This window comes from Xenopus laevis, chromosome 5L, assembly GCF_017654675.1.
Source record: "Xenopus laevis strain J_2021 chromosome 5L, Xenopus_laevis_v10.1, whole genome shotgun sequence".
NCBI classification, from domain to species: Eukaryota; Metazoa; Chordata; class Amphibia; order Anura; family Pipidae; genus Xenopus; species Xenopus laevis.
In genome coordinates, this window is record NC_054379.1 from 152,519,937 (window position 1) to 152,664,115 (window position 144,179).

Here is a 144,179-nt window from a genome sequence, read left to right on the forward strand (position 1 = left end):
TTACACTAGACTTCCTTCGCCACCTCAGACCAGGGGAAGCGCAATAGAGTAGATAGGGATTGCTTCAAAAAAAGTTCAAATTTTTTCTAAGTCCCACAAAACGCTGGCGTTTTTTCTATATTATGGGTGATAGAAAAAGATCGAAATTTTTTTTTGGGCTCCCCTCCTTCCCCCCTACATTTCCTAACTATGTTCCTTAACTATACAGTGGGCACATGTTTAGGGCAAAATAAAAATTTTATTTGATGTTTTGAAGGTTTCCCAGGCTTGTGTAGTGCTGCTACATATACCTCCATTGAAATTTGGCGCCATATGCAAATTAACCATCGTTAGCGTAACTTCGCTTAGCGAATCAACGCTAGTGCAACTTCGCAACCTTACGCTACCCCTGAGCGCAACCTCGGATTTTAGTGAATTTGTGGAGTGCTGGCGAAACTACGCCTGGCGAAATGTGGCGAAGTGCGGCGAAAGTTACGCCTGGCGCAACTACGAATCTTAATGAATTTGCCCCAATTGTCTGTATTTTAACTGAAGCTTTTTTAGAACATAAATTCTGAAAGACATTTAAGCACCTTCTACGTATTAGTAGATTCAACTGGAATATTAATCTGAAAGGATTACTGTGCTTTCACTTGTGTCTTGTTGCTTTTAAAAAGTTCTGCATAAATCATATCACAACAGTTGTGTTAACTTTACATTCGCATTTTAGGAACTACAGGTACATCTATAACGTTACAAGTACAGTGATGAATTTCGGACAACTCCTCAACGTGAAGAATTGTTTCTTTTTTTCTTGAGTTTTTTTTAACAAGAAAGCAATACGTACAAATACTGACAAAAAAAATGGTCGAGAGTTCGGAATTATCACAAAACGTTTGTGCCATCACAATTGCAACATCAAGACACTTAGGGCAGATTTATCAAGGGTCGACATAAAAATTCAAAGTAAAAGGATTCGAATATCGAGCTATATTTGTGTACTTCGATTATTGAATAGGCCAAAATTTGTTTTGAATTTGAAAAAAATTTGACTATTCGAATATTGAGAAACCAAAGTTTTTTTTTTAAATACTTTGAATCAAATTCGATGTTACTTCGATTCAAACAATCAAAGTGACGTCTATTCACCCGCAAAAAAAAAAAAACGTAAATTTTTTTTAATAGATATAGTTTGGTCTTTTTTTCTTCGAATTTCGAAGTTATGGGAGTTCAAAAAAACTTCCCATTACTTCGAAATTCGACCCTTGATAAATCTGCCCCCTAATGCAGTACAAGTAAACGGGAAACAAAGTTATAGGAATTTCAGAATTAGGGTGGCAAAGTATTGACTTCAGTAATTGCACACGGTGATGTTTCTGAAGTTATTAAAAAACATGAAATGTTCAAGGCAGACAATCGGTGTCATTGGTTGAACAGCTAGGAAGGAATTGTGGGAATTTATGGAAGTCAGAGAAGGCCTAAGATAACTCACCACATTTATCTCACAATATTAAGGCTACTAAAATTCTTCTACAGAAATGCAAACATTAGCTCTCTAAAAAAAAAAAAAACCAGAAGATGAGTTTATGTGTTTTTTACACAGCTGTTGGCATATGAGGGCAAACAATTAACACTGAATGGGACATATGGCTTCTCAGTGATGTAAAATCTCTTAAAGGAGAAGAAAAGGTTAAAATTAAGTAAGCTTTATCAGAAAGGTCTATATAAATACACTAGTAAACCCTCAAAGGAATACTGCTCTGAGTCCTCTGTCAAAAGAAAAACGCATTTCTTTCCTTCTATTGTGTACTCATGGGCTTCTGTATCAGACTTCCTGTTTTCAGCTTAAACCTCCAGGGCTAGGGCTTGAGCATGCTCAGTTTGCTCCTCCCTTTTTCCTCCTGCCCATCCTCCTGTAATCTGAGCCCAAAGCTATGAGTAAGGAGGGAGAAACTCAGGCAGGAAGTGATGTCACACCAATCTAATATAGCAGCTGCTATCCTAAACAAACAGAGAGAGCTTCTAGAGCATACTCAGGTATGGTAAAGCATTCTACAGAATAAATATAGCATTCTAGCTTGCACTATTTTGGGTAACCTATCGGCAATAAACTGCCGTGGTATCTTTCCTTCTCCTTTAAAGTAAGCCTATGTTTTTGGGAACGGAAAAGGGTGTCCATTCTTTCAGAAAAGTCTGGATAAAGCCCTTTCTCAAACAAGGTTTTGTTGAGAAACCTAAATATATACAGAAGCAGCGTGAGTATTGGACGCAGTGTGCCAGATGCATCGATAAGGTAGGGTCCATTTGTAAATTTCAAGAATGTTCTTAAAATGTATTACACAGGCAGCCACCACTCAACAATTGAAACCACACATTAATATGAAATATCAGAAGTATGATGAGAAATATTGATGACATAAAGCTTGCTGCATCTGTATATGATACTCTTTAAAGGGGGTTTCACCTTTAAGTTCACTTTAGTATGATGTAAAGAGTGATATTCTGAGACAATGGGTTTAATGGGTTTTCATTTTTTATGATTTTTGCGTAAGTTTTTTATTTAGCCACACTCCAGCTTGCAATATCAGCAATTTAGTTGCTAGGGTCCAAATTACCATAGCAACCGTGCATTGATTTGAATAAGAGACTGGAATATGAATAGGAGAGGCCTGAATAGAAAGATGAGCAATAAAAATACATGTGTAGCCTTACAGAGCATTTGTTTTAGATGGGGTCAGTGACCCCCATTTAAAAGCTGGAAACTGTCAGTGGTTTAATGCATTCAGGTGAAACGGAGTACATGATTCCAAACAAGCAAACATCTGTTAGCAGCACTGATCCATAATATCAGTCTCATCTTTAACATATACTTATCCCTAGTCAATGTGTGCATATTTCTTTTTATACATATATATAAATATATATATTTATATATCTCTCACACAAAACTGGCCATGAGGGAAGAATCAAGGAGCTATAAAAACTGATAATCCAAATAGCGCATAAAAGGCAATCCTTCCATTACCATAATCCCTTTATATGAATTAAGAAAATGTACACAAAACCCTTAAAATGAGAATAAAGCTTAACTAAAGACATAGCTAGAAATGTTGTACATGATGTTTTGTGCTTCTGTATCAGCCCAAGGCAACCACAGCCCTTTAGCAGTAAAGATCTGTGTCTCCAAAGATGCCCCAGTAGCTCCCCATCTTCTTTTCTGCTGATTCACTGCACATGCTCTGTGCTGCTGTCACTTACTGAGCTTAGGGACCCACTCACAATATACAGTACACATAGAATAGAAATGTCACAATATAAGGCTGATTAGTAATTAAAGTGCTAGAATCCTCAAAAATTCATTGAGGAGGGGGATTTAACAGAAAGAATAAAATATAGTATAGTATTTTTTTTAAAAATTTTTTTTGTTTTTTAAAAAATTGTTAAGACCCACCGTGATTATTAACAGTGATAATAGTGTTCTTTTATTTAACTTAGAAGAAGAGAGCCCAAAAAAATGAAAGTGGTGAATTTTAAATGAAAGATAACAAAAAAAGAATAAAAAAAGAATAAAAAATAAAAATAAAATATGAAAAATAAAATTAAAAAATTAAAAAGTGAACAAGTGAATAAATTAGTGAATTAATAAATGCCAACGATTTCTCTCCAAGTGATAGTGAATTCAGTGTTATTTATTACTTAAAACTCATTCAATTGTGCAATAGGTGAATATTAGTGTAATTAAGGAATATTTGGTGTGGGTTCAACTTCCCCTTAAATTTTTCCCGTTTAAGATCCACACTCTATGGATTAGAGGAAAGGTAACATAGAATACTTTGCCACAATTCCGGTACAACCGGTTGTGCAGCTCACTCACCAAATGTGAGTTAAGGGAGAGCGTCTGATAGGTCCTGTTCGCGCTGTTTCCACTCTTTTTCTACTGTCCAGGTTGTTGTAGGAGGGATAAAAATAGAGAGGGGCATGTGCAGGGATCACTTTAAAACAGTTTAATAGAATAAAAATACACTCACAAACACGATCGGTAAAACTGCAAAAGGATTGGTAAAAGTCCCGCGAAAGTCGCTGTGTCTCCTTGGCGTCCCTCGGAAGATACAGACGTCTCTCTGGATCGGGTACTCCTGCAAAAGGTTAGCGTGGTCCTTTTCGCTTACGCGTTTCGCCTGGCTGGCGGCGAAACGCGTAAGCGAAAAGGACCACGCTAACCTTTTGCAGGAGTACCCGATCCAGAGAGACGTCTGTATCTTCCGAGGGACGCCAAGGAGACACAGCGACTTTCGCGGGACTTTTACCAATCCTTTTGCAGTTTTACCGATCGTGTTTGTGAGTGTATTTTTATTCTATTAAACTGTTTTAAAGTGATCCCTGCACATGCCCCTCTCTATTTTTATCCCTCCTACAACAACCTGGACAGTAGAAAAAGAGTGGAAACAGCGCGAACAGGACCTATCAGACGCTCTCCCTTAACTCACATTTGGTGAGTGAGCTGCACAACCGGTTGTACCGGAATTGTGGCAAAGTATTCTATGTTACCTTTCCTCTAATCCATAGAGTGTGGATCTTAAACGGGAAAAATTTAAGGGGAAGTTGAACCCACACCAAATATTCCTTAATTACACTAATATTCACCTATTGCACAATTGAATGAGTTTTAAGTAATAAATAACACTGAATTCACTATCACTTGGAGAGAAATCGTTGGCATTTATTAATTCACTAATTTATTCACTTGTTCACTTTTTAATTTTATTTTTCATATTTTATTTTTATTTTTTATTCTTTTTTTATTCTTTTTTTGTTATCTTTCATTTAAAATTCACCACTTTCATTTTTTTGGGCTCTCTTCTTCTAAGTTAAATAAAAGAACACTATTATCACTGTTAATAATCACGGTGGGTCTTAACAATTTTTTAAAAAACAAAAAAAATTTTTAAAAAAATACTATACTATATTTTATTCTTTCTGTTAAATCCCCCTCCTCAATGAATTTTTGAGGATTCTAGCACTTTATTTTCTGTACTTGGAGATCGTCTCAAACAGGTGGAGGAGGACCTGCAAGTGCTGAACTGTGGGGAAACCAAAGTTTGTCCTTGGATACAACCTGATATATTTTGATTAGTAATTAATACAGATAATTACTACATGGCAGCACAGAAACCAGTGCAATTAGCATCAGAATTTAATAATCAGCCCTGTAGCATCAGCTTATATTACAGACCAACCTCATTTTCTGCTGGATAATTAGTGACGAGCCCTAAGCTTAGCTTCTCAACAGCTGCTCAGAGCCCACTGAGCATGTGAGTGTCACAGACACTTTCCAAGATGGTGACCCCCTGTGACAAGTTTGAAGTCCTGGATCATTGCTGCTATTGACAAGCTGACACTTTAGGCTGGTGCAATAAGTTCAGTATATAAAACAGGGCATTTTTAGCCCTATTCATTTTTAGGGTTTAGTTCTCCTTTAAGCTACAGACACATTCTTGAGAAAACCACAGTGACTAAAGTGTGCAGCCATTCAAGCACAGGATACACAGTAGATTAAAGTTACATTCAGAAGAATCCCACTGAAGCGTATCTGCTATCTTCTGTGTAACCTGTGCCTTTTCTCCTTTTTCAGCTTTAATTGGCTGCCCCCATGGCTACACATCAGCTTGTTTATATAAACTATAGTAGTACTTATCTGTTATCTACTGTGTATCCTGTGCTTGAATGGCTGCCCCCATGGCTACACAGCAGCTTGTTTATATAAACTATAGTAGTACTTATCTGTTATCTACTGTGTATCCTGTGCTTGAATGGCTGCCCCCATGGCTACACAGTAGCTTGTTTAAATGACCTATAGTAGAGTTTCTGAAGCAAACACACCAGTTTTACCAGAGCAGGGCAACAGTGCATTATATTTTCATTACTTTAAAACGCTTTAATTTTTTGGTGTTACTGTTTCATTAAAGGTGAACAACCCTTTAAAAGAGAAGGAAATGCTGAAACGAAGTAAGCTTTATCAGAAAGGTCTATATAAATACACCAGTAAACCCTCAAAGTAATGCTACCGAGTCCTTGTCAAAAGAAACACTGCATTTCTTTCCTTCTATTGTGTACTCATGGGCTTCTGTATCAGACTTCCTGTTTTCAGCTTAAACCTCCAGGGCTAGGGCTTGTGCATGCTCAGTTTTCTCCTCCTCCCTTTTATTCCCCCTCCCTCCCTGCAGTAATCTGAGCCCAGAGCTATGAATGAGCAGGGAGAGACTCAAGCAGGAAGTGATGTCACACCAAGCTAATATGGCAGCTGCTATCCCAAATGAACAGAGTTTCTAGAGCTGTTTACTCAGGTATGGTAAAGCATTCGGCAGAATAAATATAATGTTACAGCTTGCACTATTGTGGCTAAGCTATTAGCAATAAACTGCTTCAATAGCTTTCCTTCTCCTTTAAAAGGACACACTCTGCTTCCAGTCTCAGAAACATAGAACAATTCCTCCTGAGATACTAGTACCAGAAGTGCCAGCCATAGATGCCTTGTTTCCCCTTTAAGAGGATGTGAAGAGACTGCTGGCAGAAAAGGTTGGTTTGATTAAAGCCTTTAAGTCTCTCTGAAAGGACAATGATTAAAATGCTCTGTGCCACCATAAAGCTATTCCCTTTGGGGCTCTATCTGATGGAGCAAGCTCAATTGTGAGAGGCTTGTCTACTAGAGAAACAAGAAAATCAGCAATGGGCACCAGGTGCTCGGCCTTCCCACAGCTCGCTCAGGGGAAAAAAACATGTTTGCAGTGTCACCAATTGTGATTGCTATAATATAATAGGGATGCACCGAATCCACAATTTTGCATTCGGCTGAACCCCCGAATCCTTCACTAATGATTTGGCCTAATACCGAACCGGAATAGGATTGGGAAGGGAAATTTTTTTTTACTTCCTTGTTTTGTGACAAAAAGTCACACAATTTCCTTCCCCACCCCTAATTTGCATATGCAAATTAGGATTCAGATTCGGTATTCGTCAAAATCTTTCAAGAAGGATTCAGCGGGTTCAGCCGAATCCAAAATCCTGCTGAAAAAGGCGGAATCCCGAACCGAATCCTGGCCGAATCCCGAACCGAATCCCGGGCCGAATCCCGAACCGAATCCCGAACCGAATCCTGGCTGAATCCCGAACCGAATCCTGGCCGAATCCCGAACCGAATCCTGGCCGAATCCCGGATTCGGTGCTTTGCTATAAAATATATTTTTCATACTGAATGAACTTCTATTTGATCTTTCTACCCACCCCATAAAAGCCTTCAGAAGCGAGACAGCAATGTAACAGATACAAATAACCAAGTGCCTAAACTGCAATTCTTTTGACAAACCAACGAGGAACAAAATAGCAGATACGATCAATCAATACACAATATTTTTAAATATTGTTTGAGCACTTTGTTAAAAAAAAAAAAAAAAAAAAAAAAAAAGGAAATCAAATGAAAAACAAAGGAAAACAAAATACACAGACATTGTTCATCTTGCAAGTCACACAGTAATGGAGTGTCAGCGAGGGTTGTGCAGAATCAGTCGGGTTAAGGAGACAAGAGATACAGTGGAGGTTTCAGTGACATGTAGGTAATGGCTATGTACTGTAAATACACATAAGTATTAACATCAATCTGTATTAAATTATGTAAACATATACATCTTCTGAGGTCAGTAAAAGAATCCTCCTCAATCGCAGGATTTTACTGAAGCATAGCTCGGATCTGTTTTGAAGTGGATTCGTCATTCAGGTGCTTTGTGGTGAACCTAGAATTAGAATAAAATATGTAATAATTAGAATTAAAATATGTAATAAACAATCAATCGGCTACAAACAAATGTAAGAAAAATACACAAATGGCAGTAATTTTACCTGAGAGCATTTAAAAGCCCTTCCACTGAATCAGGAGGCTGCTCCTTCAGAACCTTTATACACCCCTTCATCTATAAGAAAGCACAACAAAATATAAATCAGCGGAGATTGGAACATTAACAGAAAAGCTGCATTGCTTTGCACATTTATATTATCAGCTATAGGGGAATGAATATCTGTGACATGACCCCAAAGGAAAATAGTTCCCTTATACTTAGTTAAAGGGATTGTTCACCTTTCAATTATCTTTTAGTATGATGTACAGAGTGATATTCTGAGACAGCTTGCTATTGGTTTTTATCTTTTATTATTTGTGTGTGTTTGAGTCATTTAGTTTTTTATTCAGCAGCTCTCCAGTTTGCAGTGTCAGTAATCAGGTTGCTATGGTCCAAATTTCCCTAGAAACCATTGACTGGAATATGAATAGGAGAGGGACTGAATAGAAAGAGGAATAAAAAGTAGCAAAAGCAATACATTTGTAACCTTACGGGACATTTGTTTTTAGATGGGGTCATTTAAAAGCTGGAAGGAGTCAGAAAAGGGCAAATAATTCAAAAAATAAACAATGAAGGCCAATTAAAAAGTGGCTTAGAATTGCCCATTCCATAACATACTAAAAGTTAATTTAAAGGACCAGTAACATCAAAATGTTTAAAAAAACATTTGTTAAGTATACGAAGAAAAAAACAAAACACCCAGACAAATTAAACTTTAAAATCACAAAGTCTTTATTAAGAAATAACTTACCAAAACTCCGCATCCGCTCCTCTTCAGAAAAGGCGACAGGGCGACTATCTATTATGCGGCGCTCAATTTCTCTTCCCTGGCTACCTCTTATAAGGAAGGCAGGGAGGAGAAATCGAGCGCTGCACAATGGATCGCCCGATCACCTTTTCTGAAGAGGAGTGCAAACAGAGTTTCAGTAAGTTATTTGCAGTTTTAAAGTTTAATTTGTCTAGGTGTTTTTTTTTTTCAATGTATACTAATGAATTTTTTTAAAAATGTTTTTGATGTTACTGGTCCTTTAAAGATGAACCACCTTTTTTTTTTTTTTTTTTTTTTTTTTTTTTTTTTTTTAAGGGCACCTATTTGCTCTGAAAATATTCCCAAAATGCAGCGGTGTACATCATTTTGTTTTTTCTATTTTCCCGACTGCTGGTTTTCCTTTTCTTTATGCATTTGAAGTTGCATCTGTGGAGTACGGTACATAATTTATACAGGCCCCTGGACAGAAGTGTAAAATAATACCCCCTAGTGCTCAACCCACAACTGATTTGGGTCTGGCTGCAGAGAGCAGTGTAATTTTGCATCTGAATGTGCCCATGTGCCTCCCGTGCCTTTAATGAACAAATCAATGCTGTATGCAGGCAGCTCTGTATTCATTTGTGGACATGCTCTGTGCTCAGACTTGGAGTAAAGAGACCTGCAAGGCACAAAGTGAAATAAATCTTGGACTTTGGCCCTTGCCCTGCACTTAATAAATCAACAACTCCCTCTTTGGTGAAAGGGGAACTCTGGCTTCCAAACAAAAATTTGATAAAGAGGCCCACATAACACAGAAACCCCTAATATACTCATCACAGTTACCCGTTTCTTCAAAAAGTATGAATAAATGGCATTTTCTATGCTGAAATCCAGCTGTTTACCAGTTCTTCTCTTTCTGGATCATTTAAAATCCTGGCAGGGAAGGAGGGACTAAACACTGATGTTACAAATTGTAACAACTTCTCCACAGCTTACAGACAACATGCAGGAACTACATAACCCACAATGCATTGCATTGTGATGTTCCTTTCCTTATTGAAATCACGTGTGCAGGGAATTGTGGGGTTTGGAGGATGCAGGCTGAGGACAGATGGCTGTTGATACAAAGTAACAGTAGTCAGCCAGCTCAGCAAAGTAGTCAGACAGATCAGCAGGAGAGCAGGGGGCTAGGCTAAGGGAACTGTTCCAAACCATTAAATATCATGAAAAGTCTGCATATTTTTTAATTTATGTATATTGCAAAGTTGCTTGAAATCATGTTTACAAAAAGCTTAAGTTATGTTTTTGTGGCATTCCCCTTTAATTATAAATGATTTGTTATAAGAACAACACAGCATTTATTCTTACATCAATCTTGGATGTCTTGCAGAAAGCACCCACAGGATGCACGTGATCATACAGGATTATAACGCCAACCATGACTCTCATACAGAACATGAGCGTATCTTCACTGGTAAATCGGCTTCTGTACTCCCTGTGGATAAAATACACGGCAAATCCTGTGATTATAGTCTCACCGAAACTATACAGTATTCACAGGGCAGAGTGATTTAAAAAGCATCATTCAGATTTCCATTATCTTACCAGTAAAAATATTAAAGCGGTTGTTCACCTTTAAATTAACTTTTAGTATGATGTAGACCATGATATTCTCAGACAATTTGCAATTGGTTTTCATTTTTTACTACTTGTTTTTGAGCTCTTTAGCTTTTTATTCAGCAGCTCTCCAGTTTGCAGTTTCAGCAGTCTGGTTGCTAGGGTTCTAATTACCCTAGCAACCAGGCACTGACATGAATAAGGGCCTGCAACATGAATAGGGGAGGGTCTGAATTGTAGGGATGCACCGAATCCACTATTTTGGATTTGGTTGAAACCCCGGATCCTTTGCGAAAGATTCGGCGGAATACTGAACCAAATCTGAAGGAAGGGGAACATTTTTTTACTTCGTTGTTTTGTGACAAAGTCACGTGATTTCCCACCCTTCCATATGCAAATTAGGATTCGGATTGGGTTCGGCCGGGCAGAAGGATTCAGCTGAATTAGAATCCTGCTGAAAAAGTCCAAATCTTGGACAAAAACTGAATCCTGGATTTGATGCATTCCTACTGAATTGTAAGGCGAGTAATAAAAAAGAAAAAAAAGAAATAACAATACATTTGCAGCCTTATAGAGTGTTTGTTTCTTAAAAAAGCTGGAAAGCAAAGCAAATAATTAATTAAAATAATTTTTTAAAAAAAAAAAACTTTAAAAAAGGAGACCAATTGAAAAGTTGCCTTGAATTGGCCATTCTATAACATACTAAAAGTTAACTCAAAGGTGAACCATCGCTTTAAATTCAACAGAAAGGTAAAAGCAAGTGATAACAGATATAAACTTCCAAGTCCAGTGAACCCAAGCAACCAATTAGATGTTTGATTTAGGTCTAGCAACACACCGCAGCAAATGAGCAAGTAGCATTTACTGATGATCTACTTAAAAGTAAAGACCCGTTTGACATTCCACCATCATTTCCGCCAAACACTAATATTTTAAGTTGAAGAGACATAGAGAAAAGTGCAGTTGCTACAGGTGCTCAGTGGCCAATGAAAAGAGCACACAAAGGAATTCACTTACGGTGTTTCCAGCATGACTTTACATACACTAGCCATTGTACTTAAACAATCTGTTGTATTTTCAATAGGTAACGTTTTGTTCTGCAGGAAAGGAGAGAAAAGTTCCATTAAACACACTAAACAGATAACCTGCAACAGTTTCTACTAGAGAAGTCAGCTAAATTTGTTAAAATGGATTGTTAACCTTTTAAATAACTTTAAGAATGTTTGCAATTGGTTTTAATTTTTTATTATTTGTGGTTTTTGAGTTATTTAGCTTTTTATTCAGCGGCTCTCCAGTTTGAAATTTCAGCAATCTGGCTGCTAGGGTCCAAATGACCCTAGCAACCATGCATTGATTTGAATAAGAGACTGGAATATGAATAGGAGAGGGCATGGATAGAAAGGAAAAGTAGCAATCACAAGATATTTGTAGCCTTACAGAGCATTTGTTTTTTAGATGGGGTCAGTGACCCCCATTTGAATGCTGGAAAGAGTCAGAAGAAGGCAAATAATTTAAAACCTAGGGATGCACCGAATGCAGCATTTGGTTCGGGATTCGGCCTTTTTTAGCAGGATTCGGATTCGGCCAAATCCTTCTGCCTGGCCAATCGTAACCCTAGGAAAATCACATGAAGTTTTGTCACAAAACAAGGAAGTAAAAAATGTTTTCCCCTTCCCACCCATAATTTGCATATGCAAATTAGGATTCGGATTGGTATTCGGCCAAATCTTTCACAAAGGATTCAGGGGTTCGGCCGAATCCAAAATAGTAAAAACAATAATAAAAACATGAAGACCAATAGAAAAGCTGCTAAGAATTAGCCATTCTATAACATACTAAAAGATAATATAAAGTGAACCACCCCTTTCAACTTGTGTTATGAACATTGGAATACTCTTTTTGCTCAAGTCATATGACTGCTCTGCCTGGTTTAACATGGTTGTATCCCTGCTCTCTTCTACAATACAACCTGCCTCCCAAGTTTAAAGGAACAGTAACACCAAAAAAATGAAAAGTGTAACAAAGTAATTAAATATATAATGTAATGTTGCTCTTCACTGGTAAAAGCTGTGTGTTTGCTTCAGAAACACTACTATAGTTTATCTAAACAAGCTGCTGTGTAGCCATGGGGGCAGCCATTCAAGCAGATTACAGATAAGACACCATTGTATTGGACAGGGCTTATCTGTTACGTTATTTGTATCCTGTGCCTTTTCTCCTTTGAATGGCTGCCAGCATGGCTACACAGCAGCTTATTTATATAAACTATAGTATCCTTCCTAAAACAAACACACAGTTTTTAGCAGTGCATGCTAACAGTGTATTAAATGGTAATTACTTTGTTACACCTTAATTTTTTTGTGCTACTGTTCCTTTAATTAAAAAAACCAAAAAACACTCACGTCAGACACAAAGCTTGTCGTGGCATTACTCAAGGTCTTCAGCATTGGTGTGGCTTCTGCATAAAACAGGGACATTCTGTTGGCCATTTCATTGTTGACGTCATTCTCAATGTCTAGCTGTTAATGGAAACAAAATCTACATTAGATACAGCAGCGTATCTATTTACTAAACATTACAACACTCTGTGTAACACGCTAAGGGGCACATTTACTAAAACTTTAATTAATCTCATTGTTTTATGAAAACAAATTTGACCAAACACCCTTTGACGATTTGAACTCATTGATCAATAATAATAAAAAAAAAAAAATTGGAGCATCAAATCTTCCTGAAAAAAATTGAGCGTCAATTCGAATTGTACAATTGACGTTCTGAAAACTGGAGTTTTTCTAGTTTTTGCTGGAAAAACTTGACTTTTTCGGATTAACGGGGGAAAACCCTGAATTTTTTAGATTTTCCTGGGCAGAGCCCGATGTCATAAAACAGCTTCAGGGACATTTTCCATTGATTTCTACGACAGGTTTGTGATGAGGTTTTTATTTTTACATGAAAAATTTGAGTTTTCCCCCTAAAAAAATTGACCAGAAACACTGGCGTAACTATATAGGAAACAGTTCCAAACAAACTGCACTTACTCTGTATTTCGCTTTTTAGTCTGGGTGCACGTTATAGGGCCTGTTCAACAAAGCTCCTTTTAAGGAGAACTAAACCCTAAAAATGAATATAGCTAAAAATGCCATGGTTTATATAGTGAACTTATTGCACCAGCCTAAAGTTTCAGCTTGTCAATAGCAGCAATGATCCAGGACTTCAAACTTGTCACAGGGGGTCACCATCTTGGAAAGTGTCTGTGACACTCACATGCTCAGTGGGCTCTGAGCAGCTGTTGAGAAGCTAAGCTTAGGGCTCGTCACTAATTATCCAGCAGAAAATGAGGTTTGTCTGTAATATAAGCTGATGCTATAGGGCTGATTATTAAATTCTGATGCTAATTGCACTGGTTTCTGTGCTGCCATGTAGTAATTATGTGTATTAATTACTAATCAGCCTTATATTGTGACATTTCTATTCTATGTGTACTGTATATTGTGAGTGGGTCCCTAAGCTCAGTAAGTGACAGCAGCACAGAGCATGTGCAGTGAATCAGCAGAAAAGAAGATGGGGAGCTACTGGGGCATCTTTGCAGACACAGATCTTTACTGCTAAAGGGCTGTGGTTGCCTTGGGCTGGTACAGAAGCACAAAACAATGTACATGTCTAGCTACTTCTTTAGTTTAACTTTCCTTGTCCTTTAATGGTCACATGTCAGGGCAGCAAAAAGATGAAAAGATGCAATGTTTGAGTGGCATCCACTCTTTATCAAGCATTTTAGAAAAGAAACCTGGAGTGCGGTCATGTAACACGCTGAAAAGCAATTACAGGGGTAATGATCCGTGCCCCAGACTGTGCCTGTTTAAAGACGTATCAGCAGAACACAAGGATACAAACCTGTAGGGCGCAATGATAAAAACAAATGAATTGGCTCAGCTGGACTCCCCATCTTTCATATTCTGAGGCCTTTCAACAAGTTACTCTTCATACATGTATATGGATTACAAAATAAGCTTTCCCAGAAACCACTGCAGTGACCGTTTTCCATTTGATAAATGTGCGTCTTAAAATCCCATAGAAATAAATACAAAACAATGAAATTTCTCTCTTTCGTAACACCTTGGGGCATATTTATCAAACCGGTTCAAATGAAGGTCTCGAGAATGAAATCCAAAGCCAGAGGCAGATCCCTTTAACTCTGTGCCAACTTTTATAAGTATTAGATTTAGTAAGAAAAGGTCCCAAAGCTGCTGTTTCAGTTGCGTGCCCCTACTGACAAAAATTTGAGGATTCTGGGAGATATACGGCACCTCCTCAAAGGGCCATTACAATAACTAATACAGGTATGGGACCTGTTATCCAGAATGCTCCGGACCTGGGGTTTTCCAGATAACAGATCTTTCCGTAATTTGGATCTTCATACCTAGGATTGTTTTGCTTCCAATAAGGATTAATTATATCTTAGTTGGGATCAAGTACAAGCTCCTGTTTTATTATTACAGAGAAAAAGGAAATCATTTTAAAAATTTGAATTATAGCTAGATAAAACAGTCTATGGGAGATGGCCTTTCCATAATTCGGATCTTTTTGGATAACGGGTTTCCGGATAACGGATCCCATACCTGTATATATAATAACCTTTTAAAAGGTTATGTACTATACTATATGTAAATACACCCACTCGCTTACTACGCTCCTCTACCGACCTGCTACTCAACTCTTCTCTCATTACCTCCTCACATGCTCGCATTCAAGACTTTGGAAGGGCTGCACCCCTCCTCTGGAACGCTCTCCCACGGTCTGTCCGACTTTCTCCCAACCTTTCTGCTTTCAAAATATCTCTGAAAACGCACTTCTTTCGAGAAGTCTACCCTCACTCTGCTTAACTACCAAACGCAACACCACATACAATACCACATTTCTCACCCACTTAATTCGATCTTGCCCACTCCCACACCTTGTGTATTACTCCCTTCCCTTTAGACTGTATGCCTATGCATAGGGCCTTCCTCACCTCTTTGTACCTGTATTGATTGTGATGTTTGTTACTCCATATATTCCATATATGTAATTCATGTGATGTAGTTGTATAATCACATTACTTTACAGTGCTACGCAATATGTTGGCGCTATATAAATACATGTTAATAAAATACTCGCTTTGGTAAATGTAATAAAACAATGCATCACCATGAATTTTCAAATTCTAAGGGGGTTATTTATCAAAGGTCGAATTTTAGGGACAGATTTATCAAGGTTCAAATTTGAAAAATTTCGAAATTCGAATTCAAAAAGACCAACCGAAATTAGATCAAAGTTTTTTTTTTGGCCAAATAGGTCAGTTTGTCGATCATATAGGACAGTTTTCGATCTAATTCAAATCATACCATTCTAGGTTTTTGCCAAAAAACCCTTCGATAGAAATAGGTTCTAGGAGGTCACCCATAGGCTAAAATTCGGCAGGTTTCAGATAGCGAATGGTCGAATTTTTAAAGAGAGAGTACATGATAAATTTTGATTTTTTTTCAAATTCAAATCAAATTTGGACTATTCCCTAGTCGAGGTACACAATAATTGAAAGTCACATTTTTTTAATTCAAATTTTCACTTCGACCTTTGATAAATCTGACCCTTAGAGTTTTTTAAACCTCGAATGAACTTGAATTAACTCACAACTCAAATGGTTCTTGATTTAAGAAAAATCTTGAATGGAAAAAAATGAAATCAGCGAATTTGGGGTTAACAACCTGAAAACTCGAATCACTCAAATTGATCGAGTTTTGGGGCACAACCCTCTGAAAAAAACTATTAACATCTTCAAATGGTTCAAGAGACCTCTACCATTGACTTGTGTATGACCTAAACAGGTTTTAGATGCTTTTTTTTTTTTTTTTTAAACCCGGAAATGTGACTTGGTGGAAAAAAAAAAAACCTTGATTTTTTTTGTGGAAAATAACTCGAACCTAAATGTCTGTTTTTTCTTTGCCCCCATGCGCAGTGCCACAGCACTCTCAAGAAGTGATGATGAAGTGATGAAGGAGGGAAGGTGTACTCTATACTCACGTGCATGTTGTTTATCCTGTTGCGACTTATTGTCCGCCTGTAGTAACTGAAGTCGTTTTGAATTGCCGGATTTCTCATCTAAAGCAGGAAACATGTGACTAGTGAAATAGCTTTGCAAGCCTGTTGCACAGAATGAAGCGAGGGAAGTGCTTTCTGTTGTACGTACCTTAAGCTCATCAAAACGCAGGGTGAAATGTAAAATTTCTGCAAACTCTTTGGCAAGGGCTTGCTCTCGCTCCAGATGTTGTGTAGGAGTGTAAGGCGGACAGGTCAGCGACTCCAACAAACTCTGCAAAGCTTTCTCTACAGGAATAGGGACGGGCACAAAAATCAGAATAAACATACAAATAATGACACTCAGAAATGTGTTTACAATTACCAACATTCTACTTAAAGGACCAGTAACATCGAAAAAAATTTTTAAAAAAAATTCGTTAGTATACCACGTAAAAAAACCACCAAGACAAATTAAACTTTAAAATTGCACAGCCTTTATTAAGCAATAACGTAAAGAAACTCCGCTTGCGCTCCTCTTCAGAAAAGGCAATCCATGGTGCGGCACTCGATTTCTACTCCCTGCCTTCCTTATAGGAGATAGCCAGGGAGGAGAAATCTAGCGCCGCACGATGGATCGTCGCCTTTTCTGAAGAGGAGTGCGAGAGGAGTTTCAGTACGTTATTGCTTAATAAAGGCTGTGCAATTTTAAAGTTTAATTAGTCTTGGTGTTTTTTTCTGTGGTATACTAACAAAAATTTTTTAACATTTTTTTTGATGTTACTGGTCCTTTAAAGGGGAACTATCGCGGAAATTAAAATTTTATATAAGCTTCAACATACTGAGATAAGAAACTTTCTAAATGCAATCAATTAAAGATTTTGTACTGTTTCAGAGATAATCAAGTTTATGTCCACTATCCTGCTCTCAGCATCTGTTTCTCTTCATTCTCTCTTCATGCAGCAGTTGGGTGTCAGATAATCATTGACAGTTAGATCCAATATATCTTATAGGGGGATCTTTTTGCCTAGAAGATGTATTAGAGGTCACTATTAAAATCACCAGACATCATGCCTCTCTACATGCAGAATTTGTGCAAAAAGCAGTTATTTTGTTGGATTTTGTTTGTACTAGAATCAGTTTTTTGAATGAGCTCTAATACATCAGCTAGGAAAAGAAGCCCCCCTATAAGATATATTGGATCTTTCAAAGTTATTTTGAAAACTGCTTTAAAAATTGGATTTTTGATCTATACAGTATCTTTCTGTCCTTTGCTATTCTGCACTGGAGCGCCTCACTACATGCACCATTGCTACAATGCAGCAGTATTCGGCTCTCCTTTAGCCAAGATTAGGGATGCAGCAAATAATTTTTTTTGGATACGGCTGAATACCAAAATCTTTCAAAAAGATTCAGCCAAACCGAATCTGAATTTGCATATGTGAATGAGAATAATACAGGGGGGGGGGGAAATAAACATTTGCAAGATAATAGTAATCCATGTAATGAAAGTCACATGATTTTAAAGGGGACCCGTCACCCAAACAAATATTCAAAATCCTATTTTATCACATTAGTCAAGCAAAATGAACTTCAATTACACAAAATAAATTATTTGAATCTTGTTTCCTTCGGTCTGGGAATTCATAATTACAGCAAACAGGCAGGAGCCATTATGTGGACACTGTTATTAAGACAAGTCTTGTATCATCTCAGAATCTTGTTTGTGCACCAGAATTGAGGACCTGATGTCCATCCCCATGTCCTGGTTACACAATTAAATGGTAAAGAGAGAGGGGGGGTGGAGAAAAGTGACATCTAGAAAGGGCTGAATGGAAAGTGAAAGTAATTGTCTGCCCCGACTCTATACCTTTTGCTGGTCAGTTTCCCAGCAGTCTGACACCAAGTAGTCAAGGAAGTTGTCAGGAGAAAGAAAAAAGCTGCTCTGATGTTCTTCTGCTTAGGAAAGATTAGAGAAAGCTTTCTATTTTTTTTCTAAGCAGAAGGACATCAGAGCAACCTTTTTCTTTCTCCTGACAACTTCCTTGACTACTTGGTGGTCAGACTGGTGGGAAAATGACCAACAGATGGCGCTGTTGTAACAAAATGCATGCATATTAACAGCACATGTATCCCTTAAAGGAACAGTTCAGTGTGAAAATAAAAACGGTGTAAATAGATAGGCTGTGCAAAATAAAAAAATGTTTCTAATATAGTTAGTTAGCCAAACATGCAATATATAAAGGCTGGAGTGACTGGATGTCTAATAAAACAGCCAGAATCCAACTTCCTGTACAAATGTACATTGCAAAAGTGCTTAGAATAGCACCCTTATTAATTTTACATTCACTTAAAGGTTTACTTATCCTTTATAAACCCCCCCAAAAAAAAATTGTACTTGAGTCACAATTTCCAAAGATGTCTGAGCCACAGTTAGCCTAGAAGGGGCGTGAGACTGACATCTTACCAAGTCTCAAGGAAAATTCATAGAAGCGCTTTAGTCTCACGACCAGGGGGCACACGGCATTCCAGGCTTTTTCTTGAAGTTGGATATCGTTCGGATTTTGTATAGCCTAAAAGAAATATTAAAAACAAAACATTAGATAGATGTATGGAGGCCATGTAAGGGCAACAGTAGTGATTTGGAGCTTTTTGCCTTCATTATAGAAATTTCAGGAAGTTGTTTTCTACCAAGGTTTTACTCTCATGGATTTTTGGTCCATTGAATTCAATGGCTTCCCCAAAATCCAGGGTAGTGCAAAATATCGCTGCCATATGCACTTTTATAGATAGGCACACTGTAGCTTTCTATATAGAATGTGTATATGAAGAGTTATTTTTTAAAGCATGCAGTTAATTCTACACTCATTGTTGCGCTCTTCTGGGGTAAATGGAATGGCTTTTGACTATGGCCCAATAAGAAGCGAGATATTCCACTGTGTTGTGCACAATAAAGCATGGTAACTTTAGACTAGGGATGCACCGAATCCACTATTTTGGATTCGGGCGAACCCCCGAATCCTTCGCGAAAGATTCGGCAGAATACTGAACCAAATCCTAATTTGCATATGCAAATTAGGGGTGGGAAGGGGAAAAAATTTACTTGTTTTGTGACAAAGGGTGACGCGATTTCCCTCCCCACCCCTAATTTGCATATATAAATTAGGATTTGGATCCGGTTCGGCAGGGCAGAAGGATTCGGCCGAATCTAAATCCTGCTGAAAAAGGTCGGATCCTGGGCAAATCCCGAACCGAATCCTGGATTCGTTGCATCCATACTTTAGACTACAGTAGAGTGGCACTTCCATTCAGTCCTCATTAAACAAAATATTTATATAATAAATGCCTTTATTATATACAGACTCATTAAATGATACACCCCCCCCCAACTTTGCAAGTATGTCCTTGACATAAGTGACTATTGAAGCCATACATCTCTTATCTCTTGTCCAGCTCCCTTATAAGCCTGAAGGTCTGAAAGAATGCTCTCTGAATCCTGCAAAACTGCATTAACTTGGTTCCACACTTCCCTTTCCCCGTCCGTTGGTTGAGCATCTGAAAACAAAATTGAACAGTTATAGAAATACATAAAAATAATGCTAAACAGCCCGAAGATTAGAGGTACTATCGTGAAAATGAAAATTTAATATAAGCTTCATCATACTGAAATAAGAAACTTTGTAAATACAAACAATTAAATATTCTGCATCGTTTGTAAAATAATCACGTTTATGTTCACTATTCCTCTCTCAGCATCTGTTTCTCTTCCTTCTCTCTCTCCATGCAGCAGTTGGGTGTCAGATAATCATTGACAGTTAGATCCAATATATCTTATAGGAGGGCTTCCTTTCCTAGCAGATGTATTAGAAATCACTCTATTAAAATCACCAGACATCATGTCTCTCTACATGCAGAATTTGTGCAAAAGGCAGTTATTTTGTTAGATTTTGTTTGTACTGGAATCAGTTATTGGAATGAGCTCTTATACATCTGCTAGGAAAGGAAGTCTCCCTTTAAAGGAGAAACAAACCCATTATTAAACCCCCCCATCCCTCCTCCACCCAGCCTAGCTGCTACCCCGGAATCTCCACCATTGGGTAAGTAAAAAGTTAGTGGCATTTGCCCGGGGTAGCAGCTAGGCTGGGGGGGGGGGGGTAGGGTTTTTTTTTAATAAGGGGTTTGTTTCTCCTTTAAGGGATATTGGATCTAACTGTCAATGAATATCTGACACCCAACTGCTGCATGAAGACAGAATAAAGAGAAACAGATGCTGAGAGAGGAATAGTGAACATAAACTTGATTATTTCAGAAACGATGCAGAATATTTAAATTATTGTATTTACAAAGTTTCTTATTTCAGTGTGATCAAGCTTATTACATTTTGATTTTCACAATAGTCCCCCTTTAACGTCCATTGTGTTCAGCGCAATGTAAGATCAACCTTGTGCCTTCTGAAAATTCAAGAAAATTCGAGTGATAAAAACCTGCGATTTTTAACACTGATAAATCCAGAAAAAAACCAAGAACACTACTCGAATTTTGGTGAATCTGCAGATATCTAAACCTTGAGTAATGGAGTATTGTATGAACTTGGAGTGTGGCCTCTTGTATTTATAAGGTTATAGAATTTCTCTGTGATTGTTGATACCCTTAAAGTGGGTTGTTCTTTAAATTAACTTTTAATAGGATGTAGAGAGTGATAATCTGAGACAATTTGCATTTGGTTTTCATGTTTTATTTATTTATTTTTTAGTTATTTAGCTTTTTATTCAGCAGCTCTCCAGTTTGCAATTTCTGCAATCTGAATAGAATGATGAGTAATAAAAAGTAGCAATAACAATACATTTGTAGCCTTAAAGAGCATTTGTTTTTTTAGATGGGGGTCAGTGGAACCCATTTGAAACTTAGATAGAGTTAGAAGAAAAAAGGCAAATAACTAAAAAATTATAAAATTACGGTAACTTAAAGGTGCACCACCCCTTTAAAGCACAAGTACAGCTATTTTAAAATCCCATATAATTACTCTAAACAGCCCCCAGAATAACTTACATTTCTCCCTGAGTTCAGACTGATTTAATTTCTCTATTAAAGCCAGTTCAACTGCAGCTTTTAGCTACTTCCTTGTCTAGTGTGAAGCTCTGTCCCTTTTGCTTTCTGAGCATTCCTTCTTTCTCCCACTATGAAGACCCAAAGAGGAGCCTACTGGGCATGTTCACTGCCTCTGTTCCAATGGCAATCAATCAGGCATGTGCAGTAGGCTCCTCTTTGAGGTCTTCATAGTGGGAGAAAGAAGGAATGCTCAGAAAGCAAAAGGGACAGAGCTTCATGCTAAACAAGGAAGTAGCTAAAAGCTGCATTAGAACTGGCTGTAATAGAGAAATGAAATAAATCTAAACGCAGGGAGAAAGGTATGATATTTTGGGGGCTACTTAGAGTAACCTTAGAGATAAAAGAAAAAAGGCTTACTTATACTTCAAAATATACAAATCCATTCTCGCTTTCTATAGAAAATATTAGATATTATTCGGTTTGTTTCATAGCTCCCCTTTTAAAGGATAAGTAAACCTTAAAATATGTTAAATTGAAAATTGATGAGGGTGCTATTCTGAAAAATAAATGAAGCGCTACGATTGCCATCCTTCTGGCGATTTACATTTTAGCCGGCGGGAGGCAGTTCGGGGAGATTAGTCGCCCCGAAGAAGAGGAGATTTGCCGCTGGGCGACTAATCTCCCCCAATCGGAGAGTGTGTCTCTGCCCTAAAGGTGTACTTATCCTAAGAAAACGAGAAACCCATGATGAATTGAGCATTAATGCCAAGGACCAGAAGAAGAACTAAAACTTTCTTTTGGAGAATAGTTGCTTCTAATTTTTTAGCTACAAGCCCGACACTGTTCATTCTGCTCTAAAGGAAGTAGTGAATAAACAGTAACCGAGTGTAATAATGTGCCGTGATGTTAGAGAGAGGATTTGTTTCTACGGCAAAACACACTGTTACATTGTTACATATAGACATGTGCAGAGAACACAAGTTCAACATGTAACGTGAGCACTGCTTTGGACATCTACAGAGCCTTATGAAACACAGCAAGGGCCGTCATCTACTGGTTTTCATTTGTGGGGGAAAAACAAGACTGGGAACAATTCAAGCATTTTGACAAGTACAGCGTTCAGGTGAGCCTGCCAAACTCCTCGGCCCAATACTGCCAAGAAAATGGTCGTATCGCTAAAAGACGCTTTCAGAAACAAATATATTGGATTATGGAAAGCACATTGAGCCGGTCAAATCTAATGTTTCAATGTTTTCTTCTGTAATGCTATACCACTTTCTTTCATTAGTCTGTGTAGAACTGCACTATGTAGCTGTGCTGCCTGTGCACTCATTCCCATGCACAACCACAGAAACAGAGAATATTATGTATTTATGCCACTGCAAGTTTGTAATGATTATGAATTTTGTTATTTATTTTTGTTCCAGCCTTTTTCTGCTCTGTTTATAACCTTCAGTCCAGTGACATCATACCACACCTCCCCAGTGATGTCATCATATGGGTGGGGGGAGTCGTGTTAGGTAGAACCATCCAAAATCATGTTGGGACTGGGAGTGTTCGGATCAGAAGCAAGTTGTGAAATTGCAGTTTTGGACCCAAGGGCATATGGCAGAGACCCTAACCCTACAAAAAGTAGACATCCCCTTTAAAGGGCAGGACTACACGGGCGATTTCGCCTCAATCAGACGCGCTGTGCAAAATCGCAAGCGTCACGTCGGATGCGACGGAAACAAGGTAAGTAATGGCAGTGTCGGATCATGTCGTATTGTTGATGCGACGCCACACGACTGTCAGATGCAGACGCAGCGTGCATCGTCTGCATCCGACAGTTGTGTTGCGTCGCATCAATGCAGCGACATGATGTGACAATTGAATAACTTACCTTATTTCTGTCGCATCCGACGTGACGCCTGCAATTTTGCGCAGCGCGTCAGAATCGCCCGTGTAGTGCTGCCCAAAGGGGTGGTTCGCCTTTAAGTTAACTTTTAGGGCCAGATTTATTAAGGGTCAGATAGAAAATTCTAATTCCAATTTTCGAATTCTTTTTATGAACAAAACTGTCAAATTCGACTAGGGAACTATCCAAACTCGATTTGAATAAATTCTAATTTAATTTTCGAGATTTATCACACTCTGGCCCTTTAAGAAATCTAAATCGACAACTCGCCACCTAAAACCTGCCGAATTACTGTTAAAGTCAATGGGAGACATCCAGGGATCAATTTAGAGTTTTTTGTTTTTTTTCCAGAGAAAAAAATTTGAATCAAATTCGATTCGAGTTTTCGATTGTTTAAATTAGTCCGAGTTTAAATATTTTGATTTTATTAATACATTTCGGCAAGACAAATTTCTAATTCATTCGAATTTAAGGGAGTTTACAAAAAAAACTCACATGAATTTGAAATTCGAGCTTTGATAAATGTGCCTCTTAGTATAGTATAGGATGGCTAATTCTAAGCAACTTTTCAATTGGTCTCCATTTTTTCTTTTTTATAGTTTATGAATTATTTGCATTCTTCTGACTCTTTCCAGCTTTGGGGGGGGGGGTCACTGACCCATATAAAAAACAACTGCTCTGTAAGGCTACAAATGTATTGTTATTGCTACTTTTCATTACTCATCTTTCATCTATTCATATTAAAGCACTGCGTATCTTGACAGCGCTATATAAATAAATGATGATGATGATGATGATTCCAGTCTCTTATTCAAATGCATGGTTGCTGGAGTAATGTGGACCCCAGCAACCAGATTGCTGAAACTGCAAACTAGAGCGCTGCTGAATAAAAAGCTACATTTCTCAAAATCCACAAATAAAAAATTAAAACCAAATGCAAATTGTCTCAGAATATCACTATTTAAAGGTTTAAAGGTCAACAACCCTTTTAAGTGGAATTCCACTAGGTATGCATGAGCTTATAAAATAGAAAGCATAACCAAATGGTTCCATAATTCCACGTTATGGTTACCCCGACAGTTGCTTATCTAGCAACGGCTTGGGTATATTGGTTTTTTTTGTCTCAGAATATCACTCTCTACATCATACTAAAAGTTATCTTAAAGAACTTAAAGGAGAAACAACCCCTTAATAAAAAAAAACCCTACCCTCGTACCTTATATAGACGTCCCTTCCTCCTCCGCCCTCAGCCTAGCTGCCCCCCTCCCCGGGCAAATGCCCCTAACTCTTTACTTACCCCTCCGTGCAGATTCTGTCCAGCAGAGTTCACAGGCGCCATCTTCAGCAGCTTCGGTAATCTTCGGAATGAGACCAACGGAACGGTGCATGAGCAGTTGGAGCAATTTTCTGCCAAAGCACCGCTCTCATTCCGAAGATTACTGAATCGGCTGAAGATGTTGCCCATGAACTCTCTATATATATATATATGCACATTAAAATATAAAACAATATAAGCTTTAACTAACTGCAATAGGTAACTATGTAGTAATTAGTGTCTACACTACGAAGCCAAAAGTTTTCAGACTCATTTTTTGGTCAAAGGTATCCCCATATATCTAAACTGACATGTCCTTTAGTTGGACAACAAACTGTCACTTGTCATCGTTATATTCTAATACCTATGGGTTGGATCTTTAAGAAATACCCCCCCCCCCCCGTTTTACAACACCATTTTTCATTAAAAATCAATATACCAAGACTGCCAAGAACATGTAAAGGAAAAAAAAAATACACAAGATTCAGAAACATTTTTCATTGAATAACATCAGACAGAGGGAGATGTGCAATGGTATGTGGTGTGCATGCTAATGAAACAGCTGTGCAACAAGCATATTATCATGTCAATGATCATGCATATTATATTTAGTAAAACAGATTACTGTTAAAGGGCAAATAGAGCTCTTGACATAAAGTAGTCCAAGAAGTAAGTGACCACTAACTTCACACCAGGTTTGGACAAATTTTAAGACCCATTCAGAGCTTGTACCTCCTCCGTTGACTCGCGAAGTCCAAATAATAAAGATGTTACACTGCCTGAGCATGTTTCTTGGGTCCAATGAACTGTCTGGGTCTGTAAACAATTAATTTTGGGCCCCTTGCATTTGGTTACCATAGAGCAGGGGTCCCCACCCTTTTTCAACCGTGAGCAAGATTCAGATATAAAAAGAGTTGGGGAGCAACACAAGAATGAAATTTTCCTGGTGTCAAATAAAGGTTGTGATTGGCTATTTGGTAGCCCCTATATGGACTGGCAGCCTACAGGAGGTTCTGTTTGGCAGTACATCTGGTTTTTATACAACCAAAGCTCCTGCTTAGAGGCCACTGGGAGCAACATCCAAGGGGTTGGGGAGCAACATTTTGCTCATGAGCTACTGGTTGGGGATCACTGCCATAGAGCTTATCTAGAATAGTAAAAGGGATTATGTCCTGATTTTTATGGTGTATTTTCTATTTCTAAATTATACTGTTTACACTGCAAATAATTCACTCTACCATATAAAATTTAATTCCTGAAACAATAAGTGTATTATTTTAATTGTAATACTGGTGTGTAGGTGCATCTCAGGTAATTTTGTCTGGTCATGTGCTTTCAGAAAGAGCCAGCACTTTAGGATGGAACTGCTTTCTGGCAGGCTGTTGTTTCTCCTACTCAATGTAACTGAATGTGTCGCAGTGGGACATGGATTTTTACTATTGAGTGTTCTTAGATCTACCAGGGAGCTGTTACCTTCCCATTGTTCTGCTGATAGGCTGCTGTGGGGAAAGGGAGGGGGGTGATACCACTCCAACTGGCAGTGCAGCAGTAAAGATTGAAGTTTATCTGAGCACAAGTCACATGACTGGGGGAACCTGTGAAACTGGCAATATGTCAAGCCCCTTGTCAGATTGCAAAATATAATATTAAAAAATATCAGTTTGAAAAATGGATTTCAGTGCAGAAGTCTGCTGGCACAGCACTACTAACTGATGCGTTTTGCAAAAAAAACAAAAAACTTTATCCCTTTATTACTGTTCAGTTCTTTACAGTGACCTCTTACTTCTAGGAAGACTCTCTTGTGGTTTGTCCTGGCCCTTTAAAAGCTAAAAGTTAACAATGGAAATCATGGATAGTGGCAGCTGTCCCGCTAGGGCACATATAGGGCTAGCCTCCCGTGGCCACTAACTGGATTCTAAATGGAGATCCGTGTAGTGCCAACTCCAGTTCTGCCACAGTGACAAACATACCAACTAACGGAAAGCAGTGCCACTTGTATCTAAGGGGATTTGAAAAGGGTCATTATAACTAGACCTAGAAAAAAAAATTAGTACATCAGAACATTCTTTTAATGTAAAAACAGAAATATCTTGTGTTAATACAACATACATGCCATCGTCATGGATTCACATTTGCAATTTCATGGATCTAATGAGACTTGTTATAGAGAATCTGTGCTCCGATTGGGAAAAGGGGGTTTATCTTCTTTCTTTAATTTATTAAAAATGATGGATAGACTATTGTGTGCAACAAGGTGGGAGGAGACATAGTGTGACTTGGCCAACATTTTCTCTACATACGTTGAGAGGACAACCTAGACCAACTAGGACAACTAGCGGTGCTTAGTTCTGCAGCCTATGGTGTCTAGAACAGACACAAAAGAAGCCATGGCTCTTATTCAGATGTATTTACGTGTAGAATTGTTGTCTTTCTATTCCTGCCCTTTCCATTTCATCCTAATGCCAGGCCTACAGGCGGCCGCTAAGATAAGATTGATCATTATAGATATTAAAGCGGACCTGTCATCTACATATAAAAATCTGTATAATGAAAGTCCTTTGCAAATTAAACTTTGAACCTAAATTATTTTCTTTATTAAAATATCCATACCTGTTATATTGGTGTTTAAATATCTGAGCTGTCAATCAAGTATTACCTGCCCCGCCTCTATGCCTGAGGCATAGAGGTGGGCCAGTCAGTTACTTTCACTTTCCATTCAGCACTTCCTAGATCTCAGTTCACTCCCTGTATTCTCCCCTTCCCTCCACACACTGTATAATTGTGTATGGCACTGCACATGTGTATTAGGTCCCCCATTCTGGTGTTTACATTTTACACAATTTGTCTAAAAAATAGGCACCTATCTGCTTACTTGTATAATTAGGGTGACAGGTCCCCTTTAAATTGGAGAGCTGGGGAAAAACCCACAAAAAGACCACATGTAAATTGTCATGGTCTTCAAAATTTTATGGCATACTTTTGCTGTAAACTCATCCATCGTCCCTTGAACACATTTCTGTCTGGAACTAGTTGGTAGCAACCACCCCTAGGTGTATAGTGGTATGGTCCAGTCAAGGTCACAAACGCTCACTGCTTGAAAGGTAGAGGCAGATGATAAAGATGTGCAAGAACACACAAAGGGGCCACTTTAACATTCTTAAAAACAAGATAAAGTTCTTCTTTTGTAGTTTTTGGGTGTGTTGGCCCTTAAAGAGCGCGACCCAAACATTGCAAAGGTGAAGGCCAGACTGATACCAGTTTTTATGGAAAACATGCAACCAAATGAAATGAAAACCATTAAGTTAGTAGAGAAATTCAAGCCAGGCAAGAGGTTTGCTCACTTTCAAAGTCAAGGAAAAAGTTTGGCCCTTGATCAAGCTCTGTGCAAGTAAGAACTTTTAAAAGATTTCCCATTTGGTTCCTGGAAAATAGAAAAGCAGAAAAGAGAAAGAGAGGAGGTGCTTAAGTGAGAATCATGCAGGCATCTCCGGTGCAGTTATGTGATTCATATTAATGCCGTACCAGCTCATCAGCTCAGCCCCGTAAAGGAAAGGATCAGCACACAGCTTCTCATACACATATTAAACTTACTTTCGAAATCCAGGAAAAAATGTGGATAGTTTTCAATTTCCCTGGTAAGCACCTTAAGAAGATTACCCATCCCAGCACACCTAATGGATGCAATACAAAATAGCACACAGTTATCGAGGCATAATTTGGAACGATGAAAGTATAAAAATGAGCTAAAACGTAAATAATTCCCAACTTGAGTGACCAGAAAGCTTCAGCCAGATTTTTTGCAAACCTACAACCCCAGGAGCCCAAGTGAACGGTAGGTTGAACTCTACTCAGGGTCGGGGGCAGGTGTAGTCACGTAGGCTTTTTCCTCATATCGGTTGCATCTGCCCCCTTCCAAGATCTAATTTCTGCATTTGGCTTTGGATACTGTCCACACAGATACAGGATCACAGGGGAGGACCACACTCAGCATTCTGATCTATGCTACTTGTGTCAATGATCAAAACATGGTCTAGGGTTGCATTTTGAAGGTCTCATCTCAGTTGCTGGTTGGCTCCAGGAACTTGCTAATCAAGGCAATGGGAAAGGCTAGCTAGATTCTGGATTGAGGTTGCACACCTGCAGTTTCAGTTCTCTATTACATTTTATATGATGTAGTGACTCGGAACCGAACATCATGGTGTGTGCATCAACATGGCCAAATGCCCCGACCCAGAAACCCTCAGCAAAGAGCACTGACCTTTTCCCGGCTCATTTAAATAGAGAACATTCAACCGACTGGTAGCCATTACTGGGCTGCCACCGACACAGAACATAGTGATTAAAGGAGAACTAAACTCTAAAAATGAATATGGCTAAAAATGTCATTTTATATACTGAACTTATTGCACCAGCCTAAAGTTTCAGCTTGTCAATAGCAGCAATGATCCAGGACTTCAAACTTGTCACAGGGGGTCACCATCTTGGAAAGTGTCTGTGACACTCACATGCTCAGTGGGCTCTGAGCAGCTGTTGAGAAGCTAAGCTTAGGGCTCGTCACTAATTATCAAGCAGAAAATGAGCTTCCCTGGCTGTAATATAAGCTGATGCTACAGGGCTGATTATTAAATTCTGATGCTAATTGCACTGGTTTCTGTGCTGCCATGTAGTAATTATCTGTATTAATTACTTATCAGCCTTATATTGTGACATTTCTATTCTATGTGTACTGTATATTGTGAGTGGGTCCCTAAGCTCAGTAAGTGACAGCAGCACAGAGCATGTGCAGTGAATCAGCAGAAAAGAAGATGGGGAGCTACTGGGGCATCTTCGGAGACAGGGATCTTTACTGCTAAAGGGCTGTGGTTGCCTTGGGCAGGTACAGAAGCCCAAAACATAATGTACAACATTTCTAGCTATTTCTTTAGTTAAGCTTTAGTTTTTTTTTAATAAACAGTATTGAATTGGCTTGAAGCCCTGGTCATACACGTACCAATAATATTGCTGGAAATTATGATTCTTACTAGTACATCAAATGATAAAACGTTTTTGTCTCAATTCAAGTGTTCCCCACACTTCAAAGACAGTAAAAAAGTCTCATACCAACTTGAAATTCCAAATATATCTGTAGCTGGAAACAGACATACTTATAGTACATGGATATCTATCTGGATCAGTAGGCCACACCATGTACGTACAAGTACTAAATATATTTGTAACTGGAAATAGCTCCGATTAGAGGAGGGAGGACCCCAAAAAATAAGTGTATTATTTTTACTATTCTTTATACTGCAGTATATTGTGCAAAACAGAAGTCTACCTAAACTGACATTTTGCTCAGTTCCCTACAGTGTTATAAAGAATACTAAAAATACTATTATTTTTTAATTTTGTGTTTTTTCCCCATTTGCTCTACATTGAGCTGTTTCCAGCAATAAATATATATTGACCAATATATTGACCAATATCCATGAACCAGAAGTATTGGTTGGTTTGGGGATCAAACGATGGAGGGCCCTTGTTGAGCCATTGGATTAGGACTCCAACTAGCCCCCCCCCAGTGCAGTCCATCACAAGAAAGGCTTTTCACCCTGATGGATAAACAAACAAGCTCTGATCACACATCTATCAGGAATCATAATGCTGATGTTCTGGTCTAAATACAAGCAGATAAAGTGCAGATTATATAGAAGACAGGGGCTGGTGTCACCAGTATATGGGCACCTTCAGTTGCTGTGGTCTGTGCTGCTACACATTAGGGTTTATCCATGTTATTTGTCTAGTAAAATTTTATAGGCAACCTGGACAAGTAGAGTTACTCACAGGAATGGCTAATAACATTTTCTCTATTTAAAGGCCTCAATGATAAAGTATTTATTTAATTAATTTATTTATTTAAAGGAATAGTTCAGCGTGAAAATAAAAGCTGGGTAAATAGATAGGCTGTTCAAAATAAAAAATGTTCCTGATATAGTTAGTTAGCCAAAAATGCAATGTATAAAGGCTGGAGTGACTGGATGTGTAACATAATAGCCAGAACACAACTTCCTGCTTTTCAGCTCTCTAACTCTGAGTTAGTCAGCGACTTGAAGGGGGGCCACATGGTACATTTCTGTTTAGTGAGTTTGTAATTGATCCACAGCATTCAGCTCAGATTCAAAAGCAACAGATATGACCCATGTGCCCCCCCCTCAAGTCTCTGATTTGTTACTGTCTGGTAACCAGTCAGTGGAAACCAAGAGAGTTGAAAAGCAGGAAGTAATGTTCTGGCTATTATGTTACACATCCAGTCACTCCAGCCTTTATACATTACATATTTGGCTAACTAACTATATTAGAAACATTTTTTATTTTGCACAGCCTATCTATTTACCCAGTTTTTATTTTTACACTGAACAATTCCTTTAATAGCCCTCTCTAGAGATTGGCAAGGGAAGCACAATCTGAGGTACATACACTATAAGATCCGCTTGCTTGGCGAGGTGGCCAAACGACCAGACCTTTCCCCCTATGTGCCCTCCAAAGACGGGTGATATTGGATTAATCCAATTGTTTGACCCTAGGGACAAACAATCGGATAACAATGAATGGAATAGATGCCGGTGGGATGAGGACTGTATCAATAGCTGATGCAGTACTCAGGATCTGAAAATCAAACCTGCCTGATCAACATCTGGCCAATATTTGGCTAGATATCGGTCGGGGAGGCCCGTCAGAGGGCCCCATACAAGGGCATATAAGCTGCCAAATCAGCCTAAAGGACCCAAATCAGCAGATTTCCTGCCCATGTATGGTCACCTTTAGGGTGAGATTTTGCATACATACTTATCTGTTCTTGGAACTATGGCTGAAACACCAGTTTTCCTCTATGTGTTACCTTGTTATGTGCTAAAGCTGGCCATACATAGGTGCCAAACGAGCGGATCTCTCACCGATATATCCACCTTGAGGTGGGCGATAAGGCTGATCTGATCGTGGTCCCTAGGGCCCGACGATCGGCTCACAATGAGAATATGATGTGGTCCTCGATCCGACAGGATTTTTAAACTCACCAATATTGATCAGGGAAGCCTGTCGGAGGGCCCCCATACACTACCCAATTAGCTGCCGACTTAATCAGTCAGCAGCTAATATAGGTCCTTGTATGGAGGCCTTAAAGGGGAAGGAAACCTCGTCGGCGCTAACCCCCCTCCCGTGTATTGCCCCCCCTCCCTCCTCCCCCTGGCCTACCCCTCCCGCTGGACAAATGCCCCTAACTTGTTACTTACCCTTCTGCGCAGGTCCAGTCCAGGGAGTTCACAGCCGACATCTTCTTCCACGCGATCTTCTTCCTCCTTTGACCGGTGTTTTGGCGCATGCGCAGTAGGAGCATTTCGCCGGTACGGATCTACTGCGCATGCGCCAAAAGTCACGCGCATGCGCAGTAGATCGTATCGGCAAAATGATCCTACTGCGCATGCGCCAAAACACCGGTCAAAGGAGGAAGAAGATCGCGTGGAAGAAGATGTCGGCTGTGAACTCCCTGGACTGGACCTGCGCAGAAGGGTAAGTAACACGTTAGGGGCATTTGCCCAGCGGGAGGGGTAGGCCAGGGGGGAGGAGGGAGGGGGGGCAATACACGGGAGGGGGGGTGGGGGGTTAGCGCCGAGGAGGTTTCCTTCCCCTTTAAGGGGGTTGGATCTCCAAGGGAGTCTTGAACTTAAAGGAGAATTCAACTGCCACTGTTATAAGTCCACACTGGCCCCCCTCTATGCCTCCCCCTGCTAAGTGTTACCCCAAAATTGTGTCCCCTGTAGGATTACACGCACACATGCAGAGTAAGCGCAGTGGAGCTTAAGGAGGATTGCTCCAACTATGCATGCGCCAATACAGAGCTCACTTTATGAAGATTACCGCAGAGAAGAAGATGGCGCCCGTGAGCTCTGCTGCGCTCACTCTGCATGTGCCGTCAGTAATCCTACAGGGGACACAATTCTGGGGTAACACTTAGCAGGGGGAAGGTTAAATTCTCCTTTAAAAAGCCCAACAACCACTGCTCAAGTCTTGAGTGTAAGCTTTTCTGGTTTCTTTTGGTTTGTTTTACTGCATGTAACTTAATCCTTTAAATAATGAGCTATTATAATAAAGTCTGATGCTTCTATATTCTCTGTAACCTTATTCTCTACTGGCAGCTCTCTCACCTTTCTGAGCATATAAAGCGTCATTCCACCCAACGGCTGCTTGAGAACAGGCATCTGCTGGTTGCTGGCCTATGTTTAACTGCAACTCCCAGGCATGCAGGGAGATCATCAAGAGTTAAGTACAAACAGGTCCCAGATCCTGTCTTCGAGGAATTTATGATCAACCCATTGATCTTGCTGGTTGGGATTCAGCATGCAATCCATGCTCATTACAGGATGCAGTCAGTAAATGCTGATAACCTGCAATGTCATTTAAATGTACTCAAGGAGGCTTCGTGCCTAAAGGCAGCACCTAACAGGCATAAAATCCGAAATAAAATGTTCTACCATAAACATGCCTTGTTCTTTCCGCTCCCTGAAAAGACACGCTGACCATAAAGCTCCATTGTACACAGCCCTCAGTATTGTCAGCACAGCTAAACCCACACACATAAGTCAGCATTGTGCGACTGTTTTGACAACCCTGCAGTGCTACTCCGTGGATTTCCTGAGATGGAGACATTTAAAGCTCACAGACTGCCCAATAGACACGTGAGCATTTCATGTGGGTTACTGGGAAAAGCCCTGCCAGAGCAAGAAAGGGGGAATTGCTATTACACACTGCCCCCTGCTGTTTAAAGGCAGAATAAACATTTCAAGAAATCCCCATTTAAAGTTTTGTTTTATTTCATGTATTATGTTCATGAGCCATTATGCAAGGTACAGGTATGGGACTTATTAACCAGAATTTGTGGGTCCATGGGCTTTCTGAATAACGGATCTTTCCATAATATGGATCTTCATACCTTAAGTCTAATAGAAAATCATGTAAACATTAAATAAACCCAATAGGCTGGTTTTGCTTACAATAAGGATTAATTATATCTTGATTCGGATCAAATACAAGGTACTGTTTTATTATTACAGAGAAAAAGGAAATCATTTTGAAAAATGTGGACTATTTGGATAAAATGGAATCTATGGGAGACGGCCATCCCGTAATTCGGAGCTTCCAGGATAATGGGTTTCTGGATAACGGATCCCAGACCCGTACACAGTCATTTTTGGTGTATTTCCAATCTGAAATGTAAAAGACTATTTGGGCTAGTGACCCAGGAAGGAAAGCATGCCGTGATTCTCCTTTTGAAGGAAAACTATACCACCCAAACAATGTAGGTCTCTATAAAAAGATATTGTATAAAACAGCTCATATGTAAAATCCTGCTTCATGTAAACAAAACATTTTCATAATAATATACTTTTTAGTAGTATGTGCCATTGGGTAATCATAAATAGAAAATCACAATTTTAAAAATAAAGGGCCGCCCCTGGGATCCTAGGATTCACGATGCACACAAACAAACCACATGTTAGGTCACATGAACCAATTAACAGACAGAGTTCTGTCTTTCACTTCCACACTTCTTCCTGTTACAGTTAAAGCTGCAGTATTTCTGGTCAAGCGATCTCTGAGGCAGCACACAGACCATCACAAAATTGGGTTTCAAGGCAAGAGATGTAAAATGGCAATATTTAATTAAATATATATACCAGTTTGGTGAGATTCTTTAATATGCCACTTAATATCATATAAGTTATCTGTTGCTCAAGTATTCATTTTGGGGATATAGTTTTCCCTTTAACTGGGGCATACAGTTTTTTCCAGAAAAGGGAGTTTGTCTACTCCCATGTAAACTATACAAAGCAAAGAAAGTCCAATGATGGAGCACCAGAGAGACCGAAAGATATTTAAAAAATTAAGTTTTATTCCGTCATAATTAAAAATAGACAAAAGTATTTTGTCTATTTTTAATAATGACGGAATAAAACTTTACTTTTTTAATTATTTTCCGGTCTCTCTGGTGCTCCATTATTGGACTGTTTTATTAATTGAGGATGACTGCTGGGATCAGAGTGGATGTGAGGCACATGGGATGATCGTGAGGCGACTGGTAAGTGCTCCCACTACCACTTTTTTGTTTGAAAGCAAAGAAAGTTACTGCATCCCGGGCGTTCTGCATGCTGCACTAGATATTTTAGGTAGGACGTTTTTCTCCTGACTTACTGCGGGCAGAGAGGTAGGACTGTGATGTAGCGAGAGGCGGGTCGTGGCGCAGAGGGAGGCGGACCCGTGACGTGCTGTTGGAGACGGGGCTATGGTGAGGCGATCAACCAATCATCGAGTCAAACTCAGGGAATTCTGCCTGGTTTTCCCGTACATAATAATGAACCTTTAGAAATGTAGCGTTGCTTTTCTGTAAAAAGTAGGAAACTTTGGGCGACTTCAGAATACGAAGCGATGCATGTGCCATGCCGCAGGCGATTTTTTAATTATAGCCGGCGGAAGACAGGGGGAAGCCGTTCGGGGAGATTAGTCGCCCCAAAGAAGAGGCAATTAATCGCCAGGCGATTAAATCTCTCGAATCTCCAGGTGTGCCCTTAACCTTAGCTGGCTCCCAAAAGCCTCCTGCTGTGTTATAATCCCAGAAAGGGAATACTGACTAGTTGGGAGTGTGGCTAGTCGGGTTGTAAACATCTACATAGTAGAGGCATCTTCCCAGGATGTCCCATAGCAGTGTAGGAAGATGCAAGAAATCTATGCCAGGCTAGATGCCACCCTGTACTAAGCATGACTGCTCAAGTATGAGGGTAGAAGGGCACTTTATGGTGAGAAAGAAACAAGCAGTCTGTATAAAAGCACTACAGGTACTGGGTATCAGAAAGCTCATACAGGAGTTTTTGGTTCCACTAATAAAACTAGTGATCATTGTTGCAATGACTAATTTAGGCAAAAAAGAGAGAGAGAGTGGGTACCAAATTAAAAAGGCCCGGTCAGTGTTATGCAAGTAGTAATAATGGGGCTTACAGTGTGGAATGGAAAAAAAGCTTAGCAATCGGGTGGTTTCCAGTGAGTTAGTTAATGGGGCCCTTTAATAAGGCATTTTGCTTGCGTCCTGCTTGGACAGACAGAGTGTTCTTTACATTTTGGCTCTGAGCTTTCTGACCTAATGCCATTCCATTGCGATGGCGTCCCCAAGCCCACGCTGTATTTACTGCCAGGAACACAAGCGCTGTTTGTTACACGGGGACAGGCCACAGATATATGAAGCCCCTACTTTCTCTGGGAGGCAGTCTGTATCTCAATATTTAGCGCAGAGTTTTACAGAGAGCTTCAAAGAGGCATTATTTACAACTGCCTACAGGATAGTGCTGACTGCTTCATATTCAAATGGGCTCATAATCAGGAAAATATCAAGGTATAGCATTACCCAAACAATGGCTGTGCCTCAAAACAATCTGTATTGAAGCAGAGCTGAACTGGGGAAACTGAAAACGCCAGTTGGTTGGGCTAAGCTATGACAGAAGTACATGGCTGCACTGCAAATGGCAGTTGGTTGGGCTAAGCAATGACAAACACATGGCTGCACTGCAAATGCCAGTTGGTTGAGCTAAGCAATGACAGAAGCACATGGCTGCACTGCAAATGCCAGTTGGTTGGGCTAAGCAATGACAGAAATGCACATGACTGCACTGCAAATGCCAGTTGGCTGTGCTAAGCAATGACAGAAACACACATGGCTGTACTGCAAATGGCAGTTGGTTGGGCTACAGAAGCACACATGGCTGCACTGCAAATGCCAGTTGGCTGGGCTAAGCTATGACAGAAGCGCACATGGCTGCACTGCAAATGCCAGTTGGTTGGGCTAAGCAATGACAGAAACACACATGGCTGCACTGCAAATGGCAGTTGGTTGCGCTAAGCAATGACAGAAACACACATGGCTGTACTGCAAATGGCAGTTGGTTGCGCTAAGCAATGACAGAAACGCACATGGCTGCACTGCAAATGCCAGTTGGTTGGGCTAAGCAATGACAGAAGCACATGGCTGCACTGCACATGCCAGTTGGTTGGGCTAAGCTATGACAGAAGTACATGGCTGCACTGCAAATGGCAGTTGGTTGGGCTAAGCAATGACAAACAAATGGCTGCACTGCAAATGCCAGTTGGTTGGGCTAAGCAATGACAGAAGCACATGGCCGCACTATAAATGCCAGTTGGCTGGCCTAAGCAATGACAGAAGCACATGGCTGCACTGCAAATGCGAGTTGGTTGGGCTAAGCAATGACAGAAGCACATGGCTGAAGCAGTTATAGATCAGCACACCTGAGGACACCCCAGCCACTCCAGCTCCTGGTTACTTCTCAATTTAGTTTGCTCTGCTTGAGTTTCAGGTGGTTGGTACACTTGTACTGCACCATAAAAAAGGAAGCAGTTAGGGCCCTAAAACACAGACATTTTGCCCTACTCTTTCTAACAGGCCTGTACTGACACAGACACATCCAAGTGCCAAAGTTTGGTGCTTGGATACGTCTGTATCAGTAGGGCCCATAGGGAAGACTATGTTGCATTTCATCCTGCGCTCCCCACTAAGAAAACCATATACAAGTATAGGACCTGTTGTCCAGAATGCTTGATACCTGGGGTTTTCTTTCCATAATTTGGATCTCGATACCTGAAGTCTACTACTTTGCTTCCAATAAGGATTAATTATATCTTAGTTGGGATCAAGTAAAAGGTTCTGTTTTATTATTACAATGGAAAAGGGTGAATTATTTGAATAAAATGGAATTTATGGGAGATGGCCTTCCCGTAATTTGGATCTTTCTGCATGACTGGTTTAAGGATAACGGATCCCATACCTGTACCAGTGCTGAACTGATGGACCATACCAATAATAAGGACATGTTCATGAATCACCGAGATTTACAGAAGAGATAAAAGTGGTTTTCACATCACACAGCTGTGACTTCTCGGACAGTGTCTTTGGTTTCTTAAACACTTGTATCGGAGTTCATGTGTCTGTAGCCCCTAAATCCCCACTGGCCCAATACTCTTTGATAGCAGACAACTAGGGATGCACCCAATCCACTATTTTAGGATTCGGCCAAATCCTGAATCCTTTGTGAAAGATTCGGCCATTTTTTTGTAAATTAAGCGTGATTTTATTGGATTTTGATTAGTTTCGGCCAGGCACTCTGATTCGGACGAACCCGAATCCTGCTGAAAATGGCAGAATCCTGAACAGAATCCTGGATTCCATGCATCCATAAGGACTACACTACAATCTGTGCAAATGACATTATGCCTATCCTTTTTTTTTTTTTTTTTTAAAAAAAAACTATTTTGAAAGCTGAGCTGATTTCACTGAAATTACCCCCCTCCTTCTTTATAAACAGGGCAATTTGTTCAGAGCTCCCTATCTACCTTAGTACAAGCAAACCCCATTGTTCTCTAAGCAGCAGCCTTTCGGCTCATTATCAGGGGCTTCTCAGTGGACTGGTAAAGCAACAGCAACATCAAAAAAACGAAATGTCTTTAAGAAATGAAAACATAATGTACTGTTGCCCTGCACTGGTAAAACTACTATAGTTTATATAAATTATATAAAGCTGCTGTGTATGTAAAAGTCCAAGGAAATTACGTTTTCCCCCAACAAGTCCAGCAAATCTTTAGGCTCTCCTCTGCCCGTTTATAATAATCTTCCAAAAAACAAGCAAAATGACAAGTATTTTGAGGAAGGGGAATGACAGAGAAAATATATAGTGTAGTATATTAAACACTTAAAATTTTCACCCTTATGGATATTCACAACATTTGTGCCTTATTACACAAACCTTTCACGTCACACTTTGTGTATGCAAATCGCTTCCCGTGAGCAGTGTTAAAAGGAGAAATTTAAAAGAGATTCCAAAAACAGTGTTTGATTAAAAACACTCTAAAAATTCTGTGTGAATTTATATTTAAAAAATATATATATTTTTTAAATATTTTTTTTTCTTCTATTTAAAATATATATTTTTTTCATTGAGGCGAAACGCGTAAGCGGGTGTGTTCGGTTCAGAAGCAACCCTTTTCATTTGCGCAGGGAACTCTGAGGGACGCCGAGGAGCCTTAGCGTTTTTGGGACTCACACAGAAAACTTTTAATGCGGCTACAAAGAAACGGTTTGTGAGTGTAACTTCGAATTTTGATTAAACCGTTTTTAAGTAACTCTGCACAAGCTGCTGTTTTTATCTCTCTATATATGAATAACGGATGAGGATCCCAGAACCTGGAATAGAATATTCTTAAACCCTGCCTGTTGTGACTCACGTCTGGCGAGTGTATCGTGCCACTGGAGGCACTAGGATCCCAGTGGTTATACCTTCTGTTTTTCCTTTCATAGATAACAATCTACTGGTCTACCACTAAGTTGCGTGTGATTGCTAGAATCTGCTGTGTATGTAGCCATGGGGGCAAGTCAGCGACATCCAATGGCACACAGGTCTACAGGAATTCTTCCAAAAATTCTTTATTTACGGATTGCAAATGCAACGTTTCGGGGAACAAAAATCCCCTTTGTCAACAGGAATTCTTCCAAAAATTCTTTATTTACGGATTGCAAATGCAACGTTTCGGAGAACAAAAATCCCCTTTGTCAAGCATGCTTGACAAAGGGGATTTTTGTTCCCCGAAACGTTGCATTTGCAATCCGTAAATAAAGAATTTTTGGAAGAATTCCTGTAGACCTGTGTGCCATTGGATGTCGCTGACTTGTATCCTATTGTGAGGTTGCCGAGCCTCTACCATTGTGCACCAGGCGTCTCTTAATTTCCATAGGGTGTGCGTGGTCCTACACTACTTCTAGCCATGGGGGCAGCCATTGAAAGCTAAAAAAGGATAAAAGGCACAGGATACACAGCAGATTACAGGTAAAGGGAAGAAAAGGCTGTATTTACTGTACTTTGCCAAAAGTTAGGTACCCCCAAGTGATTGCATATACTTTCCCAAGTGGGCTGGTGCTCCTATCAGCAGAAAACTGCACCAGTCTGGGGGTTCTTCCACCAAGCAGCATGGAACGATCCTCTTCCAGCTACTTCTTTCTTCTCGCGGCTGCGAATGCACAGTAGCGTGAAAAGCCAAACTTTAATAAAGAAGTCGGCTATTTTGTTCTACTGCACATGCGTCTGCTCCAGAAAATTTGAAGAAGGAATCACTCTGTGTTGCTTGCTGGAAGAACCCCCGGACCGGTGCAGTTTTCTCTTGATAGGAGCTCCGGCCCTGGGTGTCTGGTAAGTATATACAATTACTTGGGGGTGCCTAACTTTTGGCACCCCAAGTAAAAGGGCCCTTCCTTCTCATATAAGCAATGTTGTATACAATGCGATTCTTTAAAACTTATCTGTTATCTACTGTGTATCCTGTGCTTGAATGGCTGCCCCCCCCATGGCTACACAGCAGCTTGTTTATATAAACTATAGAAGTACTTATCTGTTATCTACTGTGTATCCTGTGCTTGAATGGCTGCCCTCATGACTACACATCAGCTTGCTTTTATAAACTATAGTAGTACTTTTCTGTTATCTACTGTGTATCCTGTGCTTGAATGGCTGTCCCCATGGCTACACAGCAGCTTGTTTATATAAACTATAGTAGTACTTATCTGTTATCTACTGTGTATCCTGTGCTTGAATGGCTGTCCCCATGGCTACACAGCAGCTTGTTTATATAAATTATAGTAGTCTTTCTGAAGCAAACACACCAGTTTTACCAGTGCAGGGCAACAGTGCATTATATTATCATTCCTTTAAAACACTTTCATTTTTTGATGTAACTGTTCCTTTAATTTGTTTTATCCTGGCTCCAAGTGCTAAAGTGAAACTGGTTTCATAATCTTGTAAAATGCCAGAAATAACAGAAACCATGGCAATTTCTTAAATAAAAACAGGCACTAAGTATGTTCAGCACAAGCCCTATTAATTCAGCTCTTGATAAAAAAAAGGGGGTATTTTGTCCTTTTAACAAGTAAAGAGACTCAGTTGCCCTTTCTCAACAAAGCCTAGGACCTGGAGGCATGTTAGTCCCTAAGGAACTCCCAGAATTCCATGCCATACCTATGGCAAGAGATCAATGGGTGTCAGTGAGTGGGAAATAGCTGATCTTCAGTAAAAATTCAATGTACACTATACACAAACAGAAATGAAACACACACACACACACCAAAGTGTCAAGTGACACCGGACAAAGTGCCCACAGAGCTTACAATCTATGTGGGCAGGTACCCTAAATATAATATACAGGTATGGGACCTGTAATACAGAATATATATATTATTCATTTATTTATTTAATTTATTCACATTTAATTCCTCCAGAGAAAAAGGAAATCCTTTTTTTAAATTTTGATTATTTGGCTAAAATTAAGTCTATGGTCGACGGCCTTTCCGTAACTCTGAGCTTTCTGGATAATGGCTTTCCAGATAATGGATACCAAAGGCTGAGTGAGGGCTGGCTTGCATGTTATAGGGGAATATTTTACAGAACTTAAATTGGACGTATATGTTCAAAAATAAATAAATAAAACCCTTGTTATCCCCGGCCTCAAACATTACCCATGGACATATTAACTAGGGATGCACCGAATCCACTATTTTGGATTCGGCCGAAGCCCCGAATCCTTCGCAAAATATTCGGCCAAATACCAAACCAAATCCAAATTTGCTATGCAAATTAGGGGAGGGAAGGGGAAAATTTTTTCCTTACGCGATTTCCCTCCACATCTCTAATTTCCATATGCAAATTAGGATTTGGATTGGCCTGGCAGAAGGATTCAGCCAAATCCAAATCCTGCTGAAAAAGGCCGAATCCTGGATTCAGTGAAACCCTAATATTAACACACAGCATAATAACATGTATAAATGTGAATATTGAGATTGTTCTGACTGGGGAGGGATATTTACCTTTCTTTCCAACTCTTTAAACAACACTGCTAGATGGCGCCGTCCTTTATCATGAGCTTCAACAACCTAAGGGGGAAAAAAAAGAGGAAAAATAAACGTTAACACAAAAGTTGCAATTTCAGTTTCCAAAACTGGAAAGCCATATTTAGATAGACAGCGAGTCCGATACACACACACTATATATGGAAATAGGTAGATATACAGATAGACCAACATAGAGGACATATTTAAATCAAAAAATGTTTTAGTCTCACTCTCTTTGCACTGTGTATAGTGACATAGTACTGCACTCAACGTGTACACACAGAGGTATGGGATCAGATATCCTGAAACCCGATATCCAGAAAGTTCAGAATTACGGGAAGACCATCTCCCATAGACTCCATTTAATCCAAATATTCCAAATGTTTAAAAATGATTTCCTTTTTTTCTGTACAGGTATGGGATCCGTTATCCTGAAACCTGTTATCCAGCAATCTCAGAATTACGGAAAGGCCATCTCGCATAGATTTTTAAAAACAATTTATTTTCTTTCTATGTAATAATAAAACAGTAGCTTGTACTTGATCCCAACTAAGATATAATTAATCCTTATTGGAAGCAAAACCAGCCTATTGGCTTTATTTAATCTTTATATGGTTTTCTAGTAGACTTAAGGTGATCCGCTCGTTTGGCGACATCGCCTTGAGGTGGGCAATATCAGGCAATATCGGGCTGATCCGATTGTGGGCCCTAGGGCCCGACGATCGGATCCTAACGAATAGCAATGGGCGGTCGGATTGCGGGACCGCATCAACGAATAGATGCGGCCGCGATCCTACGGGATTTTTCGTCCCATCCGATCTGGTTGACTTTCGGCCAGATCTCGATCGGTGAAGCCCGTCGGGGGGCCCCATACACAGGCCAATAAGCTGCCAACAAGGTCTGTCGGCAGCTTTTATCGGCCCGTGTATGGCCACCTTTAAGGTATGAAGACCCAAATTACGGAAAGATCTGTTATCTGGAAAACTCCAGGTGCCGAGCATTCCGGATAAGAGGTCCCATACCTGTAGTGGATAATGTACCCCTATTGTAATTTAAATAAAGATATTACAGTTACTGAGAAGTTGTGTGACCATTGCATTACCAACCAGCAATTAGATTTTAATATTTAGAAAACAAAAGCAAAGATCGGAGTCGGCTGCTATGAGCAACCCTCTAATTTTTACACATCATGATAAATAGACCCCTTGATATCTTTATACATTATAACAGGGGGTATATTTTTCATTATAATCTACATTTAAATGGTTACAAAAAAAAAGGCTTTCTTTCTTTGCTGCAGAAAAATGGCTGGTACAAATGTGGCATAGGGTATGATTTTCCAGTGCTTTTTTACAAAATAATAATTGCCCTAGAACAGAGCAACATAAGTTACACCATCACCATCTTGGGTCACCATCTTGGAAAGTGTCTGTGACACTCACATGCTCAGTGGGCTCTGAGCAGCTGTTGAGAAGCTAAGCTTAGGGCTCGTCACTAATTATCCAGCAGAAAATGAGGTTTGTCTGTAATATAAGCTGATGCTATAGGGCTGATTATTAAATTCTGATGCTAATTGCACTGGTTTCTGTGCTGCCATGTAGTAATTATCTGTATTAATTACTAATCAGCCTTATATTGTGACATTTCTATTCTATGTGTACTGTATATTGTGAGTAGGTCCCTAAGCTCAGTAAGTGACAGCAGCACAGAGCATGTGCAGTGAATCAGCAGAAAAGAAGATGGGGAGCTACTGGGGCATCTTTGGAGACACAGATCTATCCTGCTTAAGGGCTGTGGTTGCTTTGAGCAGGTACCTAAGTCCAAAACATAATGTAAAACATGTCCAGCCTACTTCTTAAGCTTTAGTTCTCCTTTAAAGGCGCAATTCAATGTAAAAATAAAAACTGGGTAAACAGATGTGCTGTGCAAAATAGATGGGAGTGAGTGCGGGTTGGGAAAAGCCCGACCCACACATCGCTAGTCTCCACTATTTGGTTACCAGGCAGTAACCAATCAGTAACTTGAGGGGGGGGCACATGGGTCATAATTGTTGTTTTTGAGTCTGAGTTAAATGCTGAAGATCAATTGCAAACTCACTGAACAGTTATGTCCCATGTGGCCCCCCTTCAAGTCGCTGACTAACTCAGAGTTAGAGAGCTGAAAAGCAGGAAGTAGTTTCCTGTTCTGTTATGTTAGACATTCAGTCACTCCAGCATTCATACATTACATTTTTGGCTAACTAACTATATTAGATTTTTTTTTTTATTTTGCACAGCCTATCGATTTACCCAGTTTTTATTTTTACGCTTAACTGTTCCTTTAAGGATATAATTTACAGTTTGGTCCCATAGAGAAATGACTAAACTGTAGAGAGAGAGATATATATATATATATACATATACACACACACACATATATAACCAAAAGTGTAGTGGAACTTGTATTTCTATGAGAGGACTCTGATGGTTCCTGTACAATGATACAAGGATCTCATTGGTGAGTGGAAATCGATAAGCGAAGCGCAAGTGACAATAAGCCGGGCCCAGCTGGAAGGGGGTTTGTATGGAAAAGTCCGTATATGGGCAGAACATCTCAGTCGTAGCTGGAATGTCCTTCCCTTTTAACAAACCAACACGGAATTCTTTTAGCACATCAGTTACAAACACCTCTGCGCATCGATGGGGGCGACAAAGCAACAGAGAAAAAGGTCCTCAGCGAAGCTTAACACACATTCACCATTGTGTATGCTGTTACAGATATATTTATATATTCCCCCATTCAAACACAAATGTTATAGTAAAGTTATATATTTAGACAAAAGCATGTGTTTAAAATCATACAAAAATACATATATAAATATATATATATGCAACTGTCTTCATTTCATAAACTCGGAATCGCTTCTGTGTACGTATTTATACACACGGCACAGACAAGATTGTGCTACATTTTAAAATATTGTGCGTTAAAGCGATTGAATGAAGACAAGAGTAAACCAGTTCATATTCCATGGAGCAGTCTGGCCTCATAGCATTAAAGGGGTGGTTAACCTTTAAAGAAGAAGGAAAGCTACCAAAGCAGTTTATTGCCAATAGATTAGCCACAACAGTGCAAGCTATAAAACTATATTTATTCTGCAGAATGCTTTACCATACCTGAGCAAACTTGGCTTGAGTCCTAATGACAAATGGCAGTGACCACTGAAAACCATTAGTGAATATGGTTATCATCCACCAACTTGGAAATACATAATCCAGCACTTTTTTCTAGTGACCTGACTTGAGACCTAAAGGGTTGTTCTATACTAAAGGCCCGCTGGATCAGATTTGGGGAATGTTTCATTAGGGATGCACCAAATGTACTATTTTGGATTTGGCAGAACAACCGAATCCTTCGTGAAAGATACGGCTGAATATTTAAACGGATCCTATTTTGCATATTAAGTCAAAGGCAACTGGACATTTAGGGAGTTATTGTCTGAAGAGTAAAAACTCAAAAAAACTTGTGTTTCTTTCACTAGAAAACTAAAAAATTGAGGAAAAATTTTTTTATTATACCCCGATGCTGCAAAAATCCTGAATTCTGAAAATCTGCCACCTCAGATCTGTTGAGTTTCTGTATAAGTCAAATTTTGAGTCTTCTGGGGTTTTCGCTAGAAAATCATACTTTTTCAGGGTTTTTGGGCAAAAACTCGAGGAAAAAAAAAAAAACCAAGCAACTCAGGGAAAAAAAGCCAGACAAATTCGAGATATTGGGGGATTCACAATTTTTTTGAGTTTTTCCTTGAACAGATTAAATTGAGTTATTTTATTACTAAATAAGATAAAATCGGGCATGGAGGCTTTGTTGTGTTTTTTTTTTTAATAAAATATGAGATCAATTCGGATTTTAGTAAACAACCCCCATAGAGTTTTTTTTTTTCTTTGAAAACGTTTCTTCACTGATCCGAGTAGCTTCTTTAGTTCAACTCGGATGAGCGGTGAAACGTTTTCAAGGGGGGGGGACTAAATGTCCAGTTGCCTTTGACTTAATTCTACTAGATACTATAGATATCACTACTTGGATATGTGAAAATCTTCATAAACGCGTCACTGCTCGGATGTGCAGCGCTGTACAATATTACAACATAGTAAACTACACACAGGGAGGACAACAGTATTATCAGGGCTGTCCAACTGGCATTCACACCTGAGACCCAGACTGAAACTGCCCACACTTTTCACATTTTATACAAAATGCTAATGGGGCACCAGCACTGTGTCACTGTATGTAGTACATATTAGAGTGATAGGTTTCCCCGTCTCCTGCTCTGTTCTGCCTTCCCTCCCAGTGTGTGCCATTCTCTGCTTGCCCAGTGCTGCTCGTGTGTGCCATTCTCTGCTTACTCAGTGCTGCTCGTGTGTGCCAGTCTCTGCTTACCCAGTGCTGCTCGTGTGTGCCATTCTCTGCTTGCCCAGTGCTGCTCGTGTGTGCCATTCTATGCTTACTCAGTGCTGCTCGTGTGTGTGCCATTCTCTGCTTGCCCAGTGCTGCTCGTGTGTGTGCCATTCTCTGCTTGCCCAGTGCTGCTCGTGTGTGCCATTCTATGCTTACTCAGTGCTGCTCGTGTGTGCGATTCTATGCTTGCCCAGTGCTGCTCGTGTGTACCATTCTCTGCTTACCCAGTGCTGCTCGTGTGTGCCATTCTCTGCTTGCCCAGTGCTGCTCGTGTGTGCCATTCTCTGCTTACTCAGTGCTGCTCGTGTGCCATTCTCTGCTTGGCCAGTGCTGCTCGTGTGTGCCATTCTCTGCTTGGCCAGTGCTGCTCGTGTGTGCCATTCTCTGCTTGGCCAGTGCTGCTCGTGTGTGCCATTCTCTGCTTGCCCAGCATTCTCTGCTTGTCCAGTGCTGCTCGTGTGTGCCATACTCTGCTTGCCCTGTGCTGCTCGTGTGTGTGCCTGTGCTGTTCTCTGCTTGCCCTGTGCTGCTCGTGTGTGTGCCATTCTCTGCTTACTCAGTGCTGCTCATGTGTGCCATTCTCTGCTTGCCCAGTGCTGCTTGTGTGTGCCATTCTCTGCTTGCCCTGTGCTGCTCGTGTGTGTGCCATTCCCTGCTTGCCCAGTGCTGCTCGTGTGTGCCATTCTATGCTTACTCAGTGCTGCTCATGTGTGCCATTCTATGCTTGCCCAGTGCTGCTCGTGTGTACCATTCTCTGCTTGCCCAGTGCTGCTCGTGTGTGCCATTCTCTGCTTGCCCAGTGCTGCTCGTGTGTGCCATTCTATGCTTACTCAGTTCTGCTCGTGTGTGCGATTCTATGCTTGCCCAGTGCTGCTCGTGTGCACCATTCTCTGCTTACCCAGTGCTGCTCGTGTGTGCCATTCTCTGCTTGCCCAGTGCTGCTAGTGTGTGCCATTCTCTGCTTACTCAGTGCTGCTCGTGTGTGCCAGTCTCTGCTTGGCCAGTGCTGCTAGTGTGTGCCATTCTCTGCTTGCCCAGTGCTGCTTGTGTGTGCCATTCTCTGCTTGCCCTACGCTATCTGTGGAATGTAAGCCTGTTAGGGGTTTGTTAGCATTTGGAAACTGTTGTTAATGGCCCCTAAGGTGCTTAATCATGTGTTGGGGGTTTGTTGTATTATCCACAGGGGAGGAGGAATATGGATTTAAGGGTATGTTTTAACAAGACTTCAATTTTTCACATATGAGTGATCAGGGATTTCCCTGCAGTGAGCACCAACCATTTGGTTTTTTGGTGTGCTACCACCGTTAATGTGGATATGATCTTAAAAGCTCTTGTGGTGATATGGGTGTGGTTTACAGTGGGTGTGGTTTAAAAGGGGGAGTGACCAACACTGACTTCTATTATCAGCCCTCCACCACATAGCTAAGTAAAATTTTGGCTCTGGGTATCACAGAAGTTGGACAGCACTGCTATTATAAATAACAGTAAGAAAACAAGAATTTTATATTATAGTTCATTTGGGTTAATAAAAATACCATCAAGTTCAACCCTTATATGGAGGTAAACCTCTGTGGATTTCTTTATGATAGGTTGTGAATCAATGAATGGTGAACTTCACCTGCCATGTGGTAGACCGAACACTTGCAAGTCTTTACCCACAAAGGCCGGCATCAATGTTGAATAGAATGTAAAAGGAGTCTTCATCCAGACCCAAAGAGCAGGATGAAACCCAATAATATATGGGCCCCCATGGACTGACCTATGCAACAGATACATGTGTAACCGCTTGTGCGTATGTAGCCTTGGATGCAAAGTCTATTCTATAAGTCAACCTAATGTGATATACCAAGAAAAGGCATCAAAGTCTTATGGAACAAGGGATATTATGATTTAAAGAGATGCATCCCACATCCATATCCAGAGGCTCTTGTCCCAAAGTAATGGGCGAAATGTCAGCAGTTACTCCACATGGCCACTGAATAACATGCAGACTCCCCCTGATGCCACAAATATACTATAAAGTATTCCATTAAAGGGGTTGTTCACCTTCCAAACACTTTTTTCAGTTCAGTTGTTTTAAGATTGTTTTCCCTGAATAAAGACTTTTTTCAATTACTTTCCATCTTTTATTTTTTTACTGTTTTCCCAAAATTGAAGTTTAATGTTCCTGTTAGGGACGGGCACATTTTTTCGCCTTGTTTCGCCTCGGAAATGACGCCCATAGACTTTAATTGACATCATCGACATTTCGTCGTCTGCGAATTTTTGGCGAAGCAAAATGGGTCAAATTCGCCCAAGCCTAGTTCTTGTCTCTGATGTTTCAGTCTGGCAGCTCGGTGATCCAAGAGCATCTGAACGGTTACAATTTGCTCAACTAGTTGATACAATTAGTTGAAACATTTCTCAGTAGCGTCTGTGGAATATTAGCAACTATTGTATCAATTCTAACAGCTGCGTTTAAAGGGGAACTCTGGCTTCCAAACCAAAAATTGATAAAGAGGCCCACATAACACAGAAACCCCTAATATACCCAGAACAGTTATCGGTTTCTTAAAAAAATATGAATAAATGCCATTTTCTATGCTGAAATTCAGCTGTTTAACAGTTCTTCTCTTTCTGAATCATTTGAAATCCTGGCAGGGAAGGAGGGACTAAACACTGATGTTACAAATTGTAACAACTTCTCCACAGCTTACATGCAGGAACTACATAACCCACAATGCATTGCACTGTTATGTTCCTTTCTTTATTGAAATCACATGTGTAGGGAATTGTGGGGTTTGGAGAATGTAGGGTAAGCATAAATGGCTGTTGATACAAAGTAACAGTAGTCAGCCAGCTCAGCAAAGTAGTCAGACAGATCAGCAGGAGAGCAGGGGGCTAGGCAACAGTACAAAACCATTAAAAATCATGAAAAGTCTGCATATTATTTAAATGATGATGGAGTTCCCCTTTAATGAAACGCTGGGATTCTGCTCAGCAGGGACAACGATAAATGTATCAACTAAATGTATCCATTTCGAAAAAAGTTAGAGTTAAAGAGTCGGCGACCCCCAAGAGCTGCTTTAGAAGGTAAAAAATTACACTTCCATAATAGAAAAACCGGCACAAATAGAAAGTAGTTGGAAAAAGTCTTTATTTCTAGTGATCTATCTGAAACCAACTGAACTGAAAAGTGTTTGAAGGTGAACAACCCCTTTAATTGTCTTCAGAAATACATCAAGGAAAGAAAACACTGTGGCAAAATGCTGACAATGCTCCCGAAACCCCTAAATAACTGTCAAGCCTTATACCACTAGACCTTTAGCTAATGTTCAGTAGATCAAGACACAAAATCACCCTCCTCTTTTATGCTTTTCATTCAGATATTTATTATGTTAGGTTATATGAGAAATAATTGTATTGTAAAGAAGATAAATAAATTCTTAAATATAGCAATATAGCTTTTCCCGTAAATCAATATAATAATTAAGTAATATTTTCCATGGAACAAAATGCTAACAGTGATATTATGGATGTAGATCATAATGGGACTACATCACTAAAAGTAGACCCTGCATTAGTAAAGTATGGGCACTCCTGCCTTATATACTACTGTGATAATTCCATGCCTTTAGGGGAAGTCTCCACACCATACATTATTTAAATTATTCAGACTTAAAATACAGGTATGGGACCGGTCTTTCTGTAATTTGGATCATTCGGTCATAAAATCATTTAAACATTATGGGGCAGAATTATTAAAGTTCAACTTGTGTTTTCCACAAAAAAATCAAGTTTTCAAGGTTATTTTGGAGTTGATTTCGGATTAAAAAAAAAAAAAATTACTTTTTCAAGAGAGGAAAAAAAAAAAGGTTTACTAACATAAGGTTTCAGCAGAAACAAAGGGAAAACAATGCCTAATAGTTTGAAGCACAGATTTTAACATTGCTGAATAATCATCTCTCTTAAAGGAGAAGGAAAGCAATTTTTACTTGGGGGTGCCAAAAGTTAGGCACCCCAAGTGATTGTATTTACTTACCTGATACGGGCCAGTGCTCCTATCAGAAGAAAACTGCACCGGCCTGGGATTATTCAAGCGAGCACCACGGACTGTTAAAATGGGGGGGGGGGGTTACTGACCACATCTAAAAATCAAATGCTCTGTAAAATGTATATTTATTGCTACTTTTTATTACTCTTTTTTCTATTCAGGTCTCTTCTATTCATATTCCAGTCTCTTATTCAAATCAATGCATGGTTGCTAGGGTAATTTTTTTTTTTAACATCAAAAAAATGTTCAAGCCAAAAAAGTCAAAAAAAATTTGTTAGTATACATAGAAAAAAAAAAACACAGACAAATTAAACTAAAATCTCAAAGCCTTTATTAAAGGGATACTGTCATGTTTCTGCAAAACGCATCAGTTAATAGCGCTACTCCAGCAGACTTCTGCACTGAAATCCAATTCTCAAAAGACCAAACAGATTTTTTTTTTAAATTCAATTTTGAAATCTGACATTGGGCTAGACATATTGTCAGTTTCCCAGCTGCCCCAGTCATGTGACTTGGGCTTGCACTTTAGGATGGAACTTCCTTCTAGCAGGCTGTTATTTCTCCTACTTAATGTAACTGAATCAGTGGGACTTGGCTTTTACTATTGAGTGCTGTTCAAAAAACATTTTTTTTGATGTTACTGGTCCTTTCATCATTTGACCACCAAAGGGCCTTATCTCATGAGTCTCTGCATGAAGTTTTTTATTACCAGAGCAATTCATAAGCAATTCCTGTGCAGATCCAATGATTTATCTTTTAGGGCAATTCTAGAAGAAGTAAGTGGAGTGTAAATCCATTTATAAATGGGGTATATTTTCCCTTTAAGAACGCAGTGTTAACAGATGAAATGTTGTAGAACAATGTAGCTACTGTACTGGTGCCTGTGATATGTATTGGATGGAATAAAGAAACAGGATATTCATTATTGCTGGCTTGGGACTCCTGGCTTTATGGTTGTGCTCCCAATAAACGCATTAAAGGGGAAGGAAACCTAGTTGGCGCAAAAACCCTCCCCCCCCTCCTCCCCCCTGGCCTACCTGTCCGGCTGGGCAAATGCCCCTAACTTGTTACTTACCCTTCTGCGCAGGTCCAGTCCAGGGAGTTCACAGACGACATCTTCTTCCATGCGATCTTCTTCCTGCTTTGACCGGCGCATGCGCAGTAGGAACATTTAGCCGGTACGGATCTACTGCGCATGCGCCAAAAGTACATTGTGACTTTTGGCGCATGCACAGTAGATCCGTACCGGCGAAATGCTCCTACTGCGCATGCGCCAAAACGCCGTTCAAAGCAGGAAGAAGATCGCGTGGAAGAAGATGGCGTCTGTGAACTCCCTGGACTGGACCTGCGCAGAAGGGTAAGTAACAAGTTAGGGGCATTTGCCCAGCGGGACGGGTAGGCCAGGGGGGAGGAGGGAGGGTGGGCAACACACGGGAGGGGGGGGAAGGGTTTTTGCGCCAACTAGGTTTCCTTCCCCTTTAAGGATATTTTTTAAAAAAAGAAAGTATTCAGACTTTTTGCTATACACACAGCAATGCCTGAACATAAACTCAAATGAGAGCAACTTGCTCCTTATGCATCTTTTCTACTTTTAAGCAAGAGCAGTTGGTTTGATTGCAGAGATATGCCCCAAACTTACACCACCACATTTGGTGGAGCTAATCATAGGCAAAATACTTAAAGGGGTTGTTCACCTTCCAACACTTTTTTCAGTTCAGTTGGTTTCAGACAGTTCACTAGAAATAAAGCCTTTTTCCAACTACTTTATATTTTCTATGAGTGATTGTTCTGATATTAGTGAAAAGTGTATCTAATTTTTCACCTTTCTAAAGCAGCTCTGGGGGGGGGGGTCGCCGACCCTATAAACTGTTCAAAATTGATACATTTCTTATCTTTGTCCCTGCTGAGCAGAATCCTGGAGTTTCATTACAGGGAGCTGAATTGATACAATAGTTGCTAATACTCCAGAGATGCTGCTGAGAAATGGATCAACTCAATGTTGCAAAATTGTAACAGTTTAGAACCTGCACCTGAATTACTGAGCTGCCAGACTCAAACACCAGAGATGGGGACATTCAACTTTAAACTTAAACTTGGAAAAATTGTAAAAAAATAAAAAATGGCCAGCAATTGAAAAAAGTCTATTATTGGAGAACAATCTGAAAACCACTCAACTGAAAAATTGTTTGGAAGGTGAACAACCCCTTTAAAAGCTTGAAGCAAAAATATGATGAGGTGGGTTAAAAGAGATTGTCAACCCCATAAAAACATTTTTTGCCAAATAAAAGCAAATGTAATTTTAAGCAACTATGTAATACATTTTTTTTACACGTTTCTATGGTTTTTAAGTTATTTGTACAGATATGCGATCTGTTATCCAGAAGACCCCAAAAACTTGGAATTATGGAAAGGCCATCTCCCAAAAAATCCAAATGTTTAAAAATGATTTCATTTATCTCTGTGATAATACAACAGTAGGTTGCACTTGATCCCAACTAAGATATAATTAATCCTTATTGGAGGCAAAACCATTAAATTTTAAGATGATTTTCTAGAAGATGAAGATCCAAATTACAGAAAGATCCATTATCCTGAAAACCTTGAGTCCCAAGCATTCTGGACAATAGGTCCCATACCTGTATATATTATGTTATTTAAATGCAGTATTTATTTGTCACTTCTATCTACTGCCCTGATGGCTAAGATTGTTGATACAATGCAAGACAAGCAGCTTCTTAACCCTTACCCTGCCAGTCGTTTTGTCCTAAATGCGAACATCTACTGCCAAGCAGTTTTTAGACTTTTTGAGCTCTTTCACTTAAGGGTTTTTCCTGAGGGGGGTCTTTTAGTTTACCCAGGAAAACAATAAATTGTTGTTTTTTTTTTCAGGGCAACATCATCACATTTCAGAATCTGCTAGAATTTTTGTGTAATGATTTAGGCTTCGAAGTGTCAAATAAAATGAAACAAATCATGGTTCACATAGTACAATCACATATATCAGAAACATTATTTATTTTATGTACAACAACACAGCAGATCTGAAAAGTTCTAGGTCTCCTGAACGCGCCAATACCAAATATATATAGTTTTATGGAGATTTCTCACTTGTATAGATCAAAATCTGCAGGCAGTACACTACCAAATTTCCAAAGCAGCGCTCCACAAAATGGCATACTTCTGATTTGAAGGCCAAACACTCCACTAACAGTAGGTTTACCCTAGAAAACTACACATTATTAGAATGAGCAGATTCCGGCAAATCAAAAATGGGTAAATAGATCTATGTACACCAAACTACCAAGTTTCAATTCTTTCCTAAAGTTATCATTTTTTATAGAAATTGGTGAATGTTTTGAAAAATGACCACAAAGCTTCCACTCTACAGCATCACATCTTCCTCACATCATTAGGTACCATTGCCAAACACACTGAATATGATTGCCAGGAGTCCACTGAACAGTTTGATGCCCAATATGTATTGGTTTACCTAAGTATGTGGAATATAGGGCCCCCAAAATGTAGACACCCCATTTGAGCTATCAGTTTAATGGGGTAATTCCAAATACTGCAAAATCAACACATCTGCATAGATTTGGGGGATGCAAAGGTAGAAAAAAGTATGTTCACCCCAGAAAACCACCTATTTTCGGAAAGTACACATTCCCCCGAATCCAAGTTGGGTATGCCGGTCTTTCTACTCCAAAGCACCTCGCCACAGACACTTCCAGAAATCACCTAAAAACTTTCCACCCTGCAGCATTGTATTTCCTACATTTTATAAGGTATAATGATAAATCACCCCAAATATGAAAGCCTGGGGTTATCTGAACATTTTTATGCCCAATATGTATAGGTGTACCTAAGCACGTGGCATATAGGGGACCCAAAATGAAGACCCCCCCCCCAATATGGTCTGCCATTTCAGGTACTGCAAAATCAACACATTTACATAGATTTGGGGGGCGCAAAGGTAGAAAACAGTACGTTCACCCCAGAAAACCATACATTTTCCAAAAAGTACACATTCCCCTGAATCCAAATTGGGTATGCATGTCTTTCTACTACAAAGCACCAAGCCGCAAACCTTTCCTAAATTTGGCGATAAAGGCAGCTGTTTTAACATTTCTGAAAATTGCAATTGGTCACATTTATCTCACCCAATTTCTTACATACAATTGGAAAACATCCTAGACATTGATGCCAAGGGTTGACTGAACAGTTTGATGCCAAATATGCATAGATAAACCAAAGCAGCTGGCATGTGCGGACCCCAAATAAAAACAGTGCATAGGACTTTTCTCCGCTGCCAATTCGCCTTCTGTGAACCTGTGACTGCGCATTGTGACCCCAAATAAAAATAGTGCATATGAATTTTCTTGGCTGACAATTCGCCTTTTGTGAATATAGACCCAGACTGCATACAATACGACACAAGACCCTCCTAACACCACAAAGACCCCACAAAACCATATATTTTTGGAAAGTTGCATTCTGACGAATCCAAAATTGCTAAAAATGTGTTTGTACTCCAAATGATCAAATAGCAAATGACATAAAAATGTAAGGAACAACAATGCAAGCATAAAAATCACAAAAATCAAATACAATTAGGCAAATCAATAAAATAACAAAATAACTGAACAGCGTGGTTAGTGGTCAGAATGCTTGATCCAATAGCTGCACTGGGAAAGCAACAGTTTTTAGGGGAATAACAAGAAGGAAACTGATAAAATGAAGAACTTTAAAAAAAATAAAAAATTTAAAAAGATCCTATAAGTGTGGGTTTGTGTATACATATGTGTACAGCTCTGACAAGTGTATAAGTGTGTGTATATCTGTATATGACTCTTTAAAATACAAAAAAAGCCAGAAAATTAAAAAAAAAAATCTACCTTTAGTTATGTGTGTGCTGTGTATGTGTAATTGCATGTATGTATGTATGTATGTATGTATGTATGTGTAATTGCATGTATGTATGTATGTATGTATGTATGTATGTATGTATGTGTAATTGCATGTGTGTGTGTAACTGAGTAAATAAAAGGGCACTTACCGGTTTTTGGACAAGAAGGGATCAGAAGCAGATCAACAGCAGGAAGTGCGTGGGCGGAGCTTCACACGAGATCGGGTCCAGGAAGAAGCAGCACAGGGGGAGCAGCATACAGCACCCAGGATCAGGTAAGAAGTCGGGTCCTGCGACAATCGCATCACAGGACCCGAGTGGCAGCCCCTAGGCTCGTTGTCTAAGGGGTTGAGCAGCCAGGAGAAGCTCTCTGCACTTTGATTTGGCCAGAAGTGCAGAGAGGAAACTGTTTAAACAAAGAACGTAGCTCCTACGTTCTTGGCACACTTACAGCCTTTTATTTTTTTTTTATTTTTTTTTTAAGAACATAGGAGCTACGTTCTTGGCAGGGAAAGGGGTGGACAAATCGAAGCAACTTTTCAATTGGTCTTCATAATTTTTATTACAAAGGATATATTATATATATTCATTATAAAGAATTATATGCCGTCTTCCTCTGACTCTTTCCGGCTATCGAATAGGGGTCACCGACCGCTATTTGAAAAAACAAATGCTCTGTAAAGCTACACAATTACTACTTTGTATTACTCATCTTTCTATTCAGACCCCATTCTACTCATTTTGCAATCTCTTGTTCTAATCAATGCATGGTTGCTAGGGTTATTTGGACCCTAGCAACTAGATTGCTAAACTTGCAAACTGGAGAGCTGTTGAATAAAAAGCTAAATAACTCAGAAACCACAAATAAAAAATGAAAACCAATTGCAAATTGTCAGATTATATAACTCTCTACATACTAAAAGATACCCCAAAAGTGAGCAACCCCTTTGCTGGGAGATGAAGAATTTTGCAACATTGTTTAAAATATAACAACCAGCTGCTTTAGACAGCAATTGTTTTTACAAAACACTTTAAAAGCACTGACATTTTTTAAAGGGGAACTCCACAAGAACATAGGCTTTTTTTGAAAAGTAAACTTAATTTCATACAACTTTGATATATTCATCAATTCAAAAATATGCAGACTCTTCATGATATTTAATGGTTTGGAACAGTTCCCTAAGCCTAGCCCCCTGCTCTCCTGCTGATCTGTCTGACTTCTTTGCTGAGCTGTTTGACTACTGTTACTTTGTATCAACAGCCATCTGTCCTCAGCCTGCATCCTCCAGACCCCACAATTCCCTGCACATGTGATTTCAATAAGGAACAGAACATCACACTGCAATGCATTGTGGGTTATGTAGTTCCTGCATGCTGTCTGTACAATTTGTAACATCAGTGTTTAGTCCCTCCTTCCCTGCCAGGATTTCAAATGATGCAGAAAGAGAAGAACTGGTAAACAGCTGGATTTCAGCATAGAAAATGGCATTTATTCACACTTTTTGAAGAAACAGGTTACTGTGGGTATATTAGGAGTTTCTGTGTTATGTGGGCCTCTTTATCAAATTTTGGTTTGGAAGCCAGAGTTTCCCTTTAATAAATGTATGTTACTGTATACATAAAAGTTGCTTAGAATGAGGTTTCCTTTTACTAAGCAAATTTTTATTTTGGGGTTAGCTTGCCCTTTAAAGCCAAATGCCCTTTAAAGCCAAAGTTTGTTATAAAATGCCAACAGTTTCTAATGCCCCCCAGCCAGCTTGTTCAAATTTATATGTTTAATAATGAGACTTTCTCCTAATATGTGATTGTAGGCCGATACATAAGTTTCATCTTGGCACTCCGCAAGACAAGAACATTGCAGAGAAATAGGTTCATGCAAAGTAATAAGGATTATATAAGTGAAAGTGCTTCTGATGTTGAGAATGAATCACACTGGAGACTGCTGGGTATGATTCCTGGCAATGACTGGTTTGAACTTTTTATGGTCCTGGAAACCTCATTATGGGGCATTATCCTGACCACAACATATCTCTTTCCTTGCTGAATTAAACAAAGGACGCGCTTGTCCTTAACAAGGTCAATCAAGGACTCATTATTTGCAATGAAAATGGCATTGGCTGCTGTCTTGTTTTTTTATGCTTCAGAAGTCTATAATCTATACCTGCATGTTTTACAGATTTCTCATATTGAGGAAACCAACCCCACTTACAAATAAGGGAACGTACGTGCTCCTGTTAATTTTCCTGCTCCATGGGTTCACCACTTACAGGGGTTCTTCACCTTTGAGTCATCTTTAATATGATGTAGAGGGTGATATTCTGAGATAATTTGCCATTGGTTTTCATTTTTTATTATATGTGGTTTGTGAGTTATTTAGCTTTTTATTCAGCAGCTCTCCAGTTTTAAAATTCAGCAATCTGGTTGCTAGGGTCCAAATTACCCTAGCAACATGCACTGATTTGACTGTGAAATGAATAGGAAAGGGACCCATTAGAAAGGAAGGTAACAAAAAAAGCAGCATTGACAATCAATTTGTAGCCTTTTGTTTTTAGAAGGGGTCAGTGCAAAAGGCAAATAAATCAAAAACTATAAAAAAAATAAAACATGAAAACATAAGTTGCTTAAAATTGGCCATTCAACATACGAAGGGGCATGTTTACTAACATTGGAGCTAAATATTAGAGATAAACATTGGAGATATTCATAGCAACCAATCAGATCTTTGCGTTTGTTTTCGAACTAAAGGTGTACACAGACGTAGAGATCCGCTCGTCTCCAAACAAGCGGATCTCTCCCCGATATGCCCACATTGATGTGGGCGATATCTGGCTGATGCAATCGTGGGCCCTAGGGCCCAACGATCGGATCATAATGGATCCGATACAGGTGGTTGGATAACGGGACTGCATAGACGCACAGATGCCGCCGCGATCAGACAGGATTTTTTAACCTGCCCGATCGAGATCTGGCCGACTTTCAGCCAGATATCGATCGGGGAAGCCCGTTGGATGGCCCCGCACACAGACAGGAGCTGTTTAAATATAATTGCCGATTGGTTGCCATGGGCAACACCTCCAGAAATCTCTCCAGATATTTATCTCCAATATTAGTAAACATGCCCCTAAGGGCAGGTGCACATGGGCAAATTCTGGGAGATTTAGTCTCCCTGAACTGCCTTCCGCCAGCTTTAATGAGAAAACGCCAGCGCCAATGCATTTGCATCGCCTCGATTTCCGAAGTCGTCTCACGCGTAAAATTTGGGCGACTTTGGAAATCGAAGCGCCGCAAGTGCATTGGCGCTTGCGTTTTCTCATTAAAGCTGGCGGAAGGCAGGATATGTAATTCATATGTGAGGGGGTGGTTCTGAGAGATACACCTATCATATTGCAAGCATGCAACACAAAAATAACTCTGTATAAGATCTATACAATAGGAATAATAAATGTCACCTCAAATGGGAAACCTGAAAGGAGGATGTATAAGTGGTAGTTCAACAATTAGTGGACCACAGGTTGGAAATTCCTAGCCGAACCCAAAGCACCTTCATCAGTAATTATCACACAGTAACTTGTGTCCGGGTCTCATTTGCCAACCCAAATGCTTAAAGGAGAAGGAAACCTAGTTGGCGCAAGAACCCTCCCCCCTCCCGTGTGTTGCCCACCCTCCCTCCTCCCCCCTGGCCTACCCGTCCGCTGGGCAAATGCCCCTAACTTGTTACTTACACTTCTGCGCAGGTCCAGTCGAGGGAGTTCACCGACGACATCTTCTTCCACGCGATCTTCTTCCTGCTTTAACCGGCGCATGCGAAGTAGGATCATTTCGCCGGTACGATCTACTGCCCATGCGCCAAAAGTCACGAAGAAAACTTTGTGACTTTTGGCGCATGCGCAGTAGATCCGTACCGGCGAAATGCTCCTACTGCGCATGCGCCAAAACGCCGGTCAAAGCAGGAAGAAGATCGTGTGGAAGAAGATGTTGTCTGTGAACACCCTGGACTGGACCTGCGCAGAAGGGTAAGTAACAAGTTAGGGGCATTTGCCCAGCGGGACGGGTAGGCCAGGGGGGAGAAGGGAGGGTGGGCAACACACGGGAGGGGGGTAGGGTTTTTGCACCGACTAGGTTTCCTTCCCCTTTAAAGAATAAGTAAACCATTTCTTTTCCTATCTCTAAAATGACTCCCAGAACAACATACCTTTCTTCCTGTATTCACATCTATTTTATTTCTCTATTACAGCCAGTAAAACTGCAACTTTTTTAGTTACTTCCTTGTCTAGCATGAACAACCCCTTTACAAGGAGGAACTAAAGCTTCACTTAATAAGTAGCTAGAAATATTGTACATTGTGTTTTGAGCTTCTGTACAGCCCAAGGCAACCACAGCCCTTTAGCAGTAAAGATCTGTGTCTCCAAAGATGCCCCAGTAGCTCCCCATCTCCTTTTCTGCTGATTCACTGCACATGCTCTGTGCTGCTGTCACTTACTGAGCTTAGGGACCCACTCACAATATACAGTACACATAGAATAGAAATGTCACAATATAAGGCTGATTAGTAATTAATACAGATAATTACTACATGGCAGAACAGAAACTAGTGCAATTAGCATCAGAATTTAATAATCAGCAAACCTGTAGCATCAGCTTATATTACAGGGGAAGCTCATTTTCTGCTGGATAATTAGTGACGAGCCCTAAGCTTAGCTTCTCAACAGCTGCTCAGAGCCCACTGAGCATGTGAGTGTCACAGACACTTTCCAAGATGGTGACCCCCTGTGACAAGTTTGAAGTCCTGGATCATTGCTGCTATTGACAAGCTCAAACTTTAGTCTGGTGCAGTAAGCTCAGCATATAAATTATGGCAATTTTAGCCATGTTCATTTTTAAGGGTTAGTTCTCATTTAAGTAGTGGGCTATGCAGGGAGAGGAGCCAATGGGGGCTAGTGGATGGGACTCTCTCTCTTTAGGAGGGGGTTTAGATCTCCTTTAAGGGCATCTCTACATACGAGGAGACACACAACAGCACTACAGCACATACACAGTCTATACTACATTCACATATGCCTACCACTTTCCCATGGAAACGCTTCATGCATTATTGCCCGAGATATTTAAACGCCGGTACAAATGTCAGGAAGATGACATTTCCGCCTCAAACCCATTATGTAGATCGCGCCATTATTTTTTTTAAAGCCTGTATTTCATCTCAATTAATTTCACGGTACTTAAATCAATCTAAGCATAGGATTTGTACTGGAGGCTGAAAACTGATTTAAACTCTAGAAGGAATTTTTTTTTTAATTACTCATTTTGCCAAGGGGCTTCCTGGCTACAGTAAACTATTTACAGGAAATGTTAATGATTGATTACAAAAAGATATCCCTTCTTTATCAATCATAACATATTCACAATTAATGGGAGGATCTAAAAAAAACAGCTTCTTTAAAAGAAACTGGATGATTGCGCCACGTACTAATATGAAAGATATTATTGTATTTTTTTCGTGCCAACAGGATACCCACATAAGCAGTGCTTAATTAGCTAAAACCATATATTTGTTTAAAGTGCTAGTGCAATAAATTAATTGAGTTCATTGACTTCCCCTCTTAAGGGTAGGACTACATGGACGTTTTTGGCGCAATCCGACATGCTGCAACAAAACGCCGACGGCAAATCGCATGCAACGGAAATAAGGTAAGTAATGGAAATGTCGGATGAAGTCGCAGTGTTGATCCAACGCGACATGACTGCATCCGACAGTCGTGTCGCGTCGGATCAACGCTGCGACACCATCCGACGATGCATTCGCTTACCTTATTTCCGTCACATGCGATTTGCCGCCGGCGGTTAATTGCAGCGCGTCAGATCGCGCCGAAAAAGGCAATGTACTCCTACCCGAATACTTATAGTGGCTAATACCCTAATACTTATACAGTGCTGCGTTGATAATTTAAAGTGACTTAGTGCTCAGTTAATATATGATCTTAAAAACTTATTATAGACTTTTAGATCCTTAATAATTAATTTTCACTATTGCGTACCCATTTAGTCTATGAGGGGTTAAATAAGTATCCAATTAATAAATTATAAAGTAAATGTGTGAAAAAATTAAGATTCCCAATCCATCCAGTAAAATTCATGTAATTGCTCAGATTTAGGGGCAAATTTACTAAAGGGCGAAGTGACTAACGCTGGCGAAAATTCGCCAGCGTGACGTCATTTCGGCACTTCACCCATTTACTAAATGGAGCTGGAGTAATTAGGCTAGCGAAGGAGATGGACTCTAGCGCAACTTGTCAGTCTAACGCCAGGCGTATTTTCGCTCTGGCGAAAGAGTGTTACTACGCAAAAGTTTTTGTTTTTGCTGAACGTTACCTCTATCGCCAGACTTGCCTTCGCCACCTCAGACCAGGCGAAGTGCAATAGAGTGCATAGGACTTGGTCCAAAAAAAGTTTAACGTTTTTCGCCGTATGCAAATTATCTAACGCTAGCGCAAATTCGCTATGCCTGCCATAGTAACACTAGTGCAACATCGCAAGCATTCAGTGCTGGCGACGAAACTTCGCAACTTAGTGAATTAGCATTGTCTGTGCAAGTTGCGCCTGGAAAATTGTGGCGAAGGCGGCAAAGCCGTCGCTGGCGAATTTTTCGCCCGTTAGTGCATTTCCCCCCAGTATGAAAAGGAAAGAGTGTGGAGAAGACCCGTTGTGATGGTCTTATATTTTTGCTATCTCCGGGACCTCACAAACTTGTATGAAGAACTAGCTTTCCCGCAAAACCACAAATCTCAGAGCGCTTAGTAGAGCAAACAGATTGGTAGGATTATTAGTTAGATTTCTGAGCCAGAGAAAAAGAAAAACCCCCCCAAGCTTCAATAAAAAATGGTATGAACCGTCAGTATAAAATAAGGTGCCGACGCGCGTTTCTCAAATAGCTTTTTCACAGGCAATCATGATAATGCATAAGATATAATAAATAACAATATAACACACGCTAAACGGGAGTAAAATGAAATAGGGGAATAAAATCATCAAATAGTTTCTTTGTAAGGCAGAAGAGCATATGCACAGGGAGGAACAGGTTCTTCTGTATAAATAAAAAAAATGGAATAAACTGACCCTAACCCCCAAACACAAAGAATTCTTTAGAGACCCACAGACGCAAAGGGTGAATGCAACGGAGACCGTGTCCATCCTCCCACCATCTGCTCTGAGCATAGGCATTATCCCAGATTGCAAAGTAAATATGCAAAGGGCAGCCACGGCATATAAATCATGTATAAGTTGTACAAAAGCATAGGGAGAAAGATAGCGTTTCAGCTGATACTACTTAACCGCAACAAGGGCCTTGGCAAGCCAGCTATTGACTTACAGTGTAGTAAAAGCAGGAGGAACACGAGCTTGATTGTTTTTTTCTTATTCCAAATTAAGGTACTGTATAGAATACTGGAAGTACATTCACATATGCCTTTACAGGTATGGAATCTATTAACCAGAAATCCCAGAAAGCACCATTCCCATTGTGTATGGGAAAGGACAAACCAGTTTAATGTTTAAAAAAATTAAAGGGGTGGTTCACCTTTAAGTTAACTTTTAGTATGTTAAAGAATGACCATTTCTAAGCAATTTATCAGTTGGTCTTCATTATTTATTTTTAGTAGTTTTTTAATCATTTGTCTTCTTCTTCTAAATCAGTGATCCCCAACCAGTAGCTCGTGAGCAACATGTTGCTCCCAGTGGCCTCAAAGCAGGTGCTTAATTTTGAATTCCAGGCTTGGAGACAAGTTTTGGTTGTATAAAAACCAAACAGTCTCAATGTAGGTTGACAATCCACATAGGGTCTAATAAATAGCCAATCACAGCTCTTATTTGGCACCCCAAAACACTTTTCCTGCTAGTGTTGCTCCCCAACTCTGAATGTTGCTCATGGGTTCATGGGTTTAGATCTCTGTTCTAAATCTTCCCAGCTTTCAAATGGGGGTCACTGACCCCATCTAAAAACAAATGTTCTGTAAGGCTAATGCTAATGTATTGTTATTGTTACTTTGTATTGCCCTCTCCTATTCATATTCCAGTCTCTTATTCAAATTAATGAATAGTTTCTAGGGTAATTTGGACCATAGCAACCAGACTGCTGAAATTGCAAAGTGGAAAACTGCTGAATAAAAAGCTAAATAACTCAAAAACCACAAAAACCAATTGCAAGTTTTTTCATGATATCACTCTCTACATCATACTAAAAGTTAATTTAAAGGTGAACAACCCATTTAAGGCTTGGTGCCAGCCAAGAAAATCACAAGAAAATTATCTAAGAAAATCACAGATCCCAAGCATTCCAGATAGGGATTCACCGAATCCAGGACTCGGTTTGGGATACGGCCAATAGTCTGCCTTTTTCAGCAGGATTCTGCCTAATCCAAGAGCCTGGCCAAACCAATTCAAAAAATGGAACATAAAAGACAAAATGTTTTTAGCCGTGCGCTGCAAGCACGGTTCTCTTTCCCCCTTGTTTCCCCGATTTAAATATGCAAATTAGGGATTGGATTGATTTGAATCTTTCACAAAGGATTCGGCTGAATTTTAAAATACTGGATTGGGTGCATCCCTAAATCCAGATAACATATCCCCATAGCAGTATGGAACCATGATAGACCTAATCTCTTAGACGGTCCTATGTAATAAGAGCCTAATAATTGCATATAATTAGCAGGGGCAATTTTAAAAAAAAAAAAAATATTGATTCCACCAACCAAGGAATTAGCCTGCTACTCTGGTGGTGGAAACTATTTAAAGGTGACAGGTGCCCTTTAAGGCTATACAATAAAACCTCAATTTTACCCCTGATTTAAAGCTTTATATCATTTTATGCCATTTTTTGTGGTCCCACCAATATATAATGCAGAATTAATTTCCCTGGCTTTATATTTTCCCAGATCTTACACCATTTTTTTTCAGGCCCCTGTAAAATGTAATAAGAGCCTTCTACTGTATACTAATGTTAAACAGAGATCTATGAATAATATTGAATAATTTTACTGCATCTGCTAATGTATAAATTAAGCTTTGCAGGGAAGGCACATTCTTTGCATACAATAAGCGTATGCACTCATAATATATACTGCCTATTTAATGGAACAGGAATTATTTAAAGAAATATATGGAGCTCTTAAAAAGGCCCAGAATGAATGGCCTGGTATCAGTATGAGGTCAGCTATTATGGGATGCTCTCACCAGTGCTGATTTCAAACCCCATCATGAAACACTGTAGCATGACTGACAGCTTCAATGATCTTAGGGAAGAGAAAATTAGTTTTGAATCCAACTTCTAATGTATTAATGAATTTTGCAAATGAAATGCATGTTCCCTTACCATAGACTAGTAATGCAACAGAGAATCATATATGGCAAGGGACCTTGTAAGGGGGACTTTCCAGATTTCAGGTAGAAGCTACATAGAAATTATGCACACAGATGAGTTTTTTCAGCCTCAACTGATATGGCCCATACTTAAATGGATTCTGTCATGATTTTATGGTGCAGTTTTTATTTCTTAATAAGGTTTACACTACAAATAATTCATTCTACAATAAATTTCATTACTGAACCAGCAAGTGTATTTTTTTGGTTGCAATATTGGTGTGTAGGCAGTCATCTCAGGTCAGTTTGCCTGGTCATGTGCTTTCAGAAAGAGCCAGCACTTTAGGATGGAACTGCTTTCTGGCAGGCTGTTGTTTCTCCTACTCAATGTAACTGAATGTGTTACAGTGGGACCTGGATTTTACTATTGAGTGTTGTTCTTAGATCTACCAGGCAGCGGTTATCTTGTGTTAGGGAGCTGCTATCTGGTTACCTTCCCACTGTTCTGTTGTTAGGCTGCTGGGGGGGGGAAGGGAGGGGGTGATATCACACCAACTTGCAGTGCAGCAGGAAAGAGTGACTGAAGTTTATCAGAGCACAAGTCACATGACTCGGGGCAGCTGGGAAACTGACAATAGGTCTAGCCTCATGTCAGATTTCAAAATGAAATATAAAAAATAATCTGTTTGCTCTTTAGAGAAATGGATTTCAGTGCAGAATTCTGCTAGAGCACAACTATTAACTGATGTGTTTTGAAAAAATAAATAAATAAAAAAACATTTTCCCATGACAGTATCCCTTTAAACCATTATGAGATTCTTGGAGGATCTTACAGAGACAAAGAAATACATATTGCGGCACTAGAAAGGTGACACTCATGTTAAGACAATGGTGCCATGCTCCCACAAATAATTTATAATATTTTGTTATAGGTCAAGGCTTTGCAACTGCCACTCACCTACCATTTCTTCATTACTATTCAGGTATAGTTACTATTTGTTACCCTTTCTGTGCCAAGGGCCTCAGCGGATACATGTACTTCCAGCTTCAAAGCATCCATCATAGCAAAAAAGGTTCCCCCCACCACTTGTGGGCTAAGAGAGACCATACTCTGGCTTGGCCAGAATATGCCCCAGATGAGGGCTAATGTTTGGTCACAAGTACAGGTATGGGATACGCTATCCGGAAACCAGTTATCCAGAAAGCTCTGAATTACAGAATGGCCATCTCCCATATACTCCATTTTATCCAAATCTTTCTAATTTTCTAAAAATTATTCCTTTTTCTCTGTAAACAGAGTACCTTGTACTTGATCCCAACTGAGATATAATTAATCCATACTGGAAGAAAAACCAGCCTATTGGGTTTTATTAATATTTACATGATTTTCTAGTAAAATTAAGTTATGAGGATCCATATTACATAAAGATCTGTTATCCGGTAAACCCCAGGTCCCCAGCATTCTGGATAACAGGTCCCATACCTGTATACACAAAATGATTGCGTTTCTACGTTCACTCGTTTTCCTGCAGAGGGTAGGGTACCCACAGAATACACGCAAAGAGGTCTGGGACCGGTTATCCAGAATGCTGGGGACCTGTGGTTTTCTGGACAACGAGTCTTTCCATAATTTGGATCTTCATACCTTAAGTCTACTAGAAAATCATGTAAACATTAAATAAACCCAATAGGCTGGTTTTGCTTCCAATAAGGATTAATTATATCTTAGTTGGGATCAAGTTCAAGCTACTGTTTTATTATTACAGAGAAAAAGGAAATTATTTTAAAATAAATATTATTTGGATAAAATTAAGTCAATGGGAGACAGCCTTTCCGTAATTCGAAGCTTTGTGGATAATGGATCCCATACCTGTACACGGTTTACTCTGTGAAACCAGCTTTTATTTGACAGCACTTCTGGCTTACGTGAGGTGTATGTGTTGGGTGTAAATGAGGGAAAATGCAGGTAAGTGGGTGCAGGTCGGGGGGTAATCTGGTATTTGGTTGGGCATGGGTGTGTAAAAACAGACCCCTGCAGGTCTCTAACACATAATGAGCGAGCTGGGTGAATACTGACAATGTCATGCATTGTCCCTGCATAACTGCCTTTATAATTTGTTATATTCCTTATTCTAACAACCACGTCCTACTACAGGAATAATATTCACATTATAAAGTTGCATTATGGAGACCCGACCTAAACAGCATCCCCACTTCTGAGTGATAATCACCTGATTGGCAAAGGAATTAGGGTGATTACGATTTAGGTCAACGGATGGGCACCTGAAAGGGATTTCCCATTCTCCGATCTGGAAATCATATGGGTGACAATTGCCCCCTATGCCATGCCCATAGCCGTTGCAGAAGCATGTCAGTGGATGTGGAACATATCAGCACATCCGGATAATGGATCTTTCTGTAATTTGGATATTCATACCTTAAATCTACTAGAAAATAACGTAAACATTAAATAATCCCAACAGGCTGAATTAATTATTTTTTAGGTTGGTACTGTTTTATTATTACAGAGAAAAAGGAAATCACTTTTCAAATTCTGGATTACTTGATTATAATGAGGTCTATGGCAGCCAGTCTTTCTGTAATTAGGAGCATTCTAGATAACTGATCCCATACCTGTATATTATTCAGATGATTATTTTTAATGTCGACTGGGCCATCTGGAGCTCATAATTTATTCCCTACGTTTGCACAAATACCCAGGCACATGTGCACTAAATCAGTCACTAATTTTGCCAATAGTAGGCTTTTGGAGGAAACAGGAGAAAAGCCACACAACACCCAGAGAGAACCGACATGTTCCATGAAGATGTCTCCTTGGTCAGAATCAAACCCAAGACCCTTGTGCTGCAAAGCAGCAATACTATACAGTGGGTTGCTGCTCTTGTATAAAATGTTAACATTCTCTACTCTGCCAGTGGTACCTACTCCATGTAGGGCTGTCAGCTTTTCTGGAAAACAAAAAATGAGGCGTTCTGTTATCTTGCTACCCTATTAATAGCTTTGGTGTCACTGCTACTGGCCCTTTAACGAAACTAATGTAATTTACCAGTTGGGGGAGGGGGACTGGGAAGGCTCCCCAATGCGCAGGTATCAACTACAACTCCCACCATCTCGGTCAACAGGAATCACTGGGTTAAAGGGGTGGTTTACCTTCAAACAACTAGTTTTTTCAGATAGATCACCAGAAATAACTTTTTCCAATGACTTTCTATTTACTATGTGTGACCGTTTTCTAATATTGAAGTGTAAAGTGTAATTTTTCACCTTCAAAAGCAGCTCTGGGAAGGGGGGTCGCCAACCCTGTTAACTGTTCTAAATGGATACATTTAGTTGATACATTTCTTATATTTGTCCCTGCTAGAGTCCTGCGCGGAACCAATTTGTTAAAACCGAACCTGACCCTCACCCCCATACTTACCCACTTGGACCCTACCCGAACCGACGCGCTAGTACCTTATCCGCAACCCGATCCGCGGAGCATCAAGAAACAGCCAATGCTGTCATTGCAAACCAGAAGTAACATCATTGGAAGTAAGCATGATCAGAAAAAAGGAGTAAAACTTGCTATTGAGAAGACCAGCAAACCCGGAGAGCCGCCGACCCTCATCTATACCCACTCCCGAAACTTCTACCTGCAACCCGCAGGGTACCACAGGTTTTTGCGGGTAACCGCGGGTACCCGACCCGCTTGCAGTACTCTAGTCCCTGCTGAGCAGAATCCCTGAGTTTCATTACAGGCAGCTGTTAGGCGTATCAGCAACTATTGTATCAATTCTGAGAAATGGATCAACTAAATGTTGCAAAATTGTAACAGTTTAGCGTCTGCGCCTGAATTACTCAGACTCAAACACAAGAGACACGAACATTCAACTTTAAACTTAGATTTTGGAAGAACAGTAAAAAATAAATAATGAAAAATGTAAATGAAAAAAAAAGTCTATTTCTGGGGAACAATCTAAAAACAACTGAATCGAAAAAAGTGTTAGGAAGATGAACAACCCATTTAAGAGAGAAAACCAATACAGACACAGGCCATAAAGGTTTAGGGCCTTTCCTACTGCCCCCGGGGAGAACTAAATGGTACCCTGAAACCCATCACTACAACACAAAACATCCCCCTACAATTTGCAGCCAATGTCAAGGACTCCATATTATACTATTCTGAACAGGCACATCCAAGAGCTTGATCTCCAGTTATTGCTGGACTGCAACTCCCAGCATGGCCATCAGCCTACAGAGACAGGTTAGTGCAGTTACACATCACCAGGGTCAACCAGGATCAACGCGGCTAAAGAATTCGGGATGGCACAATGGAGATTGAAGGATCTGACCCAAAGAGCTGACAATCTGGTGGGCAAGACCAGGAAGTAAGTAGCAAAGACTGGCTATGAGGTATCAGCACTGGAGTCAGGGGGTAGCAAGTCAAAGCTGGAAGGTTTAGGGGCCAAAGATTTGTACAAAAGGGTAACACAAGGGGAGGATTAGGGAACTTCACTCTCTACCCAACCTTGAAACAAGGACTCTTAGAGGCAATAAGTGGGCAATAAAGAGGCAAATGGAGTTGAGGGCAATAAGGAGATGCAGATGCCCAGAGCCGATTCCTTAGCCAGGGAATGTAAATAAAAGCACAAAGAACAAGTCATAATGTGTAACAAGTGTTCTAGGCAGTATATAGCAATAAATACATGCTGTGGCACAATCTAGGGGAGGGGAACCTGCTGCATCTCTCAAGCTGCTGCCGAACTGTAACTCACACCCCTGCCGCCCAAAGCCTTTGGTGTGGGTGCTGGGAGTAAGGTTACAGGCTGGGCATCACTGATTTATGCAACCCCCGCCCCTCACACTGGGGCTCTAACATTCAAGGAATTCGAGCTCCCCCCGACCGTGATGGTGCCGCCCGGCTCATACTTGCTGCACCAGGAAGCAGAGACACAGAGAAAGACTATGGCGTGAGAAAAAGAAGACGCAGGGCGGGTTACTCACCGTTACAATCCGGCCGCGCACTGCGAGCTCCTGCGACTACCTCTGTATTCTCACTGCCGCTTGCTTTCAGCCCAACACTGCGCTTGCGCACACACCCCAACCGCTCCACGGCGCTCAGAGTAAGGGGCGTGGCGGTAGTGTGCGACTGCGCAGTAGAGGGGTGCGGTGAAGGAACTGTGGGCGGGAAGGCGCGCCGTTACGTCACAGGTTGCTAAGGGTTCTTCTGTAGAGGTGGGGTGACAGAGCGACGCAGGATGCAGCTGTCCGACTATCTAATACCTTGGTCACGTGATCCGCTTCCAGGGGTAGCGCGGGATATATGGTCAGGTGTCAGCTCTCTTATAGGGCTAGTGACTGTGATTTATAGGCGGCTGGCAGGGCTAGTGAGTGATGTGTGGGTAGGGGAGATAATAATGAGGTGCCTTCAAGTAACTAGATCAGCCAACAAGTTGCTAGTACCCATTTTATCACCATACTCCCCAAAATACCTCAGTGAATTACCTTTTTAAATGGTTGGAATGGCGGCGCCCGGAGTGAAGAAGCTCTGGGTGCTCAAGTTTTATATGACAGACACACTTAAGGTTCCCACATTTATGACATATTGTGGCTCGTAACTTTCTATGGCACAGGGTTGCCAGGTCTCATTTCCAAAACCAGCCAAATTCAGCTACAAAACGAGCCAAGAGGCACTTGAATAGTAGCCCAAAAATAGCACAATATGTGCAGTGGAAAAAAGTATAAAAAATAAAGAATAATATAGAAATATGCCTTGTTTATGTTTCCATGAAGCAAAATGGGAGAGATTGTCCGTCACCAGGGGCGTAACAATAGAGGGGGCCTCATAAGGCCTAAATACACATACAATTTCAGTAAATATTGGTAAAACGGATCAACCTCTAGACATACCTCCCAACTGTCCCTTTTTCGGAGGGACAGTCCCTCTTTTGACAGCTCAACCCGCAGTCCCTCATTTGTACTGGAAAGTCCCTCTTTTCTCTGCACTGAACAGCCAGAAAAAGAAACAAAGTTTCTCACTTAATTGGCTTTTAGCAGAGAGCCCAGAACAGCTAACAGGTGCAAATAAGATACTTTGTAACAATTTTGAGACACAAAAACACAGTTTAGATAAGGAGAAATATTTTCAAACTTTCATAACTTGCCAAATTTTGTAAAACAAACATGGTAATTAGGGGGTGTGGCCACAGAAAGGGGTGTGGTCAAAAAATTGCTGCGCTACGCGAGGAAAAATTTTTTTTGTCCCTCTTTTTACTTCCAAAATGTTGGGAGGTATGCTCTAGACATTTTTGTGGCCAGTAGATTTTTGCCCCAAAATTGTCTGAAATTGAGGAAAGTCACCGAAAAATGTGAGAATGCTTAAGAGTGACAGGAGACTGGTGTACAGAGCCCAAAAGTCAGTCCCATTGTATGCTGGGTATTGTAGTCTTACATGCAACTTTACAAATTGTTAAACAAAAACTACATTACCCAACATGCATTGGGAGACACAGGCTTGGCACATTAAGGCAAGGAAAAAACTATGGCTGGTTTCCAAAGTACAAACCAGCCAAAGGCCCAAAAAATAGCCCAAATCCGTACCTTGGCTAGTTTGTGCTTTCAAAACCCACCTGGGCTTTAAATTAGTAGCCCATTGTGGCTGGAAACCCTGCTATGGCATAGTCTGAGTCGTTGCCACCTTTGGCGGTGGCTAAACCCGAACAATAGGGGAGTGGCAGATAGCATTGGGGGTGCAGCAGTATAATCTTGGGGAGGGCATGATGACATCAGAGGCAGGCACATTGATGTCGTGGAGTTATGATGCTGGGTCAGGGTTATTACATCACTTCTATGCAAATGGCTGGATTTCTGTCCAGTTTTTGAACAGACAGCCTTTTGACAAACTCAGATGTCCAGTTGAAACCCACACACCTGGAAACCCTACCCCTATCTATTCAGCCTGATGAGTAAGACCAATCCTTTAACTACCTCTATTATACAGAAATCCATTATACAGAAAGATCTGAAATACAGCAATGCTCATTTAGTTAAAAAATATATATTTTTGATTGATTTGCTTTTTTTCTGTTTCTTTAACAGCAAGAAATGAACTGCACTTGATAATAACTAAGCCATGTCAAGGTGAGTATTTAATTGGTTTTCATATATTGGCCAGATTATTGTTCGGGTTTCACAAGGCTGAAAACCTGAACAGAAAGTTGAGACCCGAAAAGGCCTTAGAAAAACCGAACTGTTTGGGTCAAAACTGAACAGGTGGCAACCCTATGGCAACCCTAAGTCTGACTCACCAGGACTTCATGTGTGGCCCCAGGCAGTTCATGACACACAATTGCCTGTTTCTCTATGGCCGGGGGAAGTCAGGGGGCAGTGGCCAAGGTTTCAGGTGGGGGAGATCTGGTTTGGTGGGGCCCACCATTTTTTTTCCCAGTTTCCCATTGGCCCAATCCAACCCTGCTAAAGCTATTGAAGAAGCCTGATGGGTAAAATGAGCATCAGAGTTTGTTCTTTGGTATGTGGGGATCTCCAAAGAAGTGTAATATTGAGTGCAGTCTTACATGTATTTAAGTGCTAGATTATTTTTCTTAAAGGAACAGTAACACCAAAAAGTGTAAGTGTTTTACAGATCCAGTAACACCAAAAAAAATTAAGTAAAAAAAAACATTGTAACCCCCTTTGGTAACACCTCCATTCTGCACAAAGTTAAATATTTGAATGCTTTATTCAAAAATACCTTGTTAAAATTCTGCTTCCGGTTGTGCAGTGAGTTCACAAACAGGGCGATATGGCGACGCCCTCTGCTATAGCCTACGTGTCATTCAAGCACAGGATACACATTAGATAACAGATATGTTCTGAAGAATCCATTGTATACTACAGAGCTTATCGGTTATCTGCTGTGTATCCTGTGCCTTTTCTCCTTTTTCAGCTTTGAATAACTGCCCCATGACTACCCAGCAGCTTGTTTATATAAACTATAGTAAAGTTTCTGAAGCAAACACACCTGTTATACTAGTGCAGCACAACAGTACATTATATTTTCATTACTTTGATACACTTTCTGTGTTTGGTGTTACTGTTCCTTTAAGGGGTTTTGCTTCATTGCCAATGATGGGGAATAATAAATTCTCCTGGTACCCTGGTACACAGCTTATTATGTTGGTTTGAAAAACCAACAAACTGTTCTTTAACTTCAGCTTATTCTTCTGCTTATTCTTCAAATTCTTGGAGCCCCCCATTTTCTAAACGCTTCTCTTCCTACAGTTTTAGTGGTACAACACCCAAACTCTCCAAACTTCTTCGTCCTTTAGAGAACAGGTTGCTTGTGCTTTTCTAAGTGATCCCACCCTCCATCTTTTTGAGGTGGCACTCCAAACACCCCAATTTTTCCATTGACTTTGACAGGGAAGATTTTCAAACTGCTGCCACTCTTACAGTTTTGAAGCCACACTCACCAAACCTAAAACACATAGTCATGGAGTCACCCCAATGAATCGGCATCATTTGTTGGATGCCCCAAAGTGGAAAGGAGTCAACAAAAGCCAATCATTGATTTTCAATGGGGAAATTTAAACTGTTGCCAATGTTAGAGCTTTGAGGCTGCACTCACCAAACTTGAATCACATAGTTATGGGGTGAACCCAAATGAAAAGGCAATATTGGTTGAATGCCCAAAAGAAAGAGGAGCCAACAACAACATTGACTGTGAATTGGGAATTTAAATTGCTGCCACTTTAAAGCTTTGAGGCCACATTCACCAACCATGAATCACCTAGTTATGGAGTCAACCCAAATGAAAAGGTGATATTAGTTGGATGCCCAAAAGTGGGAGGGGCCACCAACAGCCAATCAGATTCATTCAGTGAGCTTACATGTTTTTTGAAACCAACTTGAAGTTTGTTCTCAAACTTCCCTTTCTAGTTATTATTGTTATCTTGTTCATAGTTTGATTCTCCCGTTAATGACCGTGTGTGTTTTTAACTTTGTTTAATGTTTAATAGGCAATAATTAATAAAGTGTGTCTTTTTGTAAGAGCACACCTGTGTGAGCCCTCAGTATGAGTATTTTCTCATCTCTTGTATGGATTGTACTACTAAATTTATATACCCTGGGGTGCTCCCATTGAACTCTTTGTGTAATCAGGTTACTTTATAGATCTTGGTGCAACTGCCAGTGATTAATAGTTTTGTGTTTTAATTAACTGGATAATAAAGGGCTCCCCATTGCTCTGGTCTCAAGCCAAAGCTGAAGCACTTTATATAATGTGGGGGTTAATTCACATCTCACCATGATCTCACAATCTATAGGAAAGTCTCGCTTAGACAGAATATCAGTAAAATAGCTCTGTAAAATAACCTGATTTTGGCAAATTGAATGACAACAGAAATCTTCATTTTACTTAGGTACTTGGCACATCAAGCTTTTGCTTCATCGCTGTATTTCTGCCCGCAAAGAAAAAAAATGGCTCTGCTAGTCACACATTTAAATGACATCTGCTTGTCACTCTAGGCATGCTAGTAATTTTTTGTTCTCATAAATACAGCAGTGCAGCAATAGCCACGAGCCTTAGGGCATCTGTCTGCTGGTAGCTTTGTTCTTCCTCTTCTGGAACAGAGTATCAGCTTGCTTTTATCTGTTTTACCTGTTAACAGTGCTGTACCACCCATTACATATGACTTCGACATCTGTTGTACTCAAGGCAATACCTTTGCTCTAGTTTAGTAAATCCTATTGATGGTTAAAGGAGAACTATCTCGAAAATGAAAATTTAATATAAGCTTCATCGTACTGAAATAAGAAATTTTCTAAATACAATCAATTAAAAATTCTGTACTTTTCTGAAATAATCAAGTTTATCTTCACTATTCCTCTCTCAGCATCTGGTTCTATTCATTCTCTCTTCATGCAGCAGTTGGGGGTCAGATATTCATTGATAGTTAGATCCAATATATCTTATAAGGGGGCTTCCTTTCCAAGCAGATGTATTAGAGCTCACTCTATTAAAATCACCAGACATCATGTCTCTCTACATGCAGGTTTTGTGCAAAAGGCAGTTATTTTGTTAGATTTTGTTTGTACTGGAATCAGTTATCTGAGTGAGCTCTAATACATCTGCTAGCAAAAAGGAAGCCCCTCTATAAAATATATTGGATCCTGTCAATGAATATCTGACACCCAACTGCTGCATGAATAGAGAAGGAAGAGAAACAGATGCTGAGAGAGGAATAGTGAACATAAACTTGATTATTTCAGAAATGATGCAGAATATTTTAATTGTTTGTAGTTAGAAAGTTTCTTATTTCAGTATTTAAGAATTAGTGGCACCCAATCATTTTCTGGAATATTTGCATGCCGACAATTATGGTTCATCTTCCATCACCTTTTCTCCAGTATCATGGCGAGGGCCCAGATCAGAGAGAGGGTCTGTGTTCTACAGGTCAGTAACTGTGGTAATTAAAGAGATTTCATCTGATCTTCCCTTCCAGCTGTTACACGAATCTCAGTAGCGATTGCTTTTCATGGTAAAATAGCAGATGTTTCAAAACAGGACAGCATAAGATCTTTATGTTTAATAATGGCTATACTGTAATAATAATAATAATAATAATACTATTCTGTACTTCTGATAATACCTGCCCCATAGACTATTCTATATAACACAAGACTTGTCTCTTCAATAATGGTCTTGCAGAGTACTTCAACTACTAGCTGTCCTATTGCATCTTACTTACTAGTATGCTCATAGAGATACACACAAGGAACCGTAAGCACTTCTGAGTCTCAATACCACCTGGGCTTTAGGCAGTTTGTTGGGTGATCAGCATTTAAATGAACTTTGCCTGAGAACCTTCCATCCTACTTCATCTATCTATCTATCTATCTATCTATCTATCTATCTATCTACTCTATCTATCTATCTATCTATCTATCTATCTATCTATCATTTATCTATCTGTCTATCTATCTATCTATCCATCTATCTACAGTATCTATCTATCTAGCTCTCTCTCTATCCATCTGTCTGTCTTTGTCTTTCTACTATCTGTCTGTCTATCTATCTATAAATATAGCGTCATCATCTATATTTCTCTCTCTGTCTATCTATCATCCATCCATTATTTCTCAGTCTCTCTGTCTATCCATCCATCCATTATCTATCTGTCTGTCTTTCTATAAATATAGCCAGATTCATCATCTATCTTTCTTGCTCTCTCTCTGTCTATCTATCTAACATCCATCCATTCATTATGTATCTATCATCTATCTCTCTATCTATCTATATATCTACTGTATCTATCTTTAAAGTAATCTCTCTCTCTCTCTCATCTATTTATCATCCATCCATTATCTATCTATCTATCTATCTATCTATCTATCTATCTATCTATCTATCTATCTAATCTATCATCTATATCTATCTATCTATCTATCTATCTATCTATCTATCTATCTATCTAATCTATCATCTATATCTATCTATCTATCTATCTATCTATCTATCTATCTATCTATCTATCTATCTATCTGTCCATCCACCTATCAATATCTCTCTCTCTCTCTCTCTCTCTCTCTCTCTCTCTCTCTCTCTCTCTTTCTCTCTCTCTCTCTCTCTCTCTCTCTATCATCCAGCCATTATCTATCGATATGTCAGTCTCTCTGTCTTACTATCTATTTGTCTGTCTGTCTGCCTGTCTATCTATCTATATATCTATCTAACTATCTATCTATCTGTCATCTACCTATAAATATAGGCAGAGTCATTGAGTTAAAAAAGAATTGTGTATCCATGCTAATAGGGCACAAGAAGTACATCAGTACAGTGTGTGGAATATCATGTTTACATTCCTGCTCTGTTATTTCTGTATAACATCTTTTTTCCTTGTACTTTTGAAAAAATAAAATATCCATATTTACAGTACATTTGTGGTACTTCAGCACAGCCTTGGCATTTGTTTATCTCCTCTGGCCTCTTCTGCTTACTTTAAGCCTAGATAGATTTCAGCCTGTGTATGTATACATATGGAGTTTACTGCAACAGTTTTCACATTGTTCTGATGTGTTAATAAACATGGGACTTATCTATTCAACCCAAATATATATATATACATTATATAGAAAAACATGGAGGAGCACACTCTAAACTTGTTTAGCAACTTGCCCGGGTGCTGGTAAATAAGGTAAATAAAGTAACATAGTACTGTATGCAATGGGAATCCCAGGATTTTTTCAACAAATCTTAATTTTTTATGTTAAGAGTGACACACATAGTAACTGGAAGCTAATAAGAGGTGTTCTTTAGACATTTATTTAATACATCAGTTCTGCTTGATAACAGAGGCCTGGAGAAAATGGGTATGAGGTTTGAATCATTTTAAAATGTTCATATTTCAGTTACTTTCATTTCTTTGAAGTGATCAAGGGGCATGTTTACTAACATTTGAGAAAAATTTCTGGAGATGTTGCTCATGGCAACCAGGCAATTAGATTTAAACAGCCACCTATAAGTTAGAAAGCAGAAACAAAGATCTGATTGGTTGCTATGGGCAACATCTCCAGAAATTTCTCCAGATATCTTTCTCAAATGTTAGTAAACATGCCCCCAAGACCAGTATCTGCCCGTTAAGCAGTCACCAAAAAGTTTCACATTACCCAACAAAGGAGGATATAAATTGCTGTGGTTATATGCAAAGCAACTTCTGTAGTAATTCAGTTTTTGGTTGTGGCATAATGGGACATGAATAATGAAGACCAATTGCGAAATTCCTAAGAAGAGGCAAGACTATTGCATAGTAAACGTTAACTTAAAGGTGAACCACCCCTTTAATTCTGTTTCCAGGAGGTGTTTGTCCCAATTTCCTTCCGCCTCATTTGCATTGGAATATGTCCCAGCATTGTGATATTGAGATTATTTTTACTATTTTTAATCACAATTTTCTGTGCCTGTGTCCTCCTATATGATTCCTAATCATCCCTTTCCCCCCCCTACATATGCTTAGCCACATGGGCGCCAAAGTATATAAATTACTCCTTTTCTGATATTAAAGCCCCTACAAGGGCGATTAAATGAATCTCCTTTTTTCATGGCAGCATAGACAGTTGTGTTATGGGTATGTTCTAATGAAGAATATGGGCTGTGAGCTTTTTTTTCAAATGGTCAAATGGTTCCGACCCAAAAAATTTGAATCATATTCGATTCGTATTTGTAGGAATCAGTTTTTCTCCCGGAAAAAAAACTCGAATGTAAGGAAAGCTATTAACATCTCCAAACAGCTCCATGGACCTCTGCCATGAACTTGTACATGAACTCAGCAGGTTTTAGGTGCCGAATAGTCAAATTAGGACTGTTTCCATGATCAAGGTGTGATAAATCTCACATTCAAATTTACATTTGAATAGGGGGATTAAAATTTGAATGTGTGAATTTTGACACTCAAAAATTCAAATTAACTGTTCAACTCTGCCCCTTAGTATGATGTAGAGAGTGATATTCTGATACAGTTTGCAATTGGTTTTTAATTTTTTTTTTGTGCTTTTTGAGTTAATTATATTTTAATTCAGCAGCTCTCCAGTTTGCAATGTAAGCAATCTGGTTGTTATGGTCCAAATTACCCTAGCAACCATGCCTTGATTTGAATAAGAAACTGGAATATGAATAGGAGAGGCCTGAATCAAAAGATAGCAATACCAATACATATTTAACTTTACAGAGCATTTGTTTTTAGATGGGGTCAGTGGCCTCCATTTGAAAGCTGAAAAGAGTCAGAAAAAGAAGGCAAATAATGAAGACCAAATGAAAAGTTGCTTAGAATTGGCCATTCTATAACATACAATATGTTAAGTTAAAGGCTTACCACCCCATTAAGTGAAAATTGGCCTATCTCAATTTTTTCCTGTGAAAACTCAACTTTTTCTGGTAATCGGACGAGAACCCAGACTTTATCAGATTATCCATCACAGATCACGTCAAGAAACAACTTCAGGGACATGACTTCTACATGACCTTGACAGGTTTGAGATGATGTATTTTCAGATTTTTAGCAGCTTTGGGGCATGATAAATCTCCAAAAATTAAAGTTTTTCTTTTTCCACGAAAAATAGTTTCCCCCTAAAAAAATTGAGGTTTAATTAATGGGCCCCTAAATAAACACAAAAGGCTGTTTCTGCCTCCAATAACAATTAATTGACCTTCTGTAATTTGGAGCTTTCTGGATAATGGGTTTCCAGATAACAAATACCCGTATTCATAGTATGCAGGAGTTACAGATGTTGGCATTTAAACCGTGCCTTTAATCTGATGTAATGGAAGCCATTTGCAGCATATTGTGGTTGGAACGTTACAAATTATAAACGGAACTTATTTGAACAAATAATATGGATCTCATAGCCATTCTCATCATCCTGTAGTGGAATATATATAACCATATAAAACACTGGGGAAATATGAAAAGTGCAATGGTAATATGTTCCTAGATACAAAGCGAATATTCCATTGTCTTTCATAGGATTACTCGACTGAATAATTTAATACTACAAAATAGATGAGCTGAAGAAAGGATTTTAATTCTGCAGTGTCCTGACAAATCTGCTGATGACATACAACTATGGAGGGAACTGAGCACACAGCAGGATTCCAATCTGTAGCTTGGCTGACCTGTGATAAATGGGAGGTAATGCTGACAAATGCAAGATATTTCACATTGCATAGAAAGATAAACAAGGGCACAGCGATCAATGTGATGGAATTACAACATTTTCATAAAGGTGTTCATCTTACTATTAGTTTGTAAAGCAACAAAAACATATGCAGTTCAGCTATAAGATCTATTATCCTGAAACTCATTGGGGCAAAATCACTAAGATTCGTAGTTGCGCCAGCGTCCGCTTCGCCGCACTTCGCCAGGCGTATTACTGCAAATTCACTAAAATCCGAAGTTGCGCTCAGGGGAAGTGTAAGTTTGCGAAGTTGCACTAGCGTTAATTCGCCAAGCAAAGCGAAGTTACGCTAGCAATGCTTAATTTGCATACGGTGCCAAATTAAAGTTACAATGGAGGTATATGTAACATCACTACACAAGCCTGGGAAACCTTCAAAACAGAAAATAACATTTTTATTTTGCGCTACACGTGTGCCCACTGTATAGTTAAGGTGCCATGAGTTAGGAAATGTAGGGGGGAAGGAGGGTAGCCCCAAACATTTTTTCGATCTTTTTCAGCCTATCACCCATGAAAATAGAAAAAACGCCAGCGTTTTTTGGGACTTAGAAAAATGTTTAACTTTTTTTGAAGCAATCCCTATCTACTCTATTGCACTTCGCCGGGTCTGAGGTGGCGAAGGAAGTCTGGCGTAATAGGTAGAGTTCAGAAAAATGCGCGCGTCAGTGAATTTGCGTAGTTATGTCCGTTGCGCAAATTCGCCTAAGGGTGCGAAGTAACACTAGCGAATTTACGCCAGTGTCCGTTAGTGAATCTGCGAATTAACGAAAATGCGCTATGATAGCGAATTAACACTAGCATTAGGCGCTTCGTCCTTTAGTGAATTTGCCCCATTATCTTGAAAGCTCCAAATTACAGGAAGGCCATCTCCCACAAACTCAATTTTTTTTTTGAAAAGTTGTTTTTATTGAAAAGTTTTGTAAACAGACATACAGCACATACAATAAAGCAAAAAAGACAAGGGCAGGAGAGAAATAATAAATCAAGGTCAAAATACAATGCGGTATCAAGGACATACAGGAGCAACTCGCCCGATAGTAGCAGGAGTTGTGAAGAGTTGTCACATCCACGAGCCAGACATCCTGGCCGAGATTCAAGGTACAGAGGCTGCATTGCAATAAAAGAATAAATAACACTCCTGCAATTAAATCAGTGGAACATTAAACACAAAACATTTACCCAACTTGTTCTGGATTTTGTCGTTTCTGTACCAGGGGGGAAAAGAGAAAATAGGGGGTGTTCTCAAGGGGTTGGCGGGGGGTTCCCTAGATCCAACCCTTCCTCTGTGCGGGGCAGCAATGATGGCATATGGTCGGATAGCCACGGGGAGCAGATCTTTCCAAACTTCTTGGGGCATCCTCTACGCATATAGGTGATTTGATATAAGGGCAGTGAGTCATTCACCAGTTCTATCCACTGCTTTTTTGTAGGTGGGTGCTCGGACTTCCATTTGAGAGCCACACAAACTCAATTTTAATCAAATAGTTAAAAAAAATTTAAAAATGATTTCCTTTTTCTCTGTATTGATAAAACAGTAGCTTGTACTTAATTCCAGCTAGGATATTATATCCTTATATCCTTACTGAAGGCAACATAATCTTATTGGGTTTAATTAATGTTTAAATGATTTTTTTAGTATGGAGGTCAAAATTACAGAAAGAACTCTTATCCAGAAAACCCCAGGTCCTGAGCTTTCTGTATAATAGATCCCATACCTGTATTGTATAATGGAATGAAAGCAATTATATATATATATATAGGATTGAGCAGGGTGCCAATGGTCCCATTCAAGAGAAATTAAATTCTGAGATGGGTCGTATGCTGGGACATGTAGTTATTTGAGATATTATTTTCATATTTTGTTAGGAGAAGCCAAGTGGCATTAGATATAAGGTGTTGTCTGCTAAGGAATAACATAGGAATTCCATGAGACATGACAGAAGGGTGCTAGGCAAATCTAAAGAGATAATAAGAAAAAAGTAATTTTGGAACTTGAAGTGGAATATTTGGCATATATTTTGGGGAGTTATTTAACAAAGTCCGAATTGAGCTCAATATTTTCTGCTACAAACTCCAATCAAACCCGCTCGGGTTTTTTACGTTTATTTATTATTACATTCTCCCGAAATTTTGTTTTGCAGGAAAAAATCTAATTTTCACTATTTTTTTCACAATTTTTATCTGATTTTTCAAGATTTTTTCAAATTTTTCACCCGAAAACTCAGATTTTTGCCCGAAAAATTCGGGGTATTGCACGAAACCCAGCACACATCAAAAAATCATTGGGACTTCTCCCATCGACTTATATGCAACCTCCACAGGTCTGAGATGCCGGATTTTCAGATTCTGATTTTTCCATCCTCGGGGTTTAATAAATTCCGAAAAAATTCATGATTTTTTAAAAGTCAGATATTATAAAAAAAAATCACACATTTTTCATGATTTTTGCATTTGGAGTTCAGTAAATAACCCCCCTTAGTGAAGAGTAACATATATAATAATAATAATATAAATATATAGTAATATATAGGACTAGTGAAGAGAAACATATATAATAATAATAATAATAATATAAATATATAGTAATATATAGGACTAGATATAGAACTTTTGCACACGTGGCAGAATTTGGGACAGACTATTTTGAAGACAACTGGTTTGAGGATTCAGGCAAATTCATTTGTTTTCTTTCCAAAATATTAAGTCATCTAAGAGACAAATCCATTCTAACCCCCTAGATTTGACAATTTTTCCCACTTCATTAGAAGGATAGCTCCTTAGCCAGCCCTTTACTTCTTAGGGTATATGTAAATTTACTCCTCTGGCATCAATAGAATAATATTCCTAAAGAGCCAGCCGGTAGTTCCAGTATGGTTACTGGAATTGATCAGAGTTTCGTTTCATAGGAGCTACACAATACAAAGTTTCTAAAAGGCTTGACATGCAAGTTACCTGATACCTGAAATGTTCCCTCACCTCAAAGAAAACAGGGTCATAAAGCACAAACAGTACCTGGAAACTGCACTTTGACACAATATTATGTTACAACAATAATATTGCAGTACTGAAAAACAGTATACAGTTACATAGTTCTATGAACAAAAGTGCATTCTAGTCTCAAAGCTTGGAATTAAAGGGGACGTTTAAATTAAGGGGAAAGGTACACCAGTAAAAATGACTCATTTGACCTAACAGTGTTCATATCAATCCTGTATTTGTAAAAAAAAATGTTTTTGTAATTTTTTATTTTTTGTTCAGCCATCTTTCATTTCTCATCTTAACAAAGCCCACTGTGTCTACTGTGTTCACTGGAGCCTTAAATAATATGAATTAACTGCCCCCACCCCCCTGAACCCAATCAGAACAAAATTATTATACTAATAAAATCAATCTAGTCTCATAATGAATTTGCCACTAAAGGACCTTACATTACCTATTTTTTCCTTTAGAATGGAAAGTAGAACCTACTTAGATATAAACTGCCAAACATCACTTCTGTTCTTTATAAAAGCAGGTTGTAGAACCAAGTATCACAGTACATTTGTACAAACATTCCCTTTGCTATATGGCATTTACACAATAAAATCTAAATATATAAATATTGCTGAGATTTGTGGAGTAAGTTGATATCAAGTATTGACTGATAAAATGCCGCATTTTTATCCATCGCTCTATGAATACACTCTGCAATGCTATATTTAGAACTGCATGATTCATCGACTATGAAAATTACAATTAGATATTTAACTTGGGTAATATTCTGTAACAGGGGATGTATAGCCAAATAGAAAACAATTCATCACTAATTTTCTCTACCTCTTCATTCTGCCAAGGAAACACAAGTATAGTGCAATGATCCGTTTACTGCCTAATGTAGCGCATACATTTTATTTAAATGAAGCGTGAGTGTGGTTTTGTGCACTGTTGTTACGAATGGAGTCCCAAACCCAGAGCTAACTCCTAGGTCCCGGCTCACTCTTCTGCCTATAACAACCACCTTTGGCTTCAGTAGAAGCCCTCCGCTACTCGTGTGCCACCAGGTCTTAGTGTGAGAGAACCAGGGAAAGAGCTCTGGGCAGGCATGGGAACCGACCGTAGCACTGGAACGGAGGACAAGAAGCATAATCTGGAAACAGGCCGGGTCAATACCAATCAAGAGAGGCGGTACAGATTCAGTAGATGAGAGAATAGTTGAGGTCACAGGCTGAGTCAAACACACCAGTTTCAGAACACGGACAGGCAGGGTCAAACACAGCTTTAAACAATAAGAATCAAACCCAGGAACTAGTAAAATAGACCTATGTTTGGCAATGAGTAACTGCCCAAAGCCCCTTTAAATTCTCAAATTGACGTCATGATGCCTGTGCATGCGTCATGTAAGAGAAATCGCGCGCCAGACTCAAGACTGTGGGCATCACCACAAGCAGCGCTGCAGGCTTCCCCGCCACCCCGCTAAACCACCAGGGTCAGGTACCTTCCTTGCAGCTATAACCCCTATTGGAACTGTATAAACTGTCGGTGAGAATAATGGAGATGTCCATCTGTTGGTTGTGGTCTACGTATTTGATAAAACTTTTAGTTACCAATCAAGGGCTACGACGAGTCAGATACTTTTGCCATAATATTTTTTTAAGGATCCTCTGGAAAGTTGATAGAAAGAGCCTATTAGAAAGAGATGACTAGGTCCTTATTCTTTCACCCATTCTTGGCTGCCAGGGTCCTGAATTTAGTGGAACTAGACATCTTTTGGCAATGCAGGTAACCTGTTGAAGAACAAGCTAAAGAGGCTCAAGGGTTTGTTAAAGGAGAATAAATGGAAATCTGTTAGTAGTCTACAAATTTGATAAAAGCTTTAGTTGTTAATCAAGGGCTAGGACCGATCAGATACTGTTGTCATATTATCTCTCTATGGGGCAAATTCACTATGCGTTGAAAATGCGCTAGCGTCTCCTTCGCCGCACTTCGCCAGGCGAAGTTTTGCCAGGGCGCCGCTAATTCACTAAAATTCGAAGTTTCGGGAGGTGAAAGGTAGCGGAGTTACGATAGCGATGCCTAATTTGCATACGGCAAGTTAAAGTACAATGGACGTATATGTAGCAGCAAATACATTATACTACAAAAGCCGGGGAAAGCTTCATAAAACAAAATAGAGTTGTTATTTTGCTCTATACATGTTCCCACTGTATACTATAGTGGAGGTAGGGAATCCGCGCTCTGCCAATTAGCACCTGATGAATGAATGCATCAATCCTCCCGAGAAGATGAACCGAACATCCCAAACCATTGAACTTTCAGTAGGAGAGAGGAGAGCACTCTAACGCAGATTAACTGCTTGTGATTAATATTTAATTGTTCCCACTGTATAGTTTAGGTGCCATATGTTAGGAAATGTATGGGGAAGGAGGGTACCCCAAAAAAAATTTACGATCTTTTTCAGCCTATTACCCTTAGAAAAGTAAAAGGCAAGTCTGGTGCAAGAGGTAACGTTCAGTAAAATCCGCAAGTAAGTGAATTAGCGTAGTTACGTCTCTTCGCCATAGCGCAACTTCGCCTGGCGTAAGGGTGCAAAGTAGTGCTAGAGTAGGTCCACTTTGCTAGCGAACTTTGCTGGTGAATTTTCGCTAGCGTTAGCTACTTCGCCCTTTAGTAAATTTGCCCCTAAGCATCCTCTACAAATTTGATTGAGACATCCTACCAGAACGAGATGACTAGATAGAGAGATCCTATCAGAAAGTGAGGCCTAGGTCCCTGTTCTACCACACATTCTCGACTGCCAGGTCTAGAATTCAGTGGAACTATATATCTATTCTCAATGCAGGTTACCTGTCGAAGAACAAGCTAAAGAGGCTGTAGGGTATGTTGAAGGCATTCAAAAGTTGGAGGTAAAGAAGCAAAGAAGTTGCTTTTCCATAAAGCAGAGAGCAAAATCAATGGAGAAGTCCTTGCTGGCATCGAGAAGTCAGTCTATGCTCATGATCATCTCTGGCAACACACTCATTTTGGCAAGTCTTTGAATTATTGTAAGACAAGGTCAGTTTGACAGAGGGTGTTTTGAAGGAGAGGAGGATTTTCAGAAAAACACAATGGCCGAGAGAAGTCAAGGAAACATCTGCAGAGTCACTTAGGGGATGTAAGTGCTCTAAGCCTTTGCAACACACATATTAATGCACACTTTTCTCTTATATTTCAATTCATTGACTACAAAGATAACTTTTTAAAAAGACAGGTGAATATCCATATAAAGCACAATCGAACATTTAGGGGCCTACCTATTAAGCCTCAAATGTTTTCATTTTTTTTTAATACAAACAAATTCGACCTAACTCCCAACCAATCGTTTCGACAAAATCATGCGGCAATACGAATTGTTCCACTTTTTCAATGGTCGCTCGAAAAGAGCAACTTTTTCAGATCTTTGCACACAAATCAGTGTCAAATTGTCTGAAGCAGATGAAGATCATGAAGGCAAGAAACACCTTCCAATTGTAAAAGGGACATCTGCCGTTGACTTCTGCGTGACTTCAACAGGTTTGAGCTGGAGCATTTTTGGAGTTTTAGCAGCTTTAGAGCATAATAAATCTCTAAAAATGTGAGGGTTTTTTTCCCTTGTAGTGTATAGATCTAATGTAGGTGTGCCATATATCTCAGAATATTCTGTTTAACACGTTTTTCCTGTTTTCTTACATATCGGCTATATTGCAAGTTTAACAATAACTCTTGCTTCTACAGCCTGTGCTTAGTAACAATAACCACATTTGCTCATCTGTCATGGAACTGTAAACAACGAAGATAGAAAGATATCAGTTATACAGACCCATCACCATGGAAACAGGGCCGATTTGTATGCCACGTCCCACGCCTACAGAAGAGCAGGGAAAGATGTAACCTAGCAAGCTTTAGAGTTGGTCCCACCCTGCCTATTAGGCGTTCCTACAAAAAACTGCTCTGTGATGCTATTTTTGTAAAGCTACAGCAGTGATAAAAATAAAAAACGTAGACACAGAAAGAACATAAGAGAATAGGGAACAAAAAACAGAGCTATATATCTTTTTTTCTTTTCTTTTTCTAGTGCACAATAAACGCCATTGCTGGGTATGTAACAAATGTTAAATGTCACAAAGAATGACACCGGCTGCCTGGAAGAATTTTTTAGCTGCATCTGCAGTAGAATCGGTTTTGTTCAGATGGAACATAAGAGTAGTGCAAAGCAGACAGCAGCTGTCTCCTAGCATGACTGTGATATCTAATCACATGCCTCCGAATTATATACAGGGTGGAGAGTTCTTAGTGCAAAACTTGACCCATGGAGAAGACATGACTGTAAGTTAGTTTGATATTCCTTACAACTGTTGTGAGACAGATGATGCCGCCCTTATTGTGCCTAATTGTGCTAAACTCAATCGGACCATATAGAGACCGGCATGGACTGCCAAGTCACCCTCTTCTAAGTCAGCAGCCCAGTGACCAGTTTATGGCACCTTCAATGGCCTTCCTAGTCAGTATGTGGTGAGAGTTTATTCAGAGATTGGGCAGGTTGTAGAATTCAGTTTTTGGATGGAGCCCAGTGTCACTTTATCCGTTTGAAACCCTTGTACATTTTGATTGTTGGGTTACAAAGCTAGACAAACATCTCTTATTTGACAGTGTTTACAATAGTGATGGGACCGTATTAGCTTTGCTGAAAATTCACAAAACTGTGAAAATTCAACAAAATGAATTGAATTCTATGGGCGACAGCATTTTGTGGACACGCAATGATTTTACTTCCCATTGGAGTCTATGGGCGTCAAATGGAGTCTATGGCAAAAAATGTTACTCATCACTATTTACGAGATCAGCTCTTACATGCATGTAGGTCCTCACACACAAACATCACTAGTTTGACCTGTTTGCGGTAATACCTGAAAATAATTTGTTATAATATATTTGTTTCATTTGTATGTAAGTATATTTTAATTTGTATAGCGCTCCTTGAGGGCAAAGAACGGTACAACAGAACAATCATTTAGGAGAAGTGCTGCAGGTTACAGTCCAATGATAAGGAGCAGCAAGACCATCGAATTGGCTACTTCGACCTTCGACTAGGACTACGAGTTCGAATCGAAGGATTCGTAGTAAAAATTGTTCGACTCTTCGACCATTCGATAGTCGAAGTACTGTCTCTTTAAAAAAAACTTCGACCCCCTAGTTCGCCATCTAAAAGCTACCGAAGTCAATGTTAGCCTATGGGGAAGGTCCCCATAGGCTTGGCTAACTTTTTTTGATCGAAGGATATTCCTTCGATCGTTGGATTAAAATCCTTCGAATCGTTCGATTCGAAGGATTTTATCGTTCGATCGAAGGAATTATCCTTCGATCGAACTATCTGCGCTAAATCCTTCGACTTCGATATTCGAAGTTGAAGGATTTTAATTCCTAGTCGAATATCGAGGGTTAATTAACCCTCGATATTCGACCCTTAGTGAATCGGCCCCTTAAGTGTTATTAGTATATCGGCTTCTTTCTTTATCAAGCAGCCAACTGGATTCAGTCTACTGGGATGTCAGGAGATATGGCATAGTTGCTTGTCTACCCACAACTGGATGTTTCCCAGTAGCACAGCAAGCAGAGCACCAGCTTACTCCTTGTTATGAGACCCCCAGTTGCCAACAATATGATTGGACATTTTTTGGGGACTTTTGGAGCTTTTTGGGAGCCGCCTTATCTAATGCATTGGGTGAGCAAAGAAAAATACTGCTTCAGTGTAACATTAGTACAGGCATGGGATCCGTTATCTGAAAACCCATTATCCAGAAAGCTCAAAAAGGACATCTCCCATAGACCTCATTTTATCCAAATAATCCAAAGTGTATATAATGGTTTCCCTTTTCTCTGTAATAAAAAAACAGTACCATGTACGTGATCCCAACTAAGATATAATTAATTCTTATTGGAGGCAAAACTATCCTATTGGGTTTTTTTTTTAATGTTCACATGATTTTCTAGTAGATTTAAGGTATGAAGATTCAAATTACGGAAATACCCTTTATCTGGAAAACCCCAGGTTCCGAGCATTCTGGATAACAGTTCCCAAACCTGTATAATCAAAACATCAGGGGAATCAAAGTAGTCCAATTAATGTACATGTAGTTTAAATGGCCACTTAGCCTTAAATTGTATTTTTCCCCCATGGATTTGAATTATTAATAATTTATAATAAGATAGAGTGGCTGACTATGCGGTATGCAGACGCCTCGTGGTGTGAAATGAGTTTATTTTTCACAAATTTGTAATTAATTGCACTTGGGATTTTGCATTCGTAAATGTCTGAGCTGGGCTACTGTGCTTGTTTTTTTTTTTTTATATTATTTTGCTTAATCACTGTAGGTAAATGTAATTGCTGTATTTCTGTATAAGTGGAAGCAGTGCTGGGTCAGTCTGCTGTTTTATTCCTGTCTTGGGAGGTATAACTTGTAGAGTGGGCACAAGCTTCTTCACACCTATGGCTCTCTTATTGTGGTTGTCATCCCATTGCAAGAAACCAGAAGACGACACGGAGTAGCAGCCCAATGGGGCATAGTAAGACATCCAAGGGAGTGACCATCTGAATATGGATCTAAATGGCACATTTCATAGCAAATATTTCATTTTTTTTGCCCTGTACTAAGCACATATCAGCTGAACATTTGAGTTTACCGTTAGTGATGGGCAAATCTGTCCCGTTTCACTTCACGGAAAATTAGCAAAACTCCAGAAAAATTCTCAAAACAGCAAAAAATTTGCAAAACGCATTGAAGTCAACTGGCATCAAAATAATTTTGAAGCACAACAATTTTGACACAAGCAGCAATTTTTTTTTTAACACGTGACTCTTTTGTCCAAATGCATTAATGTCAATGGTTGCCCGAAAAATTTTGACATGCGTCAGTTTTTATTAGGGATGCACCAAATCCAGGATTCGGCCTTTTTCAGCAGGATTCAAATCCTTCTGCCCGGCCGAACTGAATCCAAATCCTAATTTGGGAGGGGAATCTCGTGACTTTTTGTCACAAAACAAGGAAGTAAAAAATGTTTTCCCCTTCCCACCCCTAATTTGCATATGCAAATTACGATTCGGATTGAGTGCGGTATTCGGCGAATCTTTCGAGAAGGATTCGGGGGTTCGGCTGAATCCAAAATAGTGGATTCGGTGCATCCCTAATTTTATGCGCGTGACAATTTTGACGTCCAGCAATTTTTGTCGTGGCAAATTTTCCACTGCGAATTTTCACCACCGCTTCGCAGAATCATGTAAAATGTGGAAATTTGGGGCAAATTCATGCCTGCCGAAAAAAAACGCCCATCACTAGTTATCATGTATGCAGGGGGAGAAAAATGGATCCTCTCCCATCCTTTGTGTAGCTCCACTTACAGGCATGATGTTGGCCTGTCTTCAGCTACTCTGAGTGGATTTCAGTAGGAAAAAGCACATTTCGGTCAAAAATCCACTCGGCAGATGATCTACATGGTGTGCCCTTAGGCTAAAAATTTGGTTTAATGAAACATTAGGTTGTTTGCTTGCATTCCACAGAATACTGTCACATGGCAAACAAACCATTTGATCGTCATCATCGTATTTAAATGGTGGACCCATCACAAAGATCTAAGAAGTAATTGTCTCTCTTTTTAAGGGGTTGTTCACCTTTGATTTAGCTTTTAGTATGATGTAGAGAGGGATATTCTGAGACAATTTGCAATTGGTTTCATTTTTCATTATTTATGTTTGAGTTAATTAGGTTTTTATTCAGCAGCTCTCCAATTTCAGCAGTCTGGTTGCTAGGTTCCAAATGACCCTAGCAACCATGTGCTGATTTGAACAAGAGACTGTAACATAAATAGGAGAAGCCTGAATAGAAAGATGAATAATGTAGCAATTAGGGATGCACCGAACACCCGCATCCTTTGTGAAAGATTCAGCCAAATACTGAACCAAATCCAAATCCTAATTTGCATATGCAAATTAGGGGTTTAAAGGGGAAAACATTTTTTACTTTGTGTTTTGTGACAAAAAGGCATGTGATTTCCCTCCCCACTCCTAATTTGCATATGCAAACTAGGATTTGGATTTGGTTTGGTCAAGCAGAAGGATTAGGCCGAATCGAAATCCTGTTGAAAAAGGCCAAATCCTGGCCGAATCCTGAACCGAATCCTGGATTCAGTGCATCCCCATTAGCAATAACAATACATTTGTAGTCTTACAGTGCGTTTGTTTTTAGATGGGTCAGTGACCCCCCATTTGAAAGCTGAAAAGCATCAGAAGAATTAGGCAAATAATTAAAAAAACTAGACAAATTAAAAAAACAAGACAAATTGAAAAGCTTAAAGTGATACTGACACAAAAAAAACTACTTTTTAAAATATGAAAGTACATTAAAAGTTACCTATAGATCATGTTGATCGCTTTTTGCGAGGTTTGTTTTTGTAAGCAATTGTTAGTTGAAGTTTCTAAACCTGACTGTTTTGCCAACCTGACTGTCCCATCTCAGCCTGTCAGTTAGAGTTTCTAATGCTAACGGACTCCTGCTGCACAAATATGGCAGCCCCCTCATACAGGGACATGGGGCATCAGACAGGTAATGTAAAAGAATTTTGCAAATACTTTATGGCAAAGTTATAAGTAGCTTTCAAAGCAATATTATGATAGATGTAAAAAAAAGAGTTTAATTTCTGGTGTCAGTATCTCTTTAAAATAAGCTATTCTATAACATACTAAAAGTTAATTTAAAAATGAACCACCCATTTAATCATATATATATGATCTATATTGATGATTTGATGTGAAATAAATGCCCATAGACTCCAATGCACTGAAAATGCAGAAATAGTTGCATGCTTGGAAAAAGTCTCTGAAAAAAATGCCCATTTACTTCAATCAGTTTCGCAAATGTTTGCTGTTTTTTGAATTTTTTGGCAAAGCAAAAAGGTGACAGATTTGTGCATCAATAATTCATCTACCATTCCCCACAATCCCTTTCTTTTGGACGATAAGAATAAAAACATTGTAATATACCTGCTATCAAGGTTATTGTGAAATTCTACTCATTAATAAAGCCAATGTTGGGTCAAAGTGACATAATTCAGCTTTATAGCTATTCCACCTTTAAAACTTCAGTGCCTTTCGTAATAAAACAAAGCAGTCTCAGCTTCCTTTTGTACTTCTATCCTGTTGCAAAGCGGTTCGGGGGCAATTAAAGTGAGAAGCGGCACATCCATTAATGTTCATCCTGTGCAGCTGGGACATCCTAACAAGGGAAATGATAATCATATGTTAGAAAATTCTATAAAAAGCTTCGCCACTGCTGTGCACATAGGAAAGCCAAGCTTGGAGTGGAAGTGTAAGCATAAGCAGTTTAGGAAACTTGTGTACACTACAAGGGCAATTTTATGGGCAATATCCAAAAAAGTTATTACAGGTATAGGATCCCTTACCCGGTAACCCATTATCCAGAAAGCTCCGAATTACGGGAAGGCTGTCTCCCAAAGACTAAATTTTATCCAAATAATCCATTTTTTAAAAATGATTTCCTTTTTCTCTATAATAATAAAACAGTAGCTTGTACTTGATCCCAACTAATATTTAATTATTCCTTATTGGAAGCAGCCTATTGCATTTATTTAATGTTTACATGATTTTCTAGTAGACTTAAGGTATGAAGATCCAAAGTTCATAGATCTGTTATCCAGAAAACTCCAGGTTCTAGCGTTCGGGATTTTATTGTGAATTGCCTTGTAATTGCACAAAAATTGTAGCCACCTTAGTGTCAAATGATTCTTATACAGATAAGAACATAATAATTGAGGATGAAAAAGCCACGTGTCCATCAAGTCCATCATCCTGTCTTACTGCTAGTTGATGCAAAGGTAGGTGAAAAAAAGGCTTATCTAAATCTATCCCCTGTTTGTATCCACATGTTTCCTAACTCCAGGAGGGCTTTCGGACCAGTACGTGGATCAACCAAATAATATTTTTATACCCCTTCCTGAAGCTACTGTATCTTTTGTATGTTCCACAACTTCACCAGTCTCATTGCTTCTTAAAGTAGTTCTCCACCTTTGAGTTAACGTTTAGTATGCTGCAGAGAGTGTTATTCTGAGACAAATTGCAATTGGTCATTTTTCTATCTTGTAATATCCTCTCTCACACAGCGTTCCCTCTCCAGATGCCTCCACTGCCAACTGTCATGTGGAAATGCACCAGCAGATCTGTTGAGGGGGCCTCCTCTCAATACACTATCTCAGTACACTTCCAGTATGTTCCCACTAGCCTACTTCTGAACTCTCCAGTTCCCTAACTGCCGCGCAGGGCTCTACCACAATCACCAAAACTCTTTGTTGAGGCCACAGGCTGCCCTACTGACTAGCTCAGCTACATCTCACCTCAGAGATGAGCCTGGTGCTGATCTTCTAACCTAATCATAGCAGGGTGCTTGCATTTTTGATAACATCAGGCCAAAGAGGAAGTCCCTGGCTCATGCACTTCCTTAGTTAGGCTCCTATGGAGGAACCCCCCTTTTAGGGATATATTTATGAAAGAGAGAAGTCCTCTAGAGTGAAATTCCACCACTCTCCATTTATTTCTATGGGATTTTGTATTTATCAAAGGGTGAACTTTAACTTTCACCCATTGATAAATATTCTTTTAAAAATCCCATAGAAATGAACGAAGAATGGAAAAAATGTTAACGATTTGGGCGTCAAAAATTAACCCATTACTGTGCTGTAGACAGTAGAATTCTCAAGCTGCCTGGCCATGCATGCAAAGCTGGATTGGAGGGTCCGGGTCCCACCAGGGCTGCCGCCTCGGGGCAGCTCACTTGTGCCACCACCCCCTCCACCTCTGGCCCCAGCCGCAACCCTTGTGTCTTGTTGAGGCCACGATCAGGGCCGGGTTGGAGGTAAGGTTGCAGCACTCAGGGCGGGAAACAAGTCTGGGTTGGCAGGGCCCAGTCCAACCCTGCATACATGGTTCAGTGATGCCCACCAAGTTGACTATCCATGACCATCACCAATTTGAACATAACAGGGGCTTATAATTTATTATTTGAGGACTTTATCAATCCACAGATGTAGTGCTCTCCCAACAAGTCATCTAGAAATTTTGGATTTTGACTTGGATCAACGACTGTTTCATTATTCAAATTATTACCTCGACTGACTCCTTAAAGGTTGCTGTTAATGAGAGAATTGATCATTTCCAAATATATTTCAGGCTAATTAAGTTAATACTAGAGAAGATATAGACCGTGTTGCATGTGATTATGACTCTTTTAGAGGCCTATTTTGGATTTTAGTGTCTTTTAGAGGTTTTTGAAACCACAACTAAGCTCACAAACTCTAAAACCACAAATGTCATGATACTATGTTTATTAAAAGAGGCAAATAAAAAAAGTAGGAGCGGAAAATTACGCTGAACAATCCGACAAAAAATCTGGATACCTTTTCAGACATTACTAGCGGAAAGTCAGAATTGATTTAAAACAGTTCAATAGGATCAGCACAGCACTGACTTCTAGACAACTTTTACCTGGTAAAGTTTTGTATTAGAGGTTTTTGTGGTTTTTACATTAAAGGGGGTTATTTATAAAAAGGTCGAATGTTAGAGTTTTTTTATACCTCAAATGAACAAAAAAATAACTTAAATGGAAAAACCTGAAAACTTGAATTGATTGAGTTTTCCATTGGCAAAATCCTCAGAAAAAAGCTTGAACATCATGAAGGCTCTTCAAATGGTTCAAGGGACCTCTGCCATTGACTTATGCATGACCTTGACAGGTTTTAGATGGTGCATTTTTGGATTAAATCTATTTCCAGGGTTGAAGTATAAAATTTGGAAAAATCACAGTTTTTTTTTTAACCCAAAAATGTGAGTTTTGACCAAAAGAAATCAACTCGAATTTTCATAGAAAACACAACTCCAAACTTAATAAATAATCCCTTAATAAATCTCGATTTTTTAAAGCTTTTAAAAAAAAAAATAGGAAAGCCACACATTTTTAGAGATTCGTGGAAAAAATTGAAATGAGATTTTTTAGTAAATGGGCCCCTTAATGTTTGCTGTCTACTGTTACACTTTTTTGTAGGGTACATATATATATATATATATATATATATATATATATATATATATTTATATATATATATACTTCCCTTAAAATATAAATCTATATTGTGTTGTTTTCATATAACATTGTTTTCAAGCAGTGTCGTGCTACTGAGGTAAATGGTCTGGATCCGTTTAGATCTCGGGTTAATTGGGGTTGCTATGGTTCCCTAAGACAACGCATCAAGACGAAATAAGATGTAATTGGTTTAATAAGCTTGTAAATGCAGTTTAGCCATTTCAGCTTGTTATACTATCACCGCTAAAATACAGCGTCCAACCTTTTTCTAAAGCCGTTTCTAACCTCATATGTTTTTCAGCTCTTATTTGGAACACAATTCTAAATAAGTCAAAATTGAGCTTTAAAATAACAGTTTCATGGGAATTCGAGAACCAACTTTGGGGCTATTCAGAGGAGGCAGTAGCTCCAGGGTTTCCTTTGGCTTTGGCCATAGTTGTACCACCCAGAGGAAGCAGACCCTGTGGCTGCAGGGGGCCCAGGAGGTATTATGGGCCCTATGAGGTCTTAAAAAATGAACAATTTCAACTTATATTGGTAAAAAAGGACAAGCTCTGGATATGTGGGGCCCTAAAATGAATTTGCTGTGGGTCCCAATAACATCTAGTTACACCACTGGTACCACCCCCCAATTTGGCACAGGAGGCAGGCGGCTGCACCAAATGCAATTATTAAGGAAGTGCAAGGAGTGCAAGTCAACCAATCATAGCAACCTATCAGCAATCACATTTACTGGTCTACTATATGAAAGGAACAAATGGTTGGTTTCTATGAGTTGTCAGTCTTGGAGCAATTTATCACCAGTTCTTTCTTATGTTGCCCCACAGAATCTGGCTGGGCCCTTGGGGGTCCACCAGGTCTGCAAAACAAGGGCCCATCTGGCAGTCCCGGGGCCCCCTCCCAACTTTAAAATGCTTGGCACCAACCTGCACATGCACAAACGCAGCACTAGCACAAAAGTCTCTAAGGGCCAGCTGAGGGAGCAGTTCTGGGCTGACGGAGGCCCACTGGGTTTTTTCCTGGGGTCCTCCCGGCCCAGACTGACTCTGTTGCCCCATTCATACATTCATTTTGTTTCAGGGGGAAGACGAACAGTGAAAAAATACAAAAAGAATCGCTTTTCATGCGCACCTTGTTTAACAGCAGCCCTTTATGTACAGACAGATGGGAAAGCACCTAAAATTGTTTCTACATAAAAATACCACATGCAGATTCTGGCAATTGAATCAATTTTTAATTCTGGAACAAATCATATTTACACGTTCCTGCATACAGACGATAATCGGGTTAACATTTTACATACAGAGTACAAAGAATCTATTCGTAGAAATATATATGTGAACATTAGCTCATGGGCCCACTTTCCAAACTATGTTTCCTCTTCCTTTCCTTTCTCAACCTCTTTATTCTTTTTTTATATACTATAATCTATTATATAATATTAATAGAAATAATATTTGTTCCCATACAGAAATTGGTAATGACCATAAAATAGGCAAAATGTTTAGAAGCAGAAGGACCCACTGACACCTGGGCCGGTGGGCCAGTCTGACACTGCTCCGTTTGGAGACAAATACAAATCTGCAATAAGTGGCTTCACTGATTTTTTTTTTTCAATAACACATCCCAGCACAGTCGGGGGCACATTTACTAAGGGTCGAATATCGAAGGGTTAATTATCGAAGTCGAAGGATTTACCGCAAATACTTTGATCGAACGATCAAAGGAAAAATCGTTCGATTGAACGATTAAATCCTCGAATTGAACGCTTTGAAGGATTTTCCTTCGATCAAAAAAAGCTTAGAAACCTTATGGGGAAGGTCCCCATAGGCTAATCGGTAGGTTTAAAGTGGAGAAGTAGGTAGTAGGAAGTTTTTTTTAAAGAGATAGTACTTTGACTATCGAATGGTCGAATAGTCGAACGATTTTTAGTTTGAATCGTTCGAATCGAAGTCGTTGTCGAAGGTTGTAGTAGCCTATTCGATGGTCGAAGTACCCACAAAAAAACCTTCGAAATTCAAAGTTTTTTTACTTCGAATCCTTCACTCGAGCTTAGTAAATGTGCCCCTTAATGTATATAACCTAATTTGCGAGGTAGCATTTTATATCATTTAATATAATAAAAGCACAAACGATTTTATATCATTTAATACGGTAAGAGAACAAACTATTTATAAAAATCCCTGTATTTCCCCCTTTTTAAAACTCTGGACTGAACTTTGTGTTGTATAGCGCAATGCTGCCATCTTGTGCTAAACATTGGTGGCTGCTTTTAAATAGAAAACTGAATTTTCTGTCAATAGAGCTGAACCAAAAGAATCACATGCTAATGGCATTTAAACTAGGGATTTGAATCCTTCGCAAAAGATTCGGCCAAATACTGAACCGAATTCAAATCCTAATTTGCATATGCAAATTAGGGGTGGAAAGGGGAAAATCATTTTTTGCTTTATTGTTTTGTGACAAAAAGTCACGCGATTTCCCTCCTCACCCCTAATTTGCATATGCAAATTAGGATTTGGTTTGGTCGGGCAGAACGATTTGGCCAAATCCGGCTGAAAAAGGCCGAATCCTGAACCGAATCCTGGATTCGTTGAAACCCTAATTTAAACACTATGAGAAATGTGGCCGCAACTTAATCTAGTTTGCATTTATTGGGGTGACAATGGTGGCAATAATTCTGGGCAAATATCCTGCAATGTGGGTAAAAAACACGAGGTACAAATGCTAAATGATCCTTCTTCAATCCTATCACTAACCAGTTTACAGGCCATAAATTATAATCAATAATTTTCTGGAACAATGAGCCACCGATGTTGCAAACTTCAAAAGTTGTGATGAGGGAGTTTCTTTGGAATTTCGATTTGCTGAACCTTTTTATTGTTTATTTGTTTACAAGACAACCGTTATCATCATCATTTATTTATATAGCGCAGTCAAGATACGCAGTTATCTGGAAACAATTGTGTATCTCATATTTGGGTAGAGCCTTACCAATTAAAAATAATAATTTCTGCTTTTTTTATGTAATACTGTACATGTTTAAAGAATTCTATAGGAGTTAAACAAGATTCCATTTGATTCCAAATATAAAGCTATGATCATCCCTGAAATAAGAAATTCTATAATCTACCAATATCTTATAATAGTAGACTTAGACTTGTGTCGTAAAGAGCCACACAACTTACATAGAAGTCATAACAGGCAGCCTCAGATTGGGGGGGGGGGGGTCAGGGGCTACCACACCAGGGCCCCACTCACGCCCGGCCCAGCCAAGAATCTCCACGGGCCCCCCACCACAGCGAAAATCTCCATGGCCCCCCACCTGTGGGGCATTATGTTGCTATTCTATGTGCTTGCATTAATTCTTGCACCATTTGACTATGAAACAAATAATTGAGTATGCAGCTGTAATTAGCCTCCCCAAAACATCACCCTCTGCCTGTTCCTGCACCAATACCGAAGCTCCCAGCACCACAAATGTGGAAGGGATCAAATGAATGTCTCCTCCAAATAATGAAGGTTTTTTTTTCTTCTGAATGCAGATGTGTGTCCATCTCAGGCTAGTGCCACATGTGACTGTTTATTGGCCTCAACCCACTAACTCATGTCTCTGCACTGAGAGGGCAATGTGTCTGACTGGGGAGAAAGAAGAAACAAGGAGTGGGTTTTAGCACAAATGCATTTTTTCACTATAAAATCTGCACCCAGACCAACACTGTGCCTGTCAATGAAGAGACAAAAACTTTTAAGTCACTACTATGCCCCCGACCCTCCACCCATTAATGTAACTGGCCAAGAACTTGTTCATTTCTTAAATGAAAAAATCAATCTCATTGGAATGAGCATCCCATCTGACAACAATCTCATATTATCTTGCAGTCCATTCACATCCACTTTTCACTCCTTCACCCAAGCAACACTAGATGAAGTTAACAAACCTCTAGCCTGCTCAAAACCACAACCTGCTCCCTTGACCCCATACCTTCCCACCTCCTTAATCCAATTTTTGATACACTCTCTCCTGCACTTACCCACCTATTTAAACCGCTCTCCACTGGTACTTTTTTATCTTTATACAAACAAGCACTAATCACTCCTATCCTCAAAAACCTTCCCTTGATCCAGCTCTCCCACCAACTATCTTCTAGTTTCCCTTCTCCCATTCACATCCAAATTGCTTGAAAGGCTTGTTTACAAATGTTTGGTCCAGCATCTGATTCACGACTCCCTTCTTGACCCCCTAAAAATCTGCCTTCTGCCCAACACACTCAACGGAATCTGGACTCACCAAAGTAACCAATGATCTTCGCCTGGCAAAGTCTAAAGGTCACTACTCCATCCTCACCCTTAGATCTCTCTGCAGCCTTTGACACAGTTGACCACACACTCCTCCTAGACATTCTATACACAGCTGACATTCGTGACACTGTTCTTTCATGGTTTACATCTTATCTATCTGACTGTTCCTTTAAAGTTGCATTTTCTAACTCTACTTCTAATACGTTCCCTCAAGGCTCTGTCTTAGGCCCTCTGCTGTTCTCACTCTATACAACTTCACTAGAAAAACGTATTCAGATGTTTGGACTTCAGTATCACCTTTATGCTGATGACACCCAACTCTACTTATCTAGTTACAGACTGCCTTTCTGCTGTCTCCTCCTGAATGTTGCAGCGCCACCTGAAACTTTCTAATACAGAACTCATTGTATTTTCTTCAAGATCTGTCCCCCCTGTCCCTCAGATCTCACTCACTCGCTGTCTTTTTCACCACACTTCCAAACACTCGCAAAATCTTGTTGTATTCAGCTGCACAACATTATCTAAATACAGCCATATCTCACTTCAGATACAACCAAAATACTTATTGAATCTCTTATCATCTCCCACCTTGACTACTGCAACCTACTCCTCGCAGGTATTCCGACAAGTCGCTTTTCACAACTCCGATCTGTTCTAAATGCTGCTGCTAGACTTATTCATCTATCTCACCGCTTATTAGCTATGCATATCCCTTCACTGACTCCCAATCTCCTCTAGAATCAAATTCAGATTATCAACACTCACATTCAAGGCCCTTAACAATGAAGTCCCTCCCTATATTTCATCTCTGGTCTCAAAATAAACTCCTTGATGCAACCTTCACTCTGCTTCTGACCGTCGCCTTGCTTCTCCTCTCATCACTTCAGCCCATTCTTGCCTACACGACTTCTCTCGGGATTCTGCTTTTCTCTGGAACTCTCTGCCTCGAGCTGTCAGACTTTCCTTTCTTTCCAAACTTTCAAATGCTCCCTAAAGACCCACCTGTCTAATAAAGCTTATTCAATGCTTTGTAATTAATCAGCCATAAAGGTATTTTAAATCACAAATTATTTTTTCAGTTAACCCTAACCCTTTAATTTGTAAATGCTTGTGAGTAGGGCCATCTGATTCTATTGTACTCTGTAAATCCTTATTTGTTATTTACTGTTTGCCCCCTGTTCGTTATCTAATGTAAAGCACTGTGTAACTTGTTGGTTCTATATAAATAAATGATGATGATGATGATTCCAACAGATCGGCTATTTCTCACTAGCCCAAGACTGTAGTGTAAGACAAACTAAGGTTACTGACCTTTGCATCTGATACACTGACTCGCCTCATGTGTGTACCCAAGGCTTGGGGTTGCTTGCAAAATGGATAAAGATGACTACATTGCCTCATAGTTATGTAGCTAATAACCTCCCCACACACTATTATATAATTTCCCCTGGACAGCATTTCTTTTTGCCATAAGGCTAGTTAACCCCATAAACACTTTATCTGTCAAATAGTTGTATCTTTTAAGTCTATTAACAATTCCAGTCTCTAAATGTGTGTCTTTGTCACCAAAATATTTGTAGATGTTTTACTTGTGATACTTTTACCTACTTACCCCAAGTAGGGGGACACCCATGCATGGAGCTAGTGTTTGATGCCTTTTTTTACATGATAAATAGGCCCCTTATTTTGCACCTATGATGCCATAAATTAAGTTTTTGGGTCCATTTTCATACCCACACTTAATGCATAGGGGAATTGCTGTCCACTTGGTGTGCTTGTACATCCTGAGAAAGTTTCTCTGGGCAGAACCAACTAATAGAATCATTTATTAGTGCTCCCATATTATGTTCTATATAGCATTATTTGTACAGTATATGCTTTATTGGATGTGAAAGCTGGACTTTTAAGGATACCATGGATGGCAAGGAAAACTTGGTTATTTTGGTCCAGATTCCATTTTATGCAACTTTGAAAACATAAGAAATCCATATGGTCACCAGGAGTCCTGAATGACTTGCCAGAACTTGGTGTAGCAATGAACATGATCTTCTTAGACTTTGCTAAAGCATTTGATATAGTACCAAAAAGAAGGTTACTGGTTAAATTAAGGAATATTGGCCTGGAACATAGTATTTGTACTTGGCTAGAGAACCAATTGACAGAATACAAAAATGGGGGTAAATAGAACATGACCAAATTTGTCAGTGAAGAACTGCAGGGGTCTGTCTTTGACCCTTTGCCTTTTAACTTGATTATAAATAAAAATGTTCAGTGTTGATAAATGCAAGGTTGTTCACAATTCAGTAGAAGTATGATGGAGGCCTCCTTCATCGATAAGGATTTAGGGGTAACTTACAAACACAAATCGGAGGTCAAAAGTCAAACCATTTACAGTGGATGGGACATTGACAGTGGCCAACTGGGAATTGAGTTTAATATTAAAGAGATTGAGGGAGACAAACTCTTGTTATGCCATTGTGTGTATTCTTTTTCTGTTTTGTTTCATATAAAGTTCATAGTTATCAGTATATTGGTGTGTTAGTATTCTAGTTAGTTTCTAGTGAGCAGCCCAAGGTGTACCCCTTGGAACCAATTAAGTGGAAACACTCCATATAGAGGTAAAAGGTTTCCCAGTCTCTTCTACTACTGCTGCATACCTCCCAACTGTCCCTTTTTCGGAGGGACAGTCCCTCTTTTGACAGCTCAACCCACAGTCCCTCATTTGTACTGGAAAGTCCCTCATTTCTCTGCACTCAACAGCCAGAAAAAGAAACAAAGTTTCTCACTTAATTGGCTTTTAACAGAGAGCCCAGAACAAATAACAGGTGCAAATAATATACTTTGTAACAATTTTGAGACACAAAAACACAGTTTAGATAAGGAGAAATATGTTCAAACTTTCATAACCTGCCAAATTTTGTAAAACAAACATGGTTATTAGGGGGTGTGGCCACAGAAAGGGGTGTGGTCAAAAAATGCTGTGCTACATGTGGAAAAAAATTTTTTGTCCCTCTTTTTACTTCCAAAATGTTGGGAGGTATACTGCTGATGAGTCCCAGGTTGTCTGACTCCCACATTAGAAGCTAGCTCTAGATACGCTACATAACATAGCACTGTATTTAAACAATTCTGTCCTACAGAGCAGACGTTTCTTTTCAGTACACCATTTGATCAGGCCTCCCTGTCGAGGAAAAGCAGAAGAGCACTCACATGCCCGACTCTTACCTCTCTATCTGGGTTGCAGGTGCGAAGTGCAAAAAAATTGTGCTCATTCTTTGTATTTCGTCTCTGACATGATAGATCTATTGTCCAGCCCACTAATCTGTGTTTTAATAGATTAATAGTCTTTACAAAAGTTGCTGCACACCTATTGCTCTACTCTGGGATTACAGAGTTGCACCTTTGTGCCCAGATGCAAATTCCAAAAAATAACTTGGTATTTAATTGCAACCCATCCTAGAATCCATGGCTTCAATATAAAATACAATCATGCCAGAGCCGAGTTTCTGAGTTGCCTTTGGATCTTAGCTATGCGGCGTGTTTACTGGCACATTGTGTCCCGGCAAGATCAAAATACCTGGGAAGTGAAGCAAATAAACTGAGGACTGAGATAGATATCAAAGGGTAAAATGAGCAGGCAGAATAATGATGATATCTTTGTGTCTCAAACGCATATACTGTAAGGCCAACAGTGCTCACAATCAATATCCTTATCTACTTTTTTTTTGTTTTTAATTTAAGAAGGCTGAAATTTGGTAAACACAATATCCTTCTACTCCTCGGGGTTCAGTATGCAAGGCTTAGCTGTTCTTTCCAAATGTCATCTTAATCCCCCACAGGACATCCAGTGATAAATTCAGCCTTCCATTTTATCTCAGATATTGACTTGTTCCATAACCATTACAGGCAGTTAAGCATCCGGAAATTCTTTTCTATTTATCTCAGAAAATACAAATAACAAAAAAACTTAAAGGGAACTAAACCCCGTGTGATGTTAAGTCCCCAGAGTGAGCGCAGCGGAGCTCACGAGCGTCTTCGGTGAAGTGACTAGCGTAATGGCGCATGTGCAGTTGGAGCAATCTTCCGGTTCATGACAACTGCGCATGCGCCGAAAGAGACAGAAATTGTCGAAGGGGAGGAAGAAGATATGACGATTACCGAAGAGAAGAAGATGACGCCCGTGAGCTCTGCTGCGCTTACTCTGCACTATTTCAAGAGGGGACAGAATTCTTGGGTAGGACTGTGCAGGGGGAGGCAGGGAGGGGGGACAGTGGGGACTTAACATCGCAGAGGGGGGCAGTTATCCTTTAAATTTAACATAAACTTCCTCATACTGAAGTAAGAAACTTTTCCCTTTTTTTTTTTGGACACCTAAAGTAGTGACTCAGTCAGCTATGTCACCATTCTTGGGTTCTGTGTAATTTGATCTAGTTTATTGTTTCCCAGTAGATGGCAGCAGTTAAAAGTATAAAGGGGTATAGCCCCATGTGCTCAGGGTCTTTCCTGGGACCTCACCTTTCTGAGAGGTTGTTACAGGCCCAGGGTTACCGAGGTGGTAAAAACTTAGAAAAGGTTATTTAGTGATAGTCAGTTTTGACATAGTTGCTCTAGGATCAAGAGGAAGGCTCAGGGAAGATAGTAAGCAGCTTCCTCTCCAACGAGGAGGAATAGTGGGGTTAGGACCCTATGGTATGTAAACCACTAGTGCAGGAACACTATATTTCACACAGAGAAAGTGCACTCAAGGTTGCGCTTCACAAGTTATACATACTGTACTCTACAACTATTGGGAGCAGGCCCGGATTTGTGGAAAGGCCACCTAGGCCGGCAGGATTTTAGGGGGACGGCATGCTGCCCAACTACACCCACATTGGTTCGGAAATACTGGGGATGAGCAGGAGATACAATAATTTTTTTAATTTCCCGTGCGCCAATCCCCATTGCTCCAGTCCAGTTGATTTGCATGAATAAAGGGAGGGGACAGGGGCGACGAACAACAGTGGGCCTAGGGGGCGCCCACTATGTAAATCCGGCCCTGATTGGGAGTTTTCTTTATCTTTGTGCTCTACTAACTACCCTGATCAGGTATCTGACTCCTAGAGTGAGTGATTACAAATTTTTCTAGTACTATCGTCACTTACTGGAATCAACTTCTATCCCAGGCCCTTCAGGACATCACCTCCTCTAGCAAGTGGAGACCAAAGAGACAGGACATGTGGTGGCTTCCACCTTTAATGACTAAGGAACCATGATAACCCTGGCCAATTGCTGAGCTGTGAGGAAAATACTTTGAACCAGGATAGGGAAATATCTCCACTTCCCAATTGTTAATCGAGACCAGCTCCTAGCTGTCAAGCGATTGAGATAATTGCCTTGCAAGTCCATTGTGGTGGGTCTTTTTAAGTTTGTAAGTTTTACATTGTGAAGGGACAATATGTCTTAGGAAATGCTCCTGTTCCTCTGATTATGAGGAGCTTCAAAATACCAACCTGGTCATGGTCACATCTCTACCTATACCAGTATGGATTTCTGTGTCAGTCCACAGCTCATATGGAAGAAGAGTTTGGGGGTTGATAGATATAATATGTTTAATGGAAAAAAAAGAGTTTATAGCAACACTCCATTGGGCTTGTTTGGATTTAGACTGTACATCATTTTTCTTACCCGCATGAATTTATTTTAATTTATTTTGGTATTTTCAATTTCCTATAAATTCAATCGTCCACAATGGAATTGCCAATCGCTTTGAGAATACATCTTTCTGAAGCAAATTGTTTCAGTCATTTAGCCGGGACAGAAAGATTACAGGACATTTTTTTTAAATTAGAATTTTTATTGTCATTCTATGTTTTACTATGTTAGAAAAATACAATTATAAAGTAATTAAAGTCCATGAAAGATTTTCTTTTTTTTCATATTTCAAAATGTATTGTTTTATTTTTTTAAATATAATAACAGTACAGTATTCGCTGAACCATAAAATTAGGAGTGACCCCTTTTTGCCATAAAAAGTTTAAATCTGGATTTGCCAGAGATGTCTATAATTCAGGAACATTTCACCTATAGGTCAGGACCAAAAAAAAGGGCCCTTGTAATGTTTACAATGGGGCTGTATGTTCCAATTTAATGTAGCATTGGGTACTAAAACTGACTCCAGATTTTACAATCACTTGAAGAAAAAGGTTAAAAAACATTGCGGTACAGGAAGAAGCAGGGATATTCTTTAATGGCAAAAAAAGTTAGTTTTAAGGTCAGAAACCCCTTTAAACATAAAATAGATTTTATATGGGAAAAGGCTGGAAAATGGGGGCAACATGAACATAATATACATGTACCTTGAGAGTGACTGCCCTTTTCTAATTAAAAAACTATAAACATACCTCCCAACTGTCCCGTTTTCAGAGGGACAGTCCCTCTTTTGACAGCTCAACCCACAGTCCCTCGTTTGTACTGGAAAGTTCAGTTTTTCTTTGCACTGAACAGCTAAAAAAATATACAATGTTTCTAACTTAATTGGCTTTTGGCAGAGAGCCAAGAACAGCCACAGCTGCAGATAAGATACTTTTGTAACAATTTTGACATAAGGAAATAAGTCATTTTAACAATATATGATAACAGGTCCCTTGGGAGAAGTTAGACTCACAACTTAAAGGGCAATTCACCTTAATTAGCAAAACAGTAATAACTGAAAAAAACACAGAAACATGTTCAAACTTTCATAACCTGCCTAATTTTGTAAAATGAACATGGTAATTAGGGGGTTTGGCCACAGAAATGGGTGTGGTCAAAAAATTGTCCCTCTTTTTATTTCCAAAATGTTGGAAGGTATGACTATGAATCCTCATAAACTTTATATGGAAAAGTGTTCCCCTAATGGGCTGGCCGTGTTTTTGGGGCCCTGGAAGGCGGGTCAGTAGGCTCATATACATCCAAACGATTGTCATTGATTGAATTGCCATAATTTCTATATGAAACATTTTTGAAGATGTTTAGTGATATCAACTATACTTTTCAGGGCAGTAGGTACGTTCCCTATGCAACATGAGCCTTTAAATGAGAGACAAGGCCTAAGCATTCTGGCTTGAATATAAGATTTAATTTTATTGAGCGATTTATTAACGTTCACATTTTTTTTTTTCGCTTTCGGGATTCAAACTTTTTAGCACTAAAAACCGTGGATAGAATTTATTACTCTAAACCAAGAAGCATTCAATATTGATTAACTGTAAAAAAACACGATAATCTCTATTACAAAAAATTTGAATCTAGACACTGGCGAGGTCATGTAGAAGTCTGTTTGATCTGTCCTTCGAAAAATCTAAAATCTTTTTTTTTACTTTTAGAGGTTTTCAGAATTGTTTTTGCTTGTAATTGCATAACAATTCTTACGAATTTAGAGGTTTTTGTTGTCAAATTCAGATTTGTTCAGCTCTTTTATTAGGTCATGCTGTTTTTTTTTTTTTTTACAAATTTTATTACAACCACTTGGATTAAAGCACAATCTTCAGTTGGCTCATCCTGGAATTCTTTAATCCTTCTTTTTTTTCATACTTTTTTTTAGTCAGATTTTTTCTTAAATAAGGATGCGTTTGTGCTTGTAAAAAAATGTGAGTTGGATGTGGGGAGTGGGTTTGGGCTGGTAGGGCCTACAAAGGCTGTGGCACACCGGGGTTTTTCCCAGTGTCCCACGGCCTAGTCTGACCCTGGATGAAACCATATTTAATTACCCTTTGCACAGAGAAAAATAGAAAATGACACCTGCACCATCTGTAAACAAGAAAATATCACGATCAAAGGGGCACGATCATCTCACCAGGATACTGGAAGGAAGAACACCACCAGGAACAAGCAGGCCGGGCCAGTGCAAGCAGTTAGCACAATAGTCAGATAGGCCAGAATGAGAATTAGAGATTGTAGAATAGTCAGAGGACAGGCAAAGGTTCAGGATTGGAGAGATCAGCGTAGTCACAGACAGGCAAGGTCAGGATTAGAGAGGTCAGAGTAGTAAGCAGGCAGGCAAGGGTCAAACACAGTAGAATCACTCAGGAATCACTCAGGATAAACACCCAGGAACTTGCTAATAGAACCTAACAATGGGCAAAGACCAGCCTTTTATACTATTTGAATTTTGTGCCAATGCGCGCTGGAGTCATGACGCCAGGGCGCCTGCGCCCTAAGGAGAGCAGGAACCAGGAAGGGAGCAGCGCAGCAGCGGGCCAAATATTCGCCGCCTGCAAAATGTCGCCGACACCCATTAAAGTCTATGGGCGTCAAAAAAATTTTGTCGTGTGGCGAAATGTTTTTTTGACGCGCGTCTTTTTTTTTTTTGACGCACACCGCCATACAAGTCTATGGGCGTCATTTTTGCGGCGAAACAAGGCGAAAAAATTCACCCATCCCTAATTCCTATACTTAAATGCCACCAGTTTTCCTATTCCTATACTTAATTGCCTCCGGTTTTCCTATTTGAATGGGTGGTTCGCCCTTTAAGTTAATGTATAGTGTGTTATAGAATGGCCAATTCTAAATAACTTTTCAATTGGCCTTCATTATTTTTTTTTTTTATATATATATATAGTTTTTTTAATTATTTGCCTTCTTTGTCTGACTCTTTCCAGCTTTTAAATGGGGATCACTGACCCTATCTAAAAACAAATGCTCTACAAATGTATTGTTATTGCTACTTTTTATTACTCATCTTTACATAAACTGTACTTTCAAGTTTTCACTGATTCATGTCAAATAGAGACCCAAACCACTATTCAACTCATCAATTTTCACTTATATGGAAAATGACAAATTTCATATTATCTTGGTTTGTATTCTAGATTATGTAAGGACCTGTTATCCAGAAAATTCCAGATAATCGATGCACCATACCTGGCGGTTTATTAGTGCAAGCCTTTGTATTTTTCAAAAGAGCCAGAAGAGGGCGATGAATACTTGCTTCAAGCCCCGACACCAAGAAGAACAACACTGTAATGAATTTTCCTGTATTCTGATTTGTAAGGATTTTATTTTGTATAATATTTGTCTCCCAGACCAGTGTTTCCAGCTTAACCGCATGAATAAACTCTAGTTATTTCCATAAATTTAGCATGAAGGGCCACTGTGTTTTAGACTGCAGCATTCAAATGTCAGCCTAGTCAAATAAGCATAAATATGGATGTTGCAGATAAAATAACGAATCATATTAGGTTAATTATGATGGTTTTTAAATCGTATCTGAGATAGAAATCAGCTCTTTAGTTCTGCACTTACAAATATCTGATATTACGCTATAAAAGGCTCTCTGTTCTGCAATGTCATGAGAGTTACTGGGCACATAACCTTGCTTTAGCCTCCAAGCCGAGAAGAAAAAATAATGCGAGTGCAGAAAACGTCAATAATAATTGCTTCTTCAGAGTCACTGGAGGGAATAGTGAGGCCGCTGTTTGGAAAGGAAGAGCCTGCACACCGTATAGGAGCATTGCCTTATTGTAACTGTAGCGTGTTTAATGCATTACTTTACTTCTCATGGCATTAGGGAAACATCAGGAGTTATCTGTTATGAAAGAGGCAAAAATAAAATGACATACACCTGCGGGCTTTATATATATATATATATCCTGCCTCAAACTCTGTGTACTAAATGGGATTTGTTATATCAAGACAGAAGGGGTTACTTTGGTTATTAGGCTAAAGGCAGTGGCATAACTTGATGTGCGGGCCCGCGGGTCCGACCTCACCCCCCCATTTGCAGGTAGCCACTGACAGCTTCCGACTTCCAGCTTCTTTTTTTATAGACGCGCGCCTGTTTGCCCCACCCCTTTTGTGATGTGATAGGCGGGGCAGGTCGGCGCGGGTCTATAAAAGGAACCCGGAAGACATCGCGGGCGGGCGTGGACTGAGGGAGGGCGGGCTAGGGTCAGGTGCAGGTCGAATTTTACCCGTCCCACACATCACTAGTTTAACTATAGAGGAAGCAGACCCCTCAGTCGCCAGGGTTAAAGGGGGGGGGGGCAGAATGCGGGGTCAGCTTCCTCTATAGCCAACAAGAATCTCCTCCTTCCTCAGCCGCTCTCTTACCTGAGTAGGCGCGGGATGGATAGCGGGAGGAATCTGAGTGGGAGTGCCAGAAGTCTGGGTGGGGAGTGGGCAGAGTCCACGTTCGAAGTAGGTGGGGGATGGGCATGCCCGGATTTGTGGAGAGGCCACAAAGGCCCGGGCCTAGGGTGGCAAAAAATGTAGGTGCAGCATGCTGCCCAGCCGCATCCCTAAGGACCGCTGGGGATTAAAAGCCCCCACAGTGCTTCGGTGATTGAAAGCATGTTCGCTCACGCTGGGACCATGCGGCTTTGGCACAAAGCAACTCAAAATCTGGCCCTGGGAATGGGGATTGGAGTGTGCTGGGCCCCTCTGAAGATTTTTTTGCAAGGGGGCCCGGCACACTTTAGTTATGCCACTGGTTAAAAGTACAATTTCCACAGAGCCAGGAATGTCTATTGACTGTTTCAATAAGTTAGTCAGCCCTATATTTTATAAGAAGGCATCTGAGGGCCTGTGACAGCAACCCATGGCTGGCTATATATTAATAAACTATTTTGTTCCATTTTTGTATGCCACTTGCTCTAAATCTCATGGCAGAGCAAAAGGGGCACAAACCTCTCCTACCCAGTCAGCAAATAAGCAAAGACTGTATTATACATGTGCCAATCTGATAGCAAAGTATACATGTCTATGTAACAGGTACAGGTGCTGTATGGGACCTGTTATCCAGAATGCTTGGGACCTGGGTTTTCTTTGCATAATTTGGATCACCATACCATAAACCTGCTAAAAATCATTTAAACATCAAATAAACCCAATAGGCTGGTTTTCCTCCAATAAGTATTAATTATATCTTAGTTGGGATCAAGTACATGTTACTGTTTTATTATTACAGAGAAAAAAGGAAATAATTTTTAAAAATTTGATTATTTGTTTAAATGGACTCTAAGGTAGATAGCCTTCCCCTAATTCGGAGCTTTCTGGATAATGTTTTTCCTGGATAACGGAGCCAATAACTGTATTAATTTGGAACTGTTGTAAGTATTATTTCTCTATCCTTTGTCCACTGCTTTGCACCTGTAGAAAGTGTTTAGATGTGTTTAGAATTGAGAAAATACAAAGATATTCCCATATTGGAGTCCTCCGAGGAACCTCCAGCTAAAGGGCATGAAGAGGCTGGACAGGAAAGGTATGGTCAGGGAGAAAGTATGGAGGTGCTGAGACAATAGGGCTCATGTATGACCTCAACTGCAGTTGCGGGAAAAAAGAAGCATTAATGCTGTGAACCCATTACTTTGAAATAGAGCCCTGCAGTGGGTCAGGAACCCACTTACACCAGGTGTACCAGGATAGAGGGAAGAATGTGGTTTGGAGGCTGTTGGGTATGATTTAGATATAGTTTCGGCAATAACAGGGCCACATAGGTCTGGTCTACTGTCCAGACATCTTAGTTCTAGTATAATAGCTGTAGTCACATGTCTTAGAGCCATAGGGGCAGATTTACTAAAGGGCGAATTGTCGGCAGCGACCACCTCGCACACATCGCACCACTTCTCCAGGCGCAAATGCGTTACAATGCGTATGACCGATAGCGACAGTCCCATTCGCTAGCGAATTGGTGACTGCGTTTGTTAGTAAATTAGCAATGTCCCTGCAGGTGACAACACTGGCGAAAAATCGCTAGCATTAGCCACTTCGCTCATTAGTGAATCTGCCCCATTGAGGGAAAGCCCTTTTTTATTGGGTCAGGCCGGGCAAATATTTAAAAGGCACATATACATTTTGCATTCACCTAAAATGATGAATGATGTAATTCTAAGGGAAGCACCTTGACATAAAACATGATACTTCCCACTGATAAATGACAGATTGTCATGAAAAACTTGTGTTTAATCATCGAAGACGGCGTGTGCGTTGCACAGTAATCCTTCTGAACGGTCTGGAAGTGCCAGACTCAGCATCTCTGCTCCCTAATCTGTCAGATGTTCCCACTGCTTCAGCAAAGTATGAAGTGCTGTGACTCTTCCAATAAAATATGCCAAAAATTCAGTGTGATGTGCACATTTTAGCTTCATAACCTGCAGACGATGATCAGCAAAGCGTGCGAAAATAGAAATTGAAAACGGCTTTTTCTTTGAACAAATAGTTGTGCTTGACATCAGGCTGCTCTTTATTGCACTCAAATAAAATCCGATTTTAAACGGCAAGTAACAGCCACCCCATGTGTATTTAGAACATTCGGCATAATTTAAATAATAAGCCTTATTTTCTTTCCAAAAATTCCTTCATTCTTCCACCTTAGTTTCATGCCGTAGGGCTTCATAATCATGAATGTTCTAATGTTTTATAGTAAACACTGACCTCGGCAGCTCGCCCCTTCTTACCTGCCCCCCAATAATAGCCAGACTCAGGACTGCTACTTAATTGTTTTCATTTATCCTGAAATCATCCAAAAAAATTACTGGAAAGCAGCACAAAAACCAAAAAAGTCCCTGGGGCAGATCTATTGAAGCTCAGATGAGATTTTCCGGGAAAATGCAGCATGCAGTTCGGATATTGAAAACATTTATGAAATATTTAGCAAAAATTTTGGAAAAATTCTGCAACTTTTCCAAGACTTCACTCAATGAGAAGTCTTAGGGGGTTATTTATCAAAGTCTGAATTTATTTCAATATTTTCTGCTAGAAACTCTGGTCAAATCGGCTCAGGTTTTTTTTTACGCTTATTTATTAATAAATTTCGCCCAAAAATTTGCTTTGCAGGAAAAATAAGATTTTCACGATTTTTTCCGATATTTTCATCCGATTTTCACGATTTTTTTAACCCCCTTAGAGTCTTGGGGGGTTATGTACTAAATATTGAAAGCAAAAATCACGACATTTTTTTGATTTTTTTTTAATAAAATCTGACTTTTAAAAAAATCACTAATTTGCTGGAATTTATTAAACCCCAAGCATGGAAAAGTCTGAATCTGAAAACCCAGCATCTCAGACCTGTCAAGGTTGCATATAAGTCAATGGGAGAAGTCCCATTGACTTATTTGCAATGTAAGGTGAACATTTGAAAGGTGAACATTTTGAAAAAATCTCGAAAATCGGATGGAAAAAATCGGAAAAAAACCCAGTGAAAATCAGATTTTTTCCCGCAAAGAAATTTTTAGGGAAAATGTAATAATAAATAAGCGTAAACAAACCTGAGCAGATTTGACTGGAGTTTGTAGCAGAAAATATTTAGATAAATTCGGACTTTGATAAATAAACCCCTTGGTGTTTTTTTTAAAGGTAACTAGTATATTAGCAGTGTAACAATTGCAATATCTTGAAAACAAAAACACAAATATGTGTAATTTGTTTCAAGCTTTTAGAATACTTTGGACCTGGGGTTTTCCAAATAAGGGATCTTTCCATAATTTGGATCTTAATACTTTGTCTACTAGAAAGTCATTTAAACATTAAGGGGGTTATATACTAAAATCCATATTTATCTCATATTTCCCAAGCTCAATTTGACCTTATTTATTAATAAAATAACCCAAATTAATTGGATCACAGAAAAATTAGATGAAATCCAGCGAAAACCATAATCATTCAAAATTTTTGGGCTTCTTTCACAAATTGCTTGAGTTTTTGTCCAAAAAAACAAAAAAAGTCGGATTTTCAGGCTACATCCAGTGCAGACCACGATAACATCAAATGGAGATTTAAAATACTGTATAATTTGCTGAGGCAAATTTTAAAAAAATAGTATTCGGTAAAAAAAGTATTTGAGTTGCAAAAATACAAAAATCACAATCTTTTACTTATTTATGGAAAGACTCAAATCTCGAAAGCTGAAAGAATATGAGGAGCAAACTCAAACACAATGAAATCACATTCTACTCTTTGGGGCCCATTTATCAAAATGTAATTTTTCTTGGTCATGGTTTTCAGGGGGAAAGTTCTAATTTTTTGTGGGAAAAAATAAAATATTTATCATAGCCCATAATTTCGAAAAATCCAAATCCGAAAATACTATGTAGAAGTCAATGGTAGATGTCCTTGGATTCTTGGCATCATGATCTGCGGTGGCTTTTGTCCGATAATCCAAAAAAAGTCGAGTTTTCGCAGCCAGAGAAATTGTTGATAAATTAGTCCAATTTGGGGAAGGGAGTTAGGTTGATTTTGTTTTTATAAAAAAATTAAATAAATTTGAATTTTAGAAAACCAGCCCCATAATTCACACAGGAAAAAACACCATCTTGAATGTTGATATAACTGCCCCCCTATTATTATCTTTTTTTAGGGGTGTTACTGGTCCCTATTATTCTAAATAATTATCCTGTTTTAGTTCCTGAGTTTGTGCATAAAAGATAAATTCTTATTTCTGGCAAGCTGTGCCACCATCATGGCAGCCAAGTCCTACTCCCATTCCTATGATCGTTTCTTTCCGTCATGTGCACCTGCTAAGCTGAGGCCTAACGACACTATAATTAAGCATGGTAAGCCCCATCTTCAGCAACTGGAATTAAATTTGTAATTAGTTTGTATAATCATCCCGTTTTACATCATCTAATTTGATATGATTTAATGTGGATCAGCTGGGAATGGGAATTCTGCTTGGTGGTATAATGTATCTTAAAATTTATGTAAGGCATATAAAATGTTAATCATGCAATTAATTATTCTAAATGATGTCCTAAATTGCCCTGACAAGGCTGAATTACATTTAGCAATTTTTTTTAAAACATTATAGTGGTGAAAATTATATTGGTGGCAGGAACATTCTGCTACTGGGACCATACAGCCCAAGGGTCTTTAGCTACTGTTACATAGTTACATAGTTAGTTACATAGTTAAATTGGGTTGAAAAAAGACAAAGTCCATCAAGTTCAACCCCTCCAAATGAAAACCCAGCATCCATACACACACCCCTCCCTACTTTTAATTAAAATTCTATATACCCATACCTATATTAACTATAGAGTTTAGTATCACAATAGCCTTTAATATTATGTCTGTCCAAAAAATCATCCAAGCCATTCTTAAAGGCATTAACTGAATCAGCCATCACAACATCACCCGGCAGTGCATTCCACAACCTCACTGTCCTGACTGTGAAGAACCCCCTACGTTGCTTCAAATGAAAGTTCTTTTCTTCTAGTCTAAAGGGGTGGCCTCTGGTACGGTGATCCACTTTATGGGTAAAAAGGTCCCCTGCCATTTGTCTATAATGTCCTCTAATGTACTTGTAAAGTGTAATCATGTCCCCTCGCAAGCGCCTTTTTTCCAGAGAAAACAACCCCAACCTTGACAGTCTACCCTCATAATTTAAGTCTTCCGTCCCTCTAACCAATTTAGTTGCACGTCTCTGCACTCTCTCCAGCTCATTTATATCCCTCTTAAGGACTGGAGTCCAAAACTGAACTGCATACTCCAGATGAGGCCTTACCAGGGACCTATAAAGAGGCATAATTATGTTTTCATCCCTTGAGTTAATGCCCTTTTTTATGCAAGACAGAACTTTATTTGCTTTAGTAGCCACAGAATGACACTGCCCAGAATTAGACAACGTGTTATCTACAAAGACCCCTAGATCCTTTTCATTTAAGGAAACTCCCAACACATTGCCATTTAGTGTATAACTTGCATTTATATTATTTTTGCCAAAGTGCATAACCTTGCATTTATCAACATTGAACCTCATTTTCCAGTTTGCTGCCCAGTTTTCCAGTTTAGACAGATCACTTTGCAAAGTGGCAGCATCCTGCATGGAACCTATAGTTCTGCACAATTTAGTATCATCTGCAAAAATAGAAACAGTACTTTCAATGCCCACCTCCAGGTCATTAATAAACAAGTTGAAAAGCAAGGGACCTAGTACAGAGCCCTGTGGTACTCCACTAACAACACTGGTCCAATTAGAAAATGTTCCATTTACCACCACTCTTTGTAGTCTATCTTTTAGCCAGTTCGCTATCCAGGTACAAATACTATGTTCCAGGCCAACATTCCTTAATTTAACCAGTAACCTTTTGTGTGGCACTGTATCAAATGCTTTAGCAAAGTCTAAGTAAATCACATCCACTGCCATCCCAGAATCGAGGTCTCTACTTACATTCTCGTAAAAAGAAATTAAGTTAGTCTGGCAAGATCTATTACGCATAAAACCATGCTGGCACAAACTCATAGTATTATGATTTGCTATGAAGTCCAGTATCTTATCCTTTATTAACCCTTCGAAAAGCTTTCCTAATACTGACGTCAGACTAACTGGCCTATAGTTTTGAGGCTGAGAACGGGATCCTTTTTTGAATAGAGGCACCACATTAGCAATTCGCCAGTCTCTTGGCACAATACCAGATCTCAATGAATCCTGAAAAATTAAGTAAAGAGGTTTGGCAATCACAGAGCTAAGCTCGCTAATTACCCTGGGATGAATACCATCTGGCCCTGGACCTTTGTTAATCTTAACCTGTTCAAGTCTCTTTTGAATTTCTTCTTGTGTGAACCATGCATCATTAGTTGTATTACTAGAATTGGGAGTGTTAAGAAGGAAACCTTCACTTACTGGTTCTTCATTTGTGTAAACAGATGAAAAATACGAGTTCAGAATCTGCGCTTTTATTTTGTTTTCATCAACCAGCTGATCCCCCTCTGATAGTAAGGGTCCCACCCCTTCCTGCTTCATTTTTTTACTATTGACATATTTAAAAAATAATTTGGGATTTTTTTTACTGCTTGCTGCAATATCCTTTTCTATAGCAATTTTAGCTTGCCTTATAGCTTCTTTGCATGATTTATTGGCCTCCTTGTACCTTATAAATGTTTCGGCTGTACCAGCTAACTTGAAAGCCTTAAAAGCACGTCTTTTCTTACCCACCTCAACACCAACGCTTCTATTGAACCAAAAAGGTTTTGCTTTGCAACGACGTTCCTTGCTTACAAGTGGAATATACTGACAAGTATATTTATTAAGCAGCATTTTAAAGACTTCCCATTTTTGTTCTGTGTTTAACCCTGTGAAAAGCATTTCCCACTTAATATGTTGCAGAGATGCCCTTATACTGTCAAAGTTTGCACGTCTGAAATTTAGTGTTTTAGTTACTCCCTTATAGAATTGCTTCTGCAACAGAATCTCAAAGGAGACCATGTTATGATCACTATTCCCTAAATGCTCACCCACACAAATGCTAGAGATGAGTTCAGTATTGTTAGTTATTACAAGGTCCAAAAGAGAGTTATTCCTAGTAGGTTCTTGAACGAGCTGGAATAAAAAGTTGTCATTCAGCATATTTACAAACCTACTAGCTTTTTCTGTCTTAGCAACCCCATTACCCCAGTCAATGTCTGGATAATTGAAGTCACCCATAGCAACAACTTGACCCAGCTGTGAAGCCGCTTGTATCTGCAAGAGTAGCTGGGCTTCATACTCGACACTTATACGAGGTGGTTTATAGCATACACCAATGATAATTCTTTTTGATACCTTTTGCCCAGTCGAAATCTCTACCCAGAGTGATTCTACACCCTCACCAGTGCCAGCTATTTTTATTTCTTTAGCGCATGTTGGTGGAATCCTAATAATGTTAGTCAGTTTCTTTAGTTTTTGAAATTCACCAACAGGCAACAGTATCTGACAATTTGTATCTTCTATGAGCTACAGCTGAGCTGACAGTCTGGTAACCAATAGAGACCAATCATATGCTTGCCTTCATAATTCGAACTGCTCTAGACTTGTCAAAGCAAACTGCTGATTGGTTGTTATGGGTCAGTGGAAAGGACATCGTTTTGGTTTACCTGGTGAACCACAAGTCATTCCCACCAGCCATTCTTCTCACATGTCGGACAATCACACCTGATACACAAAGATTCAGGGGGGGTGACATACCCCCATATGTATTATAGGTTTGCCCAGGAGCAGTAACCGATAGTAACCAATAAGATGCATGTATTTAAAGGAGAAGGAAAGTCGTATCTCACTTGGGGGTGCCAAATGTTAGGAACACCAAGTGAATGTATTGACTTACCCGAAACCCCAGGCCGGGTTCATTCCAACGAGCACCAAGGAGAGATCCTCTTCCGGCTTCTTCTTCCTTCAAATTTCCCGGGGCAGACGCATGCACAGTAGAATGAAATAGCAAACTTTTTCGTTAAAGTTTGCCTCTTCACTCTAATGCTCATGTGCAGCCAAGAGAAAGAAAGAAGAAGCCGGAAAAGAATCGATCCGTGGTGCTCACTGATATAACCCTGGACCAGTGCAGTTTTCTGCTGATCGGAGCACCTGCCTGGGATGTCAGGTAAGTCAATACATTGTTAACATTCGGCACCCCCAGGTGGGATATGACTTTCCTTCTTCTTTAAATAGGTGACCATTAAATGCTATGTGCTAATTGGTTGCTATGGGTTACTGCCCCTGGACAAACTTAGTGCCTTTATTACATAACCTCATTGATGTCATACTTACCCTCGTATGTAATAAAAGGCACTAAGTTTGGCCAGTTGTTTGCTGATGACCAGTAAATTCTACCTACTGAGCGGTTGCTACGACTTACTGCTCCTGGGCAAACTTAGTGCCTCTTATTACATAACCCAATAGGTATGAAAATGTTGAATCAGTTTGCTTCATTGATTTTGTTCCTTCACGATTGTTTCATGATGCGGTGACCTCAGTGTCCTATCAATTTTATTTTCTTATTCAGTTATCTACATGCTCCAGTATTTAATGCTCCTTTTGTCTCCGTGTATTAGGGTTCAATTCGAAGTATTTCATCGTTCAATCGAACTATTTTACTTTGACCACAAAACGGTAAAATTCGGTGAAAAAAACGTTGACTTCGGTATTCGAAGTCGAAGTAAAGCCATTCGATAGTCGAATTTCGAAGTAATTATCACTTCAAAATTCGACCCTTGATAAATCTGCCCCTAAGGGTCGAAGTGAAATTTTGAATTTGAATTATTCAAACTCGATTTGAGTTGATATTTGAGTTTTTTCCGGAGAAAGAATCGAGTTTTTTCAATTCAATTTGAGTTTTTCTAATTTGAATCAAATTCGTTTCGAGTTTTTGGGTTGATTCAGTTTGTCCAAGCTGAGAAAATTCGATTTCATTAAGAAATTTTGATTGGTCGAATTTCGAGTTTACGGGAGTTTATGAAAAGTCTATGATTATGTTCACGAAAAGTCACATGATTTTTTTGATTTGGTTCAGCCAGGCCTTTGGAATCGGCCAAATCCGAATCCTGGATTTGGTGCATCCCCAATTATATTAGGGGGTCATTTACTAACAATTGACTTTAGTTTTTTCCATAAATCTCTCAAAATTTGTGGTTTTCTAAGTTTTTTTAAAATTCGAGATTTATGAAGTGTAAAAATCACGAAAAAACCTCTAGTACAAAACTTTACTAGGTAAAAGTTGTTGAGGTCCTATAGAAGTAAATGGGAGTTGCCCTGATCCTATTGGACTGCTGTAAATAAATTTAGACTTTTAGAGGTTTTCGTATTTTTTTCTGCAAGTAATTGTCCTAAAAACTAAAATTTTTAGAGGTATTTGCATTTTTTAGAACATCGTTTAGTGTAATTTTCCGTTCATACTTTTTTTATTCTGATTCTTTAATAAATCTCATGACAATTGTAGTTTTAGAGGTTGTGAGATTTTTTTTGTTTCCAAAAACCACTAAAACCATGAAAATGAGGAGACCTTAATTTTTTCACATTTTGCATAATTTTCTTCCTGGTTATAAAAAGATACAGTTTTATGTTTTCCCATGACAGTCCCCTTTAATGTGGACATGGTCTTGTGGTAACATGGATATGGTTTAAAGTGGGTGTGGTTTAAAGTGGGTGTGGTTGAAAAACAGGAAGTGGTCAACACTGGCTTCCCTTATCGGCCCTCCACCACGTAAAACAGAAAAAATCCGGCCCTCGGTACCACAGAAGTTAGACAGCACTGCTCTACATCATACTAAAAGTTATTTTAAAGGTAAACAACCCCTTTAACTGCCACCTTCCATAAACTATATGGGCCAATAATAATTAGTGATGGGCGAATTTATTCGCCAGGCGCGAATTCGTGGCAAATTTGCGCGATTTGCCGCCAGCAAATAAATTTGCGAAACGCCTGCGAAAATTAGCCCGAAAAAATTTGCCGGCGTTGGAAAAAAACGGACGCCGCCGTCAAAAACGGCCGCCAGCATAAAAAAAACGGGCAGTTTCGCAAATTTTTCGCCGTTTCGCGAATTTCGCAAATTTTCCGGCGATGCGAAACGTCACAAATTCACCCATCACTAATAATAATCGTTATATTAAACCATAACCTTGACTTACCCCAGGAAGGTTATGGGACTTTACAAAGTGCTGGAACTGCAGGCTGAGTCAATAGAAATGCAAAAGATGAGACATTCACCCCTTAATGTCAATTGACAACACATTGGGGGAAAACACCCATTGGCTCCAATACATTTGTCAAAATCTTGGCAAATTTTCTGCATTTTGTGACCCCAGTTTCGCAAATTTCCCAGAAAAGCAAACAGTTTCACTTACCACTATACACAAAGGGGAATAAAAAAATAGTCTGGAGGGGGTCTGTGTTATTGCACAGGTTTTAGTTCTCCTTTAACTTCCCATAAAACGATTGAAAATATCTCTTAGCAGAGCAGTGACTATGTACATCTGTGATTTGTAACAAGTCATTTTATATTTCATTATTGTACATAAAACCCACGATACCTACTGTGCTGTGAATTCCCCGGCACTATAATGCACTTTCTGCTGTTCTGCAACGCTGCACTGGAAGATTAAGTTATAATGGGAAATATGAAGGAGAAGAAATCTGGTTTGTATTTATGACTGGGTTATATTGCTGAACTTTCAGTAGCACGGCTCTACAACGGGCCCTGCCTGCAATGGAGGCATATTTTATGTCAATAAAAAAAGAAACAAACAGATCTTCCCATAGTTTGGATCTTCATACCTTAAAGAGAAACTAAAGTCTAAAATAGAATAATGCTAGAAATGCTGTATTTTGTATACTAAATATAAACAGGAACTTACTGCACCTTAATCGTAATTAAACAGATGATCATGTATGCTTTCAAAGTTGGCAGGGGGTCACCATCTTGTAACTTTGTTATACATCTTTGCAAGACCAAGACTGTGCACATGCTCAGTGTGGTCTGGGCTTCAGTTGGAAGGTTAAGCTTAGGGATTGTCATAAATGATCACAAACAGCATAAGTCAAATAATATCTGCCAGAAGACTGATTAATAATCAGAATATGGAGACTGCATTTGGCCTGTGGATACAAATTTCTACATAGTCAATCAGCTGCTTTATAAGGAAACAAACAAAGCTGCTCGAGGTCAGGGAAGTAAGATGGGGGGGCCTCCTCCTGCCGTTTGAAAGTATGATCGTTTTCCTACAGAGCAGTTAGGGACCTTCTGAAGTTTACTATCTGCAGCTGTCAGAGCAAGTAAATGAAGGCAGAATTTTACTGCATACAGTCAGGTTTCTTATAAAAACGGTATACATTTTTTAAAGTACTATATATTGGAGATTGGTTTATTTTTCATTAAAGAAAGTAAAAATAGGATTTTATTTTTTTTCCTTTACATCATGTAAACATTAAATAAACCCAATAGGCTGGTTTTGCTTCCAATAAGGATTAATTATATCTTAGTTTGGATCAAGTACAATGTACTGTTTTATTTTTACAGAGAAAATTTGACAGCTCTAAGACTGTGATAGGAGCTGCCTGGTAACCGGATTCCATGTGAAAGAGGGGTTTAATGTGCTCATATAGTGCTGGGAGCTTGTCCTGTTGATTTGAGGAGGGCTTTGCGTGCTGAGCATGGAAAGCCTGAGAGCCCGCCTTCTGGATTTAAGATGCTGTGGATGCCTGTGCCTACTCTGTGTGAGCCCCAGTGAGTCCTGCCTGAAGGAGGGTATTAAAAGTGTCCAGCGTGTGTCCCCTGGGTGATGACAGGTGTTGTCTGTGTGCCTGCTATGTGGGAGCAACTATCTCTGTCCATCAGGAGAGGTATTTGGGCAGGTAACGCTACCTGGGGAACGAGCTCTTAGGGGAAAGGGACTGTGACTGTCTTTATCCGCCCAGATAAAGTGGACTGAGCCAGATAAAGATTGTGCCAGGGTTGGACTTGCATATTGTACCTAGTGGGGCCACCCGTAGGTGCATCCCTGGACTAGGTGGAGGTACTGCTCATTGAAAGTTCCCAGTATCTTTCATTTAGCGAAGGGGATTCATGCCCTGTATTGCTAAGAAAAGTTTAATTTATTAAGAGTGTACATCCTCTAACACACAAGATGTCACAACAGGGTTACACAGTCATCATGGACTGTTCCATTTTATTAAATTTTTCATATTATTTCCCTGAACATTTTCTGCAGTGACACCAAAAAAACATGTCAGTGCTTTATTAATAAACTGAAGCAAACATAATCACAAGCGATAGAGAGAGAGAGAGAAAGAGAGAGAGAGAGAGAGAGAGAGAGAGAGAGAGAGAGAGAGAGAGAGAGAGCCGGGGAACAGAATTCTAAGTGTACCCATAGGCTCCATTTTTCTTAATGCGGAATGTACAGTATAACATGCCAACATACGCTCAAGCTTACACTCACCCCGGGCCTTTTCTCTTCTATCTCAGCAGGAGAGCGATAACCTTTAGACATTGTTGGCTGGTAACAATTTTAAGAAAAAAAATCTTGAGTGCTCTTTCTCCAGGGAACAGAAATACATCATTTTTTAATGTAATGGTTCAGGATAGAAAAGCTTTACATTGCTGATATTTTTTACACAATGAGCTGTAAATAGTAGGTTCCTTGAGTATATGTCATATATCTCAGTATAATTAAGTGGAATAAAAGGGCAGGCTACTTATTTGATCTGAAAGCATTTTTTTAGGGAGCAATGTTGAATAACTGATTAGATATTAAAATTAGTTAGAGATGTGAAATAAAATATACACAGTATTAAAAGAGAGAGCAATTGCATGCTTGGAAATTTCCTTGAAGCTAAATATTTAATGAATCTGGGAAATATTTCCATTTTTCTGATCCACTTGCGGCCATATTTACTTTCCTACATCTTTGTATTATACAGGTATGAGACCTGTTATGCAGAATGCTTGGGACCTGGAGTTTTCCGGATATCGGATCTTTCCATAATTTGGTTCTTCATACCTTAAAGAAAAGTCATCATGTTAGGCACCCCCAAATGATTGCATTGACTTACCTGAAACCCCGGGCCGGTGCTCCTATCAGCAGAAAACTGCACTGGCCCGGGGTTATACCAGTGAGCACCAGAGAACGCTCATCTTCCGGCTTCTTCTTGCTTCAAATTTCGTGGAGCAGACTCATGCGCAGTTGAACAAAATAGGCGACTTTTTAGTTAAAGTTCGGCTTTTTGTTCTACTGCACATGTGCAGCCGCACAAAGAAAGAGGAAGATGGAAGAGAAGCATTCTGTGGTGCTCACTGGCACCCCCAAGTGCATTATGACTTTCCGTCTCCTTTAAAGGATAACTACACTCCGAAAATGAATACTTGAGCAACAGATAATTTATATCAAATTAAGTGGCATATTAAAGTATCTTGTCATACCGAGATATATATATATATATATATATATATATATATATATATATATATATATATATATATATATATATATATATATAAATATATAAGTAAATATTGACCTTTTACATCTCTTGCCTTGAACCATCATCACCTGGCCAGAAATACTACAACTGTAAGTGTAACAGGAAGAAGTGTGGAAGCAAAAGCCAGAACTCTGTCTGTTAATTGGTTCATGTGACCTAACATGTATAGTTTGTTTGGTTTGTTTGTGTGCACCGTGAATCAGATGATCCCAGGGGGCGGCCCTTATTTTTTAAAATGGCAATTTTCTTTTTATGATTACCCAATGGCACTTACTACTAAAAAAGTATATTATTATGAAAATGGTTTATTTACATGAAGCAGGGTTTTACATATGAGCTGTTTTAAGCAATATATTTTTATAGAGACCTACATTGTCTTAGGGGTATAGTTTTCTTTTAATTCTACTATATAAATCATATAAACATTAAATAAATTAATCATATGAACATTTCTTTAGAGAGACTCACCATGTGAATGAGGAGGCTCAGGTAAGGGAGTGGACATCATTGTATTGTTTTGTTGGGTAGGCATTTAAAGAACAGTCGTAGTAAAAACAGGTATTTTATTGAGGTACAAGTGTGGATCACAGCCTTATGCGTTTCGTGTTCTCACATGATTGTGTTGTGAGAACACGAAACGCGTAAGGCTGTGATCCACACTTGTACCTAGTTTTTACTACTACTGCCTGGAGGACTGCTCTTTGAGTGCCTACCAAACATTAAATAAACCCAATAGGCTGGTTTTCCTCCAATATGGATTAATTATTTCTTATGTGGGATCAAGTACATGGTAATGTTTTATTATTACAGAGAAAAAGGAAATTATTCTTAAAAATATGGATTATTGGATAAAATGGAATCTATGGGAGACAGTCTTCCAGTAATTCGGAGCCTTCTTGATAATGGGTATCCAGATAATGGGTCCCATACCTGTATTCAGACAGCCTACTTCATCCTATTCCTCATAGGTTGTCACAGTGGGTAGCACTGCTGTCATGGCGTCCTGCTGTTGATTCCAAATAGAGTATGAAATGTTTTTATTCTTCTTGAGTTTGTATGGATCTTGCCCAGGTGCTTCAGTTCCCTTCCCCTGTGCAAAATCAACTACTGCAATAAGTAGGTTAATTGGCTTCTGATCGAGGGCATCGCTTGCGGGGGTGCAAACCAACTCTAGAAAGCAGTGGTTATAAATGGCAGACGAAAAGGAGAGCATCTGAATAGAGAAATATATGTGATAGAAGATACTAACACTATGAATCTAGCCTAGGGATTCATCTGCTTGCCAGTTGCTGGGACCCCCCGAAAGCAGGTAATATTTTACATTTTTGCCCGTAGAAAGGCAGAATTGAAAGACATATAGCTATATAATGAAAAAAATTAATTAGCCACAGCATACTGAATTTTGATTTGAAGATGAACTGCTTGTTTGATATCACATGACTGAGTGTGCAGATTTTGTTGCCATCTACGTTTCAATGCTTCCAATTTTTAAGGGCAACGGTTAATCAGCTGATATAAATCTCCTCTTCTGCAGGCAAAACATTTCCTTGGGGACCATTGCCCTAACAGACTAGTGGGGCCCTTTTGGAGAGAATCTATTAAAAGCGAATGGACTTTTTGATGCCATTGTTTCCAAAAATGTAATAACCGCCATAGAAAAGGTGCACCAACTGCCGCAATGTTATGTCAAGGGTGGATGTATTCAGGAGAGGCAGTGAAGGGAAAAGCAAGAAATTTGTAATTTATATTGGAGAGTTAATTGGAATTACATTAACATTACATTATGTAAAATTGTTTGTCTGACTTTACAGACAATTTACCCTTATTTATTAACATACTGCAGCTTCCAAGTGTCGGATAGGGGTCCCTTGGACCCACCAGAGGTCCTGAACTCAAGAGCCCCACAATGACTTACTACTAACATCAACAACCTTGACCATGTGTTCATGGCATCCACCAAGTCCATGCAAACTACCCAACGTACACACCCATCATATGCAAGGCGAAGGGGCCCACTGGGGAGATTTATCTCGGTGGACCATTCTGACATGTAAATGCAATTCAGGGTGAATCTTCTGACTTTTGTATTACAGGTATGGCCATCTCCGATAGGGGTATATTTATCAAAGAGTGAAGTTAGAAATGGCTGCAGTGCACTAGAGGGAAATTCCGCCACTCTCCATTCATTTCTATCGGATTTTGAAAGGCAGATTTATCAAAGAGCGAACTTTCACTTTCACCCATTGATAAATACTCGTCACACTTTGATAAATCTACCCCTATAGACTCCATTTTATCCACATAATCCAAATTTTTTCTGTGTAATAATAAAACAATAGCTTGTACTTGATCCCAAATAAGATATAAATAATCCTTATTGGAAGCAAAACCAGCCTATTGGGTTTATTTAAAGGGGTTGTCCACCTTGAAACAACTAGTTGGTTTCAGATAGATCACCAGAAATAACAACTTTTTCCAATGACTTTCTATTTTCTATATGTGACGGTTTTTCTAATATTGAAGGGTAAAGTGTCATTTCTCTCCTTCTGAAGCAGCTCTGGGAGGGGGGGTCGCCGATCCTGTAAACTGTTCTAAATGGATACATTTAGTTGATACATTTCTTATCTTTGTCCCTGCTGAGCAGAATCTCTGGGTTTCATTACAGGCAGCTGTTACAATTGATACAATTGTTGCTAATACTCCAGAGATGCTGCTGAGAAATGTATCAACCCAATGTTGCAAAATAATAACAGTTTAGAGTCTGCACCTGAATTACTGAGCTGCCAGACTCAAACACCAGAGACAGGGACATTCAACTTTAAACTTAGATTTTGGAAAAAACGTAAACAATAAATAATGGAAAGTATTTGAAAAAAGTCTTATTTTCTGGGGAACAATCTAAAAACAACTGAATTGGAAAAAGTGTTTGGAAGGTGAACAACCCCTTTAATGCTTACATGGTTTTCTAGTAGCCTTAAGGTATGAAGATCCAAATAAACAAAAGATCCGTTATTCGGAAAACCGTAGGTCCCGAGCTTTCTGGATAACAGGTCCTATACCTGTTGCATTTTCTTATTTTACACCCCTCATACCCATTAATAAAGCACTGGAACATAATTAAACAGGGGTGTGTATTATATTTGCTTTATTCTGTAGAATATCTCCTCTGTAGAGTCTAATATCATTTTTAACGTTAGAACTCTTCATTGTTGAGCGACAAAATAAACCACAGATGTTTTAACATTTGGAATTTCATAAACCTGCTCAGAGCTTATTTAGTTAGGATATAAAAGAAAATGGGATGCTGCAAAAGGCAAATTATGGGATTAAAATATCGATTTAGGTGCTCAAGATTTTCTTGGTTGATAATTATTGTTTTTTTTAATGAGACACTAGGGGGCTTATTTACTAACCCAAGTGCAAAATGTTAGAGCACGCTCCAGTCACCATGCTTTCAGCTACAATGGACTCTTATTCCCCAGCATTCCACCTTAATACTGGCCACCTGCAACATAGTGAGGGTTAACATTTGCAGGGGATTTAACAATGTCGAGGCTAATTAGAGGTATGCTTATTAAACTTTTAACTTCTAAACTGGAAAAAAACATGGAAAAATCTCGATTGCATGCTAATTTAAAAAACTTGAAACTGTGAAATATCTAACATCTCGAAAACTTTAATTTTATATTATTTTGAATTTTGAAAATACACTTCTCATTGACCTCTACGGAAACTCATCAGTTTTTAGCTACCTTTTTTTTATAACTGAGTTTTCACATTTTTTTTTGTTGTTGTTCAATAAATTTACATATTTTAAATAGCCAAGGTTGCTTTATTTTCCTGCAAAAAACATAAATCTTACATGCTTACATGCTTAACATGCTGTTATTATGTAACAGAGAAAAATGTTCTCCTGGTCAAAGACTGGTCAATAGCTACCCACCTGGCATCATCCACAGTTGCCTGGAGCTCATGCTGTTGATGATCGTTCATCATTCAGTCCCTGCCCCAGTGGATCCTACAGTCTATGGCAGTGATCCCCAACCAGTGACTCATGAGCAACACCAACCCATTAGATGTTGCTCTCAGTGGCCTTAAAGGGCACCTGTTGGGTAAAAATGTTATCCCCAAATAAAGGATGCGGGCTAATAGAGCCCGCATTCTGGTTAAGGATAACAGTAGTTTTTTTTTTTAAAAAAAATGCCCCATGCAAGCACTAGGCTACCCTCATGGGGAGGGAGCTCCCAGTGCAAGCAGCCATGTCTAGACATTCGCATGTGCATAACACACATGTGACGTCACACAGATGCGTGTAATGAGCAATTCGGGGCAGCTTTTTATTATGCGCATGCGAGGAAATGGCTGTTCTCACAAGGAGCTCCCTCCAGGTGCGGGTAGCCTAGTGCTGACGGAGGGAATTTCTTTTAAAAAAAACTTTGGTTGCGGATAATATATTTACCAAACAGGTGCCCTTTAAAGTAGGTGCTTATTTTTTAATTCCAGGCTTGAAGGCAAACTTTAGTTGCATAAAAAAATTTGTACTGCCAAATAGAGTCTCCTATAGACTGCCAGTCCACATAGGGGCTACCAATAGATAATCACAGGTTATATTTGACACTTTGCATACTTATGTTGCTCTCCAAATTCTTTTTACATTCAAATGTGGCTCATGGGTAAAAAAGGTTGGGGACCCCTTGTCTAAGGTATCTATCACATTTTTTGGTCAATTTTTCCAAGAGCTAGTTAACCTGCATGTAGATATTTGGGGTGTGAGAAAAAACCCATGAAAACAAGGGGTTAATTGTGAATCTCCTTTTAGAGTGTCCTGGTTGGAATCAAACATGGGGCCCCAACGCTTTAAGCCAGCAATGCTGCCCTTTATAAAATACAGTTTCTTGATTGATATACATTCAGAGTAAATGGAAAATGTGATCAATAGATTACCACCCATCAGCCCATCTATGCAGCATGTTTGTATGTAACTCAATGGAAGGATCACTCAGTGTATGGAAGAATATTATTTATATGGAAAAAGGGCTAAACCTACAGTAGTTAAGTCTTTAATCTGCAGACAAGAGAGGGTTTTGCCATGGGTGGACTGATGAGCTTGGGGTAAACAAATCTAACAGAAGCAAATGGAAACCAACTAAGAGTGAAACTATCTGAGTTGCACTGGAACAAAAAAAAGCAAAACTTCTCAGGAAAACAGAATTTGGCAAGCTTAAATAGAATTAGGTGGGAGGATCTAAATAAGTATAGACACACGCGAATAATAGCTTTATTTATGCTCTAAATTACCAGAAATTAATTTAATCTATGTGAGTGTATATTTGTGAGTGTGTGTGTGTGTGTGTATGGGGGTGGTTTATATATTAAAGGGGACTCATAGCAACCAATCAGATGTTTTCTTTCATTTTTCGAACTTCAAGATCACTGAATGATAACTGCTTGTTGGTTGCTATGGATTACTGGTCTAAGGGAAACAAAACAATTACATTTGTTGTATGTAGCATTGTCATTGCTACTTCATATGCCATTAATTGACTCTGAATTATGTATCAGTTCACTGGCTAAGGATATGTCAGGAGTATATTTGGGAAAGACATTTTTCCCCCTCTGAGGCAAATTGGAGATGCTTCAAATGGGGTATTTTGCCTTCCTCTGGATCAACTGGCAGATAGGCAGATTATACAGATGCAGCCACTTTGGTTTGTCTGTTTGACACAGAATAACTAAACACAGATATCCCATTTATCTCATTTAACACAGAAAACTGTGACACAACATCCCATCTAATTAAAGCATTCACCATTGTGAACAATGGTGCTTTGGTATGCTAATGAAAAGGTTAAATGCATTAAATGAGTTAAGATAACTTTAGATAACACAGTTTCTTCAATTAACTCTGAGTCATGACGCATTTAACTCACAAATCCAAGTGGCTTCATCTGTATATAGAATAGACTTAAAATGTTGAACTTGATTGACAGGCCTGGACTGGCAATCTGTGGGTTCTGTATATATATATATATATATATATATATATATATATATATATATATATATATATATATATATATATATATATATATATATATATATATATATATATATATATATATATATATATATATATATATATATATATGGGACCTGTTCGGGACCTGGGGTTTTCCTGATCTGTCCATAATGTCCAGCAGCCCAGATGCCGCTCCTCCCCCTCTATCGCTCCTTGCTTAAAAAGCAGAGTCGGAGCAGGTTAAAGGGTGGCAGCATCGTTAGTGCATTGAGCGCAATTGCGCTCTCTGCACTAGCGGAGCCGAATTCATAGGTTAAAACCCAAAAATTCGGCTCTTAAAGTTACTGGCCGCTCACTGCCGCCTGAGGCACGTTCTCACCATTCCTCATGGCAGGAGAGGCCCTGTCCATACCTTAAGTCTACTTGAAAATAATTTAAGCATTAATTAAACAAATAGGCTGGTGTTGCCTCCAATAAGGATTAATTATATCTTAGTTTGGATCAAGTTATTACAGAGAAAAAGGAAATTATTTTTTCAAATTTGGATTATTTGATTATAATGGAGTGTATGAGAGACATCCATTCTGAAATTCGGAACTTACTGGATAATGGGTTTCTGAATGGAGGGAGTAATACCTGTGTGTATTTCTATCAACACAGGGGGTATGGATATAAAGCCATTGTCATGCTGTACTTGCAAATGTGCTTTTTTAGCAGCCTCTTTAGAGATGTCTTAGATGATCTGCATTTTATTACTGCGCTTTCACCCTTCCTCCACAGCTCGGTGCCGTAGCACATTCTGCATACTGATACCTGTTCTGCATGCTAATGGCATTATCTGGAGGAATAGGCAAGATCATTGCAACATGCACGTGACAGAGAGGTTATAGTATTAGCACAGGTGGCTGTGGCTCCGGGCCTTTGTTTTATTTTGCTATCACAACAGAGACAGACTGCTCATTACTGGTTTACTGTGGTCACAGCAGTCAAGCTTCTGCCTCCCTTTGTAAATTAGGAGAAACGGCCGTAACTTAAATAGATTGAAGGCATTTCCCCTGTGTTTGTTAAAGCTGCTCGGGGGAAGTGCTATGGCTTATACAGCCTGGAAATTCTCCATCCGTCCAAGCTCTTTTACATTAACTCACCTCTGTGCTCTCTCTGATACTCATTGCCAGACAAATGTGGAGGGGTAAAAATCTTCTAGAAATACCTGTGTTGGATCAAGTATTTATTTTTAGTTTTCCTCTTGTTTTTCTTCCTCTACGAGTAAAACTTGCAGATTCAAACTTATGTAAGATTCCATTGTTTCTTCACTGCCTGTCCAGAACCTTTTTTATTAGCTGCGCCTGTAAGGTGCCAGTTGTAGGGCATGGCCTTGCGCTCAGGGATCTAGAGACCTGGAGGTGTTATTTGAAATCAATAAGGGATTTAGTTATCAGATAAACATAATTAGTGGTTTGTCACAGGTTTTGCTGTGGCCTGGTGCTATATTCCACCTACAAGGTGCCAGTAGTAGGGCATGGCCTTGAGCACAGAGTCTAGAGACCTGGAGGCGAGGTTTGAAATCAATAAGGGGTTTGACCATTGGAAAAACACTTAGAAGTTTGTCTAGCTGTTGTGTGTGGCTATAGTAGGGCATGGCCTTGCACTCAGGGTTCTAGAGGCCTGGAGGTGTGGTTTAAAATTTATGAGGGTTTCAATTAGTGGTTTGTCACAGGTCTAGCTGTGGTGGCCACACAACAGCTAGACCTGTGACAAACCACTAAGCGCAAGGCCATGCCCTACTACTGGCACCTTGTAGGCTGTAGGCCTGTGACAAACCACTGGGGGGGTCTCTCAGACTATGAACAAATGTATGAGTCTGTGGCCACCCTCAAACTTTAGTTCATAACCTGAGAGACCCCCCATACCAAGTACAATTCAGCCCCAGATAATAGGTACCACTTTAGGACAACCTGGTGATAACCACCCTTAGGTTGCTCATTTGTTTAAAAAAATATATCGTAGCCTTCAATATTTATTGGATACTTTATATGTCTAAGAAGCAATCTTCAACAATTTAAATTGTGCACCACAATAATTTCCACCTTCTTCCATAGAGTAGGCCTATTTTTCAATATTCAAACATTTGTGCACTGGAATATACTAAAATGGGAATATCTCAGGAGTGCTTAATGACCATGGAATTCCATTGGAGTTAAAGATAACCTCTTACCTAAGAAAAAGAATGGCATGCAAAGAATAGGGGTTTAAACTGAATTAATGCTTGTGGGTATTATGTGCCAGACACAAGACAGAATAATGGAAATCTCATCTGGCTACTCCCATAATAATAATAATAATAGGAATCTTAGAAATATCCATAACTTTATTACAATGTATCTTTGGAGCTTGAGTTTGGCACATAAAACGGGTTTGCTTTTGCTTAACACAGGTGATGTAGGTTTTGTGAAGTACAAGAAATATATTTTATTTAAGAGAGAACTCCTGTCAGCTTCATATTTAGACATCTCCTCGTTTGATCTGGTAGAGGGAAAGGTTTGATTTTGAAAGAAATGAATGAGAATAAAACGTGTTCCTCTCCGTTTAATAAATAAAAGACTAGCACTGCTCATGAATTAAATATATATTCACTTTAAACCTCTCTGTTCTTTTTATAAATAATTACGCCAGTTGGATCAGCATGATACAGGATTGCCAATATATATTTTATTCTGAACAGTGAGCCAAAATGTGAAGAGTCAATTGCTCCACTCCATATGCAGGAATGTGGGGTGATCCAGTTACTCAGCAGCTCCCAGAATCACTGCCCATTCAGTTATCATACAAACGCCAGAAAGCAGGTGGCAAAAAGCATACTTTATGAAAATATAGGTTATAAGGGTTACCCCCTTCCAGGGCAGCCATCAGGGGGGGGACAGGGGGAACAGTTGTAGGGGGCCCCAAGGGTAAGGGGGGCTCGGCCACGCCGCACTTTCTTGATTAGCCAGGCCCCCCTGCTTTCTGAGAGCTGCTGACTTCGAGAAGGCAGGGCGGGAGCACAAGGGGAAGTATCTTCTGTCCATTCCTTCCCCTTATTGGTCACAGAGTTTAAGTCCCGGTTGAGCTGCTCAAGGATTGGATAGCTGAGGTTTGAACTTTTCCAGCTCATCCAATCACCATGCAGCTTTACCAGGACTTTAAATTCTGTGACCAATAAGTGAAGAAAATGCTGTCACTGGAAGTAGATGCAGCCACCTGTGCTCCCCTTCTGTAGTTGGCAGCTCACTGACAGCAGGTGGGCCACACTAATGAAGTAAGTGTAACATGGCAGGGCCCCCCTAAAGGTAACCCTTTGTGGACCCTGTTGTGTGGTGGGGCCCTGGGCACCAAATTTTTTTAAACTTCTGCGGGTGGTAAGTTTTTTTACATGGACGTTTAAGTGGGCCCTGGCCACCAATTTTCTTATAAAGTGGGGGGGGGGGCCCTGGCCACCAATTATTTTCCCCATGTGGGGTCCTAGCCACAAATGTTTTTTTCAATGGGGGGGGCCCTGTCCACCAATATTTTTTTATTTTTTTATTAACATGTGGGAACCATAGCCACCAATTTCTTTTTTTTTTTTAGTGTGTGGTGGGGGTGGACCTGTGGGGTGGGGAGGGCGGACCTGTAGGTGGGGCTTGTGGTGGGCGTAGTCAAGGGGGCCCAGGAATTTTGTTCGTATGGGGCCCGCGATTTCTGATCGCGGCCCTGCCCCCTTCCACAAGTGCCAGAAAGTGAGTAAAAAATGCAGATATACAGTGCTACATAAATCCCTTATGAATAACCTCCAGAGCTTGTCTAACTTACACCTTACTCTGAGGTGGTGGGCCTCATGCTCTTCAGATCATACATTCATCTTCTTATCAGCCAAAGAGGAAGTAAGGCCCTGCTCTTCCCTGCATATAACCTCTAGTCTGGGCTTTTCCTTAACTAACGGCACTACTTGATGACCAATTGGAAATAACATCATTCATCCTACTCCTTACAACCGGACTCTCTCCACCGACTTCCTATCCAGTATAGCTTGATGTTAGTGTGGCCTGTTTGCGGGGCATTATTTACGACAAGTCTGCCTATAAGCTTGACATCTATTCAGCTACCACATTATTCAACATTTGTCAAACAACCTGTTTCCCAGTATCCACTTCTTCCTCGGTCCTGACAGCATCTGGCCCTGACAGTAAACAGTGGAGCCTCTCTGCTCCAGTTAGTTCTATTCGGGGATTTTCATTGCACTCTGTATCTGTCTTTTTAATATTGTATAAACACTTGAGGAAAGGGATACCAGAGAGCGTTTTGCTCTTTGCTTTCTGATGGGACCAGTTATCGCTTTAAAATGATTCTTTACTGAATATCCCCAAACCATTAACTTACAGAGCGCTATAGCAGTGCCTTCTAGACATACAGCCCTGGAGACCACATGCATTTCAGCGTTGTCATTATGTGTTAACCACCATTTCTGTAAATATTTCAGAATGCTGGGAATGAGATTTATCTTCTTGCAGAGCGGCACACACGCATGAACCATAAGTTAACATATGTGGAGCTTATTTGTCACTGCAGAGAAACTCAGAAATGCAGGGGAGTAAAACTATTTTCAGCAGAAACAACAGCAATATAAAAGTTACTGCAAATAATCTTGTTGCTTAGGAAGTGACAGTAGGCAGGGAAAATAAGATTAAGCAATCAATATTTGCAGAAAATATATATGACATACAAGAAATCCTGAGAGTGATTGATTTTGCATTGTGGGAAGCCGGAATGATTTACAGGAGAAGCTCAAATAATTTGTTTTTTGATATAATGACAGTATATAGTGGAGAGCAAAACTCACCGTATTGATCCCTCTCCTGAAGGCTGGACACGTTTTCCATAATTGAGGCTCTATTATTCTCTTCAAGGTTACAGACGCAGTAAACACCAATACACAAAATGAGCGGTTAAGTACAGCTTGACTGTGTTGATATTTGCTGATGAAATGTATAAATGTGCATCAAAAACCACAAATTAACAACAAAAGGTTCATTGCTATGCTCAATAGAAATCATTTTATGGTCAAAACAAGTATTTGGACTCCTGCTTGCCCAATATCTTATACCAAAACCAAGACTATTAATATAAAGTTGGTCCTCTGCTGTTAAAATAGCTTTTAACCTCTGCTATTTTGTTGGAATTTATACATTTGACGTTGGTACATATAAGGGATGCAAGAAATTTTCCAGCAGGTATGTATTTGCGGCGAGAAAACACCCATAGACCCCAATTTATTAGCATTGGGGAAACGTTACTATGAAAACCACCCATAGACTAAAAAGTATTCTGCGTGGGAACATTTGGCACAAAAAGAGACCCAAAGACTCCAATGTTTTTTGGGTGGAAAAAATCCACTGCAAAAATATGCTTACGGAATCCAATGTATAAAGTGGAAAAGTATAATGTGAAAAAATGCCAGTAGTCTTCAATGTATTTTTTGTGGAAAAAGTTTCAGCCATAAAAAAGTCACCACGAAAAAACTGCCCATCAACTTCAATGAATAATGAACTCATTTTCTCTGTTTTCGTGATTGTCACGGTCGGCACCCAACACCAGAACAAACACCAGGCACCCTGGTCTCGGCTCGTGCTTCACCAGTAGTGTGACTACTCCTCGGGAGGAGCCCTCGGCTTACTTGGATGCCACCTGGACTTAAACGAGAGGTGCAAGATGAGGGTTCTGGATAGGCAGAGGGGCACGACAGTAAGGCAAGGTCCTTGGACAGAAGATTGCAGTACAAGACGTTAGGCAAAGGAGTAGTCAGAACAGGTCGGGTCGAGGCAGGCAGAGAGTAAACGTTATCAGGCAGGCAAGGGTCAAACCAGGAAGTCAATCAGAGGGGTAATCAGAAGCGGTAGTCAGTAATCAGGCAAGGGTCAGAATCCAGAAATCAGAGTAGTCAAATAGCCAGGCAGGGGTCAAAAACAGGAATCAAATAGGATACAGAATATAGCAAAGCTCAAAAGCACCAGGAACAAATCCTATCACGGGCAATGGTAAACTATAGGAATGCCCTTTAAATACTCTTTTGAATTTGGCGCCTCTCGCGCTGACGTCATTACGTCAGCGCGCCTGCGCCTTTAACGTCAGCGCGCCTGCGCCTTTAAATCAGAGTGCGCATGCGCGCGCGCGCGCTAGGGAGCCGGCACAGGAGCAGCGCGTCGTGACGGGCGTCCCCGTCGAGGGGGCAGCAGGCGTCCCTGCCGTCCCCCCACTAGACCACCAGGTAAATTCCTTACATTACCCCCCTCTCTAGGGGGGGCCACTGGACCCCCAGGTTTACCAGGAAATTTGGAGTGGAATTGCTTCCTGAGATGGTCAGCCTTGATGTCATCAACTGAGACCCAAGAGTTCTCCTCAGGACCGAAGCCCTTCCACCTGGTAAGATATTGCAACTTACCCCTCACGAGGCGGGAGTCGAGGAACTCCTGGATCTCATACTCAGGCTGACCTTCAACCAACACTGGGGGAGGAACAGACAGATGACGAGAATTATTGGCAGGCTTCAAAAGAGAGACATGGAAGGAATTAGAAATTTTGAAATTAGGAGGTAACTGAAGACGGACAGAAGATGGATTAATTATTGCAATGATGGGGTATGGACCAATGAACCTGGGGCCCAGTTTAGGAGAGGGAACCTTTAACTTGATATTCTTAGTCGATAACCATACTAAATCTCCCACCTTGTACTGGGGTGCTTCCCTATGCGATTTGTCAGCAGCTTTTTTCTGAGCTAGGGAAGCAAGGGAAGAAGAATTGGCAGAGGGTACAGGGGAATTAGAGTCAGAAAAAGAAAATGCTTTGGGGTGCAAACCATAGACAACAAAGAAAGGAGACTCTCCTGAGGAGGAATGGGTAGCATTATTGTATGCAAATTCTGCCCAGGGTAGCAATTCAGACCATGTGGACTGGTTATCGGACACATAGCATCTGAGATACTACTCAAGGTACTGGTTCACCCTTTCGGTTTGACCGTTAGTTTTGGGGTGATAGGCAGAGGAAAAAGATAATTCGGTACCCACCAAGGAACAAAAAGCATGCCAGAATCTTGAAACAAACTGAACCCCCCTGTCAGAAACAATATTTTCAGGAAAACCATGAAACTTAAAAATATGAGTAATGAATAAGTCAGCCAGGGTTTTAGCAGAAGGGAGATGTGGAAGAGGAATAAAATGAGCCATTTTACTGAACCTATCGACCACCACCCAAATCACTGTCTTACCCTGAGAAGGAGGCAATTCCACAATAAAATCCATGGAAATGTGAGACCATGGTTTCTCTGGGATGGGTAAAGGGTTTAATAGACCCTGGGACAGAAGATGAGATGATTTAGACCTTTGGCAGACTGGACAGGAATTGACAAATGTTTTAGTATCCTGTTTGAAGGAAGACCACCAGACATGACGGGACAAAAGAGAAATGGTTTTAGCAATACCTGGGTGACCTGCCACTTTAGAATCATGAACCTCTCTTAACACTTGTTCCCTAAGCTCCTCAGGAACGAACCATTTACCAGATGGGGTATCAGCAGGAGCAGATGACTGTAAAGGGGACAACAAGGAAGAGAGGTCAGACTCCAAGGTTGCAACAATTATTTCCCTGGGAATGATGGGAGTACACTCACTAAAGTCAGAGGAAACGGATTCAAAACTCCTAGAGAGTGCATCCGCCTTGGTATTTTTAGAACCAGGTCGAAAAGTTAACAAGAAATTGAATCTAGAAAAGAATAAAGCCCGCCGGGCTTGTCTAGGATTTAGGCGTTTAGCTGATTCAATATACAGTAAGTTTTTATGGTCGGTATAGACCGTCACCAAATGTTTAGCACCTTCTAGAAGTTGTCGCCATTCCTCAAAGGCCCATTTGACTGCCAACAATTCCCTGTTACCTATATCATAATTCACCTCTGCGGGTGAAAACTTCCTGGAGAAGAAAGCACAGGGATGTAACTTGTTGGTAGTCGGGTGCCTTTGAGAAAGGACTGCCCCAGCTCCTACCTCAGAGGCGTCAACCTCCACAATAAAGGGAAGCGCAGTGTCGGGGTGACGAAGGATTGGGGCAGAACTGAATTCCTTTTTGAGGAATTCAAAAGCTTGTACAGCTTCAGGAGACCAAATGCTGGGGTCAGCGCCTTTTTTAGTTAACTCAGTGATGGGAGCCACAATAATGGAAAAATTCTTAATAAATTGACGATAGTAATTTGCAAACCCCAGGAACCTTTGGGTAGCACGTAATGATTGGGGTTGGGTCCAATCCAGTACAGCTCTCACCTTGCCTGGATCCATTTCAAGACCCTTGCTGGAAATATTAAACCCTAGAAATTGAACGGAAGTAACCTCAAATGTACATTTTTCCAGTTTTGCATAAAGATTATTCTCCCTGAGTCTGTACAAAACTTGTTGAACATGATTTCTATGTTCACCCAAATTAGAGGAGAAAATCAAGATATCGTCAAGATAGACCACTACGAATATCCCCAGCAGGTCCCGAAAGATGTCGTTGACAAATTCTTGGAACACGGCGGGTGCGTTACAGAGACCAAAGGGCATTACAAGATATTCGTAGTGGCCGTCTCTGGTGTTAAATGCAGTTTTCCACTCATCCCCCTCCCTAATGCGTATGAGATTATAGGCGCCCCTAAGATCTAGCTTAGAATAGATCTTGGCACCCTTAACCTGATCAAACAATTCAGAAATTAACGGGAGGGGATAGCGTTTTTTTATGGTGATCTTATTGAGACCCCTATAATCTATACAGGGGCGTAGACCACCATCCTTCTTCCCAACAAAGAAGAAACCCGCCCCCGCAGGGGAACTAGAAGGCCTAATGAACCCTCTCTCAAGGTTGTCCTTAATATATTCTTTCATTGCCTGGGCCTCCGGCAAAGAAAGAGGGTTTGTTCTACCCCGAGGAGGAATAGACCCAGGAATTAGATCTATAGGGCAATCATATTGCCTGTGTGGAGGTAGGGTCTCTGCAGCTTTCTTAGAAAACACATCAGCATATTCAGCATATGCTGCAGGTAAACCTTCTAAAGAAGTGGTTGCCACCACCTGAGGAAAACATGAACCACCACACTTAAGACCCCATTGCAGAATCTTCCCCGATACCCAGTTAATATGAGGATTATGGGTCTGGAGCCAAGGTAACCCCAAAATAAGAGGAGAAGACGCACCCTCAATGATAAAAAGGGCTAGCCTCTCACTGTGATGATTATCTGAGCACATGGAAAGAGACACAGACTTTTTAGTTACCAGGCCTGAACCTAAAGGTTTTTTATCAACTGCCAAAATACTCATAGGAGGAGTCAGGGGGATTAAGGGAATACCAAATTTTGCCGCAAAGGTAGCATCCAGGAAATTCCCCTCCGCCCCTGAATCCACAAAAGCGGACACCCTGACAGAACCCGTAGGCCAGGTGAGTTTAACAGGTATCAAAATCCTAGAGGTAGACTGGGGAGAGGAAACTTCTGCACCCAAATGGAGCTCCCCTTCTCCATTTAGGCTTGGAAGTTTCCCGGCATCTTAGGACATAAATTCAGGAAATGACCCTTTTCCCCACAGTAAATGCAAAGACCAAGGGAATGCCTGCGGGCTTTTTCCTCAGAGGTTAGATGGGATATACCCAATTGCATGGGTTCCTCCTGAGGTTGAACCATGGAAGGGTTAGGGGACTTAACATTGGACACCACATTAGAAAAGTTATACTTCACATTGGTAAACCCAGAATGCATAGAAGAACCCCTTTCACCCCTTCTTTCCCTCTGCCTCCTATCTACCTGGATGGCAAATGACATGAGATCATCCAGGTTGGAGGGTAAAGGGTAATTTACCAAGCTATCTTTGACTGAGTCAGACAGCCCAATACGGAACTGGCTACGAAGCGCCATGTCGTTCCACCCAGTCTCTACTGCCCACCGGCGGAACTCGGTGCAATACACCTCCGCATCCCGTTTCCCCTGGCGCAATTTACGAATCGCGGAGTCGGCAGAAGATGCACGATCCGGGTCATCATAAAGTACAGCCATGGTTTTAAAAAATGAATCAAGGGAAAAACGGGCAGGATCGGAGAGGGGCAATCTGAAAGCCCAAACTTGGGGATCACCCTGTAATAGGGTTATTACGAACCTCACTTTTTCCTCGCCAGTAGTGAATGAATGGGGGAAAAAGCTGAGATATAATTTACATGCCTCTTGGAACACGAAAAATTTTGACCTGTCCCCATTGAATTTATCGGGAAAAACAATTTTGGGTTCATGGGTTTTGGATACATTACCCAACAGAGCAGAAGAACCCACAGGAGTGGCCACAGGAGGGGTGACTTCTGGAGCTGGAGACTGAACAGAAGCATCCAGTCGACGGGTCAAATTGTGGAAACCTTGCATCAGGTAATCTTGCCTCTGCTCATGTTCTTCCAGGCGCTGTAACAGCGTGGTAAGTAGCGCTTCAGTGATGGAAGTAGCAGCGGCAGCTCGACCTTCTTCGTCCATCTTGGGCCCGTGATAATGTCACGGTCGGCACCCAACACCAGAACAAACACCAGGCACCCTGGTCACGGCTCGTGCTTCACCAGTAGTGTGACCGCCTTTGGGCCTCGGGAGGAGCCCTCGGCTTACTTGGATGCCACCTGGACTTAAACGAGAGGTGCAAGATGAGGGTTCTGGATAGGCAGAGGGGCACGACAGTAAGGCAAGGTCCTTGGACAGAAGATCGCAGTACAAGACGTTAGGAAAAGGAGTAGTCAGAACAGGCCGGGTCGAGGCAGGCAGAGAGTAAACGTTATCAGACAGGCAAGGGTCAAACCAGGAAGTCAATCAGAGGGGTAATCAGAAGCGGTAGTCAGTAATCAGGCAAGGGTCAGAATCCAGAAATCAGAGTAGTCAAATAGCCAGGCAGGGGTCAAAAACAGGAATCAAACAGGATACAGAATATAGCAAAGCTCAAAAGCACCAGGAACAAATCCTATCACGGGCAATGGTAAACTATAGGAATGCCCTTTAAATACTCTTTTGAATTTGGCGCCTCTCGCGCTGACGTCATTACGTCAGCGCGCCTGCGCCTTTAAATCAGAGTGCGCGCGCGCTAGGGAGCCGGCACAGGAGCAGCGTGTCGTGATGGGCGTCCCCGTCAAGGGGGCGGCAGGCGTCCCTGCCGTCCCCCCACTCGACCACCAGGTAAGTTTCTTACAGTTATTTTGTGAACTTTTCAGAATTTTTTTTAGATTCATTCAATTCATTTCACAGATGTTCGGTTGGGTTGAGGTCAGGATTCTGCCAAATATCAGCAGAAAGAGTTTTGACCATTTATTCCTTGGAATGTGACCATTCATTCCAGTAAATGCAAGTGAGCTTTTTTTCACCATCTAAAACTTTCCAAGCTTTTAATTTTAAAAATAAAATCAGCTTGAAGTAAAATCATTGAGAAAACGTAATATAAAAAACGTTGTTTTGCCTGAACCTGAGGATCAAATCAGAAATCAGCCCCTTAGTGTTCAGCCAAATCCGAACCCTTGAAAGCATATGACTTTTTTATAATGTTATAATAATAACAATAAAAGCCAATACAATTTAGTTCATGTAAAAGCAATTTTTGATGTTTTTTAAACTTTTTGTTTATGCATATTTTGTGAAGGATTCAGTATTTGGCCAAATCCAAAAATTGTCCATTTTAAAACGGTTTCATTGGGATTTTTCACATAACATCTCCTTTGCATATCAGACCACTTTCTTGTGGGTGTTATGCTGTAACTACACTTCCACACATGTATTGCTTTCATCTCTATAGCAATTGTCCTTGTGGCCACATGTAGTGCTAAACACAAACAGCTTCTTCCTGCGGTGAACTTCTTCATGCCACACACGGGCTTCCTCAGCTCTTCAAGAAATATTCTCAAGAAAACACTTGGCTGCTGGACTGTCTAAGGAAGGATTTCTGAGTTCTCCTTTTACTGTGTTATTACTTTCCAGTACAAGTGTTTGTGGCACTTGTGATTGTCTCCAGACCTTCTCAGCAGGTTCACTTGGCTCATTTTCAAGCTAAAAGAGCTTGTTCGGACACATACTGTTCAGCTCCTTTAACTGGCTCTCTTTTATTGTCCATGACTTCTTACTTCAACTTCCACTTTATCAAATCGATATCATCTTTAGCACTTTATTTACCAGCAGGTAGCTGCTTCCAGAAATGGATAGAGCATTTTATTTTTATTTTTTTTATTTGTATTGCTGGCCAGGTTTTAGATTCAAGCTAAGAGGGCAATTATTGTTGGGCCCTTATCTGAGAAAGACCCCATTGACCAGGAAAAATAATTGGTTAAAGTGTAAATTACAATTGTATTGAATTGTTTGATATTCTTAGGGTTCAGGTGAATGAGTGCTAGGGATCCTGGAGTATCTATCAGTCAAACATCACTGATTTGAATACATCTTTTCCTCATGTTTGTAACAGGGGCAACTGCCTTCTATGCCACGCAATATTAACCTCAATGTTTCACTGACTTGTAGTGTGGGGGAGATCCTCCAGTAAAGGCACAGGCTGCAGGGAGTTATAGTTAAACACTTCTTTCTTTGTTGGCCTTCATCAGAACGGCATACCATTCACAAAGCTCTACCCCTCTGCTCTCTTCATATGACTCTCATTGTGGCTGCACACTGCCAGGAGGGACTTGCTTCCATGTGAACTCCTCTTGGTCTCGGCCGACTCCTTTCGGCTAAGCCTCTCTACTTAAACCCTGACTGGCAGGATTCCACTGGCACAATATGAACACTACCTCCTCATAGGGGCCATAGCTGCCAATGCCAGACACCTAACTTCCTTACGCTAGAGCAGGGATCCCCAACCTTTTGAACCCGTGAGCAAAATTCAGAAGCAAAGGGAGTTGGGGAGCAACACTAGCATGAAAAATGTTCTTGGGGTGCCAAATAAGTGCTGCGATTGGCCATTTTTAGCCCCTATGTGGATTGTCAATCTACATTGAGGCACTGTTTGGCAGTGCACCTGGTTTTTATACAACCAAAACTTGCCTCCAAGCCTGGAATTCAAAAATAAGCACCTGCTTTGAGGCCAGTGGGAGCAACATCCAAGGGGTTGGAGAGCAACATGTTGCTCACAAGCTACTGGTTGGGGATCACTGCGCTAGAGCATACTGGTTTCCACTAGCCCTCTCACTGACTAGGATCAGTAGCCCTTCCGAGAGATGACTCTACTGCTACAGAGTCTATTGCTCCTCTCACTTCCCATGAAGCATCTCCAAAATCCCTGCTTGTAACCTTCCCTTTTACAACCTCCTTTTCTTCCACCCACTGGGGACTTTCCCTAGCAACTGCTACCCTCTAGCTCCCACTAGTGGTTCATCTGGAAAAATCTGTATTAACCATTAATTACACATTTACACTAAACAATTAACAATTTTACCCTACTACATGTTGCAACCCCAAACCTTCATTGACCATGGCCTGTTTTTCCTTAGGTTGGCAAAACCCTTACCACCCTACATTCTAAAGATCCACCAGCATGTGGTATAGTCCAGTACACCTGCAGAGCTCATCCAGAATGAGAGACCTGGCACTTCAACCTAGACAGAACTGGCCTGGTACCTGATCACTGATTGGAAGGAGCACAACCCAGGTAGTGCTCCTGTGCTTTAGCGCCACACAGACTAACACTACATTATTATGAGAAGCGATTTAAAGCATTATGTCCATACCCAATCATCTGTAAAGATGAAACATAAATAATAACCCAATTAAAAACACAATTATTTATGTCTTATCTTTACAGATGATGGGGTATGGACATAATGCCTTAAATATGTATGGATGTGCTTAGCCAAATATGTAGATATTACTGATTAATGCCTGATCTGTATTTTATTTAATTGATTTGTCATATCTTTATTATGTAATAGACCACTTGGTGGCGCTATGTGGAAATGTATAAAGGTGTTTGATCATTTGGGAATCATGAGCTTCATGAAGGGATGAGTATTGGCCTGAAACGTTGCATCTTTTCAGATCAAAGCCATGAGCTGCTAATAAAGGCCTTTTAAATATATATGGAGCTGGTAAAAGTGAATACTGTGTGACATGCACCTGTATTTTTGGAAGTTGAAAAAGCTTGGTGAGTGCTGGCATTTCTCTACTAAGCGATTTAAACCCCAAAGCATCTGCCCCTCACACAATTCCTCACACAAGATCCCTACCATAATAAGGTGGTTAAATAAATATTGAACTATCTTGTCTACCTGTTATCAACATGGGCAAACGTACTGTATGCATTGTTATCAGGTGCAAATACCAGATATATTTGCTAAGCAATTAGGGTAAGGTCACACTGGGCTATTCGGGGAGATTTAGTCACCTGGCAACTAATTGCCTCGTCTTTGCAGCGACCTATCTCCCTGAATGCCTTACCTGCAGGTATGGATTTGCGTTGAGAATGTGAAAAAAATCGAAAAAGATCACACAGGGCTATTCAGGGAGATTTAGTCGCCTGGCGACTAATCGCCTCGTCTTTGCAGCGACCTATCTCCCCGAATGCCTTACCTGCAGGTATGGATTTGCGTTGAGAATGTGAAAAGATTCGAAAAAGATCACACTGGGCGATTCAGGGAGATTTAGTAGCCTGGCGACTAATCGCCTCGTCTTTGCGGCGACTTATCTCCCCGAATGCCTTACCTCTGTCTTGCGCCGGCTAAAATAAAAAATTGCCTGCCGCATGGCACACGCGCCGTTTCGTATCCCGAAGTCGCCCGAAGTTGCCTCGTGAGGCAATTCACAACTTCTGAAATGTAAACAATTTCCTAATTTACAATAATCACTTTGTATAACTGTCAGAGCTTCCAATAGGCTATTCATATAGCTGATCTTTGGAATTACTGTAAATAGTAATTACTCCAGTCTGAACACAGAGTTGTTCTGCACAACCTGCCTGACTTTACAGCAACAACGTGATAATTATTGAAACTAAAAGCATCATTTAAAGAAGGATTCTAGGGATTCTACTTTTAATTAAAGTGTTGCTAATATTTTTCTTCATGGTTGGTTTAACACATTGGTTCCAGTATGAAAACAATGCTTTGCAACATCACCATACACTGAATGGACAAAGGTATCTGGACCCCCCATTATGATTAGTGTAATCAGCTATTTACTCCACACCCATTGCTGGCACGTGTGTATAATTAAGCTCACAGCCACGTAAACTCCATCAACAAACACTGGGTGTATGGCATGGCACCTATCCAACAACAGAGAGACATCTAAAAGGGAAGTACACACAAAAAACTGTCCAGCACCCCGTCACATTTACACAGCAGAGGAAGTAAATAGTGCCCCAGTAGAATAGATATATATATATAAAGACAGTATGGTCTTTAGTAAAACATATACTTGTACCACTAGTGTGAAGGGACTACTTAAATACAAAGCAGTGATTAAGTATTTTCAGAATAAAATGGCCATTCCCGTTGCTTTTTATTCAACAAAACACACAAAAGTCACAACTGAAGGTAAAAAACTATACATGTTGCACTACTTCCAGTGCATTTGATGGAGCTCCACCTTCACTTCTGTCAGGGGACTAGCGGCTCTAGTAGGTTCTTGGGAGATTTAAATGTCCCGAAATTCAAAAACTATTTAAAGCCCATTAGGGCTGTGGGACCTTGCCCATGATAGGAGTTTGTTCCTGGTGCATCCTGAGCTTTTGCTAATCCTGTTTTGAACCTGTTTGATTCCTGTTGTGACCCCTGCCTGGCTTTTGGCTATTCTGACATCTGGATCCTGACCCTTGCCTGAATGTCCTGGTGGCATCCAAGTAGCTAAGTGCTCCTCACGAGGCCAAAGGCGGTCACACTACACGTGAAGCACGAGCCGAGACCAGGGTGCTTGGCATTTGTTCTGGTGTTGGGTGCCGACCGTTACATCATCACAACACTGTGCGATGAAGTCATTACATGGCCATGGGACCTGCCATCTTGAGCATGTAGTGGAGTGCTCCACAAAGGAGCACTCCTGATAGAGAGCACTGATATTATA

The 144,179-nt window shown here is 39.8% G+C and overlaps 1 protein-coding gene across 2 annotated transcripts; it reads right to left on the minus strand.

The window, feature by feature from the left end:
- Nucleotides 1-7,310: 7,310 nt before the first annotated feature.
- Nucleotides 7,311-69,450, minus strand: cyria.L (CYFIP related Rac1 interactor A L homeolog). 2 transcript variants are annotated; one of them, XM_018264024.2, is made up of 12 exons: nucleotides 69,237-69,450; nucleotides 41,482-41,547; nucleotides 27,887-27,966; nucleotides 19,718-19,839; nucleotides 18,752-18,857; nucleotides 16,457-16,593; nucleotides 16,291-16,368; nucleotides 12,636-12,752; nucleotides 11,251-11,330; nucleotides 9,985-10,111; nucleotides 7,873-7,943; nucleotides 7,311-7,766 (listed from the first exon to the last, which is right to left on the minus strand). In XM_018264024.2, the coding sequence occupies exons 3-12, from the start codon at nucleotides 27,957-27,959 to the stop codon at nucleotides 7,703-7,705; spliced, it is 975 nt and encodes a 324-aa protein (XP_018119513.1). In that variant the 5' UTR covers nucleotides 27,960-27,966; nucleotides 41,482-41,547; nucleotides 69,237-69,450; the 3' UTR covers nucleotides 7,311-7,702. The 2 variants fall into 2 exon arrangements, with proteins under 2 accessions (XP_018119513.1, XP_018119514.1); XM_018264025.2 differs by lacking the exon at nucleotides 27,887-27,966 and adding an exon at nucleotides 28,137-28,216 and having other exon boundaries at nucleotides 69,237-69,446.
- Between the last annotated feature and the right edge of the window lie 74,729 nt (nucleotides 69,451-144,179).

What these genes read in the sequence shown, in the direction of transcription:
- cyria.L (XM_018264024.2), bottom strand. Translation starts at nt 27,959, where the DNA reads ATGGGAAATCTTTTAAAAGTTCTTACTTGCACAGAGCTTGATCAAGGG. An exon ending in TGCGTTTTGATGAGCTTAAG is followed by an intron (nt 16,369 to 16,456) that starts GTACGTACAACA and finishes TTCCTGCTTTAG; the next exon opens with ATGAGAAATCCGGCAATTCA. An exon ending in ACAGGATAAACAACATGCAC is followed by an intron (nt 12,753 to 16,290) that starts GTGAGTATAGAG and finishes TTCCATTAACAG; the next exon opens with CTAGACATTGAGAATGACGT.